Source organism: Apodemus sylvaticus, chromosome 5 (genome assembly GCF_947179515.1).
Source record: "Apodemus sylvaticus chromosome 5, mApoSyl1.1, whole genome shotgun sequence".
NCBI classification, from domain to species: Eukaryota; Metazoa; Chordata; class Mammalia; order Rodentia; family Muridae; genus Apodemus; species Apodemus sylvaticus.
This window is the reverse complement of record NC_067476.1, coordinates 51,533,743-51,661,827: the sequence shown is the minus strand read 5'-3', so window position 1 is coordinate 51,661,827 and position 128,085 is coordinate 51,533,743. Positions and strand designations below refer to the sequence as shown.

The following is a 128,085-nucleotide window of genomic DNA, read 5'->3' as shown; positions in this document are numbered from 1 at the left end:
ACAGCCCACTGCAAACAATTACAATTTACAATTCTTTTTTTTTCTTTTTTTGGAATTATAATTCTTATAAGAAGTATGGTGAATCTGTTGGATACAGTGTGACTAGCATTAGTATGAAATACTGAGGAGCAGAGGGTACAGTTCTAACTGATCCTCATTGTAGAACTGTTTATCCATACTTTCTAAATGTCTCAGAATATGTGCTTAGATGCAGTTTATCTCAGGAACAAAAAAATATCTTTCAGGAAGGCGAAAATAAAAATTATTAAATATTCTAGGCATAGTTGTGCAAGCCTTTAATTTTAGCTTTCAGAGGCCAGGGCAGTGGATCTCTGTGAGTTTGAGGCCAACCTGGTCTACAGAGTGAGTTTTAGGACAGCCAAGAGTTTGAAGAGAGACCCTGTCTCAAAATAAATAAATAAATAATAAACAAATAACACACACGCACACTGCAGAATGAATTTTTACAAAAGTCCTATGCTGTTCTTCTGTGTGTGATCAAGACAGTAGAGCTGTTTAGGGACTTTTCCCCTGTGCCCATGTGCTCAAGGTTCTTCCCAGTTTCTTTTCTTTTAGTTTCAGGGTATCTGGTTTTATGTGGAGGTCCTTGAATAGAGCACCAATAGCTTATGTGCTAAGATCAAGAATTGACAAATGGGACCTCATAAAATTACAAAGTTTTTGTAAGACAAAGGAGACTGTCAATAGGACAAAAACAGCAACCAACAAATTTTGAAAAGATCTTTACCAAACCTACATCTGACAGAGAACTAATATCCAATACATACAAAGAACTCAAGAAGTTAGGTTCCAGAGGACCAAATAACCCTACTAAAAAGTAGGGTACAGAGGGGTTGGGGATTTAGCTCAGTAGTAGAGAGCTTGCCTAGCAAGCCCAAGGCCCTGGGTTCAGTCCTCAGCTCTGTTAAAAAAAAAAAAAAGACAAAATAACAAAAATGGGGTACAGAGCTAAACAAAGAATTTTCACCTGAGGACTATCGAATGGCTGAGAAGCACCTAAAGAAATGTTCAACATCCTTAGTCATCAGGGAAATGCAAATCAAAACAACCCTGAGATTTCACCTCACACCAGTCAGAATGGCTAAGATCAAAAACTCAGGAGACAGCAAGAATGTGGAGAATGAGGAACACTCCTCCACTGGTGGGATTGCAAGCTGGTACAACCACTCTAGAAATCAATTTGGTGGTTCTTCAGAAATTTGGGCATAATACTACCAGAGGACCCTGCTATACCATTCCTGGGCATATACCCAGAGGATTCTCCAGCATGTAATAAGGATACATGCTCCACTATGTTCATTGCAGCCTTATTTATAATAGCCAGAAGCTATAAATAACCCACATGTCCCTCAATGGAGAAATGAATACAGAAAATGAGTTATATGTACACAATGGAATACTACTCAGATATTAAAAACAATGAATTCATGAAATTCTTAGGCAAATGGGTGGAACAGGAAAATATCCTGAGTGAGGTAACCCAGTCACAAAAGAACACACATGGTATGTATTCACTGAGAAGTGGATATTAGCCCAGAAGTTTGGAATACCCAAGACACAATTCACAGATCAAATGAAGCTCAAGAAGGAAGAACAAAGTATGGATACTCTGGTTCTTTTTAGAAGGGGGAACAACATACCCACAGGAGAAACAGAGACAAAGTGTAGAGCAGAATCTGAGGGAAAGACCATCCAGAGACTCTCCCACGTATGGATCCATCCCATATACAGTTACTATTATCCCAGACACTATTATCGATGCCCACAAGTGCTTGCTGACTGGAGCTGGATATAGCTGTCACCTGAGAGGCTCTGCTAGTGCATGACAAATACAGAGGGGGATGCTCTCAGCCAACCATTGAACTGAGCACAGGGTCCCCAATGGAGGAGCTAGAGAAAGGACCCAAGGAGCTTAAGGGGTTTGCAGGGCCATAGGAGGAACAACGATATGAGCCACCTAATACTCCTAGAGCTCCCAGGGACTAAACCATCAACCAAAGAGAACACATGGAGTTACCCATGGCTCCAAATGCATAGGCAGCAGAGTATGGCCTTGTTGGACATCAAAGGGAGGAGAGACCCTTGGTCTTGGGAAGGCTGGATGCCACAGCGTAGAGGAATACCAGGACAGGGAAGCAGGAGTGGGTTGATTGGGGAACAGGGGAGGGGAGATGGGCTATGGGATTTTCAGGGTGGAAACCAGGAAAGGGGGCAACATTTGAAATGTAAATAAAGAATATATGTAATTAAAAAAAAGACAGTAGAGATGTGTGGAATGTAGTGACCGATGAGTCTAGTTCTACTACTGTTTCATGGTTGACCTTGTCTCCTTTACTATATGGAGATAATAACACCTTCCCAGATATCAAACTGAGTTGTTTGTAAAGATCAAATAGATATCGATAGACAGACAAGCCTCTGAATACTGTGTACATAGGAACTGATTACACAATATCATGAAATATAATGAAAGACCTGAAAAAGGCATTTCCTTTTTGTATGTACATGTATTGTGTTTGTGAAGTGTGTGTGTGTGTGTGTGTGTGTGTGTATGTGTGTAGGCATGCATGTGCCATGGCTCACATGTAATGGTCAGAAGACAATTGTGGGTATTAGTCCTTGTTTTCTACTTTATTTGAAATAGAGCCCCCTCCCAACCCATCTTTGTCTCTCTCCCCAAACCTCTCATTTATACTGTGTACAGCAGGTTAGCTATCTCTGCCTCCCGTTTCACCATAGGAACACTGAGATTATAGGTACTGCATCATAGGTACTGCACCCTACATTCCGGGCACATGAACTGAGGTCCTTATGCTTGTCAGGCAAGTACTTTTACACACCAAGAATTGCCCCAGTCCAAAGGCACTTATCTTTGGAGTAAAAGACCTTAATATATTGTAAGGAATTAACTAGCAACTATATATCTGCTACAGGCTGAGTGTATCTCGACTAGTCAAATTCACCAGCCTGTCTGGAAATCTGTAAAAAGAATTTTGTTGTTACCACTGTTTGTGGCCCTGGCTGTCCTAGAACAAGTTCTATAGCTGAAGCTGTCTTGAACTCAAAGAGATTCACCAACCTCTGACTCCCAGTGCTGGGATTAAAGGCATGTGCCACTGCCCGACAGAATTTTTAAATATTATAGCATGGAATATATGGTCAGAAGAGAGAGAGTATAGACTGGAGTGACAGCCAAGTTAGTAAAGTGCTCACACCATAAGCATCAGGATCTGAGTTCAGTCCCATAGAACCAACACACACAATGGCCAAGCTGTAAGCCCAAAGCAGGGAAGGCAGAGAGGGATTCCCTGGGACTCACTGCCAACCAGCCTAGCCTATCTGGGGATCTCTGGGCCCATGAGAAACCCTATCTCCAAACCAAGGTGGACAGAAAACCCAAAATTGTCTTTTGATATGGAAAGCCAAGGAAGTCTTGAGCAAATGTGTAAAGAACAGATGAAATCCTGATATGTGTGTTTGGTGACATTGACATGGTCATGGCAAGGACCAAGGCCTTGGGCCTATAAGTAAGTGACAAAGCCTTCTTGTATGCCTGCTATAAGACTAGCTAACCGGTCCTGACTGTGCTAGATACATAGCAAACATACTGAGGTCCTGGATTCTGTGCAGTAGAAGTTGGTGCCACTCTGTCAGAGTATACACAACCCACCTGACCCCAGCTTTTCTCTATTTGCATTTGTCCTTTCTTCATTCTCTTGATGTCCCTAGTCTGGTTCCTAGGACCAAGGTATGCTGGATGTAGCATTCTGGCCTTCACACTCAATGCATAGCCACACATGGGCACACACACATGCACCTGTACACACACACACACACACACACACACATACACACTACAAAAAAGAAGGAAGATGGGCTGAGGAGATTGTTCAGGGGTTAATAATGTTTTCCATGCAATTGTAAGAACCTCAGTTTGAATCTCCAGAGCCTGGGTTGAAGTTGTTCTTCTATCTAGAGTATCTGTAATCCCAGCGCTCTTACAATGATACGGGAAGAATACATAGGTCAATTAGGATGCTTGAGGGCCAGCTAGCCTGTAATGTAGAGTAAAAACAGACTGTCTCATACAAAGTAGAGGCTGAGAACTGACACCAAAGTTGTCCTCTGACCCACACATGGTCCATGGTACATACATACACCCATGTTCGGGCATACATATCACACACACACACACACACACACACACACACAAAGTTGGTATAGGAAATCTTCAGATCTAACAAATAGCTGAGATTTTTAAAGAATTATTTATTTTATGTATATAAGTGAGTACACTGTTGCTGTCTTCAGACATACCAGAAGAGGGCATCAGATTTCACTACAGATGGTTGCAAGCCACTCTGTGGTTGCTGAAAATTGAACAATTGAACTCAGGACCTCTGGAAGAGCAGTCTGTGTATTTAAGCGCTGAGCTATCCGCTCAATAGCTGAGCATTTTGGTAGGTAATAATTAGATTTGTTGCTGGCTGGTGGTGGCACACGCCTTTAATGCCAGCACTTGGGAGGCAGAGGCAGGTAGATTTCTGAGTTTGAGGCCAGTCTGGTCTACAGAGTGAGTTCCAGGACAGCGAGGGCTACACAGAGAAACCCTGTCTTGAAAAAACAAAACAAAAAAAACCAAAAAAAAAAAAAAAAACCAAAAAAAATTAGATTTGTTTTAAGTTGGTAGTGCTAATGAGGGTTGGAGTTATAAATCTCAGTTTGGGAACAGTTATTCAGAATCCTCTCCACACAAATGACTTATAAATGTGATAGAAGAAAGAAAATAAAAGCAGACTAGCTCATATGGAAACAACTATAGGAGAAGAAAAAAGCATATGAATGTTATAAGAAAAAAAACCTTAAAGGCCTTAATTATTGGCATTTGAATGTTCTGGTTCTTCCTTTTTTGGTCTCGTATTCTATGCATGCAGACATGGCCTCCTAAGTATCCCTAGCTGGTCTGAAACTCATGATGTAGAGCGGGCTGGCCTTAAACTCACAGAGAGCTGCCTTCCTCCGCCTTCCTCCTTTGCCTTAAGGTTCAGCCACCTGGCATCAGTTAGGTCAGTGTTCTGTTCCTAAATCTGTTCCTTAAATCCTGAACAGAAACTATTTTTTTTCCTAAAAAAAGTTTTCATGTAGCCCAGACTGGCTTAAAATTCACTGTATAGCCAAGGATAAACTTGAATGTTTCATCTTTCTTCCCCTATCTCCCAAGTGCAGAAATTATAAAAACATGCACTAATGTGCCTGATTTAAATTAGTGAAAACTATAGGAATTCCTTCTGAACTTTAAAAATAATAATTTAATAATTTAAAAAATTAATTAATAAAATTAAATTAAAAAAATAATTTAAAAAATAATTAAGACTTATTTAAAGTGAAAATGTAAGGGTTCTTGGGAAAGTCAGTTGAAAGGTGTTTTGCTGGGGCAAACACGTGAAGGAATGTTTTGTTAAAGTGGACACAGGTGTGAAAGGTTAAGGCAGACTCGTGAAGGAATGTTTCACTGAAGCAGACACAGGAGAGATATTCTGCTAAAGCAAGCACATGAAAGGACACATGATGAAGGATTCCTTGCTAATGTCACACATTATATTACATTGCACTGGGCAGTGGTGGCGCACGACTTTAATCCCTGCCCTTGGGAGGCAGAGGCAGGTGGATTTCTGAGTTCGAGGCCAGCCTGGTCTACAGAGTGAGTTCCAGGACAGCCAGGGCTACACAGAGAAACCCTGTCTCAAAAAACCAAAAACAACAACAACAAAAATTACATTGCATTTTTGAGCTGTATTTTGTTGTGTCTCCATAGTGAGAAACTTGTGGCAGTGTGCTAGTTTCTTGCTGCTTCTGCAGACTGGGGCTTATTGGGAGAGTGATGTCAGCTGAGACAGACTCATGCTGATGCAAGGCTCGTGGACAACACATGATGTTTGGAGAGAGTATAAAAGACTCAGCAGACAGTGACAGAGGCTGAGCTAGGCTTGCTAGTACAACCAGCTGTGCAATGCTTGTGGGTCTCAGGTCTTCGATGATCTTTGTTTCCCTGACAGAGGCACAGCCAAGAACTTCTCCCTCTGGGTCCCTTCTGCTGACTCATGCTGAGGCTGAGGCCTGGCTGTCTGCTAGGTAGTGCCACCACTGACAGTTTGTGTTTGCTAGCCCTACTCTACCAAACTGGACTGCTGGCGTATCCGTGAAGTATTTGCAAGCTGATCCAGCTGCTACTGCCTGCTAGCCTGTGAACTGAATTGCTGAGTTCCAGACAGCACAGATGGGAGTTGCTTCAAACAACCTTTCTAAACAGGTCCACTTTCCCCATATTGTTTCTTTCCCACTACCTCTGGAGGTTGGTGGGCTACAAGGGAGGTTAAAGCGTTTAAGAACCATTATTAAAAATACGTTTGAAAAAAATTAATGTTACACTTATTTTTATGTGTATGAATGATTTGCCTTCTTGTATGTATGTGCACCGTGTGTGTACCTCATGTCTCCAGAAGTCAGAAGAGGGAGTCAGATCTCCTGGAGTTAGTGATAGTTGAGTGATTGGTACAGTGGGTCAAGGCACTAAGGGAGTCAAGGAGTGGTTACAGAGCCATTATTGGTACGGTGGATCTTGATACTACATTTGAAGAGTCAAGGAACAATGGTGAGTGTGCAGTGTGCCTAACAATCTTGTCCCTCTTATCTCTGGGTTCCCAACAGCAAGAATGAGACCATGTATGCCCAGGGCAGTGCCACATTTCTCCACAAATGGCATTTGTCGCAGTGCCATGTCTCCACAGTTTCATTTCTCCACACTTGGCTTCACTAAGGCCAGTTTGTTCTAGGACCCACTGCTTTGACCTATTAAGGAAAGTCTGCTTATCACAGAAGAGTAGGCTCTCTTCCAGATTTGTCCTTGTTTGTTTGTTTTTCTTTTGAGACAGGGTTTCTCTGAATAGCCCTTGATGTCCTGGAACTCACTCTGTAGAACAGGCTAGCCTCAAACTCAAAAATTCACCTAGCTCTGCCTCCCAAGTGCTGGGGTTAAAGGCGTGCACCACCACTGTCCAGCTCCTGATTTGTCTTTATGTTAATTGTGAATCATGAGCCCTGTCTACCCTCAAGTGATATACTTTTTGTGTTAGTCAAAGTTTTCTAGAGGAATGGGACCAAAAGAAATAGTATATAAGAGAGGACTCTGTGCTGGGCTGTTTTATGTCAGCTTGAGAAAACTGAAGTCATCTGAGAGGAGAAATCTCAATTAAGAAAATATTTCTTTAAGACTGAGTCATAGGCTAGCTTGTAGAGTATTTTCTTAATTAGTGATTGATGTAGAAGGGCCCGTCCACTGTGGGTGGTGCCACCCCTGGGCAGGTGGTCCTAGGTTTTATAGGAAAGCAGGCTGAGCAAGCCATTGGGAACAAGCCAGTAAGCATCCCTCCATGCCCCTGCATCAGCTCCTGCCTCCAGTTCCTGCCCTGTTTGACTTCTGTAGTGGCTTCCTTCAGGGTTGGACCTCAATATGGAAGTATAAGACAAATAAATCCTTTCCTCCCCAATTTTTTTTGATAATGGTGATTCATTATAGCAACAGAAACCCTAACTAAGACAGGAACTTGCTGGGGTGGTGTACTCAATAGGGACTGGAAGGACAACAGTGGCCCTCTGTACTTTGGAGAAGCTGAGAACCCAGATGTCCATGAAGGTGAAGGCCTTAGTAGTCCCATTCTGGTGCTGAAAGACTGGATAATTTTTAGAGATCTACTAATCTTTAGGTCAGAAAGATAAAGAACCTTTAGGAAATTCTTAACTTGTTGAGCTGTGTTAAACATCCTAGAAAGAACATTTTACAAAGGAAAGTCCTCATTCAAAGGTTACAAAAGATACCACAAAACATTGGAATTGGAAGGGCTGGGGAGACACCTCCAAATGCTTGTTGCTTGAGCATGACAACTTAAGTTTGATCCCTAGAGTTCATTTTTTAAAAAAGCCATGCATTGGTATAACCTCATTATTGGAGGGTAGAGATGGGTGGATAGCTGAAACTCACTGGCTAGCCAGCCTAGCCAAAAGAGCAAAACTTCAGGTCCAGTGAGAGATCCTGTCTCGCGTGAATAGGGTGGAGAGAGATAGAAAAGTACACTTAATACCCTCCTCTGGCTCCTGCAGGCACATGCATCCCAACTTCCCCTCCCCAACACCAACAGGTACACAACACACACACATACACATGTACCCACACATATACAGCACACACAGGCAGACACACACCCACATATACAGCACACACATATAATACACAAACAAACAAATTGAAGTTGGAAATAGAATAGGTTAGGGTAGATGATTTCACATCAGGTAGGCCAGAAGAAGCTCTACTGGATTGCTCAAAGACCTGTTCTATAAAATACCTGCCATATCAACAATTATAAGTATGGACTCCCTGCAAACTGCAATGATTTGCTAAAGAAGGGGAAAGCCAAATGTAATATTCAATTTCTGATGGAAAGGGGAGGAACTGAGGAAACACTATCTAGTGTGCCTCACTGAAATACTAGAGTGTTAATTTTTGAAAAACAATGAACAACAATGACAACAAAACCGCAAACACAATTTATATGTTCACAGAGGGTTGTCAAGAATCCCTCATCCAATATAGGTTTACAAAAAGCAGTTATCAACTGAGCTTACTTAAACCTTAAAGAAATAAATAGCAGAAAAGGGTAAAATAGGTTTGCTTAGCTATCTGATCAGTGTTGATGTCATATAGAACTGTGATTCAAAGGTCACTCAGTTATCTGGACTCTGCTTTATCTAAAATATTCATATTAGTGTGTACACTTATACTGCCATGAATATATGATTTCAATTTCTGATTCATTAACATATAATAAACTAGGTGTAACTTTTGCTTTTCTGTGGCCAGGTTATTAAGAAATAGGAGCTGGATGGGGTAGAACTCGGAAGTCTCTTCTTTTTTTCCTGGAGATGCTGCCTCTGCACTGAACTAAATACCCGTACCCCTTCCAGAAGCAGACCCTGTTGATTTCAGAGTTTTCCAGTTTTTAAGGTTAAACTCTAACCTAGACTAATTTAAAACTTAGTTGTTTTGAAGTATCCCCCATTGTTAAGAGCATTGGCTGCTCTTGCAGAGGACCCTGGTTCAATTCCCAGCACACACATGGTGGTTACATTGTCAGTAACTCTATTCCCAGGAGATCCCATGTCCTCTTCCAGTCTCCACAGGTAGGTAAAACACTCCTATACATAAAATAAGTAAAAAAGAATAAACAAAGAAAGAGCACCTTGGACTGTGTGGGAGGGAGACACGAAGGTGCTGGAGCAAGACCACGGACTGGTGAAGGAGGCTTCACGTCCATCCCCGTGCTTACACTGTTCCTTCAACAGAAATAAGGAGTTTCCGAGTACAAACCGGCTGTTAACAATTGCATTCTAACCCCACATGCCCAACACCCAGGAAGCAGAAGCAGATCTCTGTGAGGTCAAGGCCAGCTTTGTCTACACAGTGAATTCTAGGACATCCAGAGCTACAGAGTGTGCTGGATAGTTTTATATGTCAACTTGACACAAACTAGAGTCATCTGAGAAGAAGAATCTCAATTAAGAAAACTTCATAAGATCTGGCTGTAGGCAGGCCTGTAAGACCTTAATTTGTATCAATGGAGGAGGGCCTAGCCTATTATGGGTGCTGGCATCCCTGGGCTGGTGGTCCTGGGTTTTATAAGAAATCAGGCTGCGCGATCCATGGAGAGCAAGCCAGTAAGCAGCACCCCTCTATAATCTCTGCATCAGCTCCTGTTTCCAGGTTCCTGTCCTACCTGAGTTCCTGTCCTGACGTCCTTTGATGATGAACAGAGATGTGGAAGTGCAAGCCAGATAAATCCTTTCCTCCCCAGGTTGCTTAGGTCATGGTGTTCCATTGCAACAATAGAAATTCTAAGACCGTGAGACTTTGTCTCAAATGAAACAGGTGCTTTCTAGTTCCTTGGCTTTGCTGTTAAATGAACCAACCAATGAACAAAATGCAAACAAATGAAAAAAGGCTTTGAAAACCTGCCTAGGTATTTCTTTGAACCACAGTCCCCTCTCCCATTCTGCTATGCTGTGTCACAAATGGTGGCTTCCTTTGACAAGACCTCATAATCCACACTGCTATGCAGTTACAGGGCTCTCAAGGAAAGAATTATCACTTCGCTGGGGAAGGCTGCATTTCCCCTTTCTATGTATTGACTTTCTTCCCTCCTATCAGCTGTTCTGTTCTTCTCAAGAGCTCTTGAGTTAAATTCCCAGCAACTACATGGTGGCTTACAACCATCTATATAGGGTTCTGTTCTGGTGTTCAGGCATACCCACAGACAAAACATTCATATATATATAAACAAATGCAGCCTTTTAAAAAAAAGTGTAAAGGGGCCAGGTGTATTGGTGCACACCTTTAATTCCAGCACTTGAGAAGCAGAGGTAGGTAGATATCTATAAGCCTAGTTTACACAGTAAGTTCCAGGCCTGCCTGTTTCAAAAGCAAAACAAAATAAATTTTACTCAGGAAGTCTAGGGAGATGGCATAGCAGTTCAAAGAGCTGGATGTTCTTGTAGAGGACCCAAGTTCACCTCCCAGCACCCACAGCCAGTGGCTCACAACCATCTGTAACTCTAACTCCAGGACTTTCTTCAGGCTTCCAAGGACTACTGTGCATGCACAAACACACAGACATATACACCTAAAAATAGAACATTAAAAAACATATTTGACTCACTATGTTGCTTTGATTAGCCTGGAACTCAGAGATACACCTTCCTCTGTCTCTCAAGTGCAGGGATTAAAGTTGTACACCACCTTGCCTAGCTTAATAGAAACCTGAAAAAAGGAAGAAGGAAAACAAAACTTCTTCACAGATTGTGGTGGTTTGAATGTGGTTGGCACGTGGGAAGTGCTGCTATTAGGAGGTGTGGCCTTGTTGGAGGAAGTGTGTCACTGTGTAGGCGGGCTTTGAGGGTTCCTAGTGCTCAAGCTCCGCCCATTGCAGAAGAGGCCCCTTTCTCTGAGCGGCCTTCTGATCAAGATGTAGAACTCTCAGCGTCTACAACACCATGTCTGCCTAGATGTTGCCAAGCTTCTTGGCACGATGATAATGGACTGAACCTCTGAGCCTGTAAGCCAGCCCCAATTAAATGTTGTTCCATGTGAGAGATGCCTTGGTTTTGGTGTCTCTTTACAACAAAAAATCCCTAATCTAAGACTCAGATAACGCTGCACTGAAGGGTTAGGATGAGGAGAGTGATTTCCACGTGTGCTCTGACTTCTGACTTCCTGCCTTACTTTCACTCACAGTGACATTGGAGCAGGAAGGAGCAAGCGACTATAACCGGCTCTCTGGAGCATCTTTTTTAAGCATTTAGAGTGAGGAATAAAAACTCAGAACTCTGTGACTCTGGAACTTAAGGATGTACCTTACACCAGTTTGAACCTGCTTGAAGGAGAAGCAGGTAGTATTAGATGAGGTCTCAAAATGCAGGCAATGACTCTTTTTAAGCATAATTGTGTGAGTTGAGATGTCCCCCAGATCACAGGCATGCCATGGGACATTGGGTGGAGGGTTTGTCCCCACCCTTAATTCTTGTTTACTTCATTATTATGTACTTTTTCTTATATGGTGCCATTGCCCTAAGATGGAATCATATTGTCAAGACAACTAAAAACAAAACATGGAGAGAGCAGCTTTGACTGAGACCTTAAATTCCACTTAAGTTTGTCCTTTGTTCTCAGCTTGCCTTCTTTCTGATTAAAAGAACATTAACCACTCCACAGACCTGTCCACTTCACTCCCTTGACCTGCAGGTGCAACTGCTGCTCTTCACCTGCTTCTCCAGAACGTTTTAATTTCAATGTTCTTGGCGATGATTCTGATCAGTACAATTTTTCTTCTCCTTCTCCTCCTCTTCCTCCTCTTTCTCTTCCTCTTTCTCTTCTACCTCCTCTTCTTCCTCTTCTTTTTCTTCATCATCTTCTTTGTGTGTGTGTGTGTGTGTGTTGAAGTCCCACTGCCCCAGACTGGCCTTGGTCTTAGACTTCTTAATCTTTTTGGTTCAGTTTGCAGAAAGTTAAGATCACAGGCACACGCTGTGCACCCTGCGTGATAGGGATTATATTATTGTTCCAACATTTCTGTTTGTTTGCTTTTGTTTGTTTAGACAGGGTCTTGTGGTACCCAGGCCGACCTTGAACTCCTGATTCTCCTGCTCTTCCCTCTCAGGTATTGGGATTACAGGCATATACCACAACACTGGACTCATTCATTCTTCTAGTGTCATACATAGAGTGTCTGGGCCTGTGAGACATCTCAGCAAATAAAGGGGCTTGCTGCCAAACTCAACGACCTGAGTTGGAGCCCTAGGATTCATGAGGTGGAAGCAGACAACTCCTGCAGCAGGTTGTCCCCTAACCTAACGTCCACATAAACTTAAACACACACACACACACACACTATTTTTTTAAATAGTTCTTTGTGACTTACTTATTACTACTTCCTTTTCTCAAAGTTTGCCCTACAACCCATGTGGTGTGTGTGTGTGTGCGTGCACTTACACTGGTTAGTTTTTGTCAAATTGACACCAATTAAAGGTACCTGGGAAGATGAACCCTTATTAAGGACTTGCTTCTATTAGATTGGCCTGTCTGCATGTTTTTGGCATTTTCTTCATTGTTAATTGATAGAGAAAGGCCCCGCCCCTGTGGGTGGTGCCAGCCCTGGGGAGGTTTCCTGGGTTGTATGAAAAAGATAACTGACTGGGAGCTTGGGTGCAAGCCAGTAAGCAGGAGTCCTTTGTGTTCTCTGTGTCATGGCGTTTACCTCTCAACAGAGAAACAAACTAAAACACCACCTCTCTCTTTCTGGTAAGCTTTTGGGATTCCCAGTACAAACCTGCCTCCCCTTTAGGAAACTTCTTACTCAAAGGAGTTGGTTTGTTTCATCTTATCATCTTTCTCCTGGCTGAGCAATCCAAGGTCACAATGCCCCTTTGCAGAATCTTGCCTGAGTTTCTCGCTCTAGAATTACACCCTGGGTACAGTCCAACAGGAGAGCTCCAATTTAGGCTTCAGACAACACGCCTGGTTCCTCCAGAGGCTATGCAAAGTAAGATTCTACAAGCTCATTTCGCTTTTCCTGTGGGTCATGATTAGACTAAACACATACAGTTACCCAAACATTCCTGCTGCCCAGCGGCATACAATTATTGTCTGAATCTGTGGGAAGGAAAACACCTCCCCCCTATGCAATATTATCTTCACAGATTCCCCAGCCCACAAGGGGGTGTGTTGCTTGCCAGGTAGTTACGGTTTTATTTCCCTGCCCTCCAGCAGAGTGAGAGATCTGTCAGTGGTTAAGAAATAGGTCCCAGAGCTGGAAAACAGCTCTGTGGTTAAGAGCACACACTACTCTTGCAGAGGACCTGAGTGTGCTTCCTAGCATGCACATTAAGCAGCTCACAACTTCCTGTAACTCCAGCTGCAGGGAGTTCAGTGACCTCTTCTGGACTCAGAGGACACCTGCATACACACAGGTACATACCCCCACACATAGATACATAATTAAGGAATCAATATGTAAAAAAAAGAAATAGGTCTCATGATCAGCTAACAGGAGTGTGTTATGGCTGGTCATCTACAGACTTGACACGATTTCCCCTGATGCTATTATGGAAATTTCCAGAAAGTTGGGAAAGTGGAACAAGTATCTCAGTAAACTCCTATTTGCTCCATCAGTCAGATAATGCTCCACATCTCGCTCTCTGCTCATTCATAAATATTCCTCATGTCTTTGATGCATTTCAGAATAAATTTAAACCAGACGTGGTGGTGCATGTCTTCTCAATCCCCTCACTTGGGAGGTAGAAACAGGTGGATCTTTGTGAGTTTGAGGCCAGCCTCATCTACACGGTGTGCTCCATGTCAGCCAGGGCACTGTAATGAGACCCTATCTCAATAAATAAAAATAAATAAATGCAAGATACAACACTTGACAGCATTGCTATGTTATAATTTAATATTTGTTCAATTTTTTTCTCTTGAAAACTCTATGCACATTTGCAACGATGTGTATAAGATTTAAGTACATATTCTATGAGCTCTCACAAATATATCACAAATTGTATCACAAAAGCATAGTGCGGACTGCTGTCATCACTCCAGATACATCCTTCATGCCTCTTCCCTGTCAAGTCCTCTCTGCTGGCAGTCACAGCTCTGAATTGTTTTCCCACCATACTTTAGTTCTGATTGTCTTAGAGCCATACATAAATGACATTATCTGGTGTTAGCTCTTTTGTACGCTGTGATTCCATGTAAAGCATTTACCACCACCTGATACAATGGTTTATCCTCATCCACGTTGTCATGCGTATCAAAAATCTGCTTCCCTTTATAATTTTTAGAATACTCTTCCATTCTGCAAATGTGCCGCACTTGGACATCCTGGCTGTTTCAGTTGTGGCTGAATATGAATGTTCTTGTACAGTTCTTTTTATTGTTTAAAGATTTATTTATTTCAGGTATGTTGAGTACATAAAAGAGTTGCTCTCTTCAGACACACCAGAAGAGGGCATTGGATTCCATTACAGATGGTTTGTCAGCCACCATGTGGTTGCTGGGAATTAAACTCTGGAAGAGCAGCTAGTGCTCTTAACCGCTGAGCCATTTTTCCAGCCCCTTTTTAGGGTTTTTTGTTTGTTGGTTGGTTGGTTGGTTGGTTGGTTTTTTTGAAACAGGGTTTCTCTGTATAGCCTTGGCTGTCCTGGAACTCACTCTGTAGACCAGACTGGCCTCAAACTCAAAAATCCGCCTGTCTCTGCCTCCCAAGTGCTGGGATTAAAGGCATGCACCACCACTGCGCAGCATGGTTCAGGTTTTTAAAAAAATTGGTTTTTTTGAGATAGGATCTGATTTCACAGTTCATGCTATCTTTGGATTTACTTACAGCCCAGGATGGCCTTGAACTCATAGTCTTCCTGGGCCAGACTTCAAAGTGCTGGGGTCAGCCATACAGGAACCACTATCCCTGGCAAGTGCAGGACATATATTTTTACTTTTCTTGATTAAATATAGAGAGATAAAATTAGCAAATCATAGGGTAGATGTACGTTTAGTTGTGTGTGTTTCATGATTTTGTTTTGGTTTTTGGTTTTTCAAGACAGGTTTTCTCTGTATAGCTCTGGCTGTCCTGGAATTCACTCTATCTATGTACCAGTCTGGCCTCAAACTCACTGAGATCCTCCTGCCTCTGCCTCCCAAGTGCTGGGATTGAAGGTGTGCATCACCAACCCTGACTAGTCTTCTTCTTCTTCTTCTTCTTCTTCTTCTTCTTCTTCTTCTTCTTCCTCTTCCTCTTCCTCTTCCTCTTCCTCTTCCTCTTCCTCTTCCTCTTCCTCTTCCTCCTCCTCCTCCTCCTCCTCCTCCTCCTCCTCCTCCTCCTCCTCCTCCTCCTTCTTCTTTAAGATTTTATTATTTATTTTTGCAGGTATGGGTTTTTTGCCTACATATATGCCTGTGTACCATGTACATGACTGGTTGTAGGGAGGCCAGAAAAGGGTGTTGCATCCTCTAGAATGGGAGTTACAGGTGGCTATGAACTACCCCGTGTGTGCCGGAAATCCAACCCCAGCCCTTGGCAAGAGCTGCCAGTGCTCCTAACCACTGAGTCATCTCTCTGGCCCCCACACAATTTTTAAAATGAGACTTTTTTCTTTAGTTTGGATCAGTTCCAAACCATCTTCTACACTGATCTCTTGGAAGGAGAGAGTAAAAAACGGTATCTGAGTAAATTCAGGGGAGTAGGAGGGGCAGGCGGCAGAAGGGTTTGGCAGGATGTTTGTTCTATCAGCGAGGCATTTCTTTCCTTGCACTCAGAGCATTCACCCCATTACTTTCATCTCTAATCCAGACCCTAGCACAGGCTAACCCAGCATTCTATCCCAGAGCAACATCCTAGACCTACCCTATGATTACCTAAAGCTGTCTCCCCATTTGACACCTCATGAAAGGTTTTTAAAACATATTTCACTTTAAACCGTGGGGTGTGTGTATGTGTGTGTGTGTGTGAGAGAGAGAGAGAGAGAGAGAGAGAGAGAGAGAGAGAGAGAGAGAGAGAGAGAGAGAAGTGCTAAATGTCTGGGAATACCGTAAGTGGTGTATCAGGTCTCTTGGAGTTGGGCTTACAGGAAATTATGAGCCACAGGCTGTGGGGTTCTGGTAACAGAACACTAGGTTTCTGCAAGTGCAGCAAAGACTAGCCCCCGGGCCACCTTACCAGCTCTTTAAACTTTGTTGTGACTAGAGTGATGGCTCAGTGGGTAAGATCATTTGCTGTTCTTCTAGAGGACCTGAGTTCAGTCCCAGAAACCATGGTTTTCAGAGGGAGTTCCTGGATAGCCAAAGCTACACAGAAAATCCCTGTCTTGAAAAACCAAAATAAAATAAAATAAAAAAGAAAAGAAAAACTTCTAGGTCACTGTAACTGGGACAGGGATAGCTCAGCAGTTAAGAGCATTCGTTTCTCTGGCTGAGGACCCAGGGTGCTTTCTCACACCTGCATGGCTGCTCTCAACTGCCCGTAGCTCCAGTTCTGGGGAATCTATTGCTCTTTTCTTTCTTTTTTATTTTCTTTCTGTTTTTGTTTTTTCGAGACAGGGTTTCTCTGTATAGCCCTGGCTGTTGTCCTGGAACTCACTGATGCGGCCGTGGCTCACGTGGCCCCGGAGTTTCCGGGTCTTCCTCAGTCTGGATGGCATGGCGGTGGCCATTAAGGATCAGTTTTAAACAAGTAAACCATGTTTCTTTTAAAAAGACTTATACCCTTGCCTGGTCTCAAAGATTTTAAAAAGTGAGCACACAGAGTCTATAACTAGTGGGTAGGAATACAGGCAATATACTATGACAGCAGGCATCATCAGTTTGTTACAAATTCTCTTGTCCTGGAACTCACTCTGTAGACCAGGCTGGCCTTGAACTCAGAAATCCACCTGCCTCTGCCTCCTAAGGGCTGGGATTACAGGCGTGCACCACCACTGCCTGGGTTCTATTGCCCTTTTCTGATCTCTATAGGTTTCTGACTGAATGTGGTGCACACGCACTCCCCACAGGACTGCTACATGCTGGGTGTTACCGGTTTAGGAGGGATACGAGACAGGACATAAGACACAGCTGATGCCCGCCACAGAACTGCTATGATCTGTCAAATCGACTGGGTACAGTTATGGTATGATTATTTTGGGAATATGACCAGAAGTGGAATCTAGATTATACATATTTTTAATTATGCATATACATTTTTAGTTGCACATATAAAATTTAACATCTTTAGGAATCTTTGTTCTGGTTTCCATATGATTCACTTAATTCCAAGAATGTCCTCATCTCTATACCCTTGCTGGTACTTGGAGGCGTTTTTCTTTATTTTTTTTTTAAATTTATTTTATATATGTGTATACACTGTTGCTCTCTGCATGCATACCAGAAGAGGACATTGAATCCCATTACAGATGGTTGTGAGCCACCATGTGGTTTCGAGAATTGAACTCAGGTCCTCTGGAAGAACAGTCAGTGCTTTTTTTTTTTTAAGATTTATTTATTTATTATATGTAAGTACACTGTAGCTATCCTCAGACACCTCAGAAGAGGACTCCGATCCCATTACAGATGGTTGTGAGACACCATGTGGTTGCTGGGATTTGCACTCAAGACCTCTGGAAATGCAGTCAGTGCTGTTAACTGCTGAGCCATCTCTCCAGTCCTGCATTTTTCTTTTCTTGATAATAATCTTTGTATGGGGCAGTGTTGGGAGGCCGTGACAGCTCACAGTATTTGCCCTTTCTCTGGTGATAAGCAATCTTGAATTCCTTTTTTGGATACCTGTCGACCATTTTTTTTTTTCATCATTTTAGAGCAATGTCTATTCCAGTCTTTCATTCACTGACTAGAAGATAGTTACTATTGTGTTGTATAAGTTTTCTCCATATGAACCTCAGGTGTTAATACTTTAAAAATATTTTTCCTAACCTGTAGGCTGCCCTCTTCATTTTGTTCTCCACTTTGCTCACAGGAGCACTTTAGTTTGATGTCTTGTAACGCTCACTTGTAACCTGAGCTTTGGCTTTGGTGTGACTGTGCTGAAATTACTGCCAACGGCAATGTCAGGGAGCTCCTGGCTCCACGTCTTTTCTTCTGGGACTTTTACAGCTGTAGGTCTTATGTTTCCCCTTTAAAAATACATTTTGAGGGAAGTCCCTGTGCATGGCAAGAGTAAAGTCTCAGCAGTCACTCACATATGGGAACCCAGTTTTCCATCACTGCTTAACCCCCCCCCCCTTTTTTTAAATTTAAAGGAGCATGTCTCAATTAAGAAAGAAAATGAGGAAGTTGCCTTGAGAAGGGAGACAGAGGGGAGGGGGAAGAGGAAGAAAGAGCTAGCGCACTTAGGGAGAGAGAGAGAGACAGGGAGAGACAGGGAGAGAGGGGGAGACCAAAATGTCTGTGTTAAATAGGGAAAAGCTTCTGAGGGACGGGAAGCCCAGCTCCTCGGGCATGCTCTGTGACAGGTAGGGACTGAGGGATGCTGGGAGAACCTGGAGGCCAGGTCTGCCTTGGTATGTAAAATGTGCACCTCAGCCACTTGTCCTGAGTTGGAATCCCAACATCCCAGCCTTTTGTTGATAACGAATGAATAAGGGATGATGTAGTTATCAATGCTGACATTGGGGCATTGTTATTGGGGGCAGGTTCAAAAAGCTGGAATGTTGGCCAGGTTCAGGAAGAGCAGCGGGCTTCTGTCCAAGCTCTGCAGGACTCCCTGGAGCTAGGGACAAGCAGACCCAGTTGAAGCATCGTGGAAGGCTACCCAGAGCATCTGTGGGTAGCACTGCAGAGCTTCTAGATGCAGGAAACACCTGGGCTTGGCAGGGTGTGGAACAGAGATGTGTGTTAGGGGCAGAAGATAAGGTTAAGGAGTTTAGGGATTTTTTTTTTCCCCTTGGGTGTACATTTGAAACTTTTAGGCCTTGGTCTTGGTAGTTGGAGGGGGTGGAAGGGAGTCTCAGGACAAGGGAAAAGAAAATAGAGGAGGAGGGAAGCAGGTTGTTGATTGACAGTTCTTATCTGGAGGCCATTTGGCCTGTGAGAAGTAGATTTGTGTGGATTCCCTGAAGCTTGTAAGATTTTTTTTTTAAGTTTACAAAAAGAGATAAATTTTAGATATGTTAGCATTACCACTGTTAAATGTAAAAGTTCTGAACTTTGAAGTCTCAATACAACAGTGGCACAGTGAGGGGAAGAAATCTGAAAGATTTTTCGCTCCTTTATCTATGCCTTAAATCACCTTCATATCACCATTTAAGTTTTTCACATCCTCCAGACTTCATAACTTGCATTTACCAACTTAAAACAACTTCCTAGCTGGGCTGTGATGGCGCACGCCTGTAATCCCAGCACTCTGGGAGGCAGAGGCAGGCGGATTTCTGAGTTCCAGGACAGCCTGGTCTACAGAGTGAGTTCCAGGACAGCTAGAGCTACACAGAGAAACCCTGTCTGGAAAAACAAAACAACAAAACAAAACAAAACAAAACAAAACAAAACAAAACAAACCTTCCTAGACCCTCAAACACTTCTTCTCTCACCAATCAAGCTCACAAACCCCTCAGAGACCTGAGAAGGATAAATTATGATCTAAATAGTTTATATGTTAATTACAATAACAGATAGTCCAAAGTCCACTACTTAGACACTTGTCCCAGGTTCCTGTTGCCTACATGGCTTCCCTGGGGACACAGGTCTGGCCTAGAAAATCTGGTAGGCCTTCCTGCAGAGGAGGAACTTGGAAGACTAACCTTGAGGCCCGAGTTCAAATCCCAGTGACCACATGATGGCTCACAACCATCTGTAATGGGATCCAATACCCTCATCTCGTATGTGTGAAGACAACTACAGTATATTCATATACGTAAAATAAATAAAATATTAAAAAAAAGAAAGAAAATAGTAGCTATGTAATAGTGCTCCCCTTAATCCCAACACTCTGGATTGAGAGACACGGTGGATCTCTATGAGTTTGAGGGCACCCTGGCCCACAGAGCAAGTTCCAAGACAGCCAGGGCTACACAGAGAAGCCCTGTCTCAAAACAGCAAACAAACAAAACCCAACCAACTAAACAACAACAACAAAAACCGCACATATGGTTGAGATTCTGGGTAAACAAATCTCTAAGTGTCTGGCTCTGACTGGGTTCTATATTTTCAAATAACACATAGTTATTGATAGATGCAAGTATTCATGGCATGCATATGACTTTATGAATTAAGTAGATTTAATGTTACTACTATAATGACAAGAACCAATAAAATCTCTTTACTTGCTTCCCACTCACAAAACCCACGTCAAGTGCATTAATAAAAAATGTTGGGCTGGAGAGATGGCTCAGTGGTTAAGAGCACTGACTGCCCTTCCAGAGGTCCTGAGTTCAATTCCCAGCAACCACATGGTGGCTCACAACCATCTGTAATGGGATCTGATGCCCTCTTCTGGTGTGTCTGAAGACAGCAACAGTATACTCATACATTAAATGAATAAATCTATTTAAAAAAAAATGTTAGCATTTAATCAACCTCCAGAGTGGCTTTAAGCCACCAGAACACAGTCTCCTCCAACACCCTCAGTCTTCTCTTAAGCTCTTCTGCTGACGAATTCGGTCTTCACGATGCCGGTTGCTTGAGGAGCTTCCCCTTGCTGGATCTAACACCGTGCATGATGGGAGCAGCTCCAGTCTCCTCTTTTGCTGCATAGACCTGTGTCTGCTCGCCGACCAACGTCCACAGTTTATCCAGGTTGACAGTTGGGCAGAAGCTCTGGTTCCTCTTCAAGTGGTAATGCCTCACACCAACTTTCCCAAAGTAACCTGGATGGTATTTGTCAATGTTGATCCTGTGGTGATGCCGGCCTCCAGCATTTCTGCCACCTCACTGCTGCGGCCGTGGCTCACATGGCCCCGGAGTTTCCCGGTCTTCCTCAGTCTGGATGGCATGGCGTTGGCCATTAAGGATCAGTTTTAAACAAGTAAACCATATTTCTTTTAAAAAGACTTATACCCTTGCCTGGTCTCAAAAATATTAAAAAGTGAGCACACAGAGTCTATAACTAGTGGGTAGGAATTCAGGCAATATACTATGACAGCAGGCATCATCAGTTTGTTACAAATTCTCTTGTAATAACCGGGGGATAACCAAATACTGCAACACTTAAGTATGACTGAGCCAAGTGGATATCTACAATATGTAGGATTGCTATTTAGTTTTATAACTTAAAATGGTCAATGATAATGGTCGCAAAGAAGGTCCTTGCGATAAGTAAACTGCTTATACACATATCTCATATGCATATATGTATATTTATATACAGACTTTACAAATAGGACCATGTCTACCACATGGAGGATTTTAGTAAATATTTGGGTAAATATCAATATGTAACCTAATAGGATCTTTTCCACCTTCTTTTTTAACATTTTTTAATTTTATTTACTAAGGTGCACATGCACACCTGCTTAGCTGAAATATGGGAAATAGGAGTTGGTTATCTTTCTACCTTTAATGAGTTCTGAGGGTCCTCAGACTGAGCTATCACCTCGGATCCCTGTTCTCTCTCTCCCCCCTTTCTTCCTCTCTTCCCCTTTCTTATGTCTCCTCTTTTCTTTTAGTTTTTCTTTTCTTTGAAGACACATTTTATGCATCCTAGGCTGGCCTCTAACTCTTTTTTTTTTTTTAAAGATTTATTTATTATAGGTAAGTACACTGTAGCTGTCTTCAGACACACCAGAAGAGGGTGTCAGATCTCATTACGGGTGGTTGTGAGCCATCATGTGGTTGTTGGGATTTGAACTCAGGACCTTCCTAAGAGCAGTCACTTTTAATCACTGAGTCATCTCTCCAGCTCCGGCCTCTAACTCTTATGCAGCCAGGGATGACATTCTGATCGTCCTGCCTTCATTTCCCAAGTATGGGGATTACAGAGGGATACTGCTATGCTGAGATAGAGTTTATGTGCTACTGGGGATGGAACCCAGGGCTTCCTGCATGTTAGTCAGGCACTCCACCAACTTCTTAAGCTGCTCGCCTGGCCCTCACATATCTTAATGGCAAGACTCAGTTTCAGAGACATTATTTTGGCTTAAGGCAGAACTGGGAATTCACTGAAGAAATATTTCCTGTAGAAGTGATAGCCAGCATAGTATCAGATCCAAGATAATTAAAGTTGTCTTCTATGTACATTGCACAAAGGATTTGAGTGGTTAAGAAAGTGAACTGAATCTATCAATAAACTATTAGGGATATCCCAAGAAATGCCAATTCAGGAGCATATTTCTGAAGTTATGTTTACTTAGGTTTTCCCTTTAAAAAACCTAACTAGGTAGTTCCAAATCAATTTTTCTTATCAGTATTTGTCACTGGTTGTCATAAACTCATTATTAATGGGACAAGCTCTCATACGCTTCCAACCTTGCTCAATACAGGCCCCAAGTGTTCCTTTAAGCCCCAAGAGGGAACCGACTTTGGCTGAAGCCGGCGCCCAAAGCCACACCCACTGTCAGGCCTTGGGACTTGGGGCTGGCCCAGAAGAGCCTCTGCTCAAGCAGCGCGTTGGAATCCGGCGGCCGGAGCTCCGGTGTCCCCCGCAAGAGGCGCGACACCCCCGCCGGCTCGCAGATGGATCAACCAAGGCCTCTCTGGTGCGCTCCGCCGAGGCGCTCTAGCTCATTTGCATACAGACGGGCGCGGCGCTGCGACAGGAGGGAGCGCGGGCGCGGCCCCGGGCCGTGGCGCGCGCGCGCCCTGACAGCTCGGCCCAGCTCGCTCACTCGCTCGTTCCCGGCTTCCGAGCACAGCATGGCGGTCAAGGTGACTCCAACTCTCTGCTGCTGCTTTTATTGCATAAGAGACGTTCCAAGGGCCCCGAGTGCAGCCCCCTGCCTCTTTCCATTGCTTTCTTTGCCTGGCTCTTAACCAGTGCGTCCCGGGGCTCTAGATTGCGGGTGGAGAGCTGTGCTGGGTTTGGACCGGAGCGAAGAGGATGCCCGGCTGGGGGAGGGGAAGGAGGAGGGATCGTGAGTTGGAGGGGCTCTTGAGGACCATGTTCGGGAGGAGGAAAAGAGTAGTGTTTTGTCCTAGGTACGTGGGATTGCGAACACAGAATTGGAGAGCATCAGAGAGGGACTGAGAGCCAGCGGTCAGATAAGCCGGGGATACCCAGGGCATCCGCGGTGGGGGAGGGGGTGGGTGTTGTCATTTGAGGCCTCAGTACAGCCCGGGGCATTGGTTGACATTTGCCAGGCAGGTTGCCGGATGTCGAAAGTATCCGTATTGTGGCATCTTAAGGTTTAGGTCGGATGGAGAAAGGGTCGCCAAGATGACGATGTACTGTTTCTGCTTTCCACAAGAAAGGCTGCTAGGCCTGGCTATTTATTTGGCTGTTTTACATCTCCTGTTGCTCCACTCTTGAGGCTCTCTGAATTTGTAGCTTAGTGGTGGCTACTGTATTGCTAGTAGATGTGGAATAAAGTAAAGGATTACTTTGGTTTCCCTTTCCACTTCACAGGAAGTACCGCCTGTAATTTGCTCTATCTTGCATTATTCACACCCTTTTCTCCCACCCCTTAGTCGTAGATCTCTGGTTTGACAGGTGTTATCAGCAATTAAGCTTTGGGGTTGTTTTTAGACTAAATGCCCTTATAAAAGATAAGCGTGTTGTTAGCAGATGTAAACTATAATCTTAAGAGATTGTGTGGTTTCTAGCTAAGCATTAACCAGCCGTCTACCCGCCCCCCCCCCCAACAGGTGCATACAACCAAACGAGGTGATCCTCATGAGCTGAGAAACATATTCCTACAGGTAAGTTAAAGAATTTTACATCAAGGAAAGAATGGAAAGAACATAATTGTTATTCCTCTTCAGGCTCTAACTTTGAGAAGTGTTCTTCTCACAAACATGAGTGGAGGATGTCATTTGTACTTGTTTTGGTTTGTTTTTTGAGACAGATTTTGTTTGTGTAGCCTTGGCTGTCCTGGCACTTGCTCTGTAGACCAGGCTGGCCTGGAACTCAGAGATCTACCTGCCTCTGCCTCCCGAGGGCTGTGATTGGCTCCATACCCGGCTGTGTATACTCTTAGTAAGAGCCGACTGAAAGATTTTCTTTATATTGGGGATTGATATGAGATTTTCCTGGAGTTGCTCTTTTTGTTTGCATGACATAGGATGACTTATAAAGTTTTCCTCCTCATAAATGTCTATGTCATTTGTTGCACAGATAATATTATATGACTATTGTAGTTGTGCTTTCCTCTCCCACTTATTGGTACTATAGATGGGGGTGGGGGTGGGAGGGTTGGTGTAACTTGTTTGCTTTAGATTCTTTTGTAAGGAGGCTGGTGAGATGGCTCAGTGGATAAAGGTGTTTTACCCAGAACCTATATAAATATGGAAGGAGAGAACTAATTACATAAAGTTGTCCTCTGACTTTCATATGTATGTGCATGTGTTATAATAATAAATTATTTAAAAAAAAAGAGGGAGGCAGGAGGGAGGGCTCGGCAACTGTCAGCAACTCCAGTTCCAGGGAATCTGACACCTACTTCTGCCCTCTAAGGGCACCACATGCATGTGGTGCATAGACATACACACATTAAAAAAAGGAAGAGCTGTTGTAAGGATTCACCTTATAATACCTTACTTCCGCTAAACTTTTAGAATCAGTCACCTGACTATGCTTGGTTTTTTGTCTTTGCTTTCTTAAACTCCTAAAGTATTTTACCAAAGGTTGTGTTTTTCTCAGAAAAGCTGCTTTTTGACAATATTCTATTCTGGATGTTGATTCTCTGTAGACTATTAACCTCAGGCGGACTCCTTCTGGGTATTATTTTCCACTGTAAAATGAAAGGTGACCTTCAGGGTTCCTTTCAAAAGTCTATGATTCTATATTAGGAGCAGATCCTAGCACCTGCTGATGAGCCTGAGCTGGAGGGCACTTTCATCTGAGACAGGAAGTTTCCTTAGGCCTGTGGGGAGGAGGCTGCATAGGCGACCACACACGGTGTAGTTTCTGAAAAAAAAAAATTGGTAAAGGCAGGGGTTTAGGTCAGGGATAAAGCATTTCCCTCCCTTGTCTTGGCCCTGGAATTGAGTGTTAGCACCAAAAAAAAAAAAACAAAAAAAACAAAAAAGAATTAGAAAAATGAGAGTTGCCAGGCAGTGGTGGCGCACGCCTGTAATCCCAGCACTCTGGGAGGCAGAGGCAGGCAGATTTCTGAGTTCGAGGCCAGCCTGGTCTACAGAGTGAGTTCCAGGACAGCCAGGGCTACACAGAGAAACCCTGTCTTGAAAAACCAAATCCAAAAAACCAAAAAAAAAAAAAAAAAAAAAAAAAAAGAAAGAAAGAAAGAAAGAAAAATGAGAGTTATTTTTAATTTTTATGTTTTAGATGAAGGCTTTCTATGCAGTACAGCTTACTTTCTTTCCTTCTTTCATTCTTCAGTTCCTCTTTCTTTCTTTATTGGAGACAGGGTGTTACCATGCAACTCTGGCTGGCCTGGAACTATTTATTATACCAGGCTGACTTCAACCTCACAGAGATCTGCCAGGGGTATCCTTGAAAGTGTTTGATCTTTCTATCTCAAGCCTCCTGAGTGCTGGGATTATAAGTGTGTACAACCATGCTTCTTAGGAGCCTTAAGTTTTACAAAGCGTATTAGAAGGATTCTTTCTGGAACAAAACTAATTATAATACAACTGCACCATTTGCGTGTTAAGACCCTTGCTCCTCACAAGTGTTCTTTGGGGTTCACAAAAAATAAATTAGTTTAACCCCTGTTATATGATTAGGGTCAGTTGTTTTGTGGAGAGTTTGTGTAATATAGCTAATTTTATTTTCTGGTTAGGCATGGAAAAAAACAGCTGAGATGCTCTATGATGTGGTGAAAAGTACCCTGTTCCAGAGATCATGAGCAAGTGTGTTCTTCCCACCAAGCTCAAGGATACCCCCAGTGTAGACCAGGCTGGCCTTGAGCGCGCAGAGATCTGGATGCCTTTGCCTCTCTAATGATGGGATTAAAGATGTGCATCACCAGAGCTGGCCTTTTGTTTTCTATAGGAATGTGAGTTTAATTCCTAGGCCTGTGTCTCTGTTGCTCCTTATCCTGAAGCTAAGCTAATTATTTAGACTTTCCAGGCTCTTCTTCTCATGTGGGACCCAGCAGAACGTAAGGAAATGGGAACTGAGGTCTTTTCTAGCTTTAAAAATTCTATACGGAAGAGAAAATGTGACTCATTATTCATTTGTTACTGGTTTGTGTGTTGTTGTTTGGGGTGGGTAGTGATTGTCGGAGATGAGAGAGTTCATAACTGTGCTGTTTTAGCTTTTCACCTTCTAATTTGCATATTATAGTATCTTTTGCACATTGTTATTATTTTGTGGTGCTGGGGAATCAAACTCATCATATATATTAGGTAAACAAACATTCTGTCACTGAGTGACACTCTTACTTCTTTAAACATTATTTTGATGTTGTTTATATACTAAAAACTGTGGTTTATTATTTTCTATTCATCACTAAATATACTCAAGCATTATTATTATTATTATTATCATTATGATTTTGTTTTTCTAGTCAGAAAATCTACATAGCCCTGGCTGGTCTGATTCTTATTATACAGCTCAGGCTAATCTTGAATTCAGTGTTGATTACAAGCAGGAGGCCCCATACTTCGCTTCAGCATTATTGGCAGGCAGGAGAGAAACAGTGTAAAGTTGCTTAATCCCCAGGAAAGCATAAAACTATGGGGGAAAGACTTTGTATCCAGTTGGAGCAACTTTTTGTTACCTTCTAGCATATTAAGATTTTATTCCTGGTTTGTCCACTTCAAGCTATAGTTACTTAAAACAATTGGTTACTTGTATAAAAAAGTTTCATTATAGATCCATATGGCTTTTTAACATCTTAGATATAATAAAATATATGCCAGCTACATTTTTTTTAGTATTAAGCATATTTTTCACATATATTTTTGTTAATTAAGTTTATGTGTGTAAAAGTAACTGTGCAAAAGTGGGCGTGTATATGTCACAGTGCATGCGTGGATGTCAGAAGCCAACTTTCAGGATTCAGTTCTTTGCTTTCACAGTGGGCTCTGGGCATTGAACTCAGGTCATCAAGCTTGCATATCAAGCTCTGTGATCTGCCGAGTTTTACCCTCCAAAGATATTTACTAAGCTCTGTTTGTTATGTCCCATGGACTTACATTTCCTTTAGTAGTAGTCATCAAATTAAATAATTTGATAGTAATTGATGCAGAGGATTGAGCCAATAATTTGATAGTAATTGATGCAGAGGCTTGAGCCAAGACTGAATGGCAGCAGATCTTTTCCTCTCTGAGGCCTGAGGCCTGTTCCCTTTGTAATGGACTGTGGTTGAGGAAGTCAGGAACCATGAAGGTGAAGACATGGCCGGATATAGAGCAGTTGTGTTGGTTTGTCTAGAATTGGAGGTTCACGGAGTAATGGTGATGGCAGCTGACGTTTTTCAGTCATTTAGAGAGTACACTAGCTCAGTGCTCTAAACATATTTTGTTAATATTCTTACTGCTCTTATGAAGTAGACTTGGTAGGTTTGTTATGTAGATTAAATTAAATGGCTTGGTTAACATTATTGAGCTCATAAGGGAAACTCAAATCAAGTGAGTTCCAGAGCCCATACTATTCCTTTCTTTAAGACGAGCAGATTTAGCAGGATGTGGTGGCACTCAGGAGGCAAAGGCAGGTAGGTCTTTGAGTTCAAGGCCAGCCTCCTGGTCCACAGAATGGGTTCCAGGACAGCCAGGCTACCCAGAGAAAAACAGAACAAAACAAAACAAAACAAAAGCAGTTTTAGTGGACTTGATGTCTCACACCTTTAATTCAGCATTCACGAGGCAGAGGCAGAGGCAGGCAGATCTCTCAGGGTCCTAGGTCAGGTTGGTGTTCCTCTTGAATTCTAAGCCAGCCTGTAACTTATGGATGGGGAGGAGCATCTTTATGGGGTCTGTTTAACTTGTACAGCCAGATTGTAGAAGAAAGAATCTAAAACTGACCCTTCCCTTTTTTTTTTTTGTTTCAGTTTTTGTTTTTATTTTTGTTTTTTTTTGTTTTTGTTTTTTTTTGTTTTTTTTTTTGAGACAGGATTTCTCTGTGTAGCCCTGGCTGTCCTGGCACTCACTCTGTAGACCAGGCTGGCCTCGAACTCAGAAATCCGCCTGCCTCTGCCTCTCAAGTGCTGGGATTAAAGGCGTGAGCCACCACCACCTGGCACCCATTCCCTTTTTTGGGACAGAGTCTCACTATACAACCCTGGCTAGTCTAAAATCTCTTTGAAGACCAGGCTGATCTTGAACTCAGAGAGCTATCTGCCTCTCTAGTGCTAGGATTACGGACTTGTACCACCATATCAGGCTGAAAATCCCCCTTTTTGACCCCATTTCCATTCACCTTTTATTATCACTTTTTTAGACTGGGTCTTACTCACTTTGCAGCCACTGCTCATCGCCACCTTGCAAGCCTCCTTCCTGCCTCAGTTCCCAAGTGCTGAGTTCACAGGCAGTGCTACCATGCCCAGGACTAGAACATATACTCTTAACCCTTGTGTTGCATGCTTAGAGGATTTTGGAACGGGGTGATTTTTTTTTTTTGAAAGACAGAGTTATATTAGAGCTTTTGGCAGCCATATTTTACTGAGAATGTTAAAGACAAAATAATCAGGCTACTTGGGAGGTAAAATTAAAATGTACCTCTGTGCTGTAACTACCTGGAAAAAATTGGCTGAGGGGTTTGGGTTTGAAGCAGCCTGTAGGTTCTGTGGGTTTCTGAGTGGACAAATTGGAGTGGTGAGATGTGGCAGGTCTTTGTGTGTGGGGGATGGAGTGTGGGGAGATTGGTAGTAAGTGGAGGCATCAGCTGAGAGGCTATTGAAATGATCCATGTAGGTGTAATGAGCTGGAGTGGCTAGTGTCTAGGGAAATGGAAAGGCAAGACAACACCAGGGACTCTGCATGTACAGAAGCTTGGATTTGCCGTTAGCTATGGAAGGATTGGAGGAACAGTGAATCTTGTGTTTTTAGGAAGAGATGCCAATTGATAGGGCATCTGATTATGGGGTTGGACAGGGTGGCTACAGAGTTAAGCTTGGCTGTAAATAAATGTGGCCCACTAAGTTAAAGTCATGTTAGGATGGACACAAGTTTGTATGGGTGCTAGACAAATCTGTTAGGAGGACTCACTGTTCACCAGGGCAGAGAACCAGGAGCCAGTTTATTGCTGACGTAGTTGAAGGCAGGAGGAAGAATTGAGCTGGGCAGGACTGCCATGAGAGTTTGAAACAGGAGCTTCACACAAAGGCTAGGTCAAAGGGTAAAGGGCCCATCATTTCCGTAGTGTAGTCTGGCTTGGGCAGGACTTGGAAGTAAAATTGAGTTCAGTATCTTTTGAGCTTTCTTCTAGAAAGTCTATATAGAGGGCTAAGGGGATGGCTAAGTGGGTGAAGGCTTGCCACAGGAGAGTGTAGACCAGAGATGCCTGGAGTCCTCATAAAAGCCAAGCGAAGGTGGCAGTTATGGCCTGTTAGTGGGGAGGTGGAGTCTGGGTAGATCTTATCTCAAAACTACAGAGCAATGTTAGAAGAAACTTGGTGTGGACGTAGAGCCTACACATCCACATATGCATCCACATATGTGTGAATACCACATATATATGCAAGCTACATACATGTGAACACATATACATGCACACTACCCATGCACATATACTTAGAATTTTTTTTTTTTTTTTTTTTCTGGAACTCACTCTGTAGACCAGGCTAGCCTCAGAGATCTGCCTGTCACCCAAGGGCTGGGATAAAAGGTGTGTGCTGCTATGGCCTGCCTCCCTGTGCTCTCCATTACTTCTTAAAATATGATGAGCTATTTTTGTTTCCTATTTTTTTATTCTTTCTTTCTTTCTTTCTTTCTTTCTTTCTTTCTTTCTTTCTTTCTTTCTTTCTTTCTTTCTTTCTTTCTTTCTTTCTTTCTCTTCCTTCCTTCCTTCCTTCCTTCCTTCCTTCCTTCCTTCCTTCCTTCCTTCCTTCCTTCCTTCCTTCTTTTCTTTCCTTTCTTTCTTTCTTTCTTTTTTTTTTTTAATGACATAAGGTTTCATGTATCCCAGGCTAGCTTCCAACTCATTGAGTAGCTGAGGATAGCATTGGACATCTGATCTTCCTGCCTCTACAAGTGGCCCTCCCCAAGTGCTGGGCTTCTGGGTGTGTACGAGCACTCAGAGCCGATGTGGTACTGGGTCTCCAAACCAGGCTTTTATGTCAGACGAGCACCCTGCCAGCTGAGCTGCATACCCAGCCTGTGTACTCTCCGTTAGTCAATGAGCAGGCATAGGCCTGGAGAGACGTCTCAGCAGTTCTAAGCACCTGATACTTTTACAGAAGGCTCAGGTTTGACTCCCGGCACTCACATAGTGGCTCACGACCATTAGTAGCTCCAGTTCCAGGGGACCCAACAGGCATGCATGTGGTGCACATATATATACTTAGGTATGTACAAATATACATACATATACATAAAGTAAATAAATCTAAAAAATCAAACCAAAATAAATGATGTTCTCTAGGATTCTGCCTTTCCCCTCTGAGCCCAGGGAATCAGATCTCAACAGATGGATTCTTAAACTGTTCAACTGTGCTATAATTTTACAGCTAGTCCTCAGGCTAAGGTTATACTATGGACACCCTTGTAACAGTCTTCTCCCCAGTTATCTCTTCCTTCTTAAGCCTTTCTCTCCCACACACTATCATGGACACACTTTTTTTCTATCAGAAGTATATAGAAGTAATAAGAGGCAGGCAAGATGGGCACAGAGGATGCTACAGGCTGGCTGGTACCAATCTGACAGAGGTCAGAAAGGCGACTTAGCCATCTCTGTGCTTTGCAACAAAGTAGGCTTGTTACAAAGTTTTACAGTTTTTAAAGGGCCTTTTAATTCTTTTTAGTTGGTAGACTTAGTGTTCACTTACTGATTTATTATAAGCTGGAAGACCATATAGCTACGTATGTTGGGCCAAAATTTGCTGAGATTACAGAATTCAAATATTACTTTGATTCCTGTTCTTTTCTTTATTAGCACCAATGGACAGTGAAGGTCATAAGACACTTGAAAGTGCACTTTTTGGACTTCTATGTTATTTGTTTGTTTTTTGTTTGTTTGTGATGCATCCAACCCAAGACCTTGGTCATCCTGGGCAAGTGCTCTACCACCCAACTACATGCCTAGCCCTGTCTTGTTTATTTTAGATTGGAGAATAAATGGAAGAGTGGTGATAATGTAAAGTGAGAATGAGCTTCTTAAGGTGTTGAGATGATGTGAATGTTGGTGGAATGAAGCATTCCTTGGCTCACTAAGTATTTGTTTACATGCTATGCTGTTTATTTGGGGGAGGAAGGTTGAGAAGGGACTGAAGCAGGGCTTTGAGCAAAGGGCCCTTCTGACCTATGTTGTCGTGTGCGGGAGGTGCATCACTACAGAGTTACAGGAGAGATTGTAAGGAGTCGGGGACATGCCCACCGTAAAGTGCTTGCCACACAAACATAAAGACCTTAGTTTGGGTCCCCAGCATCTAGGAACGACTCAGACATAGAAAAACTCTCACACACAAACAGGTTACTACAGGGATGACAAGTTCAATAAGGAGATAAAAAGCACTGTGAAGGCAACAGGATTTGCCCCTGAGAGTTGAGAACTGAACTGCAACTCAAGGTCAAACACTAGAAAGGATTCCGAGGGCTCGGATGTAGAAAATGGTTCAGTATGTTCAACAGCTAGAAAGGAAGCCAGTGGGCTTGAAGCGGTGTCCAGGAGGCCTTTGTATCTAGGCCATGCAGGGAACTTGGATTTTTTTTTTTTAAGCAGCAAGATAGAAAACAGTGAAGGCTCCCTTTTCCCCTTTCCCTTTCAAATGGTTGAGATGATAGCTTCAACAGAACATATTAAGTAGATCATATTGATATGTAAGCTGCTCTTTCTGTTTCCATGTTTCCTTGTGGATGGCTGTTTTGCATAGACTCTGATTCTCTGGGTTTAATTTCCTCCTATCTGTCAACAGCGCTCTTAGAACATCTTGAACTGGATAAAGTCATGCAGGGGAGGCCTCAGAATCCAGTTGGAGCCAACATGGGCTTCGTAGATAAACTTTCATGTGCTTTGTTTTGCTTTTTAACTTTCTGTGTGTTTGTTTGGTTTGGACTTGGTTTGGTTTTATAGACTGGGCTTTACTAGGTAGCCTGAGTTGAATTTGAACTCTAAATCCTCCTTTCTCACACTCCACTGTGTTGGGTTATAGGCATTGACCGCCACACCAGGCTGACATCATGGGTTTGAATCCTCATTCAACCCATTTTAAATGTGCCTTAGGTAATTTATTATCCTGCCTTTGGAATCTTTTATCTGTCTAAGGCCAATACACTCCATACAGACAGATGTTGTAAACATTAAATAAGGGGACTGTTAAGTGTGCCTGATATCCTAAGAACGGAGCCAAGTTTAGTGTCTTGTTCTACTTCTACCTAGAGCTGAAGACTCCTTTCCCCCTTGAATGCTATCTTAAGTTTTTGCCTAGATAACTGAGCTGAAATTCATAAAGTGACTTTGCTGTTAACACGTGTTTGTCATTGTACTGGCTGGTTTTGTTTGTACTTGACACAAGCAAGATTCATCAGAGAGAAAGGAGCCTCGGTTGAGGAAATGCCTCTATGAGATCCAGCTCTAAGGTATTTTCTCAGTTAACATCAATGGGGGAGGGACCAGCCCATTGTGGGTGGTGCCATCCCTGTGCTGGTGGTCCTGGGTTCTAAAAGAAAGCAGGCTGAGCAAGCCATATGAAGCAGGCCAGTGAGCAGCACCCTTCACGGCCTCTGCATCAGCTCCTTCCTTCAGGTTGCAGCCCTGCTTGAGTTAGTTCCTGTCCTGACTTTCTCCAGTCATGGACTTTGATCTGGGAAATGTGAATTTAAGTAAACCCTTTCCTCCCCAGCTTGCATTTTGGTGTTTTTGTTGGCAGCAATAGAAACCCTAACTAAGAAAATCATCACTTGTGAATAATTGGGTATATTCTTAAGACATGCATCTGAGTGTCTTCACAAGGCCCCATGTGCAGATAGGGCAATTTCAGTGGTAATTCTGGACAGTTCTGAGGAGATGTACAGTCAGTCTGAGGCTGGGAGATATGACACTATGGCAAGCAGCAGCTGTTTCCTCCTGAACTGTCAGTTGCTTAGTGGGGACCAGAAAAACAACAATGGTTCAATTATAAAAAGTTAGTACATTCAGAATCACTGTGTTACTTTCTACTTAAAAAAAAAAACAAAAAACTTTTTGTGGCTGGAGAGATGGCTCGGTGGTTAAGAGCACTTGCTGCTGTTGCGTATAATCTGAGTTTGGTTCCTAGCACCTGCTGGGTGGCTTGCAATCATCTATAGAACCCTAATTTCAGGGGATCTGATAACCTTAGTCTGGCTTCTTTGGGCGCACGCACACACACACACACACACAAATAAATACAACACACATAAATTAAAGTATAACATATAACTGGGTGGTGGTATTCCATGCCTTTAATCCCAGCACTTGGGAGGCAGAGGCATACGGATCTGTGAGTTTGAGGTTAGCCTGGTTTATGGAGTGAGATCCTGGACAGCCAGGGCTATACAGAGAAACCCTGTCTCAAAAAGCCAAAAACAAACTAACAAAAAAACCATATATTAAAAAATAATTAGATCTGGGCTAGATTCATTCACTACTTTTGGTTGATCTGTCGCTCTGGTCTTTTCAACATCTGTCCTCGGGAATAAAAGGCCTTCTCTTCCTGTGGCAGAATGTTGGTCTAAACCTTACCACCACCAAAGCATCCTAACTCCCTAGGAACTGTATCTTGATTATCAAAGAGACACGGTTTGTCCAGGCTTATGAACATAAACACTTCTTGTATGTTCTCATGGTTACTTAGAACAAGAGATTGAAGTATTTGTTTGAAGAACAATACAAATTAATTATTTATCTTAATCTCCCTTGGGAGGCTTCCTGGTTCCAGTTATTGAATTCTCTGAGGTCATTATTTTATTTCTAAGGTTTCTGATCATTTTTAAAGAGAAAATCGTTTCTGAAGAGCCAGCATTAGTTCATTTCAGTACTTACAAAGCTCTTGAGCTCTTTCCTGATCTGTTAGGAATCAGCAGTGCCCTAGCTGTCAGCAGGCCTACTGTAATAGACAGAGAAAACATGTATGCGTTTTTAGTGTTACACTCTTAAAACATGAATTTAGTTTGTTATTGTGACATCGATCCTCCCCTCCCCCCTCCACACAGGTTCTGGGGTTTGAACTGAGGCCATCAGACTTGCATCTTCAGTGGCGAGCTCTTACCCACTGAGCCATCTTGCAAGCTCAATCTCAAAGTATTTTTGTCTATTTGTAATGCATATATGAAACATAAAGAAAAGTAAGCCCTAGCACGTATGGCAATCATTCTGAGCAAGAAAGGCAGGATTTTGGAGAATTTTGTTTGCAAAAATCAAATAGGTTTTGTTTCTGATGGATCTGAAGGCTATATACATAAAATTTAATATTTATATTAAACCCAGATTATGGGACCGGCATGTAATTTAGTTAGTAGAGTACTTGCTCTGTAATCACAAAGTCCTGAATTTGACCACCTCATAAAATTGTTAACGGTGGCATACACCTGAAACTGTTCCCTGGAGGAGGCTGAGGCAGGAATATCACCACAAGCTCAAGGCCACACTGAAGTAGGCAGCAAGACCTTGCCTCAAAAACCCTACAACTGGGCTGGTAAACTGGCTCAGCAGGGAAAGGTACTTCCTGCCAAGCCTAAAGGACTGAGTTCTGTCCATGAACCTACCTCATACACACAACAAACAAATAAGAGAAATAGATTGTAAAACATATAAATAAGTAAGTGGATGAACTGCTCTTCCTTAAAACACATGATTTTAGTAAGCTTGGAAAGTTTAATACTACTCACTAAATTTTTCTTTTAAAGTATTTCTATGCCTTAATAAAATTCTTAAAATTAAAAAGTCAATTTGGCCTTTTTGTTTGCTTGGTTTTGAGACAAGATCTTACTGCGTGTGTCTGGTTTGCCTGGAACTTACACTTGTAGTCAAGGCTGGACCCAAATTCATAAGCCTCCTGCCTCAGTCTTCTGAGAGCTAGGCTTACAGACATGAAACACCACACCCTGCTTGTCATATGTGGAGAAAGTTATTTCTACCCCCTTGAAACATTTATGGTAGAATAAGCTTTCATCTCCATGGACGGACTCAGTGTATGAAGATAAGGTTAATCCCACTGTTGTGCAAGGGTTGTGTGTCAGCTATGCCGTAGAGTTAGCTCCTCATGCGGGCTGCGTGTTAAGTGAAAGGGCACGAGTTCCTGACTAAATTTGGCTTCTGTGGGAAGCACAGGCTGTAAGAGCGGACAGTGAGGACTAGCTTCCTGCTCTCAGCCCTTGCCCCGGAACATAATGTCCTCCTCAATTGTTCTTATAACTCATTTTTCCACACGGGAAACACTCTGGGTGATACCTCTAGTTACCAACCTCAGTGACTGTCATCTCTGGAGTCAGTGAAACTGGATGGACATTAAGATCTGAAATGTTAGTTTATCTCAATTGGACCGGTCCTGAGACACAGACTCAGGCTACAGCTAAATGTTGGATATGCAGAGAGAGCTGCTTAGAGCAGTCGCAGCTGACCTGCTGGCAAGCCGACCCTAGGCAACCTTGGTTTGAGATCATAGAGTAAGAAGAGTAACTCTTTCATGTTAGGGGAAAAGCAGGAAGTTCTGTAAGGAGGAAACTTCGATCTCCCCCTCTCCTGTTTCCAAGTACTCCCCCCTCCACCAGACAGGCTCTCTTCCTGTAGCCCTGGCTGTCCTGGAGTTCAATCTATAGACCAGGCTGACCTCAAACTCACAGAGATCCACCTGCCTCTGCCTCCCGAGTGCTGGGATTAAAGGTTCCACCCCCTGACTTCCAAGCATTTCGGAGTGTTGACTTCAACATTCATGTTTTCCCATTTCCAAATACTTTGGTATTAAAGATCTCCCTTTCCTCCCAACAACAGGCCAGTTTTTGCTTGCAACGCCTTGTCAGAGAAGAAACTGAGAAAGAAGCAGGATAGTTGCCGATTTACAGATGCCGTCCACTGGCATTGCCAGCTGTTCTGCCTTAGCTTTCCGTAGCTGCAAGGACGGCTGCCACTGTGCCCAGCTGACGTTTTACCAAGAAGTCCCCCCTGAGTTACTGGCCCCCAGAGTATGACCTTGGTTTTATTGGCCCTCAGGCCATCCTTCCTAACACTGGGTGTGTCTTACTCACCTGCACTGGGACCTGTCTGTTCAGGCTGCCATGGCCAAGCAGGTCTTGCCCAGCATGGGCTTATGATGAGTGTACAATAACACAAACAGATCTGGTTTCCACAGATTTTTGGCTTAAGAAGTAGTTTTTCTAGATATGTGACCTCAATTTTGGTACTCATATTTTTAAAAAAAGTGTTTGATCTTGTTACATTACATAATCTCTGAGTTCAAGGCCAGCCTGGTCTACATGGTGAATTCCAGGACAGCCAGAAATACAAAGGGAGACCTTGTCTCAAAAACAACAGCAAAACTAAAAAATAAAACGAAACAATTAAAATATACACATTCTGGTTATTCAAAATTCATCACAATTTTTAAAAGTATTTTTATTTTAAACTATATATAATTTAAATATATATGTATATGTATGCACATATGTATATATGTATAATTTAAATATATATTATATATTAATAAGTATATATTATATATGTGTGTATATATACACACATACACACACACATACACATATAGATATAAGAGGGCATCAGATCCCCTAGAGCTGGAGTTACAGGTGGTTCTGCACTCCCTGTCATGGCTGCTGGAAGCTAAGCCCTAAGGGGCAGTTAGTGGGTGCTCTCAACTGCTGAGCCATCTATCTTTCCAGCTCCAACATCTCATTTTTCATTTGTGTAATTTATTTATTTGTTTGTTTGTTTGTTTGTTTTTTGTTTGTTTGAGTAATGATCTTACCTGTACCCTACCCTGACCTGGGCTTGCTATTTAACACAGGTTGGCCCAAACTTGTGTCAGTCTGTCTGCTTCAGCCTCTCTTGAGTGCTGCAGTTATGACATGAGTTGCCATGCCCAGCACTGAAATAAAAAAATACATATATGTATGTGTATGTGCACACACACATAAATACATATACACACATTTGAGTCAAAATCATCAATGAATCTGTTTTTTAACATGCACCATTCAAACAGATTACGTTTTATCATTTTTTAGACTTTAAAATACATCTGTTCCAGTTATGAATTTTTGAGATAATCCTTAGTAAAAATTTAGAGATGTCTGAGCTCTTTGTAAGCTATAATTAACACTGTTAGCTTCTAAGGTAGGTGTCATGTATTTGAAAGGTCACTTAAGGTTAATGTTAGTAAATTGCAAGGGAGTTAGTATTTACACCGGTCAGGTGAGGCCTTGATGCATTCGTCTCTTGGCTTCAAAAGGCCCGATGTTTCTGGGTGGCATGATCTTCTCCCCTCGGGCCACAGATAGCTCAGTGTAATTACAACATGCACTTGTTCAGGAAACCCTGCCGACTTTAATATGTAATTTCTATTACATGTATGAGAACTCCAGGCTCCCATAAGGTCGATTTTGTTTCTCACACCTCAGACAGCCAAGGCCTCAAGCACGTGGGAACTATACTTTGCATACATTTAAATGTTTCTGGAAATGTCAAAGCTGTGTGCCCATTTGCATTCAGAGTACTTGAGTTGGGTTGGAAAAGTCTGATCTAGAAGGCTGGTCACTTGCTTTTGTCAGCCTCTGTCAGGTCTTCCTGTCAGTGTCTTTCATGTGCCCTTGACTGACTTCTTGCCCAGAAGGGATTTGCAGCTGCTTAAGAGACATCTTTAAAACGGCAGATGATTAACTCTAAAGTTATTTGGCATAAGGATATACTATTTGGCAATTTTATTTCAAGTTATTTTAGGTTACCCTTTTAAATAATAGGACAAAAACAGAAAAGATGTTATAAAATATATTAAATTACTAAGGATATTAAATCTTTAGCATAACATTTTGAAAGACTCCAAACTTTATTTAAAAGATTTATTTTAGATCATGTGTATTTGTCTGTGTGTCTCTATATGTGAATGCACACATGAAGGCTGGGCCCTTAGGGGCCAGAAGTTAGCATTGGATTCTGTGGAGCTGGAGTTACAGGCTGTGGCTGCCTGATGCAGGTTCTGGGAACTGAACTCTGGTCCTCTGGAAGAGCAGCTGTGTTCCTAACAGCGGAACCCTCAAAATACTATTTTAAATCTCTCTCTCTTTTTTTTTTGCCTTTTTTCGTGTAAATATTTAAGACATTTTGATTATCCCAGAGAGAAGGCCTCAATAAGACCCTTAATATTTTTATATTAAGTTATCTTTATGCTCTCTCTCTCGCACCACCACAAGCTATCTTTTAAAAACAACAACAACAACAAAAAAAAACCCTGTGTTCAACATTATTACCAGGCTGCCTCTAGCTGCTTGTGTGTAATCTCACCATTTAGAATTGAACACAGGAATTGTTTTTAATGTACTTTGGGTTTAAATGCATCTCTTTCTCTCTCTCTCTCTCTCTCTCTCTCTCTCTCTCTCTCTCTCTCTCTCTCACACACACACACACACACACACACAGACACACCACCTTGATTTTATTCTGTTGCTAAGAATTCTACTCAAGCACACCGCCTCCTCTTTAGAGTCTTAAGATTTACGTGCGCACAGCTCTGGCAGGTGGCTCAGATTTTAAAAGCGCCTGCTCTCGAGCCTGATAACCTGAGTCTGATCCCTGGGACTTAGGTGGTGGAACGAAAGAGCCCCTTGCTGAAAGCTGTCCTCTGACTTTCACGTGTGTGCTGGGCCCCATGTATGCACTCTTTCACATGTAATTAAAGAAATGAATGTAAGAAAGATGTGTGTGCACATGTGTGTATGTGGGTGTGAGTGCATGTGTGCATGCATGTGTATGAATGTGTATGTGTGTGATTGTTAGTGTGTGCATATCAGTGTGTGTGTATGAGTGCGAGCATATACAACTGTGTGTACGAATGTGAGTATGTGCATGCATGCCTGTGAGTGTGTATGAGTGTGCGAGTGTGAGCTTGTATGAGTGAGTGTGTGCAAGTGAGTGTGCATGCATGTGAGTGTGGGTGTGTGTGTGAGTATACAAGTGTGCAAATGTGAGCTTTATGAGTGAGTGTGCGCAAGTGTTTGAGTGTGCATATGTGTGTGGGTATGACTGTGTGAGTGTGTGCATGGGTGTAAGTGAGTGTGTGCATGGGCGTGAGCATGTATGTGTGTGTGTGTGTGTGTGTGTGTGTGTGCAGGGGCTGGAACTGATTGCTGATCATTCTAGCTGTGTACTCTTCCCACGGCAGACCTGCTCTGCAGGCTCCATGTCACCTATTTTTGTGGTGCCAGCTCCTCTCTATTAGTATAACATCTAATTTGTCTTAGGATTTTAACCAACTTGGGTAGCTTCTAGTTTCCATTTCGATTCAGTACTCTTTGGTTCTGTCTGTTCAGGCTGCAGGCTTCCTGACATTGCCAAGTAATTGCCTCTAATGTAATGGGTTAATTAGTTCACTGCCTTCTGTGGAAGTTGAGTACTGACTCCTGCAGATGAGAAGACTTAGAGTCCCCCCGCACCCCCCTTTTCAGCTCTACACTCTATCTTTCAGTTAAAATCAAGTTAAAGCAGACTGGGAGAGTCAGGGAAAACGCTGGCAGAGAACCTGAGGGGGAGTTGTTCTCTGGCATCGTTTGTAACTGTAGGTACTGGCAAGGCCTGAGTCAGAGCGTGTCAACCAAACCATTTGTTTTCCTTGTTGGCTTCTGTGTCCTTGGTCGCTTGTGCTAATGCTGCTGTTTCCTGGGTTTTAAAGTCAGAGGGGGATCCTGGGGACTTTCTGGGTGCCACCTACATTCACTGTGTGTTCTGGGCAGGCCTGTCCTGGTGGCTAGGCGCAGACACCAGAGAACACACACCTCTCGATCAGAAGGAATGGGCAGGTAATTTGTTATTGAGAACCTGATGTGTTCTGGGTTTCCTTCCTGTTCTTGAGAAAGTGTTATAGATTGAACATTGCTATTTCCCAAACGTTGAGATCTGAAATGCTTCAGCATGCGAGCTTTTGAGCACTGATTTGATAATAGAGTTAAACAAGTTTTATGCTTGAGATCAAGACACAAGCACACTGAGAAAAATGTATTAAAGCCACCTCCAGGCTGTATACAGAAAGGTGTGTGGTTTAGTGTTCTGTTGCTGGGATAAAACCACCTTGACTAAGGCAAGTTCTACAGGAAGAGGTTTATTTGGACTGACGGTTCCAGAGGGATGAGTGAGTCTGTCGTGGCAGGGAGGCAGGACGGGCGACAAGCAGCAGATATGGCTACAGGAGCAGGAAGCCCAGAGAGGAAACCAGAGGTGATGGGAAGTTTTTCATTTTTAAGTCTGTACCCAGTGACACACTTCCCTCAGCAAGGCTGTACCACTTAAACCTTCCCAGACTGCCACCAGCTAGGAACGAAGCGTCCAAATGCCCCAGGCTAGGGGGAACATTTCTCTGTTGAACCTTCCGAGTAGGTATGAAACTATGGGACTTTGTGTTTAGATATCTGCTTTAAGGAGTAGGTGTGGCAGTGCCTGTAAATCCCAGCACTTGAGGGAGGAGGAGGCAAGAAGAGCAATTCAAGGCCAGCTTCTACTACATAGTGAGTTTGAGACCAGCAGAGAGTACCTGAGGCCTTGCCCTTAAAAATGAAATCAAACAACAAAAATAGCAGCAGGAAAAAGAGTTCCCATTAGTATATGCAAATAATCTGAAATTAAAGCTACTGCTTGTCCTAGATGTTTTGGGGTATCCAGTCTGCATCCATCTATCCATCCATCCATTCATTTTCTGTTTCTATGTTTGTGAGTGTGCTGTGTGGTCACTGTGGAGTAGGGATAGGGGTATGTGCAAAAACCGATCGATGTGCACCTTACTGAACCTGCAGGGAGACTGACAGCCAACAAGTCCCAGTAATCCTCCTGCCTCTGCCTCCCAAGTGCTATGGTTACAGAAACTTGCATGGTCACCCCTGGCTTTTTATGTGGGTGCTAGGAATTTGAACTCAGGTCTCATGCTTGGGTAGGAAGCTCTCTTAGACTCTTAGCCATCTCCTGAACTGTTATCCACTCCGTCCACCCTTTCATTCTCTTGTTTCTCCCTTTTGTCTTTCATAAATAGGAAAAGAGAGCACACGGTCACATGCTTAAGACAGGGCAGTATTGTCCATCCCATGTCCTGTGTCTCCATTGTCCCCCTGCTACCTGCCCCCTGTGGGCCTGGGTACCTGTGGAGGAGACCGGGCCGGGGTGGGGGGGTAGGGGAGTGGGGTGGGGGGTGGGTGCGGGGTGTGAGTCCTTGATCTGATCTGGCAGCTGGAAACGCAGCTCCATTGCTCCAGCATGGCGGGTTTAGATGAAAGGAGACAGCCCATGAATTTTTAACCTTATTATAGAAGAAGAGAGTGAGAGAGGGGGGGTAGAGAGATGAAAGCCAACCATGGCCATGCGGAAAGAGGGGGAAAGAATGGGGAAAGAAAAAGAGAAGAGCGGGAGAGTGAGAGCCAGAGAGAGAAGGAAAGGGCAAGAGAGAGATAGGAGGGGCCAAGAAGCCCCTTTTATGGTGGGCCGGGCTACCTGTGGGGGTGGCAAACTGTGGAGGTGGAGTCCAGCCAGAATACTAAGGGCCTGGGGTGTGGCCCTATGTGACTGATGGCCACAGAATTCTGGAGTTGAGGGCCTTGTAGTGTCTGGGAGCACTGGCAAACAGCCGTTCGTTAATTAAAATCCACTGGGTTGCCCGGGTTCAAACCTAGCTCAACCAAGACTGCCTTTCCCAGTCTGACAGCTCCGCCGCCCTTCTTGGTGGTGTTAGGTATCAAACCCACGGCCTCCTTCACGAAGTGCAAATGCTGTACCTGTAAACCCCTCAGCCCCACACTCTCAGTATTATTATTTCTCTCTTCAGTTAACCCCTCTCCCAGATAGGAACAAAGATTTTTCTCTTTTCTGTAGCTATCTGCCCAGGTTGAAAGCAGATATGTTATCTCCTTCTGCCCCATTCCAGCCGCTGCTGTTAGAACATTCCTTTGGTTTTCGTGGTGCATGTCCTATGCCCTGGCTTAGTTTGGGGCAGTCATGTTCCGGTGGTGGTTGGCTTGTCAGCCTCCTTGAATTCTTCTGTCAGATTTCTTTGTATTGACCTCCCTTGCCGCTTGCAGTATCCCATGACTACTGTGGCACTCTCTGCCCTCTGGCCCGTCTCGGTTCTTAATCAAACCTGTCCAGGGACTGAGGATTTAACCCAGTTGGTAGAGATCGCCCAGCCAGTCTCAAACTCTAGTTTGCTCTCTAGCACTGCATGGTAGATCATGTATGCAATCCCAGAACGGAGGATGGGTAGGAATGGTTGGGGGATTGAAGTAGGAGGATAAGCATTTCAAGGTCAGAGTGAGTTTCAGGCCAGCCCCGTTTCAGAAACAAAAACAAATATCTACATGTGTCCTATTATGCCCAATGCTGAAGACCAAGGAGAGACATGTGTAACAAGAACTGCTAGAATATACTTATTATCAGCATCTAGAATTCAAGTGCTGATAGTGCTGAATATCTCAAACAGTTTGTTCTTTTGTTAAGGTTGATTTTATTATTTTTTTTAACTCTGTGTTTGTGTGTGTGTGTGTGTGTGTGTGTGTGTGTGTGTGTGTGTGTATTCTTGAGCTGGGGGTTTGTGCAAGTAAAGATGAGTGTCTGAGGAGTCAAGAGGCCTTGGATCCCTCTGGAGCTAAAGTTACAGACATTTGTGAGTCACTGAACTCGTATGCTGCGAGAGCAGTGGTGTGCTTTTCCAGCACCATTTCTCTAGCCCCGGTTCGCTTTTCTGCTTTTACCCTTTTGCTTATAGACCTGCTCTTTCAATATATCAAAGACTCACCTTATCTTTATCACACAAAAGCGTGCATGATCTGGAATCCTAGGGAAAGAATGAGCCTGTTTAAGGACTCAGATGAGCAGATTTGTAGTAGAGCCAGGATTAAAACACAAGACGACTTCAGGACTGGCTTTTGAAGTCTTGTGACCAGGGCATGATGCCTTTGGACTGGACGGAGGTGCCTCTCCAGTGCTTTTGATAGAGGCAGATAGTAAAGAAGTCAACCTCAGGCTCCCTCTTTTGCAACATGACACAGCGCTTTTCTGTAACCTCTGGTGTTTTCAGAATAAGACAAAGGCAACATTTCTGGTTTAAATTTCCTCCTGGTTGAAAGGACATGTGTTTTGGTTTACTCAGTTCACAGGGATTTGAACCAGTTAACCAAAGAGCAAACTAACAGCTCTTTGCCCTGCTCCTTCTCCTCATCTCACTCCCTAGAGGCGACCCCAAGACGCTCCTTTAGCTGTTTATTTTGTTTTTTCCTTTTATATCTTTATGCAGATGTCTATAAGCTTTTGTCTTTGCTGTGGTCCTGGGGATTGAGCCCAGGGATTTGTGGGCCAGTTAGGGATTGGTGTCCTTAGGATACTTTCAGGTTTCTCTTCCATAATACAGTTATACTGTTACATTATTATTGAGTAGCAAAGTTATTCTGAGTGAAAAATAGTTTGTTTTGAGCTAAGTTGTGCTTTTTTAGTAGGTTGTTTGAGATCAGATCTTATTATATAGACCAGGCTGGCCTTGAACTAGGGATGATCCGCCCAATTCTGCCTCTGCTTTAACAGTGCTAGGCTTTCAGGTGTATGCTGTCTGTCTGTCCATCCGTCCGTCCACCTACCCACCCACCTACCTACCTATCCATCCATCCTTTTATTTACATTTATTTATTTATTTTTTTGGCATCAGGGTTTCTCTTAAGTAATCCTGGCTGTTCTGGAACTCACTCTGTAGACCAGGCTGGCCTCAAACTCACAGAGATTCACCTGCTTCTGCCTTCCAAGTGTTGGGATTAAAGACATGTGCCACTGTTTTTTGTTTTTGTTTTTTCAAGACAGGGCTTCTCTATGTAGCCCTGGCTGCCCTGGAACTCACTCTGTAGACCAGGCTGGCCTCACTTGAAATCTGCCTGCCTCTGCCTCCTAAGTGCTGAGATTATAGACATGTGCCACCACTGCCTGGCTCCAGCTTTTTTTTTTTTTAATGCATTTTATTTAGTGTGTGTGTGTTTATGCATGCACATGGTATGCATGCACAGTATACTTGAGGCCTGAAGACAACTTAGAGGACTCTGTTTTCTGCTTCCACCAATTTGGTTCTGAGGATTGATCTCATGTTGTCAGGCTTGGTGGTAAGTGCCTTTACCAGATACAGCCTGCTCTCAGACATCCCATGATCCTCCTGTCTCAGCCTCCCGAGTGTCGGGATTATAGGTGTGAGCCCCCACCATCCCAGCTTAATATGTTGATTTTGGTATTTCCTACTTTGTCCAACAAAAATACATTTTCATAGTTAAACATGTGTATTTGCTTGTTTGTATATCTACTACTGATTTGACTAATTTGATGGATTTTTTTTAATCTTTTTTTTAAAGCATTATTTGTTTACTTGTTGGTTTTTTTTTTTTTTAATGTAGGAGTACACAGCTGCTCTCTTTAAACACACCAGAGGAGGGCATTAGATCCCATTACAGATGGTTGTGAGCAACCACTTGGTTGCTGGAATTTGAACTCAGGACCTCTGAGAGAGCAGCCAGTGCTCTTAACCGATGAGGCATCTCTTCGCTGCCATTAATGGATTTTTTTTTTTTTTTGAGTGCCTACTATGTGCCAGGCACTGTTTTTGCTGCTGGGAGCATATTAGGGAACAAACTAGACAAAGATTATCCTCAGATATTTTAGGTGGGAGGTGGTGAAATTCAGGTGGAAGGGGATATGTGTGAAAGGGGAAAACAGTTTCATAAGGGTTGCGGGATTGGAGATAAAGGCACTGGGCCACATTGGAATGTTAAACAGGGGATAAAGGTGGGTCTTTGCGGAGGTGACCTGCATTCTTCCCTGCATTCCTTTCCTCCTCCCAGCATTCCTTTCCCAGTCCAGGGTGATCTGGTCTTGGGTTTTCCCTGGGGCTTTGCTTCCCTTTAGCTCTCTGTCTGCTCCAGTCAGGGGCGGGTCACCTCGGGCTGCCACACGGTGGTTCTAGGGCTTCCCTTGCCCGATTCCTCAGTGAATTGCCTGGCCCTGGATCCTATATCTCTCTCTGGTTTAGTTTACTCTCTCTTTTAAAAAAAAGCCTAGTGCGGTCATCGAGAGACCAGAGCTGATGAAAGCACTACTTGCCAAGCTCTGTGACTGAGTTTGACACTGGGGACCCTCATGGTAGAAGGCGATGCCTTGCGGAAGTGGCTCTCTGACCTCCACACTTGTGCTGTGCCATGCATGCCCGCCCCAGATAAATAAATGCAATGAAAAATTCTATCGTTTCCTGAGAAACGGAACACGAAGGCAGAAAAGTACTGCTGAGAATATGGATTATCTCAAAATAGTGCAGCTAAGTGTACATCTGAAGGGGAGTTGGCTAAGCTTAGGATTCTCAGTTGGAAATACTTTCTCTGTCTTCAAGCGTGGCCCTGATGCTTTATTCTGACCTGGTGTTTCTCTCTGGGACCTTTTGGGACTGTTCTTTTTCTTTTTCCCCTCCATCGTCCTGCAGTTTTATGACAGAGAATGAGGCCTTGGCGAGATTTTCACATTGATTCTATCTATCTATCTATCTATCTATCTATCTATCTATCTATCTATCTATCTATTATTTTGCCTGACACTTAATGAACTCCTCCAGTCTTCAGTTTGGGAAATTCCCTGATCTTGCTTCTTTGTTGGGAATGATGCTTGGTCATACCGCCGGGCACAGAGTGTTGCTGATGATTTACTGTCCTTGAAATGATAAGGAGTTTTTTGGATAAGTGTACTTAAAAAAAAAAAAATTGACTTGAAAGAATTTTTCTTTCTTTTCCAGCCTTTACCTACACTTTCCTCAGTCTTTCTGGTACCTTGTATCTTACCAGTATCTTTATATTTATTTACTTATTTTATTTTTGCAGTGCTGTAAATTAAACTCAGCTGAGAAAGCTATATTCCTCAGCCCATGTAGTTTTACACTTTGTGTGTGTGTGTGTGTGTGTGTGTGTGTACTATACTATGGCTTGTGTGTAGAAGTCTAAGGACAGCTTTTGGGAATTGGTTCTCTCTGACTGTATGATTACCAAGAATTGAAGTCATATGACCAGTCTTCTTAGCAAGTGCCTTTATCTACTGAATCATCTTGCCAGCTCCTGTGTATTTTATTTTATTGCTCATTTTTAAGCATTTATTTATTGCCAAGTGTAGTGGCACACATCTTTAATCCCAGAGCTTGAGAGGCAGAGTTGGGTGGATCTCTGTGAGTTCAAGACCAGCCTGGTCTACAGAGAGAACCAGGACAGCCAGGGTTGTTACACAGAGAAACTGTGTCTTGAAAAACCAAACAAAAAAACCAAACCAAGACAAAAATTTTATTTATTTTATTTTATGTGTGTGGCTATTTATTTGCCTGCATTTGTGTTTATGTACCATGTGGTTGCCGTGCCCTAGAAAGCCAGCAGAGGGCGATAGATCCTCTGGAGCTGGGGTTACAGGCTGTTATCAGCTGCCATGTGGGTGCTGGGAACAGAATCCAGGTCTTCTGGAAAAGTGACCAGGGCTCTTAACTCCAGAACCTTTCTAGCCCCAACTCATAAATTTTTAACTGAGATAAAATACTCACATAAAGCCGGGCAGTGGTGGCCCACACCTATAATCCCAGCACCCTGGGAGGCAAAGGCAGGTGGATTTCTGAGTTCGAGGCCAGCCTGGTCTACAGAGTGAGTTCCAGGACAGCCAGGGCTACACAGAGAATCCCTGTCTCAAAAAAACCAAATCCTCCAAAACAAAGCAAAGCAAAACAAAACAAAACAAAAAAAACAAAAAACAAAAAAACCCAAAAAATACTCACATAATATAAAATTTCTTGTTGTGATCATTTTAAAGTGTACTGCTCAGTGGATTATTTTAGACATGTATAAAGTGAGACCATTACTATTATGCAATTCCGGAACAAAGTCATCGTTCTCAGAGAGGAAACCCCACACCCACTGGGAGGTTAGCTCCCGTCTCCCTCCCCAAGTCCTGGCTGTCATAATTCTGTGTTCTCATCCATGGATTTGCCTTTGTGGACATTTTATGTAAATGGCATTCTACACTGTGGGCCTTTTGTGTCTGGTTCTTTTCACCCAGCAGATTTTCAGGGTTTGTCAGTATTGACTGTGTATCAGTTCTTTTCTGTGGTTTTCAACTGGTATCTGGGTGTTTGGTTTTCCAGAATCCAGAGGCAACATCCACACTCATTACCCTCATTTTGATTTCAGAACTGTCCTCTGGTTTACTTTCCCCCAAATAGTGTCAGCTGGTGACCGGCCGGTGCTGAGTCTCGCTGTGTTCAGTGTGTCTTGCTTACTTGTCTTTCAGTATGCCAGCACTGAGGTGGACGGGGAACATTACATGACACCAGAAGACTTCGTTCAACGCTATCTTGGCCTGTACAATGATCCAAACAGCAACCCAAAGATTGTGCAGCTCTTGGCAGGAGTAGCTGATCAAACCAAGGATGGGTAAGAGCTTTTTATAAAAGAGCCAGTTGTATACTTTATTAAAAATGAAAAACTGTAAGTTTCATGTCATCTATCATCTACCTTTTTGTCTGTTTGTTTGTTTGTTTGCTTTTTGAGGCAAGGTCTTACTACATAGCCTTGGCTGGCCTTGAACTCAGATCCTGCTGCTTCTGCCTCCTGAGTGTTGAGATTAAGGGGGCATCGTGATGACCAGCCTCTATCTGGAATTATTTTAGAATTTATTTATTTGTGTGTGTAAGTGCTTGGTCTGCCTGTATGTGAGTGCACCATGCGCATGGTGCAGTGTGAGGAGGCAGGAAGAGGTTACCCGTTCTCTGGATACCGAGTTACAGATGGCTGTGAGCTGCCCCATGGGCGCTGGCAACTGAACCCGTGCTTCCAGTGAGAGCAGTAAGTACTCTTAACCACTGAGCCATCTTTCCCGGCCGGCCTGCATTTAGAGTTTTAATGGTAGCCAATATCTTTCCTTTGAAATTTATAAGAGTGGTGGTATTTACTGCCATTATCAAGTGTGTTGTCATTTGTTAGTTCCTGAAAAAATTTGCATGAGCGAAGCCATATTTTATATTGAATACTCTGCATAGAATGGGGCTCTAAAACTAATTTATTTATTTATTTATTTGAAAAATATGGAATGCCTGTTAATGTGTCAGGCATTATTCTTAGTGTTAGAATGTGTCAGTAAGCAAACCACAAATGTCAATAAAGAAAACAAAAAAGTAAATTATAGAATGTTAGGAGGATATAGGTACTATGAACTTCCAGGACTGGTCTGTATTCATCTCTCTGCTTATTTAGATGGAAAACATTATGTTAAACACCACACTTTGCCAGGTTCTACTGGACCTTATAAATAAATAAATGCATGAGGAGAATGAGTTTGCTGACTGTAAGAATAAGCTCATAGCTTCACGGGAAAGAGAGGACCAGACAAAGACAGAAACAAGTCAGTATTTGTGGGGTAAACAGAGTAATGGCACACACAGAGAGAAGTACCTGAGCAGCTTGGCTGGCGCGGAGTAGTTTGGACAGGATCTCAGAAGGGTGACACTTGAATGAAGCCAGGGGGAGGGGACCGTTCTGATAGACAGAAAGGGAGAAGAATTCCAGGGAGGGAAAAAGAAGTACCAGGAAGCATGAAAGAACATTCATGTGTGTGTGTGTGTGTGTGTGTATAAATGTGTGTATATGGATGTATGTGTGTGTATGTGTGTATGTATGTATGTGTATGTGTGTGAGTGTGCGTGTGTGTATATATGTGTATGAGTGTGTGTATGTGTGTATATGTGTGTATGTATATTGATGTATATGGATATATGTGTGAGTGTGTGTATGTGTGTATGTATGTATGTATGTGTATAGATGTGAGTCTGTGTATGTATGTGTGTATATATGTGTATATGTGTATGTGTGTGTATATGTGAATGTGTGTATGTATGTATATGTGTGTGAGTGTGTATATATGTGTGTATGTGTGATTGTGTGTATATATGTGTGAGTGTGTATATGTGTGTGTATGTATATGTGTCCAGTATATGTATGTGTACATATGTGTATGTGTATGTATGTATGTGTGATTGTGTGTATGAGTGTATGTATGTGTATGTATGTGAGTATGTGTATGTGTGAGTATGTGTGTGTATATGTATGTGTATGAGTGTGCGCATGTGTGAATGTGTGTGTATTGTGTGTATATGTGTGAGTGTATGTATGTGTGTGAGTGTGCGCATGTGTGAATGTGTGTATTGTGTGTGTATGTGTATGAGTGTGTATATGTGTGAGTATGTGTGTGTGTATGTGTTTGTATGTGTGTGTGTGTATGTGTGAGTATGTGCATGTGTGTGTATGTGTTTGTATGTGTGTGTATGTGTGAGTATATGCATGTGTATGTGTGTATATGTGTTTGTATGTGTGTGAGTGTATGCATATGTGAATGTGTTTGTGTGTGTGTGTGTGTGTATTTGTGTGTTGTAATTATGTTGGTGTGACAACTGTGGCATTGTTCTGTTGCTCCAGCAGATGTAGTTGGAGTGAGACTGGGGACTTCGTGTGCTCAGTTTTTGCTGTGTCTTATCTTTAGTGACTCCCATCTTGGGGTACTTCTAGCCTGGATGAGGATGAAGTTATGGAAGCAACCAGAGTCATCTTCTCGTGGAGTTAGTCCGCTCCTCACAGGGAGCTGTTAACCTTAGGAAAACTGCGTGGGCTGGATTATGGAATGTGTGTAACACTTAACTGAATTAGATAAAGAAAGCGATCGCTCACTATGTCATTCTTCAGCTATATTTTCCACTAAGGGCTGAGGATTTTCCCCCTAGCTGTGGAGGTGCTTGTGTGAGAAGCTGGACAGTGAAGAGGTTATGGAGATCCATCACCGTAAGCATCTCAGACTTTAGAAAAGGCTGGAGAGGGAAGACTGGCCTCCTGCAGTCTAGGTAGCTGACTGCTGTAATGGAGGACGTAGCCAGGGTGTTGCAGGAGTTCCCCTCTGCAGGAGCTGACTCTGAGTTCCCTGGCACTGTCCCATAGAACTCAGCACAATGCAAGGAATTTGGGACAGCCAACTAATTGTTAGCTCAATGAAGTCTTTTTTTCTTTTCCTTAGAACAGGTTTATTGACTACAACAAAGTTCTATATACAAAGTGCCCTAGACCTTAGTAGCAAATGCTATAATCCCAGGATGTGTAGGCGTTTGAAGCAGGGAGACCATAAATTTGAAGTCAACCTGGGCTACATAGTTCTAGGCCATGATGGACTGCGATCCTGGACTACGGTGTCTGTCACCAAAGAGCAGAGTGACAAAAGCCCAAATGAGGCCACCATGCTCCTCTCTAACTGACACCTTGGTAACTGGCTGTCATATAAATAAGGAAGTCCACATTGGACGTTAAGTGAATGGCCTGATTTCTGGAACTTTAATACTTTAACAAGTTAACTGAGACAGGCATGATTGAATCCCAGTGAGAGGCCACTGGAGAGCTAGCATCAGATGTCAGGAGGCCATTTTGTGCACAGCCACTGTGATGCCACCGTGTTTCTGGATCATAATGCTCCCATTATATGATTGTAAACATACCACAGGGATGTTGGTGGGGTCAGAGGTTAGCTTAGCTGCCTGCTAGGATAGGACAGATATCACTCCAGCATGCTCATAGGACAGCGTACCACGGCAGCCCAGATTAAGTCCTTGTGAATCTGTGCATAGGACTCCAACAATGGATGGATTCTTCATTGTGTCCTCCAAATGCCTCTCCAAAGTGGGTCTCCATCCTGCACGCTCTCTGCCCCAGTCCAGGACCCCACAGCAAAACACTGCCTTACCCCAAGCCTCAGTCACATGACTTCTCAATGAGTCTTTAATGACTTGGAAGATGCATCATTGTAATGGCAGGGGTTGGATAAAGGTTATACGTTTTGTCTAGTATTAAAAATGTCAAATCAGCTCCCAAGCTGCCAATCAGGTCATTTATAGAGTCTGGGTAGTGGTTAGACAGACGGTTTATGGGAATGAATGAATTCATTTAATTAGAATTCTATATTTTGAATTATTAAAGGTAACACATACATTTTGCTCTTTTAGAAAATATCAACATGTTTGTTGTTCATTGGATCTGAGACCTGGTTTTATATTTATTTATTGAAACAAGAATCTCTCAATGTAGTCCTGGGTGTCCTGGGACTCACTATTAGAGCAAGCTGACCTTGAACCCACAGAGATCCACCCGCCTCTGTCTGCCTTCCGAGTGCTGGGATCAAAGGTGTGTGCTACCACACTTGGTCCTACTTTCCCCTTTATTTTTATTTCATGTTTTGACTGCATGTATGTCTGTGTATGCAATATCTAAGGAGGCCAGGCGAGAGCATCAAATCCTCTGGGACTGGAGTAACATGGCGGTAGGCCACCATGTAGGGGCTGGGAATTGAACCTGGATCCTCTGGAAGAGCAGTCCATGCTCTCAAACCCTGAGCCACATCTTTAGTTCCAGACCTGGCTTTAGAATATCCATGTTTTTGTGTAAGTATTTGATGCTTTTTGGAATTATCTGGCTTCTTTTTCTCCTTTGAAACTTTATATGATTTTTGTGGGCTGCGGTGTATTGTTAAAGTAGGACATTTTTCACACAGTCAAGTAGAATCTTAGTGTTAAGTTGGGAGAGTATATAGCTTTTGTGTAGTAAAGAATCGAGTAATATTGACTTGAGTTTACTCTTTTTTTTTTTTTTTTTTGATAGAGTCTCACTGTGTAGTCCTAGCTGGTCTATATAACTCACAGGTCCATCTGACTCTGCCTCCCAGTGACAATTTCTTTTCTACACAGGGTTTCTTTGTGTAGCCCTGGCTGTCCTGGAACTCACTCTGTAGACCAGGCTGGCCTCAAACTCAGAGATCTGCCTGTCTTTGCCTCCCTAGTGCTGGATTAAAGGCGTGTGCTGCTGCCACCACCAGGTGTGAGTTTACATTTTAAAGATACTTTTTTTTTTTTTTTAAATATACTATTTCTTAATGAATTATAAGATATGGTAATTCCCCAGCTTTTCACCCTCCTAAGTACTGACTTATAGGGACCACCACACCTAGCAGCAGCCCCCTCCCTCCCTTCTTCTCTCCCTCTTTTCTTTTCTTTTCTTTTTTTTTCTTTTCTTTCTTCATGTTTTTGAAACTGAGACTCATTTAACCCATAAATTGATACTATAGAAGCAGAGGAAAATAGTATTTTTCTAGAAAGCTGGGACTCTTGCCTTTCATCGATGCAGAGCATAGCTTGAAATGGCAGCAATATTATGTACAATCCCCTATGAAGCAGTGAAACCAAGGAATGGGTAGGCTCCGTCGAGACAAGGTTAAGTAACTTGGCTAAGTGTGAGGTGAGACCTAGCTTAGGACTGGTCAAAAGTCTTTTGTGATGGTTTGTGATGGCCCTAGGAGTAGCACGTTTGGGAGAGGTGGCCTTGTTGGAATAGATGTGTCTGTGTAGGTGTGGGCTTTAAGACCCTCACCCTAGCTGCCTTGAAGTCAGTATTCTGTTAGTAGCCTTCAGATAAAGATGTAGAACTCTCAGCTCCTCCTGCACCATGCCTGCCTGGACACTGTCATGCTTCTGCCTTGATGATAATGGACTGAACCTCTGAACCTGTAAACCAGCCTCAATTAAATGTTGCCCTTATAAGAGTTGCCTTGGTCGTGGTGTCTGTTCACAGCAGTACAACCCTAACAAGACACCATTCTTTGAGATAAGTCTTTTGTGACATCTATTATATTGCTTTTGGAACTTTATGTGCATAAAACTTTATGAGTACAAAAGAACACAGTGTACACACACACACACACACACACACACACACACATTTTTTATAGCCCATGAATTACTCTTTCTTGTCATCTCCCATAGACGGTGAAATAAGGTACTAGGTATAGCAGCATGGTGTGGTATAAATAGCCCGATGGGTTGTCTAAAAGTCAGCCGTTAGCCAAGTGTTATTTATGAGATTGTGGCTTGAACTTTGGAGTTCTAGTTTCGTAATGAAAAGTAAAATGATTTTATGCATTAAATGCAGATCACAGAGGCTATTATCATGCAATCTGATCTAAAATATTTAGACAGTTGCTTCTTTGAAACTGTAACTCCAGGATGGTGGTGTCTATATTTAGTCTAGTCAGAATTTCTCTGGAAGTTCTATCTGCCATACTGGGAAGACTCAGTCTTTTTTTCTCTGCCTCTTCACGAGTGGGTTTTTTTAAATTATTATTATTTTATGTACCATGGATGTCAAAGACCCATTCATTTTGGCAGAAAGTTTGACTATTTTACAAAATTTTGTAGAAAATTACAAAAGCAACAAACATTTTGCTATTGTATTAAGTTTCCATTTCAATAAAGGACATGGTGGAAACATTTACTACACAGTCACAGAATTTGTTACTTCAAAGTTATAAAATACACATTCCAAATAAAAATTCCCAGCACCTAGGAGGTGGGAGCGGGAGGATCAGGAGTGTGATGTGCTCCTTCACACCCCATAAAATAATTTAAAAAATAGGTTGGTCAGGTAGACCTCGGCCTGGGATGGGGCGTGCATCCTGCAAAGCTCAGGGACCCGGTGAGCTCTCCTGTGCCTGAGCCTCTCCTGCTGGTGGATTCATAGGAAAGCAAACAGCTCTGCCCTTCTGGCTCCAATATACTCTAACCACGCAGCAGTGTGGTGGGTGGTATACTGATCGGCAAAATGCAACAATTTAGTGGGTTCTATAGGGTCTGCATTTTAACGGGGCTGCTTGCTGCATGTAGTAAGCCTCTGTGAGTGAGACCCAGTGTCCTGAGGTGGAGACAGCCGGGGACTACAGCTGTCTTTTTTGGAGGCAGTTTCTTTTGGCACCAAGAGCTTACCAAATGTCACTCGGGACCAGAAATTGCCTATTGCCCAAGCTCACAATTTGTCAAGGGAAATCCAAAAATGATATTTGTATGAAATCCTAGGATTTCCTAATATTGCCACCAAGTATATTAGTCAGTCAAAATTCCTAGAAATTCATTCTTTGCCACAGAAAGCACATCTGTCGGGCATATTCAGATTCCTAGACAGCAGCTTTGGGGTTAGGGAGCACATCTCTGATTATCTCTCATAAAAAAGAGAAAGTTGGGGTTTTGTTTTGTTTTGTTTTTCTTTTCTTTGTTTTGTTTTTTTTTTACTGAGCATAAAATATGTTTCAAAGTGACTTATTCTATATTTCAAGGTTACTTGTGTTTTTGATGCTGAATTCTGGAGACCTAAAAAATTCAAATTGTTAAAAGTTTGTTCATTTAAAAAATATATAAAATCAGCTCACCTATTGGTTTTAATGGTTAGAATTATTTTTATTGTCAGAAGAAATAATGCTAGTCATTCTTCACTATAAAATTTCAGGCATTTAAAAATATGTAGCTAGTGAGTGCTCCTGGTACCCTTGATTCTTGATCTCTGTCTCCTTGATTCCATGTCAGTACAAGCAACCCCATTCGGGCCGGCCTTTGTTTCATTCAGCTCAACCCCACATACTGGTTCTCTCTCTCCCCCTCTCCGTCTTGTCTTTCTCCTTGGAGCAGGATATGGAGTCCAGGCCCTCACATATGCTTAGCTACGCCTCGCCCAGCTGCTTGCTTTTGAGGAATGGTTGGTCCTGGTATCTTGCAACTCCATCTATTCTTACGTTCCTAAAATTTGTTTAATGGTGACTACACTTTCTGGGGCTGGAGAGATGGCTCAGCGGTTAAGAGCACTGACTGCTCTCCCAGAGGTCCTGAGTTCAATTCCCAGCAACCACATAGTGGCTCATGCTTTCTTAGCTTCTGCTGTACTGCTTGGTAGCAAAGTGACCTGATAAGCAGTTTGATGGTGTATTGTTCCTCCAAGGACTCATGAGGCCCTCAAGGACTTAATTTCACCAAAGGTTCTTTGGCATGAACTAAAGTAAAGTAGCATTTTAGTTAGCTCCGTGGTTCTCAGCCTTCCTAATGCTGTGGCCCTTTAATACAGTTCCTTATGTTGTGGTGACCTCCAACCAGAAAATTATATTTGTTGCTACTTCATAACTGTAATTTTGCTACTGTTATGAATTGTAATGTAAATATCTGATATGAAGGTTATCCCTTTTGAAGAGTCGGTTGACCCCAAAGGGGTCACGACTTACAGGTTGAGGTTAAAGTTTTTCCTAAAGGGTAAAAGTTATGAGATACATCACTAATTTCAATACTATGAGTTTTCATGTTATTACTTTCTTTTTTTTTCCAAGACAGGGTTTCTCTGTGTAGCCCTGGCTGTCCTGGAACTCACTCTGTAGACCAGGCTGTCCTCGAACTCAGAGATCCGCCTGCCTCTGTCTCCCAAGTGCTGGGATTACAGGTGTGCACCACCACCGCCCAGCATGTTATTACTTTTTAAATTTAGTTTTATTTCATGTGCATTGGTGTTTTGCATGCATGTATGTCTGTGTGAGGATGTCCAATCCTCTGGAACTGGAGTTACAGAAAGGTATGAGCTGCTGTGTGGGTGCTGGGAATTGAACCCAGGTCTTCTGGAAGAGCAGCCCATTCTCTTAACAGTTGAGCCATCTCTCCAGCCTGAGTTTTCTTGTTATTAAACCCAACTTTGAGTGCATATTTCAGTGAGTGGAGGCATAAAAACAAGTGTGAAGCGTCAAGCCATTTTCCTCACACTGCATCAGGAAACCTGCCTCTCCATAGTCATATACTGAACTGAGTTTGTGCAAGAATATCACGGGTTCTTATCCTGATTCAAACCTGTGTTCCATGATAAACTCTTTTGAATAAAAAAAATAATCTGTATCTTTTGGATAAAAAAGTCTAAACCTTAGTCGTTTAAAACTGAATTGCATTACTGCTTTAATGAGAGTTGTGTGCACGGCTCTGTAAAGGTATGATGTGCTAGACTGCAAGAGTGTGTGATGAGGAACTGGGGCCCTGGGGTGTCTCTCCTAAGGGATGTGATGTTGGAGCTGGGCTGTGTGGAGCAGACGGAATAGAGAAAAGCCTGGAGAAGGTGGTGGGGATCGTTCCAAGGAGAATGTGTCGCTGACTGATGGCCCTGAGTGGAAGGAGCATGAATTATTCCCAGTGTTGAGAGCAGGGGTTGGGGAAGGAACAAGGGGAGGTATGCAGGCACTACGAGCCACAGCAGGCCTTGGGTCTAGTTCTTTACATTACAGGTCCCCACAAAGGGTGGTCCAAACCAGGCCACTCGAGACAAAACAGGCATCTGGCTCCTCTACCTGAAAAATGACCAATGAATAGTTAACAGTGTTTTTTAGAAGGGAACTGACATGATTCCATCTGCATTTAGAAAGATTCCCAAGTCTTTAGATTCTTATTCATATGTGGCAGCTCTGAGGAAGTAGGAAGTGGATTGTGGTACCTGCGTGTGGACGGGCATGGAGAGGTTAGGAAGGAGTGTGTAATTGCCGTCACATAAGAGAATACAGAAAGATGCATCCATGGCAGGTAACTATTTAGAGACTTAAACTTAAGTGGTCCCCACAGACTGGAGAGTAGAAGGGAACAGAAAGTCGGATGGAGAAAGTGGGATGACTGTGCAGGTTTTAGAGTTCCTGTTTTTAGGCAAAGATAATATTCTATCAGAGAGCATGGTGATAGTCAGACACCCTTGTGCCAAAATTGTCATTGGATTGTACACCTTGAGCACGGGTTATCTGGTAAGTAAATTAAGTTGCAAAGGTTTTTGTTTTGTAGAGAGTTGAAGAAGCCCTCTGGCTACACTTTAAAGAACGATGGAGGAAGGCTGGAAGGATACCCTGAATACTGGTCAGGAGGCTGTTGCCAGTCATAGCTGTTGAGAACGAGTGGGTATAATGTTAGGAGACATATTTCTTGAGATCATTTATGTCGGTGAACATAAATACACTACTTTTAAAGTTAGTTTGTTTTGTTTTGCTTTTAGAAGCTGTAGACCAGGATGGCCTCGAACTCTGTTGTAACTCTGAACTCTAGAACCTTCTGCTTCTCTCTCCCTAGTTTTGGGGTTACAGGAGTGTTTCCCTATGCCCTGCCAGATCTTTAAGTTTTGCCTTTTGCAAACAGGGATCACTGCTATGGCCCTAGCTGTCTTGGCAGTCAATATGTGCATCAGGGTTCAAAATCTCAGAGGTCGGGCTTGGATTAAATGTGCGCACCAGTACACCTGGCTTTATTTAAATTTTTTTTAAAGATTTATTTATTATATGCAAGTACAGTGTAGCTGTCTTCAGATGCCCCAGAAGAGGGCATCAGATCCCATGACAGATGGTTGTGAGCCACCATGTGGTTGCTGGGAATTGAACTCAGGACCTCTGGAAGAGCAGTCAGTGCTCTTAACCATTGAGCCACCTCTCCAGTCCTATTTAAAATTTTTAATATGGTATTTTTCCTAAGAAAGTAATCTTCCCCTAATTGTCTGATATGTATTATTCAGAATAAATGTTAATTACTGTGGGACTTTTTCTATGAATATCTTTCTGTACTTTCAGCTTGAGGGGAAAAATAACAGTGTGCCTTTAAGGGGTAATTTTGTCTCACTTGCATGATCATCCATTAAGAATAGCAGAGGGAGCAGGGGAGACGTTCAGTGATTAAAGGCTAGGCTCACAATCAAAACACCAAGAATAGCAGAAAGAGCGAAATAAAAAACAATTTAAAACAAAATAAACAAAAAATAATAGGTGAGTCAGATGGCCCTTAGCCAGGAATGGGGGTCACAGCCGGCAAAGTTCAGGGACCTGGTGAGCTTGCTGATGGAGATCTAGGAATGTGATCGGTCACAAAAGCTGTGGTGCATTGAGGGCTAGTGAGTCCTGTTGGCTCCAAGCTCCCATGTCTGTCGGTTAGATCTGTGTTAATGGCACCGTGGTTTTCAGGGAAGGACACAGGAAGCCTGGCAGCCGTATGAGGTGGGTGGGTCCCAAATCCCAGGGTTAGAGCCTAAGGGTCCACTCCTGAGCCTTGGGTGCTGCCCCTCTCTGTAGACCTGTATCTGATGGTGACTCAAAGGGTTCATAGCAGTGGCGACGGTTACAGCTAAGCCACAATAGTGCCTGTTTGTGCGGTGCATTGTACTGGCTGCTTTTCCGTATATTTTGTATCACAGATTTCTCAAAACAAGCCTGAGACTTAAATGTTAAATGATGTACATTATAAGGAAGCTCAGAGGCTAAGACCCTTGTCCAGGGCCATCAGTCCTTGATACTGGACCTGCTTCCTCTCATCTTTGACAGGCTTTTGCAAGAACTAGTGTGAAGGTTTTGTAATCTGCAGGCCGTATAATTTGGGGCGCAAGCCGGTCATTCCAGCTCTGAGGAGATGGAATCAGGAAGGTCCGGAGTTCAGCATTATCCTCTATGGAGGCTTTGAGGCCAGCCTGGGCTACCTGAGACCCTCTCAAAGAGAAAAGACAGGAAAAACCAGAACTAACCAACTAACCAACCAACCAAAAAACAAACAAATTCCCAAACACCAGAAACGTGCAATCTCCTTGGCAAGATCGCTGTGATTTCTGACTCAACCCACATGCGTGCCCTCTGAGGTCATTAACCTGCCGTTATTTTGACTCCTGGTTAATTTCAGAACTCACTAAATATATATCTTAGGGTTCCGTAAGTTCTAAATAATCAGCAATGTGAGATTCCACCTTTTGAGAGTTCCTTAAAGACATATTATTGTCTTTTCAAACGTGATAGAATAATATAGCTGGGCCATGGTGGTGCACGCCTGTAATCCCAGCACTCTGGGAGGCAGAGGCAGGTGGATTTCTGAGTTTGAGGCTAGCCTGGTCTACAGAGTGAGTTCCAGGACAGCCAGGGCTACACAGAGAAACCCTGTCTCGAAAAAAAACAAAACAAAAAACCCCCCAAAAACCAAAAAAGAATAATATAGTGATTTTTTTTGTTGTTGTTCTCAACCTTTTTGGTAATTATCAAGGTAGTTATTGAATTTATTTCATTTAAGTTTCTGTCCTTTGGCTTATTTTGCCAAAAGATCCAGATGTCATAGCTTATGTACAAATACATTTTTTTTTATTTCTAAAAGATTCCCAGCCCCTGCCATCTCATGTACCCTAGGTTAACCTTGAACTTGCTATGTAGAAGAAGCTGACCTTGAACTCCTAATTTACCTCATCATCTCCCCAGTGTTGGATTTACAAGTATGTGCCACCACATCCATTTTGAAATCTCTCTCTCTATATGTATATGTATATATATATATATGAAAGACACGCACATACACACACACACACACACACACACACACACACACACACACACACACACACACCAGAAGTAAAATACCACAGTCTGTGGCAGAGGGTCAATGGGGACTGATTTGGTTGTGAGTAGGGCAGTCTCTCAGTTGATCTTGGTGATCTGGTGGTAAAGTTTCAGATCCATGGAGGTGAATTGCCAACATTAGCATACAATACAACCATTCAGCATCCCTGGCTCCGACATACCTTGTTTGTGCCTTCCAGCCTCCAGGGCTGCACAGGCAGATTACGGGGACCTCTGCCTCACCTTTCTTCTCACAGACTTAAGCTCCACCACTTCCGCCTCCACCACACTCTCATGGTGCAGGAGTTTCAAGCAAGATGGCCCTGAGGCAGAGAGAGCATCTTTTCTAAATTTTATTTTCTCGGACTTCCGTGTGGTCTTGCAGTTTCCTGTAGGCTGTATTTCTGTGCCAGTAGTTAACATGGTCCTCTGGGCTGTGCGTTACATTCTCTCCGAATCGATGATTAGTTCTAAATCATTGGTTCTCAATGAGGGTAATTTTGTTTTCTGGGACATCTTTGACAGTATCTGAAGACATTTTCGTTGCTTGCAACTGAGGGACGAAATTGACATCTCCTGCTCAGACCCCGGGATACTGCTGACTATTGCTACAAATCATAGAAGACCCAATAACAAAAGATTATCCAGATTAAAATGTCAGCAGTCCGGGGTCGAGAGACTATTGATTAGATGTAGGCTTGCTTTGGGCCTGCTCCAGATGTTACGAGCTATTGACTAATCCTCATGTTAGTTACTTTGTTAAGGGCTTACAGAAGTCTGATGTTCCTTCCCTTCCACAGAGACATCTCCCCTTCACCTGTTTACCCCAAGCTACAGTTCATACAGTAGCACATAGTAAATGCCTGGCATTGATGACTCTCCCTGGAGGATCTGGGACCCAGGGTATAAACTGGGCCTTCTGCGAGAAGCACACGCCTGTGTGCTCTGGTGTGTGTTACTTTTGCCTGGGGTCCTCTATCTCTAACCCTCATGCTTTAGCTTACATTAAAATATCTTTGTTAAACTCCAACTCTGCTTCATAAAATCATCCAGTACACCCAGTATTTTCCTATTTTCTACTAGCCCATAATTAAAATAAAAAGTTTAGTTTACGTGTGTGTGTGTGTGTGTGTGTGTGTGCACATTGGATCTACAGTGGTACTGGGAACCGAGTCTGGCTCCCCCTGTGAGAGCAGTGCATGCTGTGAATAGCTGAGCCATCATCCCTCCAGCCCCAGTAACGTTTTATATTTCCTTCCAGGTTGATCTCCTATCAAGAGTTTTTGGCCTTTGAATCTGTTTTATGTGCTCCAGATTCCATGTTCATAGTGGCTTTCCAACTGTTTGACAAGAGTGGAAATGGAGAGGTGACATTTGGTAAGGGGAAACAAAAAAGATTATAAGTGATAAGTAAAGTTCCCAATGCTGGTCCAGTTCTTCACTCCCAGATATAATTACTGAGTGTATGTTGTTTGTTTAGGGCCTACTCAGTGAGCGAAGTAGGAATTTCCAAAAGCGGTTTATATAAGTAATGGTGGTGTCATGTTCTACAGCACGATAGCGGAGTGAATTCATGACTGAGGTTGCCCAGCTCATTCAGACACTCAACTTGGACTTGCTAAGAGAGTGGAGCAAGTGCTTTTCATTGAGGCCCACGTGAAGCAAAAGTGTGACCATGCCCCTTGCCCTTTCATTCTTGAAGGGCTTTGTTTTACTTTAGCTTTGAATAGGGAGCTTCTCCAAGGCATCTTGGGAACACTGCTACCCTGCCCTTTTCCCTCCCCAGGGACGCTCAGGGACAATGGAGTTTCCCCAGTGCCCCCTCCACTCTAGAGACTTGGCTTTAGGAGACAAAGCCTAGAGAGTAGAATTGCCTCCCGTGGTGGATGCAGAAATTGATTTAAAGTCTTCTGAAGGAACATTGTCTCCCAAGTCTACAAACAAGAATTTTTCTTTTCTTTCTTTCTCCTTTTTCTTCAGCTATCATTCATCTTTAAGGACGCTCATTTGTGGAAATCGGTTTGTCTTAATCAAAGTGTTGGTTAGTCTTTTCTTCAGTAGCTTTTCAATAAAAAAACAAAACAGTGTAGTGTTTTCCAAAGATTTAGAGCCCCTTTCTGCCTATTCATTTTCTTTCAATATTTGAAAGCATTTTTATTATGGATAAAAATGAATAACATAAAATTTTCCGTCTGTAATTTCCAAGTGTTCAGTTGAGCCAGGTTTGGGAGGTTCACTTTTCCAGAACTTTTCATTCTCCATGAGTGAAAGTGGCCCCCTTTTATGATGTGAATTGCTACAAATATTTGTAAAGAAAACCCTGAAATTCAGGCTTTCCCTAAGTTATAGCACTGTTTATCCCCTCTGATGTGTTAATTATAATAGAAGTGTCATTTATTTACACATAAAAGGTGTGGTAGCTCATAGTACTCTGGAGGCAGAGGCAGGTGGATCTCTGTGAGTTTGAGGGCAGTCTGGTCTAGTCCTAGGACAGCTGGGGCTACATACAGAAACCTTGTCCTAAAAAACAAAACAAAACAAAACCTATAAAGGAAGCAACGTCACCACAATTGTCAGAATTGAGAAAGTAGCAGGACCAGTTGCACCTTGCCTGTGACTTGGTGGGTGCATTGTCTACTTTGGCATTCCCCATCCCCACCTCCCTTCACTGGTTCAACCCTTCTCTGTGGAGAACGTTCTCTCCTAAAAATACTCTGCAGAGGTCTTTACATCTCGGCAGATAGCTGGGCGTCTTCCTTGCTTTGCAGCGAGCTCTGGCCCTTTTGCCTCCTGAAGAATGTTGACTTCCTGCACAAATGCCCAGAGCTATAGGGGAAGCACAGGATCTCTAATACCCAGCTCACCAGCATCAGCTCCGAGTGAGTGACAGTGCTGAATGTTCCCATTGAAGTAGGTAGCACATGTGCGCACACAGGTCTCCCCTGAATGTGGCACAGTGATGTTGGGGAACTGGACAGGAGACTTGCAGTTAATGACAGTGTCCCTGTGTTTATATAATGTGCACATCAACATCAAGAATTAGGTTTGTCAGCCAGGTGATGGCGGCATACGCCTTTAACCCCAACCAATGCTGGGGAAGCAGAGGCAGGTGGATCTCTGAGAATTCAAGGTCCACCTGGTCTTCTGTTTCAGGACTGGCTAGCCAAAGCTACACAGAGAAACCCTGTGTTTCTCAAAAAACTCAAAAAACAAAAAACAAAGAAATTAGATTTCTCAAAATCAAATTCTAATTTATTTTTGTCTCTCGCCTTAGCGTTGTGTCTCCTCCATTTGGTTGCTTTCCCCGATTCATGTATGTGCCTTTTAAGTGTCACCAAAGACACTTCATTGAACAGACCATCAACAGTTCCTGTCACTATTGATTAGGAGATTAAAATAAACATAGGAAACAGCTGAGCGGCTGGCACACACCTACCTTTCTTCATGAAGATAAAAGCTCATGGATATTACAACCTAACCTTATTATTTTAGGGCTCTTTTGTTTTTCCCTTAAATTATGATTTATGAGTTAGGATTTTAAGAAATATAGTCAGGCTGAAAAAATAGTTTGAGTTTTTAATAACACATACCATAATTCGAAGGTCATATGAACCCCCTGCCTCAGAGACTTGCTTTCTTTTTTTCTGTACAGATAAGATTATTGTGGAATAACCAGAAGTTCCAGGGTCTTTGCCCTGTGAGTTCTGGTCCACCCCCCCCCCCAATTCATCCTTTCTCTCTCCCTTGATCTCATTTTGTGAGGATTTTGTTTTTTTCCTCTTCCTGTCCTCTATCCTTAGTTCTGAGGGTCCACCTTTAGATAATATTTCTCTTTCTTTCTTTCTTTCTTTCTTTCTTTCTTTCTTTCTTTCTTTCTTTCTTTCTTTCTTTCTTTTTCTCTTCCTTCCTTCCTCCCTTCCTCCCTTCCTCCCTCCCTCCCTTTCTTTCTTTCTTTCTTCCTTCCTTCCTTCCTTCCTTCCTTCCTTCCTTCCTTCCTTCCTTCCTTCCTTCCTTCCTTTCTTTCTCTCTTTCTTTCTTTCTTTCTTTCTTTCTTTTTTTCTTTCTTTCTTTTGTGTGTGTGTGTGATTTTGGGAGTTGAACCCAGAGCATCATGAGTTCTAGGCAAGCTTTCTGCCCCTGAGATCAAGCCCTGCCTTAGGCCAGCTTTCTTAACCAATCTGAAAGCAGTGATAATAGAGAAGAGAGTATCTGATTTACATCTTTGAGAAAACAAGCATCAACATTGTTATGTTCAACAAATGCCATGTAATAAGATCTTTAGGACCCACTCATCCAAAGACTCCAGCTGTTCTGTATAAGGAAATCACCAACTTGAAGTGTATTTTTATAGGATTTGTGGGTATGTGATGAAGGTCAGTTTGTATCCATTTAATAAAATGAATCATTATAGACACATGTTTAGGGAAAAGAAATTTGATATTCACTTTAACTAGAGTTAATCCTTTGCACCCAATAGCCTTAGTTGGAGCTATTTAAGGTACAGTTTTCTCTTGTGCATAAGAAAGGAAGGAGTTAATTGGCTGCAGACTGCGGCAGAGTGCAAACCCACCCAGTCACATTGCCGTTGCTGTGGTCTTTGGACTCTTGACAACAGTGTCGGTGTTATCTGTGTGTTTGTTCATTCTGTTCTCATCCTCCTTTTGTTTTAGATGTGCTTTTTACGCACATCAAACTGTATATTTAAGCTATAGCATCATCACAACTATTTATATACCTAACAGCATCAAACCTTTACCTGAGCCAGACAAGGCATTCTTGTTGCTGCTGTCAGTCAGGCCTCATTCTGCAGGGAGGACTTACTCACATCAAGGCCTTGTAACATTTCAGAATGAAAGCTCAGGAAAGGATTCTGGAGTTCTGTTTTTCCTTCTTTTCTTTTTTTAAATAAATAAGGCTTTAGTTAATATTTTTTCCTCTTTGATAATCTTTAATAAACTTTTAATGCATGCTAAGGGGAATTACTTAATGGCTTGTATCTCTGTTACTGCCAGACGGCCTGAGCCTTGTGGAGCCCATCGCATGTGCTGGATACAGTGTCCGTGTGCCGTGTCTCACTGTTACCCACTAGTGTGCTGGTATCCTGCTGGGTAGAATTAGGTAGCGGCAGCCTGATCCCTATCAAGTGGTAATATTGCATCATGCTATTATATTCTGCTTTGCATTTATCTTAAAAACTTTAAAAGAAGGTATTTATTGCTCTAACAGAGATTGGATTCTAAAATGAATGAACATAATCAGAAGAAACTCTTACTTGTTTACTAATAAACACATATAAAACATGTTATCTGCTCTAGAACTTCTATCAAATACTTGTACACATTGCACTTCAATGGGTTTGTTAGGACTGGAAACTTGTCATACTGATCTTTCCCAAGGACACACATACTGCACAAACCTTTTAAATTGGGGATGCCTTTTGATATAGTACCATATTGTCCAGGATATACAGGGCACAACAAGGACAAAATGTATTCCGCACATATCTTTGAAGTGGACTCTCCTCTAAGGGGAAGTCATAACAACGTTGTCATTCCAAGTGTCAGGATTCGGTAGTATAATTGCCAAGAAACCTGCACGTGCCTTTTCTCTGTGGAGAATAACTATAGACGTGGATAGTGTGAGAGTCTAGTGGCCATAGACTATGATAATTTGGTGTGCAATAGAGGCACATGGGTATTTGATTAAATCAAAAAGAAAATTTAAGATGCTTCGTATTGCTTTCAGACATCAAAAAGAACCGTTTTGAATAAAATACACAAGGCTACTAAAGTAGCTTAGAGTTTGACGTTAAAGGAGAGAGTATTGCCTGAGTTTTATGCCACCTGATGGTAGCCTGTTAGGGCTTGTAGCTTCTGTGATGTTCTTTAACTGTGAACTCATCTTTCCTGAGAAATGAATCTTTATGTATATTTGGCAACAGGACTCCTCTCTTTGACTGATCACACAGTAATCCCTTCTGGAGGTAGGTAAAGGGTTAACAGACACCTTTTCCCCCCAGTGTGCCTGGGGAGTTCACCTAGGAGCTAATTCCTTGCTGGAGGTAGAGGGGGAAGTGGAAGCTGAGGGAGTCTGCCTAGGCTGAGGTTGGTCGGTCCTGGACCAGGACCTCCTCCTCCACTTCCTGGTGTTGAGCTTTTCTGTCGTTACATTGTTGTTTGTTTTCTTCTCCGGGTTCCTAGTTGTTCCTCCTCCTTCCTCCCAGTTTTTCCTTCACTGCAAAGCACATCCACACGTCTCACTGTCGTGTCTGTTCAGTCGTACACAAGGATAGTCACCGTTTACCACATGTATCCAAAGGGCCACTCTTGACTTCACCCTAAGAACTGTGCAGGTGAAACCAAGCTGTCAAGGAAAGAAAAAAAAAAAAACGAATTCCCTTGGCAATAAAGAATGCTTGGTCTTATCAAGCCTTGAAGCTGGAAGCAGTGGCTCCTGCTGGAACCCTTGAAATCAGATGGCAGGCTGGGCTGATGGTAGGCGGGCTGTGTCACGGGGCTGATGGCTTGTATACCTACAGGAGGAGTTCTCTGGCCACAGCGTTGGTACAGCAGCTCCTTCCAGGCTCAGTCATGGAGCAGGCATGGTGGCAGGCTTGGAGAAGAGTGCCAGCCCCGGTCAGAGGTAATTTTGTACTGCAGAAAGGTGCTGAAGACCTTGCAGGAAGTGCCCCATAAGAACCAGGGGAGGGATGAGGGGGGATGAGATGGGGGTTGCCGGGGAAACGGAAACCTCTGTTAAGACATATTTACATAATATGCTTCAGTGTGTATTTCACCTAGTCCAGTCTTCATAAGTGACTGATACAGCTAAACTGACTAATCTACGTTTTTTTTTTAACGTTTTTTACGTTATCACATTCTCACCTTTACCTGCTCTCCAGACAAATCACGTGCTCATCTCCCTTTGAGCAAAGAGAACATAATGACAAGCTACTTTTGTTATCTGGCCCCAATTCCCTCTTCAAAGGAATTATATAGCGTCTTTTCCCTAAGCCCATGTTCTCTGCAGGAAGTGAAAAAGTGGTCTATTGTGTTCTCTGTCAGAAACATGAATGGACTTCCTGTTTCTCTCAGCAGTGCCAACCTAGTACAGCCTCCTGGATCATGATCTTGCTGCCAAGATGTGATAGCCATGCCAGGCCAGAACTGTGGCCTCAGAAATAGTGCTCATAAAGAGTGCTACTTAGGGCTCAAGATCCTTGTTTGCCACTGGAAGATGGGATTCTCTTTGGGTGGGAAACTTGTTAGGCAGAGAGACGGATCAGGTATGCTCAGAGTTTATGGTGGTCTCCCCTCTCAGGTCATGCAAGACCTGGTGACCCAGGAAGATAAGGGCAGCAGCTGGTGAAGCCATGGTCTCATGCAGGTATCTGCTCCTTAGTTCCAGGACTTTTACATAGTTTTGTTTTGTAAACACATCCCAGTGACAGAACAGTGGCTACTATAAATTAAGTCTCCAGTAGTTCACTAAATCGGCTCTTTGACATTCCTAAGCCAGCTTCAGGAGTCAGTAATAGAATAGGGACAGATTGGAGATGACATCTCAAGGGGTCTCGGATAGGCTCCCAGTCTTACTAGCCCTTGTCACTCCATTTGAGCCTGGGGTGTGACAAAAAAGGACTGAAAGTATCATGGAGTAGTTAATAAATTGGGATGACGTCTCACCATGAGACCACATACAGAATTGTCAGGGAACCATTTGGGGAGAATTGGGAAATGCCACGTCTGTATTTGAGAGCCTGCTATTACTAATTTAGATCGCTATCTTAACTGCTAGGACAGTGCTCTACGTTCTCGGAGACTGTTAGGAAGTTAGTAAGAAAAAGCTTCCCATTGAAGTTTTCATTACAGGGCTGGGGGTACAGCTTTGTGGGGGAGTGCTTGCCTAGCATTGGGTGGGGCATAGATAGGTTGATTGTTAGCCCACTTTAACAAGGAGTTTTTAACTGTAAAGATTGTTTTCAAATATGCTTTGTAAGTCTAGTTTGTGAGCCTCGTCTGGTAGCTCATGCCTGTGATCCCAGCCTTCAGAAGGCTGAAGCAGGGGTATTGCCAAGAGTTCAGGCCATACTGGCTGGCAATATGAGGCCCTATTTCAGATAACAAAACCAAACCAAACCAAATAGGCCAGGCCTGATAGTGTTAGCCTGTAATCCCAGCTACTTGGTAGCTGAGACAGGAGGATTGTAAATTCAATGTTCTTGTGGGCTTCAGAGTTCAGGCCCAGCTTAGGCAACCAGACCTTGTCTCAAAAAGAAAAAAAAAAAGAAGAGGAATTGGGGAGGGGTGCAACAGATCAGTAGCAGGAAGCTTATCTAGCATGATCAAGGCCCTGGATTCAAAACCCAACACCACAGCTAGATAGATAGATAGATAGATAGATAGATAGATAGATAGATAGATACATACATACATACATACATACATACATACATACATACAATTTAGTTAGTAAATATCCTTTTGGTGATAGAAAAAAAGAGGCTGTTTTGCCTTTAAGATTCTGATATTTTCAAACCATATAAAAGGTTTTATATCCAGTTTTATCTGCGGTTACATAAAATTAGGCAGATAACTTTCGTTTCCTTTTGTTTTAAAGATAGCGTCATGCTAAGTAGGCTCAGACCTGCTATGCAGCAATACTGCATATTGTACATTTGATATTAAATAATTGAACGTTCTGAGTTACCCCTTTTAAACTAAAAGTTTAAAAGTAACTAAAAGTTACTATGAAATAACTTCCTTTCTTTAGCCATCTTAGTATAACTTCATATATGCAATGATTTGTACTTATTCTGCATTCCATTGCACTATTTAATCTTTTAAGTTAAGCACTTTTTCATTAGATTGTTTTGGAGACACGGTCTCACCTTGTAGCTCTTGCTAGCTTGGCACTCCTCATGTAAACCATTCCGACCACTTCCCAGACATTCTCCTGCCTCTGCTACCCAAATGCTGGGATTAAAGGCCAGCATTACCATGTCTGGTTGGTTTGACTTCTAAAATAAGTAAAGTTAGGTTATTCTGAGAACAGAGTGATTAGTTATATTAGATGGATCCTAAAAATATTTATATTAGCATTCCATATTTTAAACATTTTACAATACTTACTGTTTTAATTAATTTATAAGCTTTAATATATTTACAACCTGAAATTTTATTTACACCCCCTTCATCCCTCTTGAGTGGAGGATACTGGGGATTGGATCTCTGATCTTGGGCATGACAGGCAAGCATTCTACACAAGCTACATCCCCAGACCCTAGCTTTAAGGATGATCTTTTGTCTTGGTTTGAACCAGAATCTCATGAATCAATATTGACATCTTTTCAGAATATAAACCCTATGCAGTGTTTAGCTTATGTTTACTTAAGGTGAACATAGTTGACATGGGTTGAAAACATTGAGGTCTTGTTGCTACTTAGCTAAGAAATCCTGCATCCATTAAGAGAGGAGAATCCCGTTTCCCCAGTGACATCCAATGCTTCCTCCTGACTTTGCTGCATCTTGTGAACCAGAGCTGTTACCTTGAGTCCTGTTAGGAGTGGTTCTGCCCAAATACAGCGTTTTCATTAAAAAATAAAACAAAGAGAATCCATTACTCCATCACTAGTTATGAGACTGCCGTTGTATTCAAAGACTGTCAAAACCAGAGAAAATAACATAGAGGCAATTGTAAAACATCAAATTTATGTTTACTAATTCTCTAGGATAATTGATAGCTATTGATGGTAAAACTTTCACTAATAAAATTGGCTTAAATTGGAAAATAATTTAGTTAAAACATTACTAAAAAGGCTTCCTGCTTTCTTAACTTTTCTAGTGATTTTTTTTGGGGGGGGGGCATGAGCTTCTAAATTAGTCTACCCAGTCTATGCTTGTTAAAAGTACCAGTCATTTGTGAACCAATTTTCATAATAAATGTAAAACTCTTAAGAAAGTGAATGATCTCGCTGGTGCATGAAGACAAGCAACGGAGTTCTGGTTGTATCTTACAGCGCCTCTGCTACCTAAGGAGAAGTTAGCATGCCCTGAATGGTTCTTCATTGACAAGCGGATCACTAATTTCACTTATCTTAAAATATTTTAATAGTTCAGACTAATAATCATGGATTTTAGGGGGATTTCTAGGCTTTGTGGCAAGACCCTATTTTTGACACTATCAGCTTTTAATAAGGTGCTTTACTGCTGAGCTAATGATACGCTGTTGGTAGTATTTCTTATAGCTATCTTCAATAGTCATATTCAGGCTAGTGTGAATGTAATAATCATGCCTCAATCAAACCATAGTTAGTATGACAAATATTGCATTATACTGTAATTTAGGTATTCACGCTTCTGATAAAAGGCTTAATTCAACTCCTTGAGGAACCAGGGAAACACTATTGATTTTATGCTGGAATGTAAAGTAGCAGCTATTTCTATTGCAAGATAGAAATCGCTTCCTAATTAAAATTAAATCAAGAGAAATTAAGAATCTCATGGCCTTACATGTAGCAGTATACAGTCTTAAGTGAAAAATTATACTTTGTATCAGTTGTGCTCCTGCATGGGTTTCGGGCACAGAGAGATTTGCAGATCCTCTTGGTAGAAGCAGCCGGTCTTGACTTCTTAAACGTTTCTTAATTCTTCTCTGTAGGAGCATTGCAGTGGATTGGGTGACTCATTGATCAGTGGGACTGATTTGTTTTTCTTTTCCCTTTTAAGAAAATGTCAAGGAGATTTTCGGACAGACTATTATCCATCACCACATCCCCTTTAACTGGGACTGCGAGTTCATCAGGCTGCACTTCGGGCACAACCGCAAGAAGCACCTGAACTATGTGGAATTCACTCAGTTCCTTCAGGTAGGCGCCCTCCCTGGGCACTCGTGCTGTCTAGTCCAGACATGGAGGAAGTCCCCATCACACCCCATTCTTCATTTCCCTCCCACTGAAGCAAGCTCTTTAAACTTGTGCAGCCATTTTCTTTCAGCCTGTACTTGCATTCATGTAAGCAGTCAACTTACATTATCTCTTCTTAATTTTTCTGCTTTCAGAAAAATGTTTCATTGAGTCCTAACTATGTGAGATTTGGAGTTCTTTTGCCTCTCATGGCCAAGCACAGGCTTGGATATTTCCCACCTTCAACCTTTCTATAATTATGTCAAAAATCTGTTTAGATCAATAGTCATAGGACTGACTATTACTTCATAAATATAGCCCTCCATACCTATGGACTTTATATCTGTGGAGCCAAGAAACTACAGATAGAAAATATTTGGGAAAAAGTTGCATCTATGTTGAACATGTACAAACTTTTTTTGTGCAAACTTGCCATTATTCCTTGAACAATAAAGTGTAATTACATTTACATAGTATCCGCACCGCATTAGTGGGGTTTTGTTTCGTTTTTCTGTTCTTTTTCTGAGATAGTTTCTCTGTGAGGCCCTGGCTGTCCTGGAACTCACTCTTTAGACCTGAGGGGCCTCAAACTCAGAGATCTGCCTGCCTCTGCCTCCCAAGTGCAAAGGTAGATTGAAAGTGTATGTCACTACTTCCCAGCAGCGTTAAGTTTTATAAGTATAGGAGAGATTATTTCATATATATAAGAGGGGCTGGTGAGATAGATCAGTAAAGGGAGATGCCACCAACCTGGTAACCTGAGTTTGATATTTTAAAGTCATGTAGTGGAAGGTGAGAACTGAATCTTGCAAGCTATCCTCTGACTACCCATGTATACCATGGTGTACACGCACATATACACACATGCATACAGAGGGGGGAGAAATCCACTAAATAATAAATGCAAAAATACAGGATATGCATAGGCTTTGTGGAAAAGATGATTTAAAGCATATGGGGGGATATGAGTAGGCTCTGCTAATAGTGACCCGAGGGACACCTCTAATTGATGACTAGAATTATCATCTAATTGATGATAGAATTTGTTGAGGATCTCCAGGGTTTGTTTACTTTTCTACTTAGTAATGTTAACTCTTACAGTCATTGCTGTTATTATTAAAGCCCAGCTGGTTATCTTATTAAGTTTACATCAGTGGCACTCTCCAGGAGTCTCCTATCTCAGCCAAAATCGAGGGCCAGGTTATGGCTTGGAGCTTGGCATGCATGCTACCCTAGTGTGGCAGAGGATACAAAAACAGGGGAGAGGGAGGATACATTTTCACATAGAAAGTGAAGCTAATCCTTTAGAAGTAGGCAGTTTAATGGCTTTTGGTACAGTAATGGTAGTTTGCAACCTCTATCTATCCCAGATGTTTTCATAAAGAACATCCTGGTCTGTTTTAGCAGTCGCTTCCATCAACACTTATCTAGCTTCTGGGGACTTTGAATCCACCTTTTGTTTTCATGGCTGTACCTATTGTAGGCAAATCATATGAATGGGATTGTATGGCAGGATATTCTGTGGGTCTTTTTCCTCCACTTAACATAATATTTAAGATAATTATCCATGTTAGGTCAAATCCCAGCACTCGGGAGGCAGAGACAGGCAGATTTCTCGAGTCTGAGGCCAGCCTGGTCTACACAGAGAGTTCTGCTTCAGCCAGGGATACATAATAAGACCCTGTTTCAAAAAAGAATTAGCAACATTGGGAATAGGGTTATGTTGCAGGAAATATTAAAAAAAAAAAAAAAAGAACCAACACATTCGCCTTTGCCCCAGCAGCCTGGCTGGCCGTGCACTGGTGGGCAATGCCAACCTTTTTTTTATCTCATGGAGACTCTGACTCAGAACTTCACAGTCTATCCACCCAGCTCACTAGGTTCCCACTGGCGGGTCACTACCACACCAGCCCTATGCTTCAAATACCCCAATGCCTAACTCATAGATGCCCCACTGGAGTAAGTCGTGGAAGCTCAATTTTTTTTTTTTTTTTTGAATCCAAGACAGGGAAAGTTGTCAGGAGCAGACTAGTCTCAGTAAATAAATAATATTAAACATACATTCTGTGGATTTCTATGTTTTTGAAAACTATCTGTGTAATGTAATCTGGACTGTTGTCCATTAACTATTCCCAGCTATTTGTAATTAAAATTTGAAAACACCCTAACAATATACTCAGAGACATGAATTGCTATTTGGCCCTAAACTCTCAAGCTTCAACATCTCAGATCTGTTTTATAATAACAATAATAGAAGGACTGGGTCTAAGCCCTGTGCTTTCAAATTTTTAGTATCAATAGCAGAAATTATACCAATGAAAACTGATTTTGCATCAAAATAAATTCTGTACCAAAATAAGAACTTATCACTTCAACTTAGTAACAATTATAAAGGTTTCTACCAAATGAGATCATGGCTATACAATAAATTGTAGCTATTTCCTCCCTGTTCTATATATGACCATTTCTACATTCCCTAGAAAGACAACCTATTTTTTTGTTTTGTTTTGTTTTGCTTTTTTTGAGACAGGGTTTCTCTGTATAGCCCTGGCTGTCCTAGAACTCACTCTGTAGACTAGGCTGGCCTCGAACTCAGAAATCTGCCTGCCTTTGCCTCCCAAGTGCTGGGATTAAAGACATGTGCCACCACTGCCTGGCGAAAGAGAACCTATTAATAACCCCCTCCGCCTCAAAGCTGGGACAACAACTCTTCATAACTTCTTCAAGCTGAATATGGGTGTTGAGATATTTTGAAAGGGGAAAAGGGTAGGGAAAATGGGGGAGTTGGTTGGCCTTAATAAGGCCACACTAATGATTGTATTAGTCTCTGATGTCTGTGTCTTGACTGGATCCAGTTACAAGTCCAAGACATTAGGAGTTCAAGCAGGTCAGTTCAGCATGTCTGACGGTGACACTCACCAAGGCCTTATATTCTGTAATATACAAATCTCAAAACAAAGTTTTAGTATCAAGATAACCTTTTTGTTTGATTCTCTGGAATCTAGTTCTTCAGGAGGTCTTCTATCAAATCTGATCCATATAACTCTGGAAGGTGTAAATACCTTAATCACTTTTTCAAAAACTCAAAGACAAAACCTTTCTCCCAAATTAGCATATCTTTGAGCCGGTAACCAGAAAAACCTTTATATTGACCTCTCTCCCAGAGGAATAATATAACCACAAAACTCAAAATCACACCTATTTTGAAAATCAAAACAATCTAAAACAAATAAAGTAAACTAAGATACTGTGTGTATGTGTGTGTGTGTGTGTGTGTGTGTGTGTGTATACTAGGCCTGTCCTATCTTGCCAGCAGGAAAAGACACTCAAGATTCCCAAGGAACCCGTGTTAAAAGAATCTGAGCTGTCTGTGGCTGGATAAGCAATCTACACCATCTTTTCATTTGGCTCTCTGCCCAAAGCCTGGTGCTACAGACATAGGTAATTAATACCTGCTCAAAGCACTGTACTCTTAACTCTGGAGTTAGTGAAAATAGTCCCTATCCTAGTTCAAATTAAAACAATCTAAAACAAATGAAGTGAACTAAAATACTGTATATCCCTATACTTAGGCCTTTCCTATCTTGTCAAGAGGATATAGAACCCAGTAATCCCTTGGAACCCACGTTAGACAGAATGTGAGTATCCTGTGAAGCAAGTAAAGCAACCTTATACCATCTTATGGTTCGACTCTCTGCCTAGAGCAGCCAACTTGTTATGCCATCTATCTGTTCAGCTCCCTGCCTGGAGCCACAGATATTTATTTTATTAATACCTGTTTCTCTACTTGAAGTCAGTGACTGATTTTCCATATCCTAGTTCCAAATTGCAAGCAAAATTCCCCCACATGATTTGGACAAGATCTGTATGTAAATCTATACTAAAAGCAAATAATCCCAATTTTATAAATTCACAGTTCAATCAATCTCTGCCCCAAGTAGGCAACTTCCATTCTACAGCTCTCTGACTCAGAGCAGCCTGCATTCCCCATAGCAGGGGACCTCAGGGCTTGCTTTCCATGTTTCAGTTCCTGCACTTGAGTCCACATGACTCACTCAGCTCAGTGTTACCCAGCTACTCGAAAAGAAAAAAGAAAGAAAAGAAGAAAAGAAAAGAAAGAAAGAAAACTCTAACTCTCAGGCTAATAATCTTAAATTTCTAGTAGATTCTTGCCCAACACATTGGTTCCCCACCTGTTGTGGGAAATATTAAAAAAAATAGAACCAACATGTTCCTGCCTCTGTCCTGGCAGCCTGGTCGGCCATGCACTGGTGGGCAATGGCTGACCTGTTTTTAATCTCATGGAAACTCTGTCTCAGAACTCCACAATCTCTCCACCCAGCTTGCTAGGTTCCCACTGGCGGGTCACGACCACACTAACCCTGTGCTTCAAATCCCCCATGGCCTTTGTGGTGTACATCTGGCAAAGCCACATTTTGCTGCCATATCTTTCTCTTTTGAACCCAAATAAGCCACTGAGTGAAGGAAAATGCAACACAAACTTAGTTCAGAAACAATGATAATTCAATCTCTGGGCACAACAACTAAAACCTGATCTTGTAAGCCTTATTAAAATCTGATTCCTCTGGTGGCAAATCCTTGTGGATCTGCCATGATACCAGGAAACTCTAGGAACTACATCTTATCCATATGCTATCCCAGTTCCTCCTGCTTCCTCTTTTCCTTGGTCCAACCCGGAAGTCCCGCCTACTCGCCCAGTGATTGGCTCCTTTATTCATTAGGGGAATGGTTCACAAGAACAGCACCAGACACATCCACAACAGGGTTATAGCTAGTGTAGCCCTAGGTTCAATCCACACAGAACAACCACTAGGTCTTTAGTTGGGTATAATTGTTCACACTTGTAGTTTTTGCATTTAAGAGGCTGAGGCAGGGGCGGGCAGTGGTGGCGCACGCCTGTAATCCCAGCACTCTGGGAGGCAGAGGCAGGAAGACTTCTGAGTTCGAGGCCAGCCTGGTCTACAGAGTGAGTTCCAGGACAGCCAGGGCTATACAGAGAAACCCTGTCTCGAAAAAACTAAATCCAAAAAAACAAAAACAAAAAAAAAAATGGTTTTCTTCTTTTTGACAGAATATTTCCTGTATTGGCTCTCTGAGAAAAGTAAAATAATTTTGAGGCTTTTCTCATTTGTGAAAATTTTCCATCATTTTCTAGTTTGGCTAGACATTGGTTTTTAAGGTGTTTCTTGTATGCTTTCTGTCTTGTGGTGCTGACATTAAGAAGCCCTATTGCCATTCTCATTGCAGATTTCTCTTGCATTCTGGGGATTTTAGGATTCTCCACCCCACTGCCACGACCCCTCTCCTTACCAATGGTCCCCTTGACTGGTTGTTTCCAGGTCTTGATCAAGAAATTGAAATAAGGGCATCCACAGATGCAGTCTCTAAGAAGCTTTGTTCAGCAGGAGAGTGAGAGTACAGAGAGCACACGCGAGAACACATGGGAGTGATAGTACAGAGAGCACACGTGAGAACACATGGGAGTGATAGTACAGAGAGCACACGTGAGAACACATGGGAGTGATAGTACAGAGAGCACACGTGAGAACACATGGGAGTGATAGTACAGAGAGCACACGCGAGAACACATGGGAGTGAGAGTACAGAGAGCACACGTGAGAACACATGGGAGTGATAGTACAGAGAGCACACGCGAGAACACATGGGAGTAATAGTACAGAGAGCACACGTGAGAACACATGGGAGTGATAGTACAGAAAGCACACGTGAGAACACGTGGGAGTGACAGTACAGAGAGCACACGTGAGAACACATGGGAGTGATAGTACAGAGAGCACACGCGAGAACACATGGGAGTGATAGTACAGAGAGCACACGTGAGAACACATGGGAGTGATAGTACAGAGAGCACACGTGAGAACACATGGGAGTGATAGTACAGAGAGCACACGTGAGAACACATGGGAGTGATAGTACAGAGAGCACACGTGAGAACACATGGGAGTGATAGTACAGAGAGCACATGTGAGAACACATGGGAGTGATAGTACAGAGAGCACACGTGAGAACACATGGGAGTGAGAGTACAGAGAACACACACGAGAACACATGGGAGTGATAGTACAGAGAGCACACGTGAGAACACATGGGAGTGAGAGTACAGAGAACACACACGAGAACACATGGGAGTGATAGTACAGAGAGCACACATGAGAACACATGGGAGTGATAGTACAGAGAGCACACGTGAGAACACATGGGAGTGATAGTACAGAGAGCACACTCGAGAACACATGGGAGTGATAGTACAGAGAGCACACGTGAGAACACATGGGAGTGATAGTACAGAGAGCACACGCGAGAACACATGGGAGTGATAGTACAGAGAGCACACGTGAGAACACATGGGAGTGATAGTACAGAGAGCACACGTGAGAACACATGGGAGTGACAGTACAGAGAGCACACGTGAGAACACATGGGAGTGATAGTACAGAGAGCACACGTGAGAACACATGGGAGTGACAGTACAGAGAGCACACGTGAGAACACATGGGAGTGATAGTACAGAGAGCACACGTGAGAACACATGGGAGTGATAGTACAGAGAGCACACGTGAGAACACATGGGAGTGACAGTACAGAGAGCACACGTGAGAACACATGGGAGTGAGAGTACAGAGAGCACACGTGAGAACACATGGGAGTGATAGTACAGAGAGCACACGTGAGAACACATGGGAGTGATAGTACAGAGAGCACACGTGAGAACACATGGGAGTGATAATACAGAGAGCACACGTGGGCCTCAGGTTACTACCTAGGCTTCTTTTATGGAGGGAGGAAGGAAGGAAGGAAAGGAAGGAAGGAAGGAAGGAAAGGAGGAAGGGAGGAAAAGAAGGAAGGAGGGACTTGTTACTAAAGGGCATAACATGGGTAGTTTTCTACTTCAGTTGACAAGATTGACCTATATAACCTTTATTACCCATACTGTTTCCCATAATGCACCTGATTCTAGTCATAAGCATACCCCAGTATAGAGAGCGGTAAGATGGTCAGTTGCAGGGCCAGCAAGGCATCTCAGTGGGTAAAGGCACTTGCCACCACATCTGATGAACTGATTTCAATCCTTAGGACCCATAAGATGAGAGAGAGAGAACCAACTACTATAAATTGTCCTTTGACATCCACATGCATGCTATGGTGTGCCCCATCCCTGGTTTATAAAGTAATACATTTTTAATGGAAAAAGAATTAAAGATGGTCAGTAGAGGATTTTCCTTAAAATCTTACTTAGAGGACATGATTTGCCTTGCTGCCTATGTACCCAAAACAGGTTCATGCTGGACAGTCTCTCCCCACCTTCCTACAGAATATAACTGGAAAGGCCTTCAAACACTAACAATCCATATTTGATTACTATCATGGAAAGAGGACTGTTCCTATTATATGAAATAGGAAGCACATACAGCGTGATGCAGGTGGGAGTCCTGGCTTACTCACAGGTCGCCAGGCGCATTGTTAGGAAGGTTGTGTTCATGGCCCATGTCTGGTAGATCTATTCCCACGCTTGCCTGTCTTGCCTTCCTGATGATATGTATTCATGTGCGCTTACTTTTAATCATTTTACTGGGCATTCATAAGGAAACTTCAATTCTTGAAATTATTTTCCTCTTTTGCACTTCTCTTTTAGTTTTCACTCTATTTTCCTTCTGGCTCTCTAATTTTTTTTTTAAAATTATATCTAAGTACACTGTAGCTGTCTTTAGACACACCGGGGCATCAGATCTCATTATGGATGGTTGTGAGCTACCATGTGGTTGCTGGTCCTTTGAACTCAGGACCTTCAGAAGAGTAGTCAGTGCTCTTAACTACTGAGCCATCTCTCTAGCCCAAAAGGTTTATTTCTTGCATATATGTGCCTGTGTGTGTTCAAGTGCACTGTGTATATCTAGATGTCTTTGGAGGGTCAGAATCCCTTCTTGGAACTGGAGTTACAAGTGGTGTAAGCCACACAGTGTGAGTGCTGGGAACTGAACATGGGTCCCTGCTAGAGCAGTAAGTCGGCTCTCCAGCCTCTTTCTGGTTTCATTGCCTTAACCCTTGAGTGCTCACACACTCAGCTGCCAGGTTTTCTTCTTGTCTGGGTCTCTGTTTTTCATAGTAGAGGCTTTTTTGGGTCTGATGGTCCTTTGTTCATACTTAAGATTAGGACTTACTGAACACTATTGGTTTATGGTAGTCAGTTTAGTTATCTTTAGCTATTGCTGTGACAAAATACCACAACCAAGCCATGAAACATATAGGAAAAGAAACATTTAATTTGGCTTATGGCTTCTGAGGGTTAGAGTCCATGATGGCAGAACAAAGGCATGGTGAGAACAGCTGAGAGCTTGCATCTTGATTTGTAAAGCAAGAAGCAGAGATAACTCAATATGGCATTTTGGAAACTCAAAGCCCTCCCCCAGTGGCATACTTCCTCCCATCAAGGCCACACCCCCTAAGCCTCCCCAAAAAGCTACCAACTGGAGTCCAAGCAAGCATGCGCCTATGGAGGCCATTTTCTTTTACACTGCCAGCTTACGGTTTATTAACTTTAGACCCGGCCGTAAAATGCTGTGGCAGTCGCTGGAACCCTGGGATGCCCCTGTGTTAAAGGCCTTTGGATTAGTGAATGAGCTCATCTACTCTGGTTAAGAAATGGTTACCTGGGCTGAGGAGATGGCTCAGCATGTACAGTGATCGCTGCACTAGGATGACAATCGGTTCAATCCCTAACACTCACACTAAAAAAGGTGGGTGGACATGTTTACATGGGGATACCTGTAATCCCAGGACTGTGTGAGGCAGAGACAAGAGGATCAATGGACTTGATGGCTGCTGCCCTGGCTCTGGGTTCAGTGAGAGAGTGTCTGAAGGGAATAAAGGGATAAATAAGCTGAAGAGTAATAGATCAGGACACCTGGTGTCCTCCTGTGGCTTCTACATTCCCATTCATGCGTATGTTACACACCATACATAACCACAATACCACACACACAACACCACACAGACACATACAGCACCATACACAGAACACACAGAGCACACACCAAACATGACACACACAATACCACAAGCACACACACACATACAGAACACATAGAACACACACCATACATAACACACACAATACCACACACAGACACACACAACACCACACAGACACATAAAACATCACACACTACACATAACACACACAATAGCACATACACCACACACACACAATACCAAATATACACCACACATAACAGACATACACACAATGACACACATACACATGTGCCCCACACATACTACACACACAATACCACAAACACACACACATATGTACACACGAAGCAGTTACCTGTCTACCCCATCAGCTATTATTAGCCTAGCCTCCGTCTGCCTTTTACAAACTCTGGCAGAAAACTTAAAGGTTGCTTGTCCATCCTGAGAATTTAACAGAGGAACCCGAGGCTGATGGAAGTTGGTGCAGAACACAACCCTGAAAGAGGGAAATAAACGTAAGTCCCTATATGTAGCAACTGCCCATAGCCCCCAGCTCTATTCCCTCCCCAGCAACCAGACTATAAAACAATCTAACTCTCTTATTCCAAGTCTCAGTCAAGGCTGGCTTTGAACTTCTCATCCTCCAACCCTCATCTCTGGAATCAAATGTGTGTGCTTACAGGTTTTGCATTTCCGATGGGATCCCAGCCTTGATTTGATTCTCATACTGGCTATGTCTTGAGGGCTCACACCCCCTCTGTAGAGCTCTCTGGAGCTCTCGACCCACTGAAAGATTTAGAAGGTCTGGTAGACTTGTCTTTAGCTCATCATCCTGCTAAGAATTATTGGAAAGTCTATTATGAAATCTCACATGCATACAGAAAGCCACATAACATAAATGAATAGCATAATGAATTATAAAACAAACATTTGCTAAGTTAATTTTAATGACTTGAATTACTACTGCAATATCAAAAGTCCATGGGAAATATAATTAAAACCAGATGTGGTGATTGCATGCCTATAATTCCAGTGCATGGGAGCTGAAGACAGAAGAGTCAGGAATTCAAGGCTAGCTTTGACTACAGAGTTCAAAGCCAACCTAGACTACATGAATGAGACCCTGGTTTTTTGTTTTGTTTTTTTGTTTTTGTTGGTTTTTTATAAAGATATGCATAAATATGTAAAAAATAAAAGGTAAGATTTCAACAAAAAATATTTCATCTATCTGTCTATATGGTCATTCATCCATTTGTGGGTTGAACCTAGGCCTGTGTATGACACATAAACATTGTACCCAACCCCTAAAGTACTTTAAATGTCAGTAAAAGGTAAGCCAGTACTTTGGTGAATGGATGTAATAATAATATTCCATCTTACCTTTGGATCATAAGTGTGACTGTAGTTTGTAGCTGCATGAATCATGAACATGGCACATGAATACATCATGTGTTGTGCCAGCTCATCCTTTTGATTACCTCATGGGTGCCCAAGACAGAAATGCTCTGGTTTAGACTTTGGTATCATACCCCAAGTACATTTTACATTTTTATTGATATCGCGTTTTACAACACTTGGTTTTACTGCAGTTCAAAACCTCAGCAAGTTTCTGGACTGTTTTACAACTCAAAAGTGACTGTTCCCAAAGCCTAACAGACTGATAATGAACACAGCTTATAGAGTCCCTAACTTTTGTTTTAGAATTAGCAAGCATTTCGTTTGGCATTTGATAGAATATCTATCATACTTTGTTCATTAAAAAAAAATCATTTGGGAAAAAAAATGGTGTCTGATGGAGAGAGAAGGAGAGGGACCGACTGGTTCTGATTGCAACATTTAAAATGAAAAACTGAAACTGAATGTAAACTCTTAATTTAGGAAGCTCTTACCAACAAGTCTTCAAGTGGGAGAGAGTAAATCACTGTGTATTGGAGCAGCTGGAAGGAGGCAGTAAAAATGCTATATCCTTTGTTTTCAGTCATGGAAATGGTCCAAGTGAAATCGGAAGGTTCCCTTTCCCTTTTCTATGGTAACTGACAGTTCTCATCCCTTCTCTTTCCCCAGGGACTACCATGTATCATACCTGTCAGCCTTGTGAACGCTTTTTTGTGAATTCAGAGCTGCAGAATGGTCTGTCCTCAGGATATGGTCTGTTTAAACACGGTCTCTCTCTTCTCCCTGCAGGAATTGCAATTGGAACATGCAAGGCAAGCCTTTGCACTGAAAGACAAGAGCAAAAGCGGCATGATCTCAGGTCTGGATTTCAGTGACGTCATGGTCACCATCCGGTCCCACATGCTCACTCCTTTTGTAGAGGAGAACCTAGTCTCAGTAAGTAAGATGGGCTTTACTTTCTACTTCCTGAACAGTTTGCGAACCCCTGGGTTCTGGAACACCCTCTTGGCTTTTCACTAGCCAGACTTCCTGTTTAGGTGTTAGAAGATTAAACTGTGTTACTGTGTGTGTGTGTGTACCGCAATATGAGTGATCTTTTCTCAGTTTTTAGCTTCATCCAGAGCTGCCATCTTTCTCTCATGTATTTCCATTTCCATTGTCCGGTCCAAGGGACATGGAATTTCGTAGACAAGAGACGGCGATCTCTGTATTTCAGTGCAGTCTTGCTTTCATTTCGGCTTCTGTCACCTCCCGTCCCAACCTCTGACAGTCTAGACACTATGGCTTCTTGCTCTGTGTGCGGAGAGATGCACCCTGGCCTCTGCACATTTAATAACCATGTTCATGTTAGAAAACAGGGAGGAAGTGAGGGGCCACCAGCCCCTGGAGTTGATGCTCTCTGCCTGAGCGATCAGAGCATATGTACTAGACACAGGTCTTTTGTTCTGTCAAAGTGCAAATCTCTCTCAGATAACCATGTGGACCCACAGCAAACTCATGCTACCCGCTTCCTCTCACAGTGGTGAAACTCTCCTCACCTGCTTTCTTGTCCGCCCACACTGTGTGATGTGTAAGTTTTTGATTACCGTTTGTTTAAAATGGAGGAAAGCCAGTGGGTACGTGTGTTGTTTCAGCTGAAGATCATTATCCGTGACTTACACTGGGGTAGAAAGATCAACGTCTGGTCTTTCTCTTCAGTGAGTTTGAACACGGAGGATGTCAGTTTCCCCTCCACATTTCACCCCTGCCCTGCCCGCTTCTGTACCTTCACCTCATACTCCAACCAAAGATGAAAGGAGGGACGGAAAAGGGATCAGGGAGAGAGGAGAAGAGGAAAATCCAGAGAGAAGGACTCATGCAGTGTTAGTTAGGGTGGAGGCATCCATTTTGTATTTTCCAACTGGGTTAGATGGCTGTTGCTTCAGTTTACCAAAATACTGTCATAATCCTCAGAGGGAAATATTAAGGCATAGGAGTCTTGCCTTTGATAGCAGATTGACATTAATAAAAATAAAACCTATATGGGGAGGGCACTCACTTTTCCCACTGTTGTTTACAGTGTAGAAGGTGAAGCATTTAGATGTCACAGAGAAACCAGAAAATCACACTTATTTGTAATGGTCTTTTTTGTTACCTTGGTATTTCTATTAGCGTTTCTTTGAGTTTTGAATAGTGACAGTTCTGCATCACCTCTGCCTTATAGCGTGGGAATTAGACTTTTGGAAACTGAAAAAAACAAACAACACCAAATCTTTCTCTTTTGAGGCTATACCTAAATAATGAGCAAAGTGAGGAGCTACTTTCTCAGACTCCGCAGAGCTGAAGGAAAGCTCCTTGCCTGTTATCCAGTGTGAGTGGGCCCTGAGCTGTGGTAAACATAATAGGGAGTGAACCCTCCCCAGATCTTCTAACATTTGTGGAGCTGTGGGGAGTTGTGTTTTGTACAATGCAGGATTAGAGAGCCGCACATAGGTATCTTAGGTATAACAATGACTTTCTTTTTTTTAGTTAAGAGAAGTTGATATAATAAAATGGTCTTAGGGCTGGAGAGATGGCTCAGCAGTCAAGAGCACTGACTGTTCTTCCAGAGGAATTGAGTTCAATTCCCAACAACAACGTGGTGGCTCACAACCATCCATAACTCCAGTTCCAGGGATCTTAGATCCTTCTCGGGTTTTCTCCGGCACCAGGCACAACCTGTGGTATACCAAATACATGTGGTCAAAATACCAGTATACATAAAATAAAATAATCAATTTTAAATTATCTTCAAATGTAAGGTTCCTTGGTGGGAGAGTACATGTTTCAATGTACAGCATGGAAAAAATAAAGTTAGTGCTTGTTTTTGTGTATGTGCACAGGAAAGAATAAACAAGTTTAGGGAATATTCCTTATTAGACACTGATGTTTTTCCAGGAGTAGCAGGCATTGAATAGTTGAGGTTCTTTAAGAATCCTGTTTAAATAGCCAGGTTTTGATCTGCAATAATTATATTTGTTGTTTCTGACCTTAGCGATTGGTGCACCATGAACCCCAGCTTCCAGATGTTCCTGTCTTCCTTAAAACCTAAATTGCACAGCCTTCCCCAAGGGTACAAAGTACACTGTGTTTTAGTCAGATAGCCCCCTTGTATTTAAGGGCTGGTAGCTAATTGTTTTAATGACAGAGACTCCTCTGGGTCCACTTTGAGAAGAAAAAAAAAATAAATGCAGAGTCCAAACCACGTTTCTTTCTTTTGGGCTTAAAAATTTTTTGTGTTGTTATTTTCTAGGCTGCCGGAGGGAGTACCTCACACCAAGTTAGCTTCTCCTACTTCAACGCATTTAACTCCTTACTCAACAATATGGAGCTTGTCCGTAAGATCTATAGCACTTTAGCAGGCACGAGGAAAGATATTGAAGTCACCAAGGGTAAGATTTAAAAGTTGATTGGAATCTTTGAATCCGTGCTTTTCATCAGACAGATAGGCCAATGTTTGGTTTTCATCAGATAGACGTGAGGCCAGTCTAAGTCCGCCACAGAACAAGGGGATCCAGTTGCCATTTGCATATGTGTGTTTGACGCATGCGCATGCTTCACGTGGGCCTGGAACCCCAGGTGCAGTGTTTAATGAGATACTGAGGTCAGGAATGAAGCAAAAGTGCTTGTGACAGTTTTGAAAAGAGCCTTGGCCCAAACTGTCAACAGGTCAGTGGGCAGCTTGTTTGTACTGAAAACACAAGTTGACAAGTTGCCATGGAGAGAGTAGCAAGGCCACTCCTTTTGGGTGAGTGGTGGCGGGCTGTCTTGCTGTCTTGGGAGACCTCAGAGCAAGTCTCCTTTATCTTTTAACTCTGGAGACCAGAGGGAATGACCTAGAGAGGGAGAGCTAGAAAGGGACTGCTTTGTTGTTAAAGTTGATCTGAGCCAGGCTGTGGTGGCGCACGCCTGTAATCCCAGCACTTGAGAGGCAGAGGCAGGTGGATTCGAGGCCAGCCTGGTCTACAGAGTGAGTTCCAGGACAGCCAGGGCACACAGAGAAACCCTGTCTCGAAAAAAGCCAAAGAAAGAAAGGAAGGAAGGAAGGAAGGAAGGAAGGAAGGAAGGAAGGAAGGAAGGAAGGAAGGAAGGAAGGAAGGAAAGAAAGAATAAAGTTGATCTGCTTCTGCAACTTCATCCTCTTAACATTTGTTTTATTCCCAGCTTTTCAGAATGCAGTTATAGGCTAGATCTGAGCATTTAAATTTAGTTTTACATGTTTAGAATACTGCTAATGTCCGTCTGTCCGTCCGTCCGTCTGTCTGTCTGTCTGTCTTCTCTTCTCTCTTCCTCTTCCTCTCCCCCCCTCATTGAGTTTATATTAGACTCTTGAAATACTGACCTTTGTTTCCTTCTCTTCCAGAGGAATTCGCTCAGAGTGCCATACGCTATGGGCAGGTTACTCCGCTAGAAATTGATATCCTGTACCAGCTCGCCGACCTATACAATGCTTCAGGGTAAGACTTGCAGTGATTCTTTGTGGTGTTTAGTACAAGGTGGATCTCTTGAGATGTGGCATATATCATATCCTTTACCAACAGCCTTCTCAGTGTGTAGATTCTTTTTTATAATTAATTAATTAATTAATTAATTACTTTACATCTCAATATCCACCCCTTTCTTCCCAGTCTCCCCTCCCATAGCCCCTCCCCCACCCCCCTTTTCCTCTGAGAAGGGGAAGGCTTCCCTGGGTATCACCCTACCACAGCACATCAAGTCTCTGCAGACCTAGATTCATGCTCTCCCACTGAGGCTAGACAAGGCAGCCTAAGTTAGAGGGTGGGATTTATAGACAGGCAACAGATTCAGGGAAAGCCCCGTCCCATTCCAGTTATTGGGGGACCCACATGAAGACCAAGCTGCACATCTGCTACATATGTGCAGGGTGGCTTTGGTCCGGCCCATGCTGGCTCTTTGGTTGGTGGTTCAGTCTCTGGGAGCCCCCAAGGGTCCAAGTTAGTTGATTCTATTGGTCTTCCTGTGGAGTTCCTGTCTCCTCAGGTCCTTCAGTCTTTCCCCTTTAACTCTTCCACAAGACTCCCTGAGCTCCATCTAATGTTTGGCTTTGGGTCTCTGCATTTGTTTCCATTGGCTGGTGGGTGGAGCCTCTTGGAGGACATGCTTGGATCCTGTCTGCAAGCATAACAGAGTATCATTAATAGTGTCAAGGATTGGTTCTTGACCATGGAGGGTCTCAATCTGGGCCAGTCACTGGCTGGTCATTCCCTCAGTCTCTGCTCCATCTTTGTCCATGAACATCTTGTAGGTAAGACAAAGGTTTTGGTCGAAGGTTTTGTGGGTGGGTCAGTGTCCTATCATCCCTCCTGGAAGTCTGTAGCCGGGCTACGAAGGTGGCCTCTTTGGGCTCCCCCACTGCTAGGAATCTCAGGTAGAGTCACCCCATAAACTCCCTGGCCCCTGCCTCTGGCACATCCTAGAGATGTCCCCTCCTTGGATTTCAGTTCTTCCATGCTCCCCTACACCTACCCCCATTCTCCTCCCTATCCCTTCACCCATCCAGTTCCCTCCCTCCATCCACTTCTGATATCTATTTTATTTCCCCTTCTGAGAAAGATTCAAACATTCTCCCTTGGGCCCTCCCGGTTATGGTTATTTAGCTTCTTTGGGTCTGTGGAGTGTAGCCTGGTTATCCTGGACTTTATGGCTAATGTCCACTTATAAGTGAGTATGCACCATGCATGTCCTTTAATTTCAGCGCTCAGGAGGCAGAGATAATCAAGCTTCTGTGAGTTCAAGGCCAGCCTGCTCTACAGAGGAAGGTGCATGACACCCAGGGCTACACAGTGCCTGTGACAAAATCAAAATCAAAAACAAAAACAAAAGAAAAGAAAGGCTCTCTCTCTCTCTCTCTCTCTCTCTCTCTCTCTCTCTCTCTTTCTCTCTTTCTCTCTCTCTCCCCCTCCCTCCCCTCCTCTCTCTCAGCCCCTCTCCCCCCCCTCTCTCCCCTCTCTCTTGCCTCTTGCTCTCTTGCTCCCTTGCTCCTCTCTTTCCTCCTTCCCTTCACCCCCAGTGTGGTCACCCTCTACTTCTCTACTCTCTCCTTCTCTCTGCCTTTCTCTGTCTCTCCTACTCTCTTAACTCCCCTCTCCATGCCCTAAATAAACTCTATTCTATGCTAAAAAAAAGAAAGAAAGAAAGAAAAGAAACGAATTAAAATAAATAAGCTTTGTCTCCACTATATAGATTCTTAGCAAGAAAAATGGGAGGAGAAAGAAGTTGGAGGGCCAGAGAGGCAGAGGGAGGGAGAGGGAGGGAGAGGGAGGGAGAGGGAGGGAGAGCCAGGGGCAGAAGCAAAGAGAGACCGGGTTGGAGCAAAGAGCCCAGATGAATGGCGGTGGACAGGGGGGTGGGGGGGTGGGGGGTGGGGGGTGTGAGAGGGGGGTGAGAGAAGGGCTTCAGGGTGAGAGTGAAGAGGGAGAAGGAGCAAAATGAGAAGCAGAGAGTTGGGGAGCGAGAAAAGACAGGCTTAATGCAGGCTTTCCCAGTGGTTTTAACGAGGTTTGTAGAAACTTGGTTAAGTTTGCAAATTCATTTAAATAGGCCGAGGTACATGGAAGACCATTGCATCCTTTTTGATCTCCCTCAACGGTTATTTTTCTGAATAGCACCTTACCCAGTTTGTGTTAGAGAGTATTACTTTCTTAAGATATGCCTAATACATCATCGTGCTTCCCCCAGAGACAAGCTCAGATGTTTATGCCTTTGTTATAAGTTAAAAATCACAAAAGCGGGTAAAGGAAATTTAACATGCAAATGTATGCAAACATATTCAAATGTATTCTGAGCCCTCAAGCACAAGTGCTCTGCTCTGTGGACTGGACTACGGAGGCCAATGGTCTGTTTAAAAACCTGGGTGGTTGTTTCCAGTCACTTGTGGTAATTCTTTAAATAATAATATTGGATATACTGGACCTGAAGAGATGAATTTGCAGTTCAAGATACTTACTCCTTTTGCAGAGGACTCACGGTTTGGTCCCAGCACCTACATTGGGTGGTACATACTTGTTTGGAACTTTAGTTCCAGGGGGGGATCAACACTCTGGTGGCTCCCGAGGGCTCATGCACTCACAAGCACATACCTTTGTATACATACAAATACACATAATTAAAAATAATTTTTAAATATCTGAGGACTGCAGAAGTTGGATATACATATGTGCCTTCTTGCCATTGTATGGCCCACTGCTGGACAGATGATATTTAGTCTCTCAGCTGCCTTGTGCACCAGCAGTGTTGGGTGGTTGACACAAACAACCAGGCCATGTCTCAACCTTCTAAAATTCACACTTTTAGACAAATGCTTTGAGCCTCCTTCACATAAATAAATGGTTTTAAAAAGTCCTTCTCAAAACTACATCTGAAGCGATCTTTTATCTGGCTCATGGGATGTACTTATTTTAAAGTCAGTTTTGACATCCATAGTGCTGTGTTTACATGATTCAACACTCAAGGGTTTTGAGGAAGAGTACTATAAGAAAGAAAGAAAGAAGAAAGAAAGAAAGAAAGAAAGAAAGAAAGAAAGAAAGAAAGAAAGAAAGAAAGAAAGAAAGAAAGGAAGGAAGGAAGGAAGGAAGGAAGGAAGGAAGGAAAGAAAGGGGAAGGGGAAGGAAAGGAAAGGAAAGGAAAGGAAAGAAGAAAAGTAAAGAAAGAAAGGAAGAGAGAAAGAGAAAGAGAAAAAGAGGAAAAGAGAAAGAGAGTAAGACTCCTCCTTCCTACCCTTCCCTCTCTTGAAGGCAGCTAACCCTCTTTCTCCTTGTTTCTAACCTTCCTTGTGGGACACTGGGGCCTTCTGCTTTATGAGAGCGAGTGTGGGCCTTGGCTTTGGCGTGGATTTCTCATTCACTCTCTGAGTGTCAGTGCAGTTCTGTTCCATCCATTCCCTCAGGGGTTTCTCCGGAGGCTTTTGCTTTTGTTGTAAAATCTGAAGAGTCATTGTTTTTCTCACTAAAATAGTCATAAAACACAAATAAGGCTCTTTTAAATACTGTCTCTTCAGAGGTTTTTTGGGGGAGGAAGGTGTGCTCCTCCTGAGGGGTTTGTCATGTCTAACAATTCTCTTTGCCACCTTTCTCCCTTCAGGCGCTTGACTCTGGCAGACATCGAGAGAATAGCTCCGCTGGCTGAGGGGGCCTTACCTTACAACCTGGCAGAGCTTCAGAGGCAGGTACGAGCAGTCCAGGACTCTGTTCATGTTCAAAAATGCTAAAATTGGGTGGGGCAGGGGCAGGGCTGGAGAGATGGTTCAGAGGTTAAGAGCACTGGCTGCTCTACCAGAGGATCCTGGTTCAATTCTCCACAAAAGTAGCTCACAACTGCCTGTAACTCGAGTTCCAGGGGATCCCACACCCTCAGACAGACAGACATGTAAGCAAAACACCAATGTACATAAAAAATAAGATGAAATCAACCAAGAAAAAAAAAAGCTGATGTGAGGTGATGAAGAAACAAGCCTCAAGATTTCTTTCTTTTCTTTCTTTCTCCCCCCGCCCTCTAGACAGGGTTTCTTCTCTGTGTAGCCTTGGCTGTCCTGGAACTCACTCTGTAGACCAGGCTGACCTCAAACTCAGAAATCCACCTACCTCTGCCTCCCAAGTGCTGGGATTAAAGGTGTGTGCCACCACAGCCCGGAAGCCTAAAGATTTCAATTAGCATGAATATTAAAGACCCTAGAGGCCCTAGCTCTGAGGTTCTGTTTACCAAATTATCTCTCACATACTCGCAAGATGATTCAATCCAATGGCTAGGTTTTGAGTTTCAATCTTTTAGCTTGTTAAGATGAGGAAAGTAAGAGTTTGCTTGTGGGAGTGACCTCCTTAGCAGTCATTTGCCTAATTATCCTTAAAGATTAGCGTTCAGGCCACTCTATGTGGTTGAGCTGATATTTATAGGACTTTTTTTTTTTTCTTTTTTAAGTACAAAGCATTTTGCAGTTGAAACAAACTATCACTGTGTGCCTAAAAGATTACTAGATGGAAAAAGAAAATGTATCGGATTACTGAACCAGACAGAAAATTTGTTTTCCTTTAATGTTAAATATAATAAAAATGAGGCCCGTGTCTTGTAATGGTAATACAGCTTCATTTTGGATTTTCTAAATGTTCTCGGTAGAAAAAGCCAGACCCCATGAGATGACCTCCAAGATTGAATGGAACCAGATCTTTTTTTTAAACGAAGCCTTGTTTTAAGTGGAAACCTGGACCTCTGGCAGAGGATCACAGGGCCTTGTGGGGTTTGAGGTTTCGGGGAGCTGGCCTCTTCCTCCTGATGTCCCGTTGGGCTTAGCCCTGAAGAACCTCTATTTCTCATTGTTCTTTATGAGGTTTTGTGAAGTATTGGGAAATGGGGAGAGAAAGTGGTAAACAGGACAGAGGACCAGTGGAGAGTTGCCAAAGCACATGAATCTACTGTTCCTCATGTGACTTCTTGGTGGGCTTCTGTTACCTTCCTTTGTCAGTCAGTTTAGTGAGAAATCAAAGTACTCAGCCAGTATAGTGATGAACGTCTGCAACCCAGCACTCAGGAAGCTAAGGCAGAAAGATTGCCATGAGTTCAAGGCCAGCCTGAGCTAGCTACATGGCAAGTCTGTGATTCCAATCAACCAACCAATCAACCAACCAGACAACCAACTAACCAACCAACCAAACATGTTGACTTTGGAAAGGTCTGGTAGAAGATATTTCTTCTGCTTGAGCTCCATAGAATTGCTTTCTGAAATCAATTAGGATTTCCAGTTCCACCTTAATAATAAATAAGAACATTTTACTCAGTTGAAGCAAAGGGAAAATGCAAGAGCACTTGTGGCCACGCTTCGTCTGCACGTGGAAGATGAGTGCTCTCACGCACGGTGGTTTAGCGTTTTGGTTTCCCCTTGCCCCAAATTTTTGGTTTCTGTTACCGAAGCTTCTCTCCTTCCTATTTTTTTGTTTTTTGTTTTGTTTTGCTTTCTTGAGACAGGACTGCATAGTCCAGGCTAGCCTCAAACTCATTATGTAGCTAGGGTTAGCTCTGACTTCCTGATCCTCTAGTTTCTCCTTCCCAATCACTAGTGTTATGAGTTGGCCACCCATTGGGCTTCAAAGATTATTTTTATTGTAAGTCCTCAGTCCTTAAAAATAGGTGGGTTTATTCAAATTTGGTGTTTTTTTAAGTAAAATATTATAACAAAAAACTTAAGACATTGAAATGTTTAATGATTTCTTACTGATTTGAGCCTTGTATTTTGTACTTTGCGTTTATGAAAATCGCTCTTGAGTTTTGAAAAGCTTAATTGTGAAAAGATATTGTGCAATGTTCTGTCTCTATTTTATCTGTCCTTGGAGATATTGTTCATCTCTGTTCCTGGGACTGGGGAAGGCTCAGTGGTAGAGTTCTTGTGTGACGTATGTGAGACTCTGATTCACAGACATCACAAAAATAAATCAATAAACAAGCAGGCACACACTTGTAACTGAGAAATAGTTCTTCCAAATAAGTAAGTGTCAGCAGGATAGCTTAGTGTATTACTCAGGATTCTCTAGAGCATCAGCTCTCAACCTGTGGGTCTTGATATCTGCCCCAGCCCCAGTAAGACTATTAGAAAACACAGATATTTATATTATGATTCTTAGCAGTAGCAAAATTACAGCAATAAAGTAGCAATAAAAATAATTTTATGGTTGGGGGTCACCACAGCCTGAAGAAGGGTCACAGATAAGCTTGATCCCTGAGTTTGATTCTTAGAATTCACTTAGTAGAAGGCCAGAACTGATTCCTGGAAGATGTCCTGTGGCCTCCAGATTTGCATGGTGACATGTACACACACACACACACACACACACACACACACACACACACACACACCATAAAAAATAAACAAACCAAAAAAGCAATTCACATTAATGAATTTAAAAGTTCCAACTCATCTCCTCTGACCCCAACCAAATAAATTAAATTAAAATGTAAAAATCTGTGAAAAGCATCCCACTTCAGTAGCTGGACACAGACCGGGATGCCCACCATCCCAGCGCCAGGAGCTAGTGCTCAGCCTGAGGCCAGCCTGCGCTGCTTAGCAGGACCCTATTTCAAACCAAAAGTCCTCATTTCCTCTCTGGCCCCATATATGATGCTCATTTCCCCCTTGTCCACCATTCTTGCTTCTAGCAGTTTCCCAGAGGCCAGATTTGTAGCTCATTTCTCTTTTTTTTGGGTTTTCGGTTTTTGTTTTTTTTTTGTTTTTTGTTTTTTTGTTTTTTTTGATTTGGTTTTTTCGAGACAGGGTTTCTCTGTGTAGCCCTGGCTGTCCTGGAACGCACTCTGTAGACCAGGCTGGCCTCGAATTCAGAGATCTGCCTGCCTTTGCCTCCCAGAGTGCTGGAATTACAGGTGTGCGCCACCACCTCCCGGCCTGTAGCTCATTTCTAAGAAGGTGATATAATTACAGGAGTGACTTTTCTTTAAACAGGACGGCTTGCCTATATAGTGGCAATGCCAAGCTCCAAATGGAGTGCAGAGATGTTTTTCAGATACCAGGACCCTCCTATCTTCCCCCAGCCCCCAGCCCCCAGACAGTCTAGCTCAGACTACAAGCTCTAGGTTTAGGAAAGACCCTCTCTCACATGATAAGGTGGAAACTGACCAAGAAAGACCCTGATGCCAGCCTCTGGCCTCCACATGACCTCATGCAACAATATCAACTTTGGCAAGTGTCTTACTTTTGCCTACTGTTGAAGAGGCACACACACCTTTATAGTTCTCCTGAGTGTAGTCTTTACTGATAGTGCGTGCAAGCGTGGGAGATAGCTCAGCAGGTACAGAGCACTTACTGTAAAAGCCTGACAACCTGAGTTTGATCCCCAGACCCCACTTAAAAGTGGGAATAAAGAACTAAGTAGTTCTCTACCATCTACATGTGAGACAGGGGTACATGTGCACCCAAGCATCTTTCTCTCTGTCTCTCTGTCTCTCTCTCTGCACACACACACACACACACACACACACACACACACACACACACACCATCACCACCACCACCAGTGTCTCAGGTAAGGTTTCTATTGCTGTGAAGATATGTCATGGCCACCACAGTTCCTATAAAGGAAAGCATTTAGCTGGAGCTGGCTTAGTTTCAGAGGTTTAGTTCATTATCATCACTATGGGAAGCATGGCAGCGTGCAGCTAGACATGGTGCTGGAGAAGAAGCTGTGGGTTTCCATTTTGATTCACATGCAGCAGAAGGAAACTGCGGGCCACACTGAGGATGGCTTGAGCATATGAGACCTCAAAGCCCGCCCCCATAGTGACACACTTCCTTCAACAAGGCCACACCTACTCCAACCAAGCCACATCTCCTAATACTGCCATTCTCTATGGGCCGAACATTCAAATACATGAGTCTGTGGGGGCCATTTCTATTCAAACCACCACAAACAGTAGATAAAATTTAAAAGCAGATGTCCACGAATGCTTATATTAGCATCTAACAGTGGAAACACTCCAAACATTTACTTCGAGGAGAAAGAAATGCATGAGTATGGTGTGTGGTGAAAAAACTGATATTTCTTCCTGCTTGTAACAGGGTCCTGTTATGTTGTACAGGCTAGCCTTTCACTCACAATCCTTCTGCCCCAGCCTCCCTGGTGCTGAGATTAAAAGGTGTGCTTGACCCTACCCATCTAGACAATGTAACTTTGTGGGGTGTGGCAACAAGTGTCTATAATCTTCATACAAGATGGTTAAGGTGATCAGGCAAGAGGATCATCTGGAGTTCAGGGCCAGCCTTAGCTACATAGCAGATTTGAGGTTGGCTTGGGTTACATAAAATAGTATCTCAGAATGGAGTAGGGGTGAGGGAAAGGGAAGAGAGAGATTGGAGGTTTCTTTTGTGATCTTGGGCTTGATCCTCAGCCTCCTACATACTAGGCAAGTATTCTACCCCAGGCTATACCAGCATTTCACACAATGAACCCTACCCCACCACTGCTGGCCTTGAACTCACTTTGTAGCAAAGGCTGGCTTTGAACTTGGATCCTTCTGCTTCCATCTCCTGAGTGCTGGGGTTACAGCTTGTACACTACTACCCCTGTTTTATGAGTGCTGGGGACTGAACCCAGGGTCCGTGCCAGCAATGCACTGTACTGACTGAGCTATGGCCACACTTCCCCAAGTGGAAGCTGTAATTGAAGAAACTGAGTTAGGAGAAAGTTAACAAAAGGCTGCAGAGAAAAAGATGTGCACATTTTTAATGCTTGTACCAGCTTGGAAGTTAAGCCCGGGTTATCCCTCTATGAGAATGGGCAAACGATCCTTCTTATTTTTTTCTTCCTGGGTGTTCCACGTTTACTTATTCAGCTGTATGTGGTAAATGATCTGTGATGAACCTTCTCAGGCATATAGCTGTGTGTGTGTGTTTGTTTCTATGAGAAAGTATATTAAAGTTCTATGCCCTTTGCTCAAAATGGACTGAGCTGTGCTCTGCCTTATCACTCCCAGGATGACTGCATCTTTTTGTCACACATGCTGTTCCTTAGTCTTGGGACTTTGTTTTTCTGTGTAGTTTGTAGTCTTGTTCTTAGATTCATGAACACACAGAGGAAAACATTACAGCTTACTGGCTAGCTCCACAAATGTGAAACCTGTTCTCCAAAAGGAGGAAATCAGGTTTATATGAAAACTATTATTTATTTACAAGTAATTTATCTCATTAAAATACTGCAGTCTTTAATGCAGTATTTCTCATAATTGGAGGAAAGTATACATACATTGTTTTATGTATAGAAAGAAGAAAATATTTAAAATTTGTATATGTTTCCCTGGACCCACCTGGTCCTTCTGTACTGTCATAGCTTTGTGTTTTAATCTTATTCTGAAAGGCTGATAATACAGCATGGCAGCGAGGCCTGGAAAGCCATAGGTGTGGCTCAGGGTGGCTTTGGCTTGTGTCCCCTAGCCCTGCCTTGCTTCTCTGAGCACATGCAGATCCTGTAGAAGCCAGCTTTGTCATTCTCTGACACTTGCTGTAAAATTGACTTCAGCTATTCTTGTTCTCCCAAATTGGTATGTGTTGTTGGAAAAAGCTTTCTCCCGCTTGGGTTGACATGGTATATAAAACAGCTAGGCATAGGCTTGGTTCGTTAACTGACACAATCCCATCCTTCATTTAAGTAAATGAACAAACAAACAAACAAACCTCGTTTCACATGAAATCCATCAAATTCCTGAGGGAGCCAGTTAAAAGCATCTAAGGATCTCAACTTCATTCTGCGTTGAAAAACACGTAATTAGCCTCATTAACTATCAGCCGTAACCTTATCAGGTTAAGTTATTAACCGTATCGGGTCCCGACCTTAAGGGAAAAGTGCCTTTGCCTTTGACCCTTTTGCTCACAGTAGGTGATTGTCTCAGACCTGAATATTTTCTTTTAGCCTAAATGCTAAAAACTCAGTTACATAGTCATTATAGGGATGACAGTTATAGGGACATTGCATTTATGAATATTCATGATGTGAAACCTATAGCATTAATTACATTAATTTGCATAGCTGACTACAAGGAAAGCATAAGTTGTAATGATAACTAAGCCTTGAGAAAAAAAAGTCTCCGTAACCCTACACTGGAATGTTTTCTTACAAATGCTGCTTAATGGGGAATGAAGGTGACATCTCTGTCAAATGGCATTTGGGTATTTATAGTTCGAGATGTTTTAGCTAAGAGTCAAAGCACAGAATAATCTTTCTGTCTTCATAGGACTTTGCAGGGCTTATAAACATTCTTTGAAGAAAGAGAGTTGAAAGAAAAATCTGTATTGTTGAATTCAGAAGAAACCTCCCATGTGACTAAGGGAATTAGTGGTCACTTGAAGCGTCTTTGGCATCATAGACCTATTATTTTATGAAATGAACCTTTTTTTTTTTTTCTATTTAAGATTGGGTTCAACTTTGGATGCCACATTTGTTTGCCTTGAGTTCATTTTTTTTTTTTAATTCTTTTTGTGTGTGTGTGTGTTTATGGGTGTTTTGCCTGTGTGTGTGTGTGTGTGTGTGTGTGTGTGTACAGGTGCACATGTGTGGAGCTCAGAGGACATCTTTTGGGAGTAAGTTCTCTCCTTTCCCCGTGGGTCCTGGAGATCCAATTCAGCTCCTCAGGCATGTGCCGCAAGCACTTTAGCTGCTGAATCTCTCACTGGCCACCACTACTGCCTCCTCCTCCTTTTCCTCCTCCTTCTCTTGTGTTTGAAAAGTACATTACAACAAAGTAGGTATTTTATTCCTTTTTTCCAATCTGCTTATAGAGCATATCAGATATTTTCATACTGAAAATACTTAGCTCCAGACTGGCACATTGATTCAGGCAGACCACTTCAGGAGCAGAGCTGTGGGCATCTGAACCGCAACCACATTTATTTCATTGTTTTATTTTACTAGTATTTTGTTAGAACTGTGAATATGGGCAGGCAATAGTTGTTAGAGATTTTAGATGTCATCAGTCTTCCCTGGCCTGGAACTCACAGAGATCTGCCTGCCTGTCTCCTGAGTGTTGAAATTAAAGATCTCCTCAGCACACAGGACAATTTTGATATATTTCTAAAAGCAAGATTTCTTGATATGGGCAGTGCATGCCTATAATCCCAACATTTGGGAAGCAGAAGGGTCAGTGACTTAAGAATATCCTTAGCTAGATAGCAAGTTCAAGGCCAGGCTAGGATCTGAGCCTTTCTCAAACACACACACACACACACACACAAAGGGTTGGTGAGATGGCTCAGCTTGTAAAGGCCCCTGCCACCAAACCTGACAACCTGAGTTTGGTCCTCAGAATCTTCACGGTGGAAAGAATTGATTGCAGAAAGTTGTCTCCTGGCCTCCACATGCGAGCTATGGCTGCATATACCTCCCTTCCTCAATGCATATACAGTGAATGAATGAGTGATTGAATGTTAAAAACAGCAAAATATTAAAAGATGTTAAGGTAAAGAGGAGCCAATGTTAAACGCTGGTACATTTGCTTACTTAAGAGTTATGTCTCTGGGAGAGCTTGAAATGGATCTCAGTGATACAATGCTTGCCTAGTTCCCATGAGGTCCTGGATTCAGCCCACAGTACTGCAAAAGCAAGTGTATCAATCAACACAAACCTCTCAAGGATAATAATGTATCCCCCACAAATGTATCCATATGTGAAAATTAGGAAAAAGCTACTGTAGGCTTTGTTGGGTATGTTGTTATTGTTTTTTTTTAAATATATTTTATGCTTTTGAGTGTGTGGAAGGCATATATATCTGTGTACTGCATGCAAGCTTAGTGCTCTCGGATGTGAGATGAGGGTTTTGAATCCTCTGGAACTGAAGTTACAGCTGATAGTGCACCACCATGATGATGCCTGGGACCCATACAGGGTCCTCTTCAAGAGTGACCGTTCCATATCGCTTCTCGGCCTTTTGGCTAAGATCAAGTGAAGAGTGACAGCTCCGAATTTCTGGGCCATTTTCTCTCCAGCCCTGGGGTGTTTCTCTTTAAAAAACAAACAAACAAACAAACAAACAAACCACTGTTTTCTTTCAAGTTTATATTTTCTTTTTTTTCTCTTCTTTCTTTTCTTTTCTTTTTCTTTCTTCCTTTCTTCCTTCCTTTCTTCCTTCCTTTCTTTCTTCCTTCCTTCCTTCCTTCCTTCCTTCCTTCCTTCCTTCCTTCCTTCCTTCCTTCCTTCCTTTCTTTCTTTCTTTCTTTCTTTCTTTCTTTCTTTCTTTCTTTCTTTCTTTCTTTCTTTCTTTCTTTCTTTCTTTCTTTCTTTCTTTCTTTCTTTCTTTCTTTCTGTTGCAAAATACGTTCTCAGACTTTGCTGTTTTCTTCTTCGTCCTCAGCAATCTCCTGGCCTGGGCAGACCTATCTGGCTCCAGATTGCCGAGTCTGCATACAGGTTCACTCTGGGCTCAGTTGCTGGAGGTGAGTGGCATGTCTGTGGCTGCTTCAGGCTGATTTTGCTGCAACATTATCTCAGCAGATGGGACAGCTCAGCGAAGGTGCAGTTCACTGTTCCTGGGGGTCAGGGCCGTGGGACTTTCGGAGGATTCTTTATTTCTACCTGTGATCAGAGGGCTTGTCATAGCATGGCTGTGGCCCTCTGGCTCCAGCCTGTCTTGAGCGTAAAACCTCTGTAATGCTGGGAGATCCTGGAGTGCACCGCTGCACTGCCCCCTCCTTAATCACATCAGGTAAAACTGAGTGTACGGGGTCAGGCTAGGGGCAGGATGGAAGCCGAGATCTGAGATGCAAACTCAGAAACTCATGAAGTGAAACAAATACCCACAGAGAATCACAGTACCTAGCTTGTGACTTTTGTTTCCTTTTTTTCTGGCTTAAGAGTGTCCAGATATGTTATCTGCTAAAAAGAATCCCTCCTCCCCTCTCTGCTCATAGAGACTCTATTAAAAAGCTTTTCATTTTTGTGCATGCAAGTGCATGGATCATGGTATACATGTTAAGGTCAAAGGGCGACTTGGCCAGAGTTGGTTCTCCTTCCCCGGTGTGGGGTCCAGGAATTAAACTCAGGTTGTCACACTTGATGGCAAGCCCCTTTGCCTGCTGAGCCATCTCACCAGCCTGAGTCTATTTTTACTTAAATAATCTACAGAGAAAATGTACAGAACCTGAAATCACTTAGTTGAAAAGAACCTCCAAAAATATTTAAATGCTCCTGAGTTTTCAAAACTAGCTGTAACTGGTGCCTAGTATTTTCTTTTTTCAGCCTCAGTTTTCAAAGGTGCCAAGAATGCTCTGCTTTCAACAGCCAAAAAATAGAACACTCTAGAGCCTGTGAAATATTTCAGCTCCCAGGAAATTCTATCACATGACTTTAGGCTTTTGTTTGATTGACTTTCAACCAACTTCTATACATGGGGATAGGAGCGTGTCAAGGATTCCTCCCCCAAAGGATGCTTGTTGTTTAGATTTACCAAAATGCTTCAGTGAACTAAACTTTAAGATCACAACCTCTTAGCTTCCACACTGTCATTTCATAGTGATGAAGAAGGTAAAATATTTAGGCATTTAATAGAAAATATAAAGAACTGATACAGGTGGACTGTGTTTGCACAAGCCTGTAATCCCAGCAGGGGTGGGCTGATCTCTGTGAGTTCTAGGTCAATATGGCCTACACAGTGAGTTCTAGGATAGCCAGTGAGCTCTGAGGCCAGAGAAACCCTGTCTAGAAAAAGAAACCCACAAACAAACAAAAGAAAGAATAAAGAGAAATGGTATCCACACATAATTGTTTAATGCCACTTAAAGAAACTGAGAGTTGGCGTTCTAAGGTTGTTGGTGATGATTTGAAATTCTACTAACTCACGCATAGACATCAAAGGTTTTTTTTTAGGACATACTAGGTAAATGCTCTACCACTGATCGTTGTCCCTTGAAGCAGCTCCTTATGGAGCCGGCTGCTTGCCATTCTGCCATTTTTTGATTTTACTAATAAGAGAAGGAAACCTGTAATAAGATGAGAGCCTTCTGTGAGACTAGACACATGTGTTTCACCTATGGAGATGAGATCTGATGCCCTTAGGGGATGCTCCATCTAATTGTGTTCCTTTTGTTAAACCTAAAAATTGCTCTGTTTGTAGCTGTGGGGGCCACCGCAGTATATCCCATAGACCTGGTGAAGACCCGGATGCAAAACCAGCGTGGTACAGGCTCTGTGGTCGGGGAGCTGATGTATAAAAACAGCTTCGACTGTTTTAAGAAAGTGTTGCGCTACGAAGGTTTCTTTGGACTGTACCGAGGTGAGTAAGCACACATGGTTCAGTTGTGCGCATGGTTCAGCTGCCAGCTTTGGCGATTTTTTTGTGTCATCATCAGCAGATTTTTTTAACTCACTCATTAGGAAGACCGATTAGGGCTGTTTCTTTTCCTTCCCACCCCTCCCTTTGCTCCGTTTTCTCTGCTGTGTTCTTTCTGGTGACTAGCAATATTAGTCAGTAACCAGGTGTTCCTTTCTCCTTCCTGCTGCTTTTAATTCTTGGGATCCAAATCCTGTGTCTCTCCTAACGCGTGTTTGTGAGCATGTTCTTTGAGGGCACCTCAGAGAGTCCCTCTGTTCCGAGAGATAGAAGAAAAGTTTATATATTAACACCAATTCCCTGTAAAATCCAAGCCAGGTGCTACTTAAAAGTGAGTTTACCCTGTCCTATATACACTTGTTTCAGTGAAAAGAAATGCCAATTTAAAAAAAAAAATATTTCTGTCTTTTTCAAGGAGACCTGTAGTCTTTTCTGGTTAAGTCATGTGAATTTTTAAAAGGCAGGGAAACCCTAGGCCCCCAAGCTGGCTCAGGCAGAGCACAGAGTGTCTCTCTCTCCTCCAAGTGTCTGCTGCTGAGCGCCTGGCTGTCGCATCCTGGGGCTGCTGCCCTGTGCAGAATTCTCCCGGCCCCAAAAGGCTTTGTAAGAACTTGTCTTCTTGGAGAGAGGGTGCCTTTCATCTACATGTTGTCTTGTTAGAATTTCGGGTTCCTTTGCGGGGGAGCTTAATTTTTTAATCCCTTTGGGCGCCACTTGGAATTCTTTGAAATACTCTTAGCGTGCTTGGGTCCCAAACAGTTATGTAATTTGCTATACGCATTTGTTTGCATTCCCAGGCTTATTAATCCCCAGCTCCTTCTGAGCTCTGTCGAACTGTTTGGCGTAGAACTATTCCTAGGAAAGAGTCGGATCGGATAAATGGGCGGGAGAAGAAACACCTGTAGTTGGTATCATATTTGGGCATTTGAGTGGACACATTTAGAGTCAAAGAAGACCATTTGCATTTCTGCTCTTCTAACTAGATCTTGTTTAAGGGAATCATGGGAGAGTGGCACTAAGGTTTTTTTTTTTTTTTCCATCTCCAATCTTTCATTATTGAATAATGACCTTTCTCTTAATTAGTATGGTGTTAAGTTACGAAGGGTGTCTACAAAGAACCATCAGACTATGGCGTGTGTAGCCTTCTCAGTAGACAGGTACTTCTGGAGTTTTGTCTGGGAGAGCTCTCCTATTAATTAAACCGGTACAATACAGCAAGCAGGGGAGGATCGCACTGACTTTATGCAGGATCTAAGCTGATAAAGCAGGTCCTTTAAAGGAGAGACTTTTGTAGTAGAGAGATGATTGTAGGAGCCCTGCCTGGGAGCACAGTGATTGTTGAGACTGTCATATATTGCTTAGAACTGGCCCATTATTCTGTCAGATGATTGACAAAGTTGTTGACAGATTAGCTAAATTTCTTTGCAGGCAACAATGATAAAATGACAGAAATCAGTACTTTATTAACATTCCACGAGCTTTAGGGAGGAAAGTTGTAAAACAAATACACACACTGACACGGGTGTTCTGGAGCTAGATTAAAAGAAATAGTGTCTGATGATCAGGAAGGCAAGAAAGTTAAGACTGCCATCTGCTGATGTATTCTTTGAGACCAGTCTGCGGCCCGTGAAAGGTGTGTGCAGATTTGTTTGATAATTCAGTTTGACTGACAGCAGCCCGTATGCACGATTACTGCTGGCTCTCGGAAGATCACTCATCAGCATCCTCCAAAGTGGCTTAAGAGGAGAGCAGCAAACTGGCAGGCACACACATCACTCCCCCGGGCTGCTCTATAAGGCACACACATCTAAACCCCCGGGTTTAAGGCTATAAGATGTGTTTATTGCTAGCATCTTTAAAAAGAAATTATGCAAAAAGGAAAGTATGCCAGCAACCTGGTAAAACTTCATGCTCTAGAAAGCTGAACTCCTGGGGTATCTACAAATGGGGTGGTTTACATATGGCTGACTGTTCTTCTCCAGTTTGCAGCCAGCCTGGGAAATGTAGCTTTCTTAGCATGATGATTTCTTTTGTTTTGAGGAGTCTTTTTAAATGCCTTAAGCTTGGCATATATTAGTAAATATAAATATAATTGGCACATATTTTCATACGAACTGATACTCAAAGCTACATTTTTTTCTTTACAGTCCTGGCTTTTTTTTTTTTTTTTTTAAATAAATGAGTGTTGTGCAGAATGTTGGGCTTCTCTGCAGAGGAGATAATGGGAGCAGATACTCAGTAGCAACCGTGCTCCTTTGTGCTGCAAGGAGTGTACACTGTAGCAAAACCTGGCTGTGCTTAAAGCACACTGCCCTGAGGGTCTCTACTTCCACCGCACTGGGTCTGAGCAGTGTCTGTGTGCTCATATGTTGCTATGGGGAATAGGAGGAAATTTGGTTGCAGAGTGGAGAAAACCCACAGGTTCTATTCTTTCCTTGTGTGTTTTTATGGAGATGTTAGATAATGAGGCTATGTTTGTTTGCTTATTTATTGTTAAGGTTATTAAAGCAAAACATTTTTAGCCTGGAGAAAAATGACATTATATTTGACTGATAAATTGTGTGTACACACACACACAATGTTTTTAGGATAATCCCTTTCCTCCATTTAGATGAAAACCTTGAGAGATGCTTGGTATCTTGGTAACTTAGAGGAAAGCACTTCTTTGTTGGGCTGGTACATTCACATACAGACGTCTGTTTTGCAAATTATTCTCTCCTTCTACACAGGTCTGATCCCACAGCTGATAGGAGTTGCACCAGAAAAAGCCATTAAGCTAACAGTAAGTTTCTTTTTCACTGAACTGATGTCATTTCTATAGATTGTCTTGAAGCCAAAAATAAGACTGATGCTGGTGAGATTGGAGCGCTATCAAGATGCATGTAAAAATTGTCACATATATGTAGACAATTGGTAAAAAATGTATTTTTATCTTGATAATTTGGAGATAAAATGGTGACCAGGAAATATGGGGAAATTCTGATGAGCTTATCTTGTCGTCCTAATTAGGTTAATGATTTTGTCCGGGACAAATTTACGAAAAGAGATGGCTCTATCCCACTGCCGGCAGAGATCCTTGCTGGAGGTTGCGTACGTATCAATCTGGTGTCTCTTGTAGCAAAATTATTCCTTTAACCTTTCTGCAAAGTGTGTATAAAATATGAGTAATATTTCCCTTTAAAATTTTATTACATTTTTCTTGTGTGTGTGTGTGTGTGTGTGTTGCATGCTGTGATATGGTGGCCAGAGATAAACTTTCAGGAATTGGTTCTTTCCTTCCATCCTGTGTGTCCAGGGCATTGAATTAAGGGCTGCAGGCTTGGCACCTTTACCGCTGAGCCATCTCACTGGTCCAACATCTTCCTTTAACTCAAAAGATTGACTTTGAGGGAGGTTTTTAAATGAGTGTATGGATAGTCTTGGTGTCACCCTCAAGAAAACTGTCCACCTCCTTTGAGACAGAATCACTCTTCCACTTGAAGCACAGCAAGTAAGCGTGACTGGCTGTGAGTGGACTCTGGGGATCTACTGGGCTCCACCCCCACCATCACTGGGATTCCCAAGACAGGTACCACACTTAGGTCCTAGGGTTTGCCTTGCTAACTGATCCTTCTCCCCAGCATATAATCTGATTTTTTGAGTATTATTTTCATCACATTTGTTTCTTTTAAGCTCCTGAAGCTCCATCATCTAGAATATACATATATTGTAGCATGTGTGTGTGTGTGTGTATATATATATATATATATATATATATATATATATATATATATATATATAAATGTAATTTTAAATTGTTCTATTTTGCTTATACACATGTAAGTGCACTGTGTATTTGTGCCCTTGGTGGCCAGAAGGAGGCTTCCGATCCCCTGGAACTGGAGTTAGAGATGTTTGTGAGCCACCACGTGAGTGCTGGAACCCGAGCTTTACAAGAGCAGCAAGTGCTCCTAACGGCTGAGCCAGTGCTCCAGCCCCCTTCTGGAATTTTTAAATTCTTAACTCTGTTTGTTTAAGTAGCAAAGGAAATGTAATAGCAGGTGTAGTTCCTGTCCATTTCTCTTCTCTGGAACTTTAAAGTTAATTGGGCCCTTCAATTTTATGGATAGCTATGAGTGTGCAATTGTATTTTGTTAAGCCTTCTTATGGGACTGAAAGGGATGATAAGAGACTATAAGTATATTGTAGCTATTGGCAAAAATTCTAGAGCCAGAGGCTGAGACTGTGATATTTGTAGAGCTCGGGGAGGCTTCTGCTTTTAAGGTGTAAGCATTACATTGGATTTAGACTGGCTGACACATCTAAGTTTGCAGCTCAGCAAATCTTATGTGCGATGTCTGTTTCACAGTTGATAAAGTCATTTGCTCGAGGCTTTTCTAGGCTATTTTGGTCCTGAAAATGTTAATGATCTCTGGTCGAATTAGCTGGAGGTCTTCCCAAAAATCTTCTCACTTGCTTATGGAGCCCGAGATGATGAGGTCAGTGCCCTTAGAAGTTTTAATTCAGAGAAGATGTCCCTGGTGTCAGGGGAGCAATTGCTCCAGGCTACTCCATGATGAAACTTGTCAGCCGCACCCTTGCCTTGTGTGGGGGTAAGGTCAGGCTTGCATGTTTGCTTGTGCACCATGGGGGTGTGTGCTTTCTCAGGAAGGAGACTTATTTGGCTCAATTTATTTTTTATGAATGATAAATAATAGACAAAAATAAAGCCCCTGCCTATATGTGTCTACAAAAGTCTATTCCCCTCTTATATTGTGATTAGATGCTGTAATGGTTTCACTTCTGTGTAAATGATAAATATATTGGTGGCTTCAGTTTCTATTTGGCTGGGACACTTCCTGACTCATGTTGACCACAGCATATGCACAGCTGTGATCTCCTGAAAGCTAAGCGTCTTTTGTGGTGGAGTGGGGAATGAGCGCATGCCTTTAATTCTCAGACTAGGGAGGCTAACCCAGGAGAATCAGAATTTCAGGGCCATCTTTGGCTACATATGGGTTCAAGGCTAGCCTGGACTAAACGAGGCCCTATCTGGGAAAAGAAAAAGAAACAATGGAAGGTTGTCCATTTTCTTTTCCAAACAGCTAATTATTTCTGTGCTGTGTAGAGGATTTTGGTCATAAGCTGGCCTGTTCTTTTGTCTGACCTGTGACCTAAGTGTTTAAGCAATAATCAGAAACTGGGTTCCTTTATTCTTTTCAAGGTGTGGATTCTTGTTTATAGGCGAAGTCTAAGATGCCCTGAGGGTTTGGCGGACACTGAACGTATCCCTTAATCATGTTTTATTTATGGATGCTTAATGACTTATTTTTGATTGACTGATAGCAGGAGAAATAGCGATGTTGAACTCTGAGCACAGAAGAAAGAAAATGTGGTAGTGGCATTTTTATTTTGTTTTTTGAGACAGGGTCTTACTATGTAGCCCAGGCTAGCCTTAAACTCATGATGCTTCTTCCTTAGCCTCCTGGGTACTGGGATTACAGGCTTATACCACTTACAAAGCTTGATTTTTTTTTTTTTTCTGTTGATGAGCCATGGTACCCCGGGGTAGATGATTGCTAAAGCATAGCCTAGCGATTCTCTCAAAAGTCAGTAAACTAAATCAGAGAATAGTCTTAGATGAATGGCCAAGCCTCTGTTTATAAACCAGCAGGCACCATGGGATAGAGGATGATCTCTTTCTTGAGTGAAGCCAATCAACAGTATGGAAAGCAGTTTCACTGGGCCCTGGTTCTGAGTCCACGCCCCCATTGGTACTGATCAGACCCTGGCATGGTGTCCCTCAGGGTGAGTGCTGTGCTACCCAGCTGAGCAAATCCCCAGCTGAAGGAGGGCTCTAAGGAGCTGGAAGCTCTTCCCAGCAAAGGGATTAGTGAGGACCCAGGCCAAGTTTCTGTAGCTGGGAGGGACTGCTGTTGCCAAGAGAAGAGGCTAAGACTCCAGCTCTGCAGGCCTGTGTTCTGCTCTCCTGCTTGTCTTTGCTTTTGTTTTGAGATAGGGTCTCACTGTGTAGCTCTAGCTGGCCTGGAACTCTTTATGTAGACCAGGCTGCCCTCCAACTCCTAGAGATCCACCTGCCTCTCCCTTCTGGGTGCTGGGATTAAAGGTGTGAGTCTCCAGGCCTCGATTGCCTTTTTCTGTTTTTAATCAGAATGTATGTGTTATGTAAGGGTTCCAATCAAGACTGAGCATCCGAAGCGTGTATTCGTTGTAAGCTGCCTTCTTGGTACTATGATCAGTTTAAGGTTTGCATTTTTTTATATACATTTGATATGTGTGTGTGTGTGTGTGTGTGTGTGTGTGTGTACGTGTGTACTCAAGTGCGTGCACGAACTGCTGTGCTGGTCAGCGTGCTAGTGGAGAGCAAGGACAATTTGCCAGTCAGTTCTCACCTTCTACCGTGTTGGTCTCAGGGTTTACGGTCAGGTCACCAGACTTGCCTGCAGTTCCTTTACCCACTGAGCCATCTTGCAGATGTACCACAGTCAGTTTTCAAACTTGTATGATGAGGCGGGGTGTGGTAGCTCACACCAATCCCAGGTCTCTGGAGGCAGAGATAGGAGAATGAGTTCCAGTTCAAGGCCAGCCAGGGTTACAGTGTGAGAGAGTCTGTCTCACAAAACAAAAAACCCTACATGCAAACAACAACAAAACCAACCAACCAAACAACATCAAAAAGCTATGTTCTATATGGGTAAAGAGTAATATGCAGTAAACATACATACTTCTACCACCCAGCCTAATACTGCTTCAATCAGTAGAGAATTTCTGTCCTCAACTATACATCTTGTAGAAATCATCTCCTTAGTCATAAGTAGTGACCCTATGTGATCCCACACACAACAACTGGCAAAGATGAGATTCAAACGAACCCCCAGATCCACCCTCTCCCCACTTTGGAACACGTGTCTGTTCCTTATTTCACCGATTTGCTTTCTTGTCAGCATGTGCTCTCTGGGTCTTCCAGGCAAATGTCATGGTTCATGGTGGGGATCCAGCTCAGGGCCTTGTGCATGCAGCATGTGTGTTCTACCAGAGCTGTGCCCCTGGCCTGAAGGGATAGCGGCTTTACTGTTCCCAAAGTCACTCTCCAATGCTGCATTCTATGTGTGTGATCCAATAGTTCTTGGTATATTCACAGAGTACGTGCAACTGGCATCAGAATCAGTGTTAGCAAATCTCATTACTGTGCTCACCAGCACCAACACACTCATACATAACTCTCTCTCTCTCTCTCTCTCTCTCTCTTGCACATATGCATGCAGAGATACTTGTTAACTATCACCCCACACCCTAGACAGCCATTCATTAACAAACTCTTCATAGACACTACTTCTGAATATTTCCTGTAAATGTAACCACATTGTGTATAGCCTCTGGGCTCTGCCTCCTTCCCATAGCATGCTTTCAGTGGTCACTGATAGAGTAGCATGTTCCCATGGGATTTAATCATGCCTGCCTTCCAGCATTTTCTTGTATATGTTTAGTAGCCATCGTGAATGGAGTGACATGGTCAGTGTATATGCCATTTACTGGTTGGATCTCTTGTCTTTGTTAAATAGTTTTTAAGTTATTTTTAATAAGGCTTATCATTAAATTTATTGATTTGTGTATACATGCTTGGAAATCAGAAGACTTCCAGGAATCAGTTCTCTTCTTATACCATGTGGGTCCTAGAGACTGAACTCAGATCATCAGGCTGATGTGTTCCTGGGGCTGATACGTCCCTGGGGCTGATGCTTACAGAGAAGGGCGCGCAAGTGGTGACCTCCTCCAGCCCTCACTTTCTCTTCACAGGATGCAGCTAATCATGTCTTCATAGGCCACTTCAGTTTTGATAATCTCAAGTAAATTTGGACATAATTATAATGAAACATATAGCAGATATTTTATGTCTATAAGTGATGCGGCATTTTTTAAAGCCAAATCACAGTGCTTTATAATTGTCTTTTCTTAGCTGTTTTCTTATTGGACGTTTGATTGTTTTCTCTGTGTAATTTCTTTGCTATGAGAGGCTACAGACTGTATGCTGGCATAAACACAGGTGGATCTTCTTCACTGGGAGGTTACTAGTCTTGTGCAAATGTATGTATTAAATGATTATATTTGCTGTAAACAGAGTGTTTTCCCATTGGGAGCTGTTTTACTGCCCCATAAAGTCAGTCCTAGCATAAGAGAAACACTGAGTTAAAGGCTGTGCGGTGGTTTCTTGTAAGCCACAACCTTTAGACAAGGACAGTTCATGTTCATGGTGTATGCTTTTTTTTGAGTGCTATAAATATCTAAAGTTTTGTTACTGTTATATATTTATATAATTTTTAATTTTTATTTATTTACTTTTGAGACATGGTCTCATTCTGTCACCTTGGTTGTCCTGGAATTCACTCTGTAGACCAGGCTGGCCCTGAACTCACAAAGATCCTCCCGCTTCTGCCTCCCAAGTACTAAGATTCAAAGTTTGAGCCACTATATCCAGCCTGTGTTATAAAGTTGTGTGTGTGTGTATGTGTGTGTGTGTGTGTTTGTGTGCATATATGTTTGTATGTGTTGTAGTATATATGAATGTCAGTGTGTGTGTAGATATGTGTGCGCACAAGATTTCTCACTGAATCTTGAGCTAGGCTGGTGACCAAGCTCTAGTGAGCCTCTTGTCTCTGCCTGCCGCAGCCTGGAGGGTCAGCTCTACCTAGCAAAGCCTGCCTTTCTGTCTGGCTTCTGGGTGCTTGCACCCGCGCCTTCATGTTTACAGATCATATTTTCTTACCTGCTGAGCCTCTCCAGCTCTGTCTAAAGTTTTAGACGAATTAAATAGCAATCTTATTTCTAAAAAGTTAGTGTTTCTAGATATACTTTGCCTACATGATTCTAGTCTTATTATAGTTTAAAACTATAAAATAATTTTAAAAACATGAAAAAACATTATTGAACTGATAGAAATTTTACTCCTTAAAAATTAAAGGACCACCTAGAGATAACCCAATAGATGTGTGCCTGGCTACAACATCACTGTCCATGGTTGCCTTGCTGCCTTGCTGGGACATCCATGTTAACAGTTTGCTTCTGTGTTCCAGGGTGTCCTATGGGTGCCGGGATGCTCACCTTCAGTGCATATAACAATTCATGTGACCATACATGTACCCTGTGTCATTTTCTCCTTTTCTTGATTATTCTGTTTTCACGGTGCTTTAGAAGAAAGCTGCTACTTGTACACTGAGAGATTTGGGAAACTGTTGGAGGACTGCAAAGCTGAGGCAGCTGGCAGTCACTCCCAGAGGATCACATGAGAGCAAAGAAAGTCAAGGGACGGGAGCGGGGACAGGCAGGCCCGAAGTGAGACTTCACCAGTGTATAAATATGAAAGGGCAACCCAGCAGTGGAGGCGCACGCCTTTGATCCCAGCCAGCCAGATCTCAGTGAGTTTGAGGCCAGCCTGGAATACTAGTACAGCCAGGACTACATAAAGAAACCCTAACCAACCAACCAACCAACCAACCAACCAACCAACAACCATGAAAGGACTTTGTGTTTATTTCAACATAATGTCCATTTTTAACACTTACCACCTAAAGGCTGACACACTGGTGGTGGTAAATCTGAGGGATTATAATGAAAATGTACAGTTCTTATCTTTTTTATTTTAATCTGCTTTAGCTTAGAATATAAAGCATGTTTACCCAAAGACAGTCTTTGCAACCATTGTTTGAAAAAGCGATTTCAGGGAAATAGTAAACTTTTCAGTTGGTTTGGTCTTTAATTCTAGCTACAGGAGTAATTACTTGGATTATCATTTTAACATAATTTTTCACCCAGCAATCCTTTTGAAAGTGTTGTTTGCTTAGATTGAAACACTGAAATGCTCCTGTCTGCCCGCAGAGCAGCAGATTATAAAAGAAAGCAACACGGGCAAATCAACATGTAAAATTGGGTCAGGATATCCTCCTTGGGGGACCTGTGTGCTGGCTGGTGGTCTGTGCTGTGTCAAGACAAAAGGGGATTAGTTCCCTGGGGGATTCCAGTCCAGAGAAGGAAAGGAATCTAGGGCCAATGTAGCTTTCAAAGTCATGAGTGCTGAAGGATCAGGATTTGAACCAGAGGTGTTGAAGAGTGCTGTGGCCCCAGAGTGTTTAGGAGTCGACTTGCTGTCCTTTGGAAGGGGGTCTGGGAGGGTCATGGGTGTAGGCAGCTGTGGAGGATGGGTGGAGGATCTCAGTGCTGTTTGGACACCTGTGGAACTGCTCTGCCCATCAGGGCGCATGCTTCTTATTTTACAGGAACACTCACTGAGGCTGTTATAACTGTGTAATGATTATGATTATATAGAGACCATTACATTTATGAATATTGTATGAATATAGTTTTGATTATGTAATATAAACAGTCGCAGTTTAAGACAAAAATGCACAAATGAGAGTTCTTCGCTTTGTAGAAATAATATGTATTTTATTTATTTTTAAATATCCATCCATGATGGTGCACACATGTTCATCTTTATATTACAGAAACCCAAAAAGGAGTTGTAGCAGTTATTTTAAATCCCCCCCACCCCCCGCCACTGGTTGGCAGATTTCAGATACAAATACATTGATTATTTAAAATCAAACCTGTTACTCACCACCAGAATGTGGCATGTGCCGTGATCTGAAGGTGTTACACTCCGGGGAATTCTGCCTCTCAGTCAGTCTTGCACTTTATTGTCATTGTGCTCTCAGGCCTTGACTGCATCCTTGTGCAGTGGGTACAGCTGCTCCTTCCGCTGCTGCTTCTGGGTCCACAGCTTCCTGCTGTGCTTGGTGAGCCGGCGGCACGCGGCTCTAGTCTTCTTGGGTCTCGGGTCCAGGACCTTGTATTTCTTGCCATTGTATAATTTCCTGGTTTTCTTTCTGAGTCTGGTTAATGATGGCGAGGACTCGGGTGATGGATTTGCTTATGACTCCAGGCGAGTGTGGGCTAGAGATTGAGTCTTTGTTTCACGTAGATACAAACCCAAGCTGGGGTTAATGTGAAGCCTCCTTGGAACATTTCCAGAAGCCTGTCTCACACCAAGCGATGTGTGCCTCCCCTTCCCCAGTGAAAGACGGAGAAGTCTTCCATGCCTCTCCTTTCATTGACACCCTAGACCAGCTCTGATGTGGAAAGAACTTGTCTGTCTCCCTTGCTTGCAGGCTGGAGGCTCGCAGGTCATCTTTACCAACCCTCTGGAGATCGTGAAGATCCGCCTGCAGGTCGCTGGAGAGATCACCACAGGACCCAGGGTCAGCGCTCTGAACGTGCTTCAGGACTTGGGACTTTTTGGGCTGTACAAGGTGGGTCAATTCTTTTGGCCTTCTAACTGGATGGAGTATACACATGTACGCACAGAAACACAGTACACACATGTACACACACAGAACACATGTGTATACACACACAAAAGAAGCTGGATGACCCCCTACCCCCACCCCAAGATGAGACCTATGGGATAGAAAACCCAATGAAATCAGGACCCTCAGGTAAAGGCAACAGGATGTATAACACGTGCTCCTGGGTAATACGTGTCCCTGTTGCCATTTTTAGCTTTTATGGAGCTGTTGGCAGTATATCTGTCCCATATCACCTCTGGCTTCATGCTCCTGGCCTTTATTCTATGGGATCTTTGAGAAGTTTCTTTGGTACTCCATGGAATGGTTTTAGGACTCCAGAATGATCCTGTGCTGAGGTAGAGTCTGAATATGTAATCGTCCCAGGAGGGGCTTCTTTTGCTTTAATCATCATGACCATGGTGGAAAAAAAAGATAGTAGAATTTGGCAGAATTTGAGTCCTTAAGAAGTTAAGTGGGATTCCAGCACTTGGGAGGCAGAGGTGGGCAGACTTCTGAGTTCGAAGCCAGCCAGGGCTACAGAGTGAGTTCCAGGACAGCCAGGGCTGCACAGACAAACCCTGTCTTGGGAAAAAACAAAATAAAACAAATAAAAAGAAGTTAAGTGGGAAGGTTTGTCAATAATGAATTCCATTAAAAACAACAACAGTTACTGTACTTTCACAGAACGCCAGTCAACAGATTCCTCCCCCGCCGGCACATTTACTGCCGTTATTACAGATCAGATGTAATGGAGCAGAAGCCAGTGTTTTTCTTTAACTAGGAGAGTATTTCTTTCCGTTCCTTTCCCTGGTAGAAGGGAAAATACGGAAATTTACCTCTATAGGGGACTGTGTTTCCACAGCATTGAAATTATTTATGGATCCATAACTACTGAAATGTGTAAATTTACCTCTCTAACTGCAAATTAGAAATTAGGAACGTCTAGATTAGAGCTGCAAGCCACAGGGTGCTGTGGAGCCCGGCTGCCAGCAGAGTCTGTCTTTACAGAACACTCTGCTCCTCCCGCCCACCCTCCCTGTCATCCGTTGAGATTCCCCTGGAGAACAGAATTTGTAAATATTGGTTCTGTCTGTATTATCCTGTAAGAGTCCTTGGGTGTTTCTGTTGTTGTAATAAAAACAGAGCTCTGGGAACCCAGTACTTGGGTGTAGCATTTGTCTAGTGAGGCGAGGCTTCAGACTTGGGCTGGCAGGGTCGATGACAAAGGTATGGAAGGCGTTCATGGTCTCCCCATGTTCAGGACAGGCTGTCTTGAATAGAACATGCGTGGAATGAGCAGGGAACACGGTTGGGTTTTCTATGCCTTCCCAAGAACAGTTTCCCTTCTCCATTACCTCTGGCATTCCGCCTGGTGCTCCCGAGGCTCGGAACTAATTGAGGTTGACTTGGTAATTTGTTAGTTTTGGGGGGCTTGGGAATCAAGCCATTCATACTGGGATTTGATCTAATGTCTCTCCTGTTTCCCCGCACCCCGCTAGCAAAGGTGAGCCGGTCAAGCAACCTGGGACGTCTGTGAGTCCTTAGGAATCCTAAATGTTGCCTTGCTTAATGCGCAGAAAGTTCCAGTCACATATTGACAGGTTGCAAGACTGGCAGCAGAGCATCCTCTGAGTTAATAATACTCTTTAAAACAGTATGAGGATAGATCTCACATGTGATAACGACAGAAAACAAGTTAATTATTAAATTATTTATTTACCCTTATTTTATGGGCATTGGTGTTTTGCCTGCATGTCTGTCTGTGTGAGGGTGTCAAATCCCCTTGGAACTGGAGTTAATAGTTGTGAGCTACCAGGTTGTACCCAGGTCCTCAGAAAGAGTAGCCAGTGCTCTTAACTACTGAGCCATCTCTCCAGCTTTGCCAAATTAAGTTTTAAAACCCTAAATATAGCATTTCTAGAAATGCTAGAGAGTTCTTTGTCATCGAAATGCTGCAGTCACCCGGGGTTAGTCTGGACGGATGCCCGTTTTGAAAGCTTCCTGCCTTTCGTGTTTGCTCTGCCCCCCTACCCCCACCCCCCAATTCCCCTCACATCACTTCTAATGCTGTTTGAAGGACATCTCAGCCTGTCACTGATGCCGGCCTGCTTCCCGTATTTACACACTGTTTTGCACTGTTTCCTCGCCGTGTGACAGGGTGCCAAAGCGTGTTTCCTCCGAGACATTCCCTTCTCCGCCATCTATTTTCCCGTGTACGCTCACTGCAAACTCCTCCTGGCAGATGAGAACGGACGCGTGGGAGGCATCAACCTCCTAACAGCGGGAGCCATGGCAGGTAAACCACGGAGAGTTCTGCAAGGACGCACAGAATCTCCAGCTTGGAGCTTTCTTTCCTGAAGTTATTGTTGGGATCTGACTTAGCTGGATGGAAGCGCTTTTTCTCCTTTGTGGCGATGTGCTCTGATTCTGATGAGCGTTAATTACATTTGCATAATGTGGATAAACAACTTAATGCAGCTTAGCAACTTGGAGCCAAATTAGATCTGCCCATCTAAATTGGGCTTTCATCATTAGCATGTTTCTTAACCTCCTGGGCTCCCAAAACCTTGGGTGCAGCCAACTAAGGTGGAGAAGTTCTTTGCTAGATCAGGTGCTCCATTGGGCCAGCACTGATAGGCAGTCTCTGCCTGCCCTTGTGCTTGTCCTGTAGGGCGGAGTGTTCCCACTTGTGCTTAGAAGGCAGTGGTGGTGCACGTCTTTAATCCCCGCACTCTGGGAGGCAGAGGCAGGTGGATTTCTGAGTTCGAGGCCAGCCTGGTCTACAGAGTGAGTTCCAGGACAGCCAGGGCTACACAGAGAAACCTTGTCTCGAAAAACAAAAACTAAAAAGAAGCTGAGCTTTATGGAACTATCTCTTCTTGCTACCACAGGTTAGACCAAAGCAGCACTCTGAAGTCCTCGACTCCTTTCTTAACATTCAGTTTGATTAATGGTTGCTTAAGTTGCTTTTCGTCCTCTGTAACAGGCTTGAGTGCTGCTTGAGGGTGGGGGTTTCATTATGCTGGCCCTGCCTTCTCTGAAGAACTGACTCCCAGCCGTGGTTGGGGGAGGGCTCCTTCCTCACTACCGAGTTACCAGGGAGCTGCCCTGGAATAGCAGAGACCAGCCAGGCACCCTTGTATGCAGCCTCACAGAGAGACAGACGGCAGCGGAAGGAAAAGGCTCGCCTGCCTTCCCCACAGCCAGTAATGAACCCGCACAGAACTCAACAGAGTCAGGCCTAGGGCTAGGCTCTGCTCCCTAGGCTCAGGTCTGTGTAGATCTATTTACATGTGGGAGGCAGAGACAGGCAGAGCTCTGTGAGTTTGAGGCCAGCCTGGTCGAAATAATGACAAGTTCCAGGACAGCCAGGACCTGTGCTTGTCTCACAACAGGAAAACCAAAACGTGTGTGTGTGTGTGTGTGTGTGTGTGTGTGTTTGCCTGCATGCATGTCTGTATATCACAAGCATGCCCGCTGTTGGACGAAGCCAGGAGAGGGTATCAGATCCCCGGGACTGGAGTTATAGACGGTTGCAAGTTGCCATGGGGATGCTTGGAATTGAACTGGGGTCCTCTGAAAGAGCAGCCAGTGCTCTTAACCACTGAGCCATCTCTCCAGCCCCACTGCATGGCTCTTTTTTTTTTTTTTTTTTTTTTTTTTTTTTTTTTTTTTTTTGTGGTTTTTCTGAGACAGGGTTTCTCTGTGTAGCCCTGGCTGTCCTGGAATTCACTCTGTAGACCAGGCTGGCCTCGAACTCAGAAATCTGCCTGCCTCTGCCTCCCAAGTGCTGGGATTACAGGCGTGCGCCGCCACCCCCCCAACCCCCCGCCACCCCTTAACCCCCCAACAACACCCCCACCCCCCACTCCCCCACCCCTATCCCCCCAGTCCCCCACCCCCGTTACTGCATGGCTCTTAATTACTGAGCTATCTTCTACTATTTGTCCTAAGTATGGTGTGTTAGGAGCCCTGGGTCCTAGGAATGTTGTGATGGATATGCTGTTCTTGCTTATGACAACAGAGGACAACTTATTTTAAAAAACAGACAGACAGACAGACACAAGAAACCAGGGCTTTGAGCCCTTGTCTGGGGTCCAGCAAATGCTTATAGTCTCTGACATTTGTGAGCTTTGTTGGTTGAATGAAAACAGCCAGCGATGCCCGTTTAGCCTGGCACCAAGTCCTCCCGGCTCATTTCTTGTACTCATTTGACTGTTAGGAAACGGTAACAGCCCGGCTTTCCAGTGACCACAGAACCACAGAAGTGCTTATAGACATTTGACAAATTTTCAGAAAGAGGCGAGTTTTTCTAATTATTACCAGTCATGCTTGCTTGTAGGTACTGAGAGCAGTGGGAGAAGTGTCTCAGGAGGCGGGCAGTTTACCTGCTTTCGTCTGAATAGGGTGCTGGGCTGATGCAGGGGATGTATTGGCAGCTCTCTAACAGAGCCCCTCAAAGCCACCAGCTCCATCTGCCTAGCGATGAGACAGTGATATTTGGGCCAAATTGAATTCCTTCCCCCTGGAGAAGGTCATGCTGCTCTCTCAAGGTCTGTTTTGTTTTATGAACAAAACCTATGCTTGAGAAATCCATTTCTGTGTCCTGCTGCTCCTGCTGCTGCTGCGTCTCAGGTGACCCCAGGGAGCAGAGGGCACTGGGGAGGAGGAGTGGCCTCTGCACGAGGCCCCTGCTGCTCTCTAACCGGATGCCGGGCCTGCTTTCACTCTGCATGAGCAGGTCTGAAGGAAGGCCCAGCTGCCTCTCCTTAGCATCTCAGACTGGCAAGTGCTTGGTGCTTTTGACACTCACCCCACAGTATGGTTGGCAAGAATCAACCAAGGCCATGAAGCTTTGACGCCACATGTAGTCTGTGGTGCATTAAATGGATGTCACACATGAAAATACTTGCATCTTATTTAAAGATGAAAAGCATAGAGGTGGTTAAAGCCGGAAAGGGGACATGGGGATTCCTATCATAAGGATCGCTTCTCTCTCTTTCATTGTTCTTTGGGATGGTACATTAGAGGCAGTTCCTTAATTCAGAAAGAAAAACAAAACGTTTTCACCCGTATTCTCCTGAAACAAGCAACTAGCAGGTGCTGACACTTTTCTACTTGTGCCTGGGTGTCTGTTTTAAGGAGCCCTGAGTACCCCTTGTGGTGACAGTTGTGGACTTTCTTGTTGGATGTATAAAGTCCTTAGGAGGATTAAATGTGCCTTTCTCCTCAAAGGTGTGCCTGCTGCTTCTCTGGTGACCCCTGCTGATGTCATCAAGACGAGACTGCAAGTAGCCGCCAGGGCTGGCCAGACAACATACAGTGGGGTCGTGGACTGTTTCCGAAAGATTCTCCGAGAAGAAGGGCCATCGGCATTTTGGAAAGGCACCGCAGGTAGATGCTGTCTGGCTTTCATGTCCTGACACTCAGTGGTCACCTTGTAACAGCCATCCGGGTGTTAAGTGTACCCTACCCTGTCTGTCTGTTCCAGCTCGGGTGTTTCGGTCCTCACCTCAGTTTGGTGTCACTCTGGTTACCTATGAGCTTCTGCAGCGGTGGTTTTACATAGATTTTGGAGGCCTGTAAGTACAGCTACTTCTTCTTACGAAGTCACCAAACTCAAATGCATGCCTGTTCCGTTTACAGAGCCACTTTGGGAATGCTAAGAAGGGAGATACAATGGGGTCCTTTAAGACCAGTGTGTGGAAAGCAATGGTTAAAGGCTTCCATGTTAAGAGAGGCAAATCATTGTTAGTTGGATTTTTTTTTTAATATGGACCAGACACAATCTAAATGGGAACTGATCACACTCTTGTGATTGCTTGTCATTGTTTTCACACTTAGGAGAGCTCATTGTTCCCCATCATTTAGTACATAGATGTTCACACAGCTAGTTCACACACACGGTTTCCAAGAGAGGTCACCCGAAGAGTCAGGCATTGTAGGGTGCAGGCTCCAAACAGCTGCTCCAAACTCAGCACTCGAAGCTTCCCCTGGGGAGACAAGCAGTTGCTTGTTGAGTTTGCAGGGAAATTGTACCCAAAGCAAGCGAGCGATTATTAGCTGTGGGGCAGAAGCCTGGGTGCTGCTTGTCCTATGTTGTAACCCTGGGATCCGCTCTCCCGCCGGAAGCCTCGGAGGGGAAGAGCTGTTGATCCGACTAGTGGAGGGACCCGCATGTAGGAAAGATGCAAGAACAGCAGTTTATCGTCCCATTGTACAAATACTGTGTCTTCCGAGATTGTGGAAGCAAAAACTAAAATTGTTTCTCTTTTGGTGATAAGCTTTATGAGCCCACTATTTAAGAAGTTTTAAATTATATTAATACATCTACCTTTACATTTCATGCATGCTTCCTACATAAAAATAGAAAATAGAAAAGCCCACAAATAGGCAGCTTCCCAAAGACTATTACTAATTGAGTGCATTTTCTCTTCCATTTTTTTTTCCACCTGCAAGTCTGCTCATGTATGTACCTAAGCGCTGGGGGTGGGGCCATTTGTCCTCTCTGTGACATATATGAAAGCAATGTCGTGGTGAGGCTGGATGTCATGACTGATGCAGGAGACATGGAGAGAGCCGAGAGAGCCTTCTCTGTGGCGTCGGGGTGCCACGGACCGTGCCCAGAATGAGCCACCTAACGGTCTGCCTTTTCCTGTCCACAGCAAACCTTCTGGCTCAGACCCAACGCCAAAGTCACGCATCGCAGACCTCCCTCCTGCCAACCCTGATCACATCGGTGGCTATAGACTTGCCACGGCCACTTTTGCTGGCATCGAAAACAAGTTTGGCCTTTATCTCCCTAAGTTTAAGTCTCCTAGTGTTGCCGTGGCTCAGCCCAAGGCGGCAGCTCAATGACATAGCAACAGACGGAGGCCCAGGAGAACGGGGGTACCGTGCCCAGTCAGCCACATGGTACCGTCCGTCCGTGCGGGGTCAACCACTTTCTATACGACCTATACATGTATTGTTTATAAAGTAATCATACGCCCAGGGAGAACCACAGTGCAGTTTCGAGCTTTAGTCTTATTTGTTGAAATGTTTTCTGAGCCCTGGCATGAATTACGTGTTCTAGACTCTGCTCCGCACAGCTTGTTCCTACAGCAACTGTACATATTGTACATCTTTGTACAGAGACACCTCGGCACCTCATCCCAACAAATCACGTTTATAGACATGTAACGCTGTTCTGAGTGGCTTGAACTGTACAGAATGTTTTGAAAGTGTTTTATTAAGAATCATGTAAGAATAAATGTATGAAAGTTACATTCATTCTCCTCTTGGTGACTTATGGAAATCAAGCATCCGTGTTGAATGTATCCAGTTTCCGTTTGTTTTCCATTCTGGAATAGGAAGGTATTTACTGATAAAAGGCAGAGCGAAACTTAATGCTCAATGCATTAAATAGGAAATGTGTGGGAAGGGTGCACGCCCATGGATACCAGAGGAGCAGCGGGTGACTCTCATGGGCTGCTGGGTCTGTAGCCAGTTTGTAGCTGAGTGTAATCTTCCTGTCAGCTGGAAGCAGTTCCTCATGTCCTCACACACATGGGAACAGGGTGGGCTCCAGCACGGCTCGATTAGTTTTGCTTTTCTCCTATGCAGCAAGGTAAAGGTCAAGATGTTGAAAGGGTAAAGTTTGGAAGTTTCCCTTCATAAAGTATGATACGAATAAAAAATAAAAGCACACCAAAAACATTTGCATGGACTTGGTTTCCTTCCTAAGTCTCCTGGTGGGGGCTTTTTGTCTCTGCCCTCTTGCTTTAGGGAATGCATACTTTGTTACAGAAGGAAGGGTGGAGGGAGGGAAACAAGGAAGAAAGGGGAGGGAATTCCTACATGGTGATTTTGTGGCCCTGGGTTCTTGCTAGGAGTTCAGATGGAGATAACTTCCTCAAAAGGTCTCTCTCTCTCTCTCTCTCTCTCTCTCTCTCTCTCTGTGTGTGTGTGTGTGTGTGTGTGTGTGTGTAAGATAGTGACAAAGTGCCCTTGCTACCTCCTCTTCAACCAGCACCCCAGTCATGCCTTGATGACAGGTTAGAGCATAAATCTGTCATCTGTTTTCCATACATCTACATATGTACATATTTATATATTTAGAACCAGGGCTATGCAATATATGTGTGATTATGTGACTTGGTTTTCTTAGTTTGTTCCTAAGTTTGATGAGCTCTTTCCACATCAGTTTATAGAAAATGTATCCTGTTTCTAGTAGCTATGTATTATTTCAGTGTATGGATTATGAAGACTTTTTAAAATAGTCATTTCAGTATTATTAACAACACTGTAGTTAGGAATATCTTTGTGTGCATGTCAGGATATGTGTGTTAGTATTTTGTCAGGAACTAATAAGATATATGGGTTTTATATTTTGTATATATCTTGCCACATTGCTGTTCACAGAGGTCTCCATCTCCTGCCCCTTGGGGAACAGTTAAGATTGCCCGTTTCACAGGCAGATCATAAACAGTGGTCACTGTTTCAGTTTTTATTTTTCTAATTACTAATGGGCTTGAACGAATGCCTTATTTCTCATTTGTTTGTTTGTATGTTTGTTTGTTTTTTTTTGAGACAGGGTCTCACTCTTGCAACCTCAGAGTCTGGGAACTCCCTATGTAGATCAGACTAGCCTTGAACATGTGGTAAACTTTTGTCTCCCCTATAAGGTGCTGGAATTATAGGTGTGGGCAGAACATCTGCTGTCTTTTCATTTTTACTGGTCATCTGTACATTTTCTCTTTGGAAAATATACAGAAGGCATATGAAGTCTCTAGAGGCATGGACCCAGAAAAGTGTGCATACAGGTTAAAATAGCACTCATGCGATGATCAGGCCAAGAAAGAAAAATTCCCAACAAGCCAGAATTTACCCACGTGCTTCTCCCTGTTCTTCGCACCTCACCCCCACTGACATGTATATCTTCATTTCTGCATGGTTTTCCTGTTCACATATACATTCCTAAAAACTGTAGTCCCCTTCCTTCTTCTGAGACAAGATCTACTGTGGTCCAGGCTGGCCCCTTAGAGCTACTGTGGTCCAGGCTGGCCCCTTAGAACCTACTGTGGTCCAGGCTGCCTCTTAGATCTACTGTGGTCCAGGCTGGCCTCTTGAGATCTTCCTGCCTCAGCTTCCATAGTGCTAAGATTATAGGTCTTGACTACTAACTTGTTTCTTGTGTGTCAATGATGCATGTATGTATGTGCATATGTATGTGTGTGAATATGTTCATGTCACAACACGTGTGGGTGAGAGGATAACTATTGAGAATCAGTTCGCCCCACTTTCCATGTGGGATCTGGGGATCTGAACTCAGGTCTTTCAGGCTTGGGCAGCAAGAGCTTTTACCCACTGAACCATCTTGCCAGCCCTGACCTATTCTTTTTTTGAAATTTGTATGAATGAAATGATAAACCTTTGAGACTGCTTTTGCTTGGTGCATGTGTAAGGTTCATCCCTGCCATTGTGTGCATTAAGACTTTGCCTATTCTATCAGATGGATGCATTATGATTTACTTTCTATTTTAATTGATATTTGTGTTCCCAGTTTGTGGTTATTATAGATGCTGCTGCTGTAGATATTGTGGACATCTATTCTGTACTGCGCCTCTTTAAAAAAAAAAAAACTGTGTGTGTGTCTGTGTGTCTGTGTGTGTTATGTGCACCATATGCATGCTAGTGGCTCCAGAGCTCAAAAAGGTGCCAGATGCCCTGGAGCTAAGGTTACAGGTGGTTGTGAGGTTGTGAAGTGTCCAACATGGATGCTGGGAACCAAACCCAGGTTCTCTTTAGGAGCAGAAAGTCTTTTAACTGCTGAACCATGTCTTCAGCCCATGATAATCTTCATATGTTTTGGAACATCTATGTGTTTGTTTTACACATTTTCCTAGTTTGTGTCATGTCTTCTGATGATGGTTTTGAGAGATTTAACATTTCAATTTTAAATATGTTCAAAAGTATTAGTATTTTTCTTGTTAGCTTGTTGAACATCTCACTAAAAAAAAAAAATATTCTTTTATTGTTCTGGGAATGTTGCTCAGTGTTAGCCTGCTTGCCTCACATTTATGAGACCCTGGGTTCACTCCCCAGAACTACCAGAAGACAAACACAAAACCTGTAGGTAAAAACGATAAACAGTTCTTTTCTTGTTACACACTTTGCAGCGTGGCCCTTCACAGTCAGGTTCCATGCTGTCTGGAACTCTCCTCGCGTCTCTGGCAGTGTGGGGCAGACCTGTTTCCCTGGGTGGCAGCTGGTCTTGCCAGCACTGTTTATTGAAAGCCTGTCCCTTCCCAGCTGCCCGGGAGCCTAGTCACTGCTGTTTACTAAGAATCGGCCTGTGCTTCTTGTCTGGCTCCTTGCTCCAGGTCTCTCCTGATGCTGACGCAGGCTCTCTCCGCACCGTTACTTTCTGTATCTAGCACTATCCACACTCCTGATGCTCGTTCCCATTGTTAGAGGGCTATGATTCTTCTTGGTTCTTTGCTCTTCTATGTAATTTTATCAGCTTATCAAAAACCATTTTAAAAATACCGACAATTTGAACAGCAATGAATCTGTAAGCTGCTTTGGAAGAATTTGTATCATTATTATGGGGGCTTCTGATTCCAGGAACATACTTTATCTCTACTTAAATATTTTTTATGTCTTAATAAAAATTTATACTCACTGAAGGAGTCTTGTACATCTCTTGTTATATGTGCTTTTAGGAAACTCATGCCTTTGAATGCTATAGCCAATGTGCATGTGTGTGCATGTGTATTTGTGTATGTGCATGTATGTGTGCACATGCATGTGCATGCCGTGTTGGGGGTTCAATATAAGATCTGTGCATGGTAGGCAAGCCCTTCTCCATTCAGTCATATTCCTGGCCCTGAGTGTTTGAGACAGGTCTTCCTGACTCAGCATCTGAGGTTCTGGGAATTGTTAAATGGATGCCACCTTGCTCAGAACTGGGCCATCCTGCTCCAGATGCAGCCTGTTTTAGTGTGCCGCTCCTGCCTCGACTCTCAGCCTTGCAGTCAGTGCTGGGCCTTTGTTTCCCACATCTGCCTTTCCTCCTTCACTTTCTTTCCCTCTCTTCTCTCCCACTCCACCTCCCTTTCCTTTATTTTCTTTCTCCTTCTTTTCTCCTCCCTCCTCCTCCTCCTCTTAGTGCTGGGCATTGAACCCAGGGACCTGCACAAACTTAAAGAACATTCTGCCCCTGAGCTGCAGGCCACCACTGCCTCTCTTCCTTTATGAATTTTTTTTGTAAAATTCATATTTTGTGGCATAGCATTTAAACTTTGGTTTTTCAAGTTACTTCCTTAGTGATTAGAGCTCATAATAAATACATTAACTTATAACAATCCTGTATTCCCAGTGAGATATATTTCAGTAAACTAAAAGGGCATTCCTCTAAGACAGCTGTCCCGTGCTCTGTGCTTCTCGGCAGTCAGATGACCCCACCCATTGCATCACTGTGCCTTGCAGTTATAGTTTGAATCTAGTGAAGAAAACATGCACTGGGTCTCTGGTTTTCTGTTGCTCTCTCTCATTACTATGAGCCCCTCTGCCAAGCCATTTCCAAAGGGTTTTGGAAGATGGTTTTGCTGGCTATAAAACTCTTGGTAGACAGGCTTTTTCTGAAAACATTTGGAATGTAGTCCTGTTTACGATACTGTTTTAAATAATAAATCAATTGTTAATTGTATCCTGAATTTTCTTCGTGTTTTAAATATGATAGGCCTAAGTGTATCTTTTCTTTTTCTGTCTTCTTATCCAGTGCTTGACAGTTCCCAGAAGTCTCTACTATTTTTCCTTGTTCCATCAGTTCTTCAGATTTTGAGGATTTCAGTTCTTGGATTAATATTCAAAATAAAAATTAAGCTAGGTTTAGGAAATATACTTATTGATCAATGTCTATGCATTTCTTCTCACTTCTGATATTATGTTTGCACTTTTGATTAAGAAATTGTACAGCAGCAATCCTCCTGCTTCAGCTTCAGCTTCTGAACACGGGCTTGCAGGCATGCTTCACCAGCCTGGCCTATCACCCTCATACAGTGACACCACAGCAGTGACTCTCAACCTGTGGCTCGTAACTCCTTTGGGGGCTGAATGACTCTCACACAGGAGTCACCTAAGACCATCAGAAAACAGATATTTACATTACGATTCATAACAGTGGCAAAATTAGTTAGGAAGTAGCAACACAAACAATTTTATGGTTGGGGGTTCCCACAGCATGATGAACATTTTTATTAATGGGTTGCAGCATTAGAAAGGGTTCGAACCATTACTTTACGACCTTTTAAACAGGCTCATGCAGACGGGCTTATCTGAGTGACAGTGGCAACGTTCCTGTAATTCCAACTGCCCAGGATGCCCGAGCAACAAGTATCAAGAGTTTGAGGCATGGCCCAGGCTACAGAATCCTACCTTTCCACCCCAAAGTAAAACAAGGAAACTTTTACCTCCGGAAGATGCAGACTCTTCCAGATCTGTCTAACAACCTCCCATGTACTGACAAATCCGTGATTTATAGTCAGACACTGATGGACACGGGACCCATTAATAAAGGCCTGGGCATTGTAACAAGACTTTTGTCTACTTGTATCACAGTCAGCTTCACCTAGCAACCTGACATACTTGGGAGGGAGCCTCACCCGAAGAAGTTCCTCCCTTGGACTGGTCCGGAACCACGCTTGTGCAGATACTCTCTTTAATGCTAGGTAATGGAGGAGGGTCCAACCCACCGTGGGCAGTGCTATCCTTGGGGAGCCAGCCCTGCGCAGTCTAAGGAAGGGAGCGGGGCAAGTGAGAGCATGGGAACCAACCAGCAGCATCTCTTCAGTTCCTGACTTGGTTTCCCTTGAGTATGTACAAGAAGCTGGAAGCCAAATAAATGGTTTCCTCCCCAAGTTGCTTTGGTCTGTGTGTTTAGCACAGCAGCAGAAAAACAAACTAGAACAACTGGTCTTCATTGTATATGGTTTTGCTCATTTGAAGCTAGCCTGAGTTCCAGAACAGACAGGGCTACACAGAGAAACCCTATCTTGAAAAACAAACAAACAAACAAAAAACCTAAACAACAACAACAAAAGAGATTGTTCCAGGTTATCTTATGGAGACAACCAGGATGGAACACAGGCTTCTGATTTGGAGATGGGATCTCACTTTGTAGCCGAGGCTGGCCTCGACCTCGACCGTACTATCCTTCTGTTTTAGCCTCCCAAGTGCATGGATCACAGGCATATACCGCCATGGTTGTCTTGGAACCATATTCTTTGGGGCTCAGTATCCTCTCTCTTATATCAGGCCATCTTTAAGTAGAAAGACTTTTGTTACAAAGCATTTCCATTACTTTGTTCTGAAAAAAAAAAAAGTACTCAAAAAGTCAGTACAAGAAATCCACAGAAGATAAAATGACTTGCTATCAGAGTCTCCCCAGCGGCACTCCTAATTTCCGGTCACAGGGTCAGGCCTCTGCATGCGTGGTGCGGTGCAGGTGTGCTCTGCACCCCACACAATCACTGCCCCATGGTTTTCTAGCCACAGCAAGTACATCATGAGAGAGGCAGGATAATACATTCCCAGAGACCTGAATAAGTGACCTCACGAAGTGAGATGGGCCTTCCAGCCAGCTTAGCTGAGGGCAAGCTGTCCCACGCTGTAACTGGGAACCGCTAATGGAATATTAACAAGCCCAAACGGAGACTCCTGCTAGGAAACTAACAACACAAAATACTATAATTTTACAAAAGTTTGTAAAAGATTGCTGATTGGCGGTGGTGAAACTCTCTGTGGCTAGAGCGACATACAGAAAACTTAATTGCCTGATGTCCATTCAGACTTGTAGGTTGAAGAACTGGGAATATGGAAAGGAGAAAGGGAATTTAAACTTCTGAAGCTCACACATTAGGCCTGAGAGCACCAGCTTACTGTGAAAAACATCGTGATTTGCCGACTACGGTGAAGCCTTGCAACTGGCATTCTGGCTTGGGATTCAGGGATCTTTTTTCTAAAATTACTCCAACATGTTCCCTAAATATCGGGAAAAAGATTTTAAAATCTATGAGACAGTAAGAAAGTTATTACCACTTTGTGGTAGTGAACTTAAGATATTACTTAAAAGAATGCTCTTTAATTCTTCAGCTGAGCCATGGAAAGCACTTTTGTCTTGTGTGTGTGTGTGTGTGTGTGTGTGTGGTGAGCATGTACGTTTCCATGCTCAGGAATCCTATCTACACTTCTCAAACTGCAGGCGGACACCCTCCTAGCACCTGCATCTATGCTGTCTCTAGGGATCTGAAACCTCCTACTACTCTCTTGGCGAGTACTTTAACTGTTACACCATTTCCCCAACCCCTGCATGCTCCTTTTGTCAAAAAATTAATTTTAGATTATGCGTATATTTGTAGTGTGTGCATGTGAGTACAGGAGCCCATGGGCCCAGGAGAGGCTGTGTCAGATCCCTGGGAGCTGGAGTTACAGGCAGCTGGGAGCAGTGGGTGTGGATGCTGGGAACTGAACCCAGGTCCTCTGCAAGAGCAGCGAGCATTCTTAACCGATGAGTCATCTTTCCAGCCCCAATGTTCTTTTCACAGTGCCTTTAGATCTATAAGTCTGATGTCTAAGTAAATTACTTCCCAGCATTTACAACAATAATAAAAGAAACCATTCCATTATGTGTGTGTTGCTTGTGTGCATGCACACACAGGCATGTGAGAGGACAATGTGTAGGAACTCATTCTCTCCTTCTTCTACATGGCCCCAGAGATCAAACTAAGGTCAGGCTTGGTGGCAAGGGCCTTTAACTGTTGTGTAATCTTGCCAGGATTTTTAAATTTCAACATTTTCTTATTTGTTTATTATTTTATGAGTCAAATATGAACTTTCCTTACTGTTATGTCTTGAATTAACACAGAAAACAAACCCCATCTCAACCAGATGCTAAAACTAAGTCATCAAAAGAACCAGCGCTGTTGACTTTAAACCCTAGGCTTCTGCTCAAGCTCTCCGTGCCACCCCTCGGATGCTCATGGTCCACCCGAGCATGTGAGCAGCGCATGTGAGCAGCGCAGCGAGCTGTAACTGACCTCCAGGTGACATCTATCTAAGTCTGCAGCTTTTCCAGTTAGAAAATCACTCTGATGTGGACAGAGACACTGGGATTGTGAAAAAGACACTTTCAGTTGTCAGAAAGAAAGAAAGGGAGGACGACGTGCCTCACAGACTGCTGAGTTTCTGCGTGGTGAAGTCTACCTGAGACCAGGACAGGTCACCCCTGCCACCACTCCGCCTTCCTTCTTCCTCCTCTACCGTCTGTTCGGCCTTCATGACACAGTTCTCAGTGCTATCACAGACACACTTTCTACAGTCTTGCCAAACTTTGCAGAGGGCTGTCTGCATCTGTGTTGAGGAAAAAGCTTCTATTGCTGAGTATCTGGCCTAAATGACAATAAAAATGGTCTCAGAGATTTAGTCCCAGTTAACTACAGTCTGAAAAACTGAATATACTTTCTCAACTCAAAGAAAGGTGATAGGCTTTAACTTCCTATTCAAAAGCAGAGAAACAACCAAATCTAGGAGATAAGCAGAGAGCTCTGCCTGGGCTCCTCTCTAGGGAACGCTGATTACAAGTAAGCTATAATTTATGTCATAAGGTATTTTTAAAAATTATGAAGGTCTTTTGCACCCAAAAGTAAGAAGTGCATATGCGGCTGCTGCAAGTGAGCCGTGTCCCTTATGACAGACTTCAAAGACACTTCCTTACAGAAAGTCAATGCATGTGTCCCTAAGTGCACAGCGAGGCTGAATGAGCAAGGGTCTACATTAAGTTTTTCTGAGGGGTGAGGGAGAAATTACTCTCCTAAAGCAGCAATTCCTTGGCAATACTTATTTTATAAACAGGAATACTAGCCCCAAATTGTACTTTATAAATACTTAGTGCCAAGGAGTTTTTGCTTTATGGGAATAAATAATTCCTTTTTTTTAAAAGAACAACTTGAGACCAGTGACCATTTGACTGACCATGCCAATTTCCAACCTTTATATTTTAACATTTATATTTTCCCTTTTACTAGTCATTTTTACAAACTTAGAATAAAAACACAGCACCTCTGTGTACATGAATTCCTCTACAGAAAGGCATCGGGACTCAGCTGGCATTGAACTTCGGACTTAGAGTTGCTACCAGGAGAGAATCTGACATGGTTCTTTGGATGTAACAGGCAACTATGAAAACTGAAGACCCAAAAGTGGAGAAGTAACTGATACAAATAAGGTTAATAATTTTAGAGCTGGGAGACAAATTAGAAATACTGTACTTGACAATTCATAGTAAGAATAAGCAAGGCTCGGGCTTGGTTAACATCACATTTCTCACAGATGTCAAAGCTAGAACTACAGTTTGGGTCTAGTATTCCTGGCCAATTATTCTTTCTTATACCACAGAGTACTGAGTGAAGTAGTTCTGTTACAGAGACGTTCTGAACAGACTTCTCTCTGAACAGATCCTTCTTATAAAATCAAAAAAAAAAAAAAAAAAAAAAGAGCTGGGTGGTGGTGGCGCATGCCTGTAATCCCAGCACTCTGGGGGGCAGAGGCAGGCGGATTTCTGAGTTCAAGGCCAGCCTGGTCTACAGAGTGAGTTCCAGGACAGGCAGGGCTATACAAAGAAACCCTGTCTTGGGGAAAAAAATAAAATAAATAAAATAAAATAAAATAAAATAAAGTTGAATTCTGATTTCTAATGTTTTAGTTCAAGTTGCACTGAGTGAAGAGTGAAGCTCAGAAGGACTGACAGGTGAAGACCTGGAAAGGA

At 43.0% G+C, this 128,085-nt stretch overlaps 1 protein-coding gene and 2 pseudogenes across 1 annotated transcript; 1 reads left to right on the top strand and 2 right to left on the bottom strand.

Annotated features, from left to right (window-relative positions):
* Window positions 1–20,693: 20,693 nt before the first annotated feature.
* Window positions 20,694–21,096, bottom strand: LOC127684194 (60S ribosomal protein L27a-like; annotated as a pseudogene).
* A 1,515-nt stretch (window positions 21,097–22,611) lies between these two features.
* On the top strand, window positions 22,612–118,544 carry Slc25a12 (solute carrier family 25 member 12). The gene is made up of 18 exons (XM_052182684.1): window positions 22,612–22,966; window positions 23,903–23,956; window positions 47,808–47,950; window positions 61,042–61,157; window positions 70,508–70,647; window positions 81,883–82,029; window positions 84,365–84,503; window positions 85,475–85,568; window positions 89,212–89,296; window positions 97,966–98,047; window positions 99,724–99,882; window positions 102,669–102,721; window positions 102,949–103,029; window positions 111,102–111,242; window positions 113,436–113,574; window positions 116,514–116,672; window positions 116,770–116,860; window positions 117,944–118,544. Exons 1-18 carry the CDS (start codon window positions 22,775–22,777, stop codon window positions 118,134–118,136), a joined length of 2,208 nt encoding a protein of 735 aa, XP_052038644.1. The 5' UTR covers window positions 22,612–22,774; the 3' UTR covers window positions 118,137–118,544.
* On the bottom strand, window positions 50,965–60,203 carry LOC127686425 (ragulator complex protein LAMTOR5-like; annotated as a pseudogene).
* Window positions 118,545–128,085: the final 9,541 nt, after the last annotated feature.

What these genes read in the sequence shown, in the direction of transcription:
- Slc25a12 (XM_052182684.1), top strand. Translation starts at nt 22,775, where the DNA reads ATGGATCAACCAAGGCCTCTCTGGTGCGCTCCGCCGAGGCGCTCTAGC. An exon ending in TAGAGGAGAACCTAGTCTCA is followed by an intron (nt 82,030 to 84,364) that starts GTAAGTAAGATG and finishes GTTATTTTCTAG; the next exon opens with GCTGCCGGAGGGAGTACCTC. An exon ending in TACATAGATTTTGGAGGCCT is followed by an intron (nt 116,861 to 117,943) that starts GTAAGTACAGCT and finishes TCCTGTCCACAG; the next exon opens with CAAACCTTCTGGCTCAGACC.